The sequence below is a fragment of the Lacerta agilis genome, chromosome 2 (assembly GCF_009819535.1).
Source record: "Lacerta agilis isolate rLacAgi1 chromosome 2, rLacAgi1.pri, whole genome shotgun sequence".
In the NCBI taxonomy this organism is placed as follows: Eukaryota; Metazoa; Chordata; class Lepidosauria; order Squamata; family Lacertidae; genus Lacerta; species Lacerta agilis.
In genome coordinates, this window is record NC_046313.1 from 66,011,889 (window position 1) to 66,125,346 (window position 113,458).

The window sequence follows — 113,458 nt, forward strand, 5'->3', positions numbered from 1 at the left end:
CCCTCATGCCCACCAATAAAGGAATGTACCATTGGTAATGGAAAGCAGAGGTACTTTTTATTTTCCCTTCTTGCCCCAATGGAAGTAAGTCCCGTTTAACTCAACGGGACTTACTACTGAGTAGACGTTTATAGGGTTGCACAGTAAAGGTAAAAACCAATACATTGAATTTAAGTTGGAGGTGTAATTGGATGTCACCAGAGCTCTCCCAGAATTGGGCTTATATGGCTCTAGATAAACCAACAGGCTACCTGCATTTTGTATCAGGTGAAGTTTCAAGGGCAGCCCCGTGCAGAATGCACTACAGCTATCAATATATTTACATAGATATGCTCCTTGAGCAAATATTAAAGGTTTGTACCATCTCTGACACCTTGAGCTGAAGAATTAACAGCAATGCTTCAGAAAACCCATAGGAAAACATGCCAGGACTGTGTCACCAGTTGGAGCACTAAAGCTGTTAGGCTTACCAGTTGGAGCACTAAAGCTGTTAGGTTTGCTCGTTCTTAATAGGTACCTTTTTACATAATGAGCTACTTTTCACAAACCGACAAGCCTCTGCCTGATCTGTCACTGCAGAAACACTTCCTTGGGCTTTCAAACTAAAAGTGGGTCCTGATTAGCTTTAAAAATGGTTCATTCCAGTCCTGCACTGCACGTCATCCGAGCCAAGAATGGTCCGTTCCACCCAGCTGTTGCCTGTTGATGGTTCATTCCAGGCGCACCCTATCCGAAAATGAGGATGGTTTGATCCATCATTAGAGAACTTTAGCAGTTATGCCTATATAGGACCGCACCAGGGAAGGAGGCGGCTTGATACGCAATTATTATTCTGTTGTTCCGGTCCGAAGAAGATTGACGTCTCATTCCGCGACTCTCAGGTTAGCTGTTCTCTTTTCCCCTTCCCCACCCTGGAAATGGCTCCGTCCAGTCCTCACACCGACTAGTAAAGGAATGTGCCACTGTAATATAAGGGGTGTGCGTGTGTTCTCCACCCCCACCGTACGGTGGTCTAGTCTCGCCCAGAGAGTGTCTTGAGACGGGTTAAAGTCTATGGCGCCCCTCCCCTTCCCAGTTTGAACGTTCCGGCCGGGCCGTGAAATACACACTCCCAGCCCATAAGGGGCTGCCACAGTACCTTTCCCGTTAAGAGCGGCCAGTACCAAGCGGTTAGGGAGGCCGGAGGTGTGGGGGGATTCCTTTCCGTTCCCTCTCTTCCTCCCGTACACCTTCCCCTTTAGCTCGGGTCTTGACTGGGCGCTCTTGTCCCGCCTCTTCCAGGGCGCGCGCGGCAGAGGCAAGGCCGGGGCGATGGAGCGCTGCGCCTGCGTGGAGAGGGAGCTGGACAAAGTGCTGCAGAAGTTCCTGTGCTACGGCCAGCACTGCGAGCGAGGTCTGGAGGAGCTGCTGCGCTACGTCAGCCAACTGAGGGAGGAGCTGGGCGCTGCAGGTACTCGCGGGGGCCTCCGTCTGGCTGTGGCCAGTCTGCTCCTGCCTCTGAGGGAGCGAGGAAGGAAGGGCGGGTTGGGTGGGTCGAGGACGGCGTCGGGAGCGGCTACAGCTGGTGGCTTCTCGAGTGTACTCCTCATTAGTTCGAAAATATAAGCCCCACCGAGGACAGAATGATCCACCCACTTTATTTATTACATTTATATCCCGTTCTACCAAGAGATGGTGACCTGTTTTGTCCTTCACAACAACGACAACCCTGTGAGGTAGAGCTTAGGCTGAAAGGGAGTGGCTGGGTCAAGGTCGCCCACTTTGGGTTTAAGAGTGGCTAGTTTATCTGAAGAAGTGTGCATGCACACAAAAGCTCATACCAAGACAGAGCTGTCAACCTTCCTTTTTTTTTTTTGCACTGGTAAATGGCCATAGCTGTCAACTTTCCCTTTTTTTGCAATGGGAAACCGCACTGGAATAAGGGAATTTCCAGCAAAAAAAGGGAAAGTTGACAGCTATGTACCAAGAACAAACTTAGTTGGTCTCTAAGGTGCTACTGGATGGAATTTTTTTTGTTTTTTTGTTTTAGCTTCATGTGGACACTATGGGGGTAAAAACAACAACCCTGTCATGTAAGGTAGGCTAACTTGATATGTGGCAGGGCTTCTTCTTTTCTTTTCTTTTCTTTTCTTTTTAGATGCATCAGATGTGTGAAGTGTTACCCTCAGCTGGCAGATATATAATGTGGGTGGGTGGGGGAATTTGTAATCCCTGGAGCCCCAAAAGCAATGAAATGTAGCTACAGGGTGCATCATTTGCTTCAGTCATTTTACAAATGAATTAGATGTGAGTCCCTGTCCAAGGAACTGGAACAAATCTGATTGCATTGTAAGGTTGAGTTACCAACAGTGGAGCGTGTGGTGTGATCCTTGTGGTAGCTGGAAGCTTGTTTGCTTCCTAAAGGAAGTGGTCAACATGTTTCTGGGTTAAGATAGGACTTGTATTGTCCATTCTGTAGCTACACAGTCTAATACATTTCTAACTTCTTACCCTGCCATCAGCCTGAGTCTGGACCAGTCGTGGAACAAGTTACAGTGGTACCTTGGTTTACGAACTTAATCTGTTTCTGAAGTCTGTTCTTAAACCAAATCCGTTCTTCAACTGAGGCGTGCTTTCCCTAATGAGGCCTCTCGCTGCTGGTGCCTTTCCACCGTTTGGCTTCCATTTGTAGACCAAGGTAAAGTTCGCAAACTGGAACACTACTTCCGGTTTTGTGGAGTTCGTAAACCGAATAGTTCGTAAACAGAACTGTTTGTAAACCGATGTATCACTGTACTGTCTTGAAGTCCTTGAACCTTTTGAAACAGAAGCCAAAGAATGGTTGATTGAAGACAGCCATAAATATTGTAACGTTGGCATAATGTGGAGTTGTTCAGGTATCAATGGTAGTGCTATTGACCTGAAGATACAAATTTCCTACAAATCTGAAGTAACTGTGGAGGAGGATGTACTGAAATATCTTCAGGAATGACAGTACTGGTAGATTGTGATCCATCTTGGTAGGGAAGTTGATGTTTACAATCTCAACCTCTACATCTTTGTTTGCTGGAACAGTGTCTCTGGGAGACTATCAGTACATTGAAACTTCAAGGAAATCTGTGACAAAAGGGAAATTTTGGCATGAGTTTGCTGAACCAGAATTTATCAATAAAGTTGTTTGTTTAGGACTGAGAACCAAGGTTTTCTCTAAAACTAATGATGATAAATTGGCACAGCAAAGATTGTGTTAACCAATGAAAGCTATTGTTTATGTTACTAATAGGTTAGTGAAAAGGTTGAATGTGTGTTTTGCTTTTATAGAACGTTCCCCTGTTTTCTTGGAGCCTATTATACTGTAATTTATATTATCATCTATTTGAAAGCAGCAAGATTCCTAGAATTGGTTTTGAGTGTTTCTGCTCTAGAAGCAGTGGGAAAAGCCAATGTGGTGTCATGATTAGAGTGCTGGACTAGGACTTAGGAGACCAGTATATAAATCCCTTTGTGACCATGAAAGCTCATTGGATGACCTTGGGCTGGTCACTATCTCTCAGCTTATCCTAGCTCATAGGGTAGTTGTGAGGATAAAAAGGAAAGAGAGAGAATTACATATGTCACCTTGAGTTTGTTGGAAGAAAAGTGGGATAGATGTAATAATAAATAGATAAAATTAAGATCCCACTCACTCATAGCCCCATTATCTGTTCATTCTCTTACTGGTGAACATAAATTTCTCCCAAGACTAAGATCTGGGGGGAAACTGTTGGCTTCTGTTAATTCCTACCTACCGGTATTCCAGATCAAATTTGTAAGCAATGAGGAAGTCTTGCACTATAGACTACAGGTAACTTGCATCTTACATGATGGTTCAGTTCTGGGAGTCCACATGTAAATGCAAAAATGTGCAAAACTGGTCAGCTTTGGTTGGGAGGGCTCCAGGATGTTGCCAGAGCCCTAGCACTGCCTTCCCAAAGCCAGGTAAGTCAGTGATCACAGCCTTGTGCAGGTGGGTGGAGAATAAATAAATGGAGAGTGGGTTCCCCCTGCTCTCCATGTATTTAATAATTCTTCCTTGGCAATCACTCGTAGCCGAGTAAGATTGTCTTCCGTGAACACGGTTTTAACAATGAGTCGATAAGTGACTGTGGATGCCAATGCTGGATCCACACGTCCTTCCATAGTGGGGACATTGGATTCTGGGTGGGAGTTGATCACGGTGTGGATTTGCCAAGCGTACCTTCCTCTTAGCACGTTTCTCCCTTGCGTCCGGAGTTTGAGTGTCTTCAAAGCCCATGACGCCTTTGGTAAAGGCTGTTCTCCAGTTGGAGCGCTCGCAGGCAAGTGTTTCCCAATTGTTGCTGTTTATACTACTTTTTTATACCCCCCTGCACACAGCTGCAATCATGTAAGTAAAATAAGTGTAAGATGTGAGTTAACTGTATAATCTTGAGCTGGCACCCACACTAAGATATAATTGCTGCTTGTCCTGCAGCCTTGCAACGAACGCCACTGTCTGCTACTCTCTCCCTGGTTATGTCTCAATGCTGTAAGAAGATCAAAGACACAGTGCAGAACCTAGCTTCAGACCACAAAGACATTCACAGCAGTATCTCTCGTGTGGGCAAAGCAATCGATAGGGTGAGTAGGTTTCAGGAGCAAGGTGGGAACCCAAGCATTTAAAACTGAAAACTTGATGAGTTTTGAGAGCAAATGTTTTTCTTGCATGTGCTCCATCGCCCTATATAGAGCTCATTATTGAAACATGGGTCTTTTATGGATTAGTGCAGTGTGCATCTTCTCTCCTATATTGTGCTTTGACTGCATCCACACTGCCTGATTTTACCCAGGCCCACAAATGTCTCCCTGTTTTTCCAGCCTGCAGAACCAGTCTTTCCTCTGTGTTAACACTGAAATCTGGAATTCTGCAAAAAAGAATATTAGATAGTCCAGAGTTCAGTAGTTCTAGTAAACACGTGTGCTTTGTATTGGCTAAACATGGGTGGCTCTTGTTTTTTCTTTTTCTTCACAGACATAGTTTAAATGGGATTAGTTTTGGTTTTGCGGGGCTAGGAGTGAAAGCATGGGGGGCATTAAGCAGAAGAATCAGAGTTGAATCTTGTGAGAATTTCCTTGACTATTGTCAAGGAGAGGGATATTTTTTAAGCCTTGATAGTGAATATGACTAGAAACCATTGCAAACTCTGTTCATGCCATGATAATGTGATCTCTCTACAGTTGCCAGAATGGCAACCCACCTTGCTTTCCAGCATGCATACGTTCCATCAAATGACTATACCCCCTTTTTAAACTCAAAGCTGAAGAACTAGTGGCAAGCACTGTGGGAAGCCTAGATCATGAATATGTTTTTGAAGTTGAAAACAGTAATTCAGCTGTTGTCTGATACATCATTTAAGAAATTGAAGGAAGTTCTCCTGCCTCAACTGAGGATTGGGCCTAGGGTGCTTCCCCATGATTATCTATGGAGAGGAAGACTTAACCTATGTGCTTTCCTTTTGCTGTTAAATCAAGAGCATCCACATTTCTCCAGCGCACAACAAGCCTTTCTACCTATCCAATTCACTGCTCTGAATTCAGCCTTAGTTCTGTGTTGATGATGTTCATAAACAACAAGAGTAGGGCTTTTTCTGTTGATAGTTTCCTCAAGGATAGTCTGTGGGGGAGCTACATGATGATAGTGCTGGGGAGGACACCTCCTTTTTCTCCTTGCCACCAGAATGAAATTAGGTTGAGAGCCGCATCCATGATCTACACACTTTATTGAGGTTCCTAAGCTCTGTTGCTTGCCTGTCGTCTTTTCTCTCAGACTGTTTAAATTACTGGAAACAAGTTACTGACAAGAGTGCCCCTGAATTTGAAAAAAGACTTGCATGGGGTGCAATATGGCTGCCACTACTATGTCCAAAACTTCAATATACTTCTCTACCTGTCTGTAGCTACTGCCAAATTCATAGTGATATGGGATGACAGCTAGTATTGTACTCAGTGCTGATGGAATGCCACTTATTGTTCTAGGATTTGGAATACTACTTGGTCTGGGGCTTTCTTTAGTGCCTGTGAATGACTGACTCCTTGTTCTGTTCCAGCATTTTGATGCTGATTTGTGTGGCATTGTTCCTGCTATGGTCTGGGAGTCTCAAGAGAAGCAGATCCTGGTGTTGGCCATCATAGAACACCTCTACCAACAAGGGATGCTGGGAGTGGCGGACGAACTGTGTCAGGTACAGGGGATTGAGGAGATGGAAGTGCAAATGTTATTCTGTCTTGGGCCCAGTCTTATTCAACATCTTTATCAATGACTTGGATGATGGGCTTGAGAGCATCCTGATCAAGTTTGCAGATGACACCAAATTGGGAGGGGTGGCTAATACCCCTGAGGACAGGATCACCATTCAAAATGACCTTAACAGATTAGAGAACTGGGCCAAAGCAAACAAGATGAATTTTAACAGGGATAAATGTAAAGTACTACACTTGGGCAAAAAAAATGAAAGGCACAAATACAGGATGGGTGACACCTGGCTTGAGAGCAGTACATGTGAAAAGGATCTAGGAGTCTTGGTAGACCATAAACTTGACATGAGTCAACAGTGTGATGCAGCAGCTAAAAAAGCCAATGCAATTCTGGGCTGCATCAATAGGAGTATAGCATCTAGATCAAGGGAAGTAATAGTACCACTGTATTCCGCTCTGGTCAGACCTCACCTGGAATACTGTGTCCAGTTCTGGGCACCACAGTTCAAGAAGGATACTGAAAAGCTGGAACGTGTCCAGAGGAGGGCAACCAAAATGGTCAAAGGCCTGGAAACGATGCCTTATGAGGAACGGCTTAGTGAGCTGGGTATGTTTAGCCTGGAGAAGAGAAGGTTAAGGGGTGATATGATAGCCATGTTCAAATATATCAAAGGATGTCATATAGAGGAGGGTGAAAGGTTGTTTTCTGCTGCTCCAGAGAAGCGGACACGGGGCAATGGATTCAAACTACAAGAAAGAAGATTCCACCTAAACATTAGGAAGAACTTCCTGACAGTGAGAGCTGTCCGACAGTGGAATTTGCTGCCAAGGAGTGTGGTGGAGTCTCCTTCTTTGGAGGTCTTTAAGCGGAGGATTGACAGCCATCTGTCAGGAATGCTTTGATGGTGTTTCCTTTTTTTTTAAGATTTTATTATTTTCTACATTAAACAACAAATACATCAAACAAATAAACAAAAACAATTAACAAAGGATAAAACAAAGAAAACACATCAAACACATTAAAACAACATAAGAATAACAAAAAGAAACCTATACATACCTACACAGGAACACCAAAAGAAAATAATTGTTTAATTCTAATTTCAATTTTCTTTGGGGGGACTTCCCCCGTTCTCTCAACTGCATTTAATATCAATATACTTTGGTAACTTTATAACTATTTTCTTTACATTCACCACTATTCTTAATAATCATAAAGATACTAACTAACCATATATAATTCATTACTTAAACAACATATCCTTAGACATTTCTAAATATTTTAAACCATTCATAACATTACTTCTTGTGTACTATTTTCATCTAACATCAACTAGCTAAAGCCAATTAAACAAGCCAGTTCTGCTTCAAATATCTAACTTTTCACGATTTTTTAAATAGTCCTTAAATTTCTTCCAATCTTGTTGCACCTTCTCCTCCCTCTGGTCTCGGAGTCTCGCGGTCAGTTCAGCGAGTTCCATAAAGTCCATTAGCTTCATCTGCCATTCTTCCACTGTCGGGATCTCTTCACCTTTCCAGTTTCTTGCAAGTAAAATTCTAGCAGCTGTTGTGGCATACATAAGCTTTGATGGTGTTTCCTACTTGGCAGGGGGTTGGACTGGATGGCCCTTGTGGTCTCTTCCAACTCTATGATTCTATGATTCTATGATTTGCATGGTGTATGGGAACCAATAGTTGTATCTCTACATTGTGCCATGGCGCTGCTTGGTATTGGCCATTGAGATGTGCCAGGAAAGGTCTCTGTTTCTTGCTTACAAATGCAGGAGGATCAGAAGCCTGAACCTGCCAGCCAGTTCCACTGCAAAGTACAACAAGCTGCCTATTCTATCCAACCTGCAGAGGATGGTTATGTACTTGACAGCCTCCCTCTGGGAATATTTACCTTGCCTTGAGCCTTGTTCTTAATTTGGCTTGCCCTTCCACAGGAATCCACTGTGAATGTGGATGTAGACTTTAAAAAGCCATTCCTGGAACTTAACAGCATATTGGAAGCTCTGCACAAACAGGATCTGGAGCCTGCTCTGAGGTAAGAATGAATAGCTATATACTGTTTCCCCCCCTTAGGAAGTACAGTGGGAGAGGAAACAGAGTCCTAACAGAATGATTTTGAAGTAGGGCCTATGGCAAGGACCATTGGGGGAACCACACTCCTCATTATCAGTGAGTCTATCCACTCTGCGGGTCTGCCATCTTTTCTCTTCCAACAAGCACCGAGAAGTTCTGCTTGTTTTGTTTTCACTCATTATCTTCTACACAAAGCCAGGGTATTCCTGTAATAAGATACCTGAATTTGTGAGCTCACGGCATGCTGAGAAAATGCTGCTGCAACCTGCCTCAGACCAGGTCATCCACAAATATGTAGCTTGGATTGGAGTAGCACCCACCCTAAAGCAGCTTTTTATGTAGATGATGGCATTGAACAGTGTTGTCTCTTGCTCAGTTGGGCAGTCTTTCACCGACAGCAGCTGGCAGAAATGAACAGCAATCTGGAGTTCCGGCTGCATCGGCTACACTTCATCAGGCTCCTTGCTGGTGGTCCAGGCAAGGAGCTAGAGGCCCTGAGCTACGCACGTCATTTCCAGCCCTTTGCTCACCTGCATCAGCAAGGTGAGGTTGTTTCCAGAAGCCTACTCTGCTACTTGTTCCTTGGGAGGAGCTTTCTTGCCTTTAGGCTGTTTCTCTCGGTCTTGCTGCACCCAATAGAATGGGCTCCTATTTTGTTGCTTCAAAGTGTTTGGAGTTTCCCTTTTTAGTAGGGGAAGTCTTGGGAGTTGTTGACTCAGGCTGGTCAGTCATAGGTATCACCAGTTCCCAATAACTGGTTCCATAACAGGCCAGCCCTGTTAGTAAAAGTATGTTTACCTGAGTGCTGCTTCCTGCATTTGTCATCTGCAGAGATCCAGGTGATGATGGGCAGCCTGGTGTACCTGCGCTTGGGCCTTAAGAATTCTCCATATAGGCATCTTCTGGATGAGAGTCAGTGGACTGAGATTTGTGAGATATTCACTCATGATGCCTGTGCCCTGTTAGGTCTGTCAGTGGAGTCACCTCTGAGTGTCAGGTAAAGCTTGATATGGGTGGGACTGGTGGTGGATTGAGCAGTGCTGAGCTATCTCCTCCCTCCTTCTCTCTCGGCAGCTTTGCTGCAGGATGTGTAGCACTGCCGGTGCTGATGAACATCAAGGCTGTGATTGAGCAGAGACAGTGCACAGGTGTCTGGAGCCACAAAGATGAGCTGCCGGTGAGTGCCTGGCCCATTCAGGGGTAGGGTGCTATGAGAGAGCTGCAGGGTGGGGATATTTTTGTGGAAGAAAGTTAACTATAAGCAGGTGATGGGCCTAATTATTTTCTGCTTGTTTTATCAGATTGAAATTGAGCTTGGGATGAAATGCTGGTACCACTCGGTCTTTGCATGTCCCATTTTGCGCCAGCAGACAACTGATTCTAACCCACCCATCAAGCTCATCTGTGGGCATGTTATTTCTCGAGATGCCCTTAACAAGCTCATCAATGGAGGGAAGTGAGTGGTTTTTACAAACTGTTGTTACTTTCCTCAATTCTGGGAGGCTGTGGTTGATGAACTCTTGCCTGAAAACTCGAAGTATCCAGGCTCCCCTATCTGGGAAATGCTGTGGTCACCTCGACAGGATTAGATTCCCCACACGTCTCATTTCCATGTAGGTCCAGGAAGTTCCTTTTATCCTGAAGCAGTTTCTCGCTATCATTTTATTTTTTTGGACTACATGTTAGTTTCACTGTGTCTGCTGCTCTCCGCTGGGTAACTTGGTCATACTGCAGTTGCTATAGTAAGGGGGACCTTAGCATTGCTCCTTGTAGTTTCTGAGGTAGGGCTTAGTAACTGGCAAGCCCAAGGCCAAATCAGACTTGTTAACAGGGCAGAGAAGAGAGTGAGGTAGTGGACCAAACACCAGGACTTGCTAGTGGTCTACTGAAAGTATGGGTCTGGGTCAACTTCCTGCTTATCTGCTTTAGTGGTCTGGTAGGACTACTTGCCAATGAGAATTCTAAGGCCTTGTTTTGATTCTGATCTTTCTTTCTTTGTGCAGGCTGAAGTGTCCATATTGTCCCATGGAGCAGAGCCCAGCTGATGGAAAACGCCTAATCTTTTGATAATGGCATGCCTTGGAGATGTTCTGGTGAAAATAGGCTATTGGGATAATGCTTGATGGAAGGTGGCATATGCTGGCAGGAGTGGTCTTCTGCTGTGAACAGTATTAGCTGCTACAGGCTGGGAACTGACTTAGCTCACTGGGCCAGAGGAGAGCAATCTTATGTCTACTGTAAGCCAAGCCACATTATTCTGTACTCCTCGCAACATACTACTTCCTAGGATCCTTCCTGGGATCTTTAACTGGCAGTGACCCTTCCTAGCAAGATGGTTTACACTCTCCCCATGCATAGCTCTACTTGTTGAGATACAGCTTGTATCACAAATAGTACACAGGGAGCTGTTGCTGCTATTTTTAAAACACTTCAAGATAAATCTAGTTCTTTTTTCTGTTTCAATCCATTGTTTTGAAGGGGGGAAAAGTATTAGAGCTGCCTTTCTCTTCCCACTGCCCAATCTGTGCTTTTGACAATGGGAAGGATGGAATTTAAGTTGGGAGAAGTATGCTGGAAACTTGGCTTACTATTTTGAAGAAAAGTTTAAAATAGGTTGGAAATGCAATGGTGAGAATATATGCATCAACAAAGGTGGAGTTTGGGCCCTCTGTGTACTAATACACAGTGTAGCTCTTCAGAAAACATGGTATGAGTAATAAGGTGTATTGTTTCCTAATGAAAATGAGACCACCTCCTTACAATTGAAAAACTGGGACAGGACTATAAAGAAATCCACACTTTATGACAGGTACATGATTGCAGCTTGCTGCTTTTGAGTGTTAGAAAGCCTAGCTAAGCTGCCTTATCCATTGTGAATGAGTAGAAAATGGAAAAGTACCATGACTTTGTGCAGGTTGAGAAAGCTGGTAAATAGTAACTATCGTTGAGACATCCTTAAAAGTAGGTATACAGTCTATTTTATTCAATAAATTTGAAGTAATCCTTTCTCCTGTTGCTGACAATTCACAGAATTTGCAAGTACTCATTAAGGTTATAGAAACATACCAGAACCTGACTAGGTGAACTATGTTAGGCAATGGTCCTAAAAAAGCTCTGTAATATTTGAGAATGGGGGTATGGATCATTAATAGGGATCTTGAATCTGATTTAGAGATCTGAACTCCCTTGGGACTAGACCTGAAAGTAATATTAAAACTGGCAGTTTAAATCTGTGTTGCTTGAAGTCTAAACTTAGCTTTGAAAGCTGAGCCCATTTTTATTAGAGTGGTGAGGGTAAATAGTTTAAAGCTGTAGGTGCAGGAGTTGGTGCCTACAAGTTGCACTTTAATTAGCTTTTTTGTTGTTTTACAAAATGCAGTAGTTTGGAGTATCAGTCTGGAATAACAGTGGGTGTGAAGATCTGCACTAGCCTGGAGAAAGACATTTAAAGATACTTTTCTGATGCCACAGAAATCCTTTGACATCAAAGGTTTTTTTCCACACTGCATGTATTCTTAGTTTTTCTTCCTCCGAGGCACCAGGAACTGTTAAACCCAGGACAGAGATGGATGGCATGGAAATACAGCTAAATAAATTTCTTTTCAGCAAACTTGGTGTATGGTTTTCGGTGTGGATATATTTAATAATAATAATATATTATTTGTACCCCGCCCATCTGGCTGGGCTTCCCCAGCCACCCTGGGCGGCTTCCAACAAATGTTAAAATACATTAAAATGTCACAGATTAAAAACTTCCCTAAATAGGGCTGCCTTCAGGTATTTTCTAAATGTCAGGTAGTTGCTTAGCTCTTTGAACTCTGATGGGAGGGCGTTCCACAGGGCAGGTGCCACTACCAAGAAGGCCCTCTGCCTGGTTCCCTGTAGCTTTGCTTCTTGCAGTGAGGGAACCACCAGAAGGCCGCTAGATCTTAAGTGTCCAGGCTGAATGATGGGGTTGGAGACGCTCCTTCAGGTATACAGGACCGAGGCCGTTTAGGGCTTTAAAGGTCAGCACCAACACTTTGAATTGTGCTCAGAAACGTACTGGGAGCCAATGTAGATCTCTCAGGTACAGTGTTATGTGGTCCCGGCAGCCAGTCCCAGTCACCAGTCTAGCTGCCGCATTCTGGATTAATTGCAGTTTCCAGGTCACCTTCAAAGGTAGCCCCATGTAGAGCGCATCAAGTGGGAGGTAACTAGAGCATGCACCACTCTAGCGAGACCGTCTGCAAGCAGACTGCGGGTCTCAGCCTGCGTACCAGATGGAGCTGGTAGACAGCCGCCCTGGACACAGAATTAACCTGCGCCTCCATGGACAGCTGTGAGTCCAAAATGACTCCCAGGCTGCGCACCTGGTCCTTCAGGGGCACAGTTATCCCATTCAGGACCAGGGAGTCCCCCACACCTGCCCGACAAAAAGAAACATTTTTCTTAAAGCAGACACGTTCCTGACAATATTGCTTTTAAAGCCTCTCAACAGAGCAAAACTCTTACACAAGTGTAGTCTGAACTTGTCTGAACTATCCATCTCTTGCTTGTTTATTTTTATTTTCTTTATTAAATATATATACCACCTTTCCTCTAAGGAGCTCAAGGTGGCATACATGGCTTTCCCTCCCCATAAAACACAACAACCCTATGAGGTAGATTAGCCATGACTACTAGTCCAAGGTCACTCAGTGAACTTCATGGCAAGTGGGGATTTGAACTCTGAACTCCTAGGCCCTAGCCTAGTCCAACACTACACCAGAGTGTAGGGCATCTCGGAGGTGCTATTTCGGGGGGGGGGGCATCTATTGAGGGCAGAGAAGCTGACGTTGAGATCCTTCTCTCACGAGACTGTGAAAAGTTCCACAGGTGGTGCTTCTTTTAAAAGTCCAAGGATGTTTACAAGAGAGAAGCTATGGACCTGCAGGCCCCAAAGTCCTGCCCCAGCCCAACTATGCCAGCCCTCACACTGAAATAAATGGGATGGACACTGCTGAAGGGAGAAAACAACAACACCCACTGCCACCTTCTGCCCTGCCAAGACAGGGATATTGCAGTTTCTCTACCATGTGTGGATTGATCAGCTTACATATTAAGAGCCTATAAATTTAAAAATCATTTTATCTACTTCAAGTGGAAGAATGTAAAAGTTAGTGAACACTTCACCATGGCAAGGATAAGTTGTGGTACGTAGGGGTAAATAGTGTATTGTAATAGACACTACACAACATTACAAGTGTTTTAATTAGTTTAATCTCTCCACCTCCCCCCCCCAGCTTCACAAACTTCCCTTGCTGCAAGACAAGTCAATAACTTCTTTCTAAATCAGTTGCTTAATAACTGGCACTTGAAGCGGGTATGAGCCACAGGGCTGGTGACAGTGCCAATTGCAGTATTCTCTTCCTTGCCCCGCTCCTCTAAAATCAGGGTCAAGCTACTGCCCGGGCAAGTGCCTGTTTGTCAGTCTTAGTAGCATCTCTTACTGATGTTCTTCACAAAGGGAGGGGAAGAGCCTCCACATCCTCCATACACTCGTCATAGGCTTCCTGATATTCCTCATGGGGCTTGATCATGATAACACACGTTGGTCGCTTTGAACCTGCAGCTGCTCCCAAGTCCTGAAAGAAAAAAACAGGAAAGCAGCATTCAGTCTCCTAATTCACATACATTCTTAACCCGAGGTACCGCTGTACAAGGTTCCCTTTTTTACTTAAAGCAGCAAACAGACCATGTGCCAATTTACATGGAGAAATTATATAAATGCCAGCTGCGTGACACTGCTCTTCTAGAATAACCAAGATTTCTGTTCCTTATCAGGATGCAGGTCTACAGCGAAGAATAAAAATTCTACAAGAAATTGAAGCCGTATTTTAATACTAGCATGGAAACAAAACAAACGTCAGAATCCTGTTCATTTCCAACTCTACATATAGTTTCCACTCTAGATCCACAAGAAAGAGATCCTTTTCTTCTACTTCCCCACCCTACCGTTTTGGAAGGAATGTAGACATATGGAAGGCTCCTGTCTTCACACATGATGGGGATGTGGCAATAGACATCAATAGGAAGTGTGTCTCCTGCAAGAACTGTGATCCTAGGAGAGACAGTCAATGCAGCATCAGCAACAAAAATAAGACCAGAGCAATGCAAGTAGAGAAGACAACAAACACATTAAAACAGATATATTATGAATATTTCCAAATATTTGATATTGTAATACAGTTATAATCCTGTGTATACTTATTAAATTGTGCTTCATCTCTGCAGTCATCATTTGCACAAATAGAGATTTCAAGCATGCATGTACACAGGTAAGGGAGCAGGGGAAATAACTCACTGAGGCAAGTACCGGTAGGTCCACGCAAGGCAAAAAACTTACTATGCAGAGCCAAGTGAAACTAGGTCTGATGAAAAGGAGTAAACTTTGTTTTTGCTGGGCAAAGTACACTCATTTGCATGCAAGACACCCTTACTCACTCTCACACACAACCAGATTGTTTCTCTGGTGATGCCTTCAAGGATGAGGGCCTTCAAATGTTGCAAATTGGATAATCCCTGACAACTAGCTATGCTAGCTGTGACCAAGAGGGGCGGCAATCTAATGGTATCTGAAGGGCCAGAGGTTCCCCACCCTTGTATTAGCACTGCCTTCGCCAACCAGGTGCCCTTCAGGTGTTGTGGACTACAACTCCTATCAGCTGTGCTGGCTGCAGCCCTGAGCTGCAGCCAAAATATCTGGAAGGCACCAGTTTGGCAAAGACGGAACTAAAAGCACAGAGTCCCTTCAGTCCCTTTGTCTCTTGCACCAACAATATCACAGGATTATAAACTAGTTGAGGATTATTTGTAAACTTGCAACCCGGAACATCTCAGAAAATGGCATCTACTGATTCCAAAGCTGTGTGTATGTGTGTGTGTGTCTACAACACATACCTGCGTCTCTCTCTCTCTCTCTCCCATAGATAGATAGAGACAGAAAGAAAGAGGAGTTCCTAACACGGCGGGAGTTCATGCTCCTATGGGGACCAGACCTGGCGAACCAGACTGGCTCCGAATTCAAAATCTGAACTGCTAGCGTCAGGCAGCGGCCCGGAGAGGGAAAGAAGGCACATCGCGTCGCAACGGCGCGGAGTTCTTACCCCTTCTCGCCTTTATTGATGAATTTCTGGACCTCTTTCACCCCACGCCGGATCTGTTTCTGCTTCGATGCTGCAAGTCAAACGGGAGATTTTCCAGCAAGGGTTGTTGGACGGAGCCCCCACCGCCCGCGAAAGCCGGACTGCCCTCCTTCCCCTCCCCTCCCCTTCCACGCGCACCTTTCTTGATGCACTTGTACAGCTTGCGCGTCAACTTGCGGGAGGCCAGAGGACGCGCGATGGCGTTCACGTTCTCCACCAGCTCGTGGTACGACTTCTCCGGGGTCGCCTCGGGCTCCGGCTCTTCCCTCGACTCCTGGTGCTTGGCTTTGCCCATGTTTGCCGCCGCCGAAAGAATGCAGACCCACGTGCGGCCACTTCCGCTCCTGACCCCCCCCCGAGCAAGGAATTCTGGGAAGGTAACCATAGAGCTCAAGGGGAGGGAAAGACCTTGTTTCCGGTCACCCCATTGGTCAGCCAGCTCTGCCATCATCCAATAGAAAAGCGACTTTGAGGAATAGGTGCCTCCTTCTCCTTCCTCCTCGGAGCCAGTTTCCCAGCAAGCATCGCGCTTGTTCGCGTCTTCGGGAAGATGGCGGCGGGGACGGGTAGTGAGTGGAGGTCTTTCTTTGGGGAAGGAGGGACATGGCGCGGAGAGGGGAGCTAGGGTTGGCCCCGCCTTAAAAAAAAAACTAGATAAGAATGCCTGTTTCTTGGTTGAGCGAAGCTTCGTTTGATGTGTCACGTGTCAGGCAACTTTTAACATGACAGGAGCCCTTTCCCTCTCGTCCTTTAAGAAAGGTTGGTTGGGAGGTGGCTTGTCTCAAAGGCCTCCGATGACAGGTCAGTTTTCTCCTTAGCTGAGGTACCCGGGAATAACTGCATAGGAGGTAGTAAAAGGCCTTATGCTAAGCCAGACCAACGGCTTATTTGTTGTTCATACTGACTGGCAGTGACTTTCCAGGGCTTCAGACAGGAATCTTCTCTACCACTAAGTGAAGGCACCTCTTCAGGGTTTCAGATGGGAATGTTTCCTGAGATTAACAGGAAATTGACCCTGTGACTTTTTGCATGCAACATATATTCTCTGCCACTGAGTTGTTACCAGTAGACTTTTCATTGAGTTGCTGTATGAGATGACTTTTAGTGTGGCTGTTTTGTTTGTTTGTTTGTTTTTGGATATGGAGGGTGTAGGGGCTTGAAAACCAAACTTTTAAAAGCAGCATGGATTGAGATAGATTTAATTTAGTTTGAGGGTTCTTTTTAAGTATGTGGGCATATTGCAACACCGTAATGTTTATCTTTTTCCACATCAGAGCACAAGTTGCTGAGTGCTGGGCCTACAGAGCCATGGTCTATCCGGGAAAAACTTTGCTTGGCTTCTTCAGTAATGCGGAGTGGAGACCAGAACTGGTAAGAAACGGATATAACTGTTGGCTACATAAAAACTGTTGCTAAACACAGTTCCTGCTATGCCTTGGAACATAGTTGAATGCATATTGTTTAACCGTATTACATACTTCATAAAGAACCCTCAATTGATTTGTGGTGGTTCTTATTCCAAACACAAGAAGTAATTGAATACCCTTTGTGATCCTAACTTTGCAAGTGTTGGAAAAATTGTTAAAAACAGAATTGTAGGATTGCAAGACTAGGTAGCATACCAAAAACCTACTGAGAAAGGATTTTCTAGACATTAGCCAATGAGCTTGAACATATAACCCAGCTACATATTACATAGTTAACTATGCTAAAATAATCTTGTGTCAGATAATTGCAAAATTTAATTCTAAATATATAATCAACAATATACACTGATGAAAAAGGGGGAGAAATGGTTTAGGAAATGGGCATTAATAGAAAACTGAGCAGGTATCTACATCTGCACTGTGTCATTATTCATATGTAGTAGTAGTTCAAATGATGGTTAACACCAAATAGTAATACTGACAACTTGATACTTTGGGCTTCCAATGAAAAACTGATTTAGAAGGATGAAGGTGTGTTTTTATATAGAGGTTCAAGATGGGGGAAGCTGTTCTTGGGGACCAAGTGACTATCTCTAATAGAATGAAGGAAAGTTTTCCCCAATTTTTGTGGACCTTCACATAGGCACCCTAACTACCACAATGTGGGGGAGGAAGGTTACTTAAAATGAGCTCTAGTTATGGGGCACAATGTAACATAGTCATTTTCAGAAAGCATTGTATTGTCTGGGTCAAAGTTTCCCCAGTCTAATCAGCTGACGACCAAACCTTCCCTACTATATTTTGCCTAGCAAAGGAGGGAAAATCTTAAAACTTTCTTCTTCTCTAGGGTGTCTGTCAGCAGAGCCATCAAACCGTTTGCAGAGCCAGGCCGCCCACCTGATTGGTTTTCCCAAAAGGTAGGGTGCTTAAGTTTCACATCATAGTAGGCTTTCATTTCACCTATGGGGAATACCTGTTCAAGGGAATCCCTGTAAGGATCTATTGCATGCTAAATATAAGCATGTTTGAAATTGTTTGTCAGGAAAGTATACTTCCTAGCCCACATATCTGGAAACAGCTTTAATGTGTGGAATGTGTGATATATAAACTACCCCAAGTTTTTGTCTCAACTCAGATTCTTAGTGTTGTCTGTTGTGATTTATCTTCTGAAACCTGTATGCACTTTTATTATCTTTTTCTTAGCATTGTGCATCACAATATTCTGAGCTTCTGGAGACCACAGAGACCCCAAAGTGAGTTCAAAGGCCAAACCACACCTTGGAGTGGGGTGGGACAGGGCAGGACAGGACTTCACATTGCAAGGAAGATACTGTGTAATGGTAAACTACTGCGTTATAGACTATTTGAGAACTGAAGAGGGATGACAGTTGGAACACAGCATATGAAAGTACCTGAAACGCTGCTTCCTGATCACCTTTCTTTTTAAGCCTGGCCCCCAGAAATTATAGTAACTTGCATACTTTACCCTAAGCTAAGTTATTTGGTTACATAGAAAGATAATGCACTGGCAGAACAATCCAAACCCTGTCTGGGCAGTCACAAAACATGAAAGAAGGGCATAGCCACAGTCTTCTAGCTCCATCCAGACCCATAGCTCATGCTGGCCAGGTGGGGGGGGGGCAGACAGAATGCTGCCGGAGCAATCAAGCCCATTGCCATCAAATGACAACAATGAGGCCAGCTTGGAATCCAGTGGATCGTTGATTAGCTCAGGCTCCCCTGCCCACCACCAGAATGCTGCATTCTGGGTTGAGGAGTAGATGTGTTTCTCATATTTTTGTAACCTGTGCTTTACTTGGGGGACAGTTTGACATCATTCCCCGGGAAAGAACAGTAGGATGTCTAAATCTGCAAAAGTCACTCAGCTTTAGAAGCCAAACACTTTTTCATATATGTTACTGTGTCTTGTGACTGAATCATTTGTTCTGTTTATTTGTGTGTTTCAGTCCCTAAAAATTGTACAGTGTTTGGGAAGGTAGGCTTCTTGCAATTTCCCATACAAATTTCCAAAGTGGCTGGCTGATACTTATGCTGTAGTGATCTTTTTAAGATTACATTTCCACTGAGTTGCAGAATAGCAAAAGTGTGAAAGAGATAATTGAATCAAGGAAGAATAGGGTAGTGGGATATGTGAGGGCAAAAGGTGCTGTATATGAGAAGATTGAAAGCCATTATTGGTTGCTAGATTGTTTTTTCCTTTTTTGTGTAGAAGAAAGCGTGGTGAGAAGGGAGAAGTGGTAGAAACTGTGGAAGATGTAATTGTGAGAAAACTGACAGCAGAGCGGGTTGAGGAGTTAAAGAAGATGATTAAGGAGACACAGGAAAAGTACAGGTACATATCAGATTTTTTGAAGTCTGGAGCTCTTGAAAACCCTGGTTGCTTCAGGGCATGTGGTTAATGATGGCGTGGATCAAACCTATCTGTGTTGTCTCCACAGGCAGCTGAAGAGGGATGCAGAACTGATCCAGGCAGGGCACATGGACCATAGGCTGGAGGAACTGTGCAATGACATTGTGGTGTGGGTTATCTTATTATTTCCCTGCTACAGCTTTTCTTTCTTTCTGGGACTTCATATCTGAGCCCTCAGATTTAGTTCTTAGCATTGCAACGAAATGATTGACCCTTCTTGGCTTTATGGCATCATTACCCCATGTGGTACAATTGCTCAAGCTTTGTAGCATTTGCTCACTTTTGCCTCTTCCCTCATCCCATGGCTTGCAAGGCCTTGTGGCTTTTGAAGTAGAGCTTTGAGGGCGTTCTTTGGAAATGGTTCTGATACCTGGCCTGACATTTTTAAGGTCTTGGCTGAAAAGCCTGCCTCAGGGCTTATTTGTGAGCAGTTACTCATTATATTAGGGACTGTGGGATATCTGTCTAAAACATCCATGGGAAGCACCTCCGTTTTGCACCCAATAGCCTAGTGTAACATTGAACTTTGTTATTTTTTTCAGGAAGAAAAGAATGGAAGAGGAGGAGGCAGAAGTGAAGAGAAAGGCTACAGATGCTGCTTATCAAGGTTAGTTGGAAGCCAGTTTTTGATCCCATAGAATCAAACTCCTGGAGGTGAACATGTTTAGTGGTGCAACTGACCTGAGAGGAAGAAAGAGGTCTACAGGCAGATGGATTGGGTCAGCCTGATTTCCTCAGTCTTTCCTTTGTGAAGTGGAAGACTGTGTATGATTTTCAGAGGCCTCTCCCTTCTTAAAAGACTGTCCTCAGTATTAGATGCCAGGTTTTGGTGCAAGAATCCTGAGGGAAGGCAAAATGCCAGACAGATTCTTCTAAGAGAAAAAGAGATGAAGTAAGAAAGCTGCCTGGATTAGTGATGGATAAGCCACTGAGGAAGAATTTGCTACCAGTTATGTATTTTGATTCTTTATGCTGGGAGAAATGGCAGCAGTTCGTTAGCACCAAGAATGTTTGTGACGGTGTTTTGGGGATCATTTCATCTTGTGCTGAGATTGCTTATTTATCAAGGTGATTCTTTGAACTTCCTGACTGAATTTTCGGCATTTTCCAGCTCGTCAGGCAGTTAAGAACACATCACGAAGACCTCCAGGAATTATGGTCCGTTCTCCTGCAGGCTCAACCTCGCCAGGAGCAGACTACAGTCTGGGTGACTTATCTCAACCCACGTTGGAAGAGGCTAGTCCAGGGGTAAGGATATGGCAAGAATGAGAAACCATTGAGACCGGAGAGGTCTCTCTGCAGTTTTCCCAGACTTCTTGCCCTCTTTTTAACTTTTATAATGTTGATAGATAGCATACAACCTTTTCCAGAGAACAAAGCCTGCTTTGTGCTGCGTGACAAAAGGTTGAAACGCACTTTGGTGGTAACTGCTAGTGTAGGTCTCAAAAGGTGGAGGTACACAAAGGGCTGAGGGGAGCAAGAGTGATGGAGGAGGTGCTTGGGGTATGCTTGGTCATTGGCCCCGGTGGGAGGGGTGATTGGTACTTGTCAGGATGATGAGCATGTGGCATTGAACAGTGTGGTTTTTCTCTTTCTCAGGTAACTCCAGGGACATTGCCCAGCACCCCAGTTGCCTCCTTCATTGGGATCCCTGACACCCCTATGGGCTCCACCTCCCTGGATGCCCCCATGACCCCAGTCACAGATGATTCAACCCAGAAAAAGATGCTAGGACAGAAAGCAACTCCGCCTCCTTCTCCTCTGCTTTCAGAGCTGCTGAAGAAGGGCAGCCTCCTGCCCACAAGCCCCAGGCTGGTATGGAGTTCTCTGCTTACATATGCAATAGTCCTGGTGAATCTCTGTGACTGACTTTCACTGGAAAGGGCAAAAGGCCCAAGCATTTTTCAAAGGGGGAAGTTTAGATAGGCCTTAAATGCCACATGTTAATTTTGGCTCCTAAATAGCAAATTTTCCAAGCTCCACAAAGCACTATGCATGCAGCGTCTTAGTCATTCATATGATAACCGTTTATGGCAGGCCAGTATTATTATCATCTGCATGTTACAGCTGTGGGGGAGAGTGACTGTCCTAATGCTACCAAGTGAGTTCATAACACTAAGATGACATTTGAACTGGGAATTTTTAGTTCATGAGTATACAGGGTTGAAGACCATACACAGCTGTATTAAGGAAATGCAGTTGCAGATTGTTTGGGATTTTTATTGCTTTTTTAAAAAAATTAATTGTTCTTAATGGTGATTGGTTGGTTGTTTAAATTTTTTTTATTATTATTATACTTAATATCTTGTTGTAACACGGGACTCTCAGTGATTTCTCATCCAAGGGATTTGATCAGAACCACAATGGTTAGTCTCCAGTGCTTCAACATTAACTGCTCCCTGATCACTAACTGGACTTATTTTTAGTGGGGTTTGTTTAATAATTTAGTCCTAAATATGTTGTAAATCACCTCAAAGTATGGGAGAGGTGAGATAAAAATATTTTAAGTAAACATTGAGCCTACGAAAGTGGAGGCAACCAAGCTGCATACAGTGAAATTAAAACTCTGTGTGTGTGTGTGTCTGTAATAATAATAATAATAATTTATTATTTATACCCCGCCCATCTGGCCGGGTCTCCCCCTGTACACACACACACACACACACACACACACAAACTTACTTTTATTTAACAGAAATTATATACCATTTACCAGAACAACAAAGACTTTTAGATGGTTTACAACATCTTATGACAAATTATGACATGATTTAGTGCAAGAATTTTGGGAAACCTCACACAATTAGACAATAATTTGGATGTTTTGCATTGCAATCCCATGCACCCAGGTAAGTGTGTATGAGATGGCAGCCATAATGTATTTTGTTTTGCTCTCTTAATATATTTAGAGCTTGTTCACTGCCTGCATGTGGCAGGATCCCCAAAGAGCAGGGATGTGTGAAGAAGCTGTAGCCCTCCACATGTTGGACTCCAACCCACATCAGCCCCAGGCACATGGCCAGTTGGGTTTGGGCTGTTGGCATTCTAGTCCAATAATCTCCAGAGGGCCACAGCTTTCCCATCTTCCCATAAAGTCTGTCTTCTCTCACCATTGTTGAGTGTGCACGGGCAGGCAGAATGGACCACTATGTGGAATGGGAGGATCTGTGTGTGACCATCTATGCAATGTAGTCTGTGTTTGCTTCATTGTATACACCTTGGTTATTTTTTTTCCTTCTCTCCTGTGACTTTTTAATACATAGTGTTTCATTTTGTGTTTTTAGCATTGATTATATTGGGGAGGTGGGCTTGGAAAAAATCTGTCTTGTGTTTCCAAGGAAATCTCTACAATTTCCTCCTTTTTGAACTGATTTGTCCTGTCTGGCACTTCTAACAAATTAAGCCAAGCTAACCTGAATTTCTAGCCACTGATGAGAAGCAGAGTGTTGTTTCTTTGGATGAGAATGAGGGAGTTTTTTGTTTTGGATTTTCCCTGCCTCTGTACTTGATTGACTTTATCCATGTTGCTGGCTCCTTGCTTAAATGCTACATGCGAGCAGCTGGGGCATCTCAGCGGAGCCAGCTGCAATAACCTGAGTTAGTTTTATTGGTACAGGCAAGACCTTGTTGTGTGTGGATAGCAATGGGACAGTCTGTGTATTGGTTTTTAGTATGTGAATATCCTTTGGCAGGTGGGTGAGAGCGACATGACAGTAGTTTCTGGTCACACAAGCAGCTCTGGTCTCCTCCTGGACGTGGGAGGGGTTCTTCCAGGGCTGCATGGTGGAGAAATGCAGTCAGCTTCAACTACTGTTCCTGCATCTCCTGCTGCTTCAGGTAGGCCTATTCTGCTATTGCTGTGTTTTTCTCTCTTCTGCATTAGTATCTTACAGTTGGAAGGGGATTCAGAAGAAATCCACCGCTACAGTGTGTAATTTCTGGTCTGCCATTTGTGTTGAGAGCAGCAGGGGATGTGAGGGTCCTGTTTCAAATAATGTGAATAAATTAAGAACATATTCTATGAAAGCTGAAACCTTGGAAGGCCAAATATGTAATTTGCATGGCAAAGCCTTTAGTCAAAGCTTTGCTTGTATGTGTTGGGGCTTTGTGTGATGTTTGATCATGTTACTTCGTGTTATGAATGTTATTGCCTTGATTCTCCTCCTTAAATCTCTTGGTTCACTTATTTCCCCTTAATCTCATGTTTAGCTTAATGTTCCTTTCCACTTCCTCCATTATTGTGGTACATAATTCCTTCTAAAGCCATACCGCTTTCCATCTCATACTCCTCTATTGCTAGTCCTCCTCTTTCAAATTCCCTTCCTGCTGATAATTGTTTTACTGCTGTTTTGTATGTATTTAACTGCTACCTTGAGACTTTTAGCTGAGCCATAGTGTCCTTTTCCCCTGCTCCCCCTTCCCTCCCTCCCCCCTGCCCTCATTGTTAAGCACCTAGTAGTAGGCTGGTGGTGGGGAACCTAATTAGGTCCACTAGACCTCAGCAGTTAGCCCACTAGGTTGAGATCTTCAGTTATAGTGTGGTATACAGATTTAATAAATAATAATCCCCCCCCCCCTTGTTTTGACGTCCTATGGCATCAAGTGCAGGAAAGTTCAAGCAGGAAAAGTATAATAATAATAATAATAATAATAATAATAATAATAATAGAAGAAGAAGAAAAAGTGTGAATATACTCCTGAATCTTCTGTTGGAGCCGGGGTTTGAAGTTTCAATCACGTAATGTCATATGACGTCAGCTAATGAACCCAAGGAGGCTCAGCCACTTTTGGATCCAGCTCTCCAGTGTAATCCAATTTCTCACCCCTTGTAGATGCAAAAGGATAATACAAACATAAAGATTGGTGTCAAGTGCAGCATGAAGTACCCTGAGAATCTCAACTTTTTTAAAAAGTAGTTTTCTAGCCCATTTTAAAACAATGTTAAAAGTATGCAATTCCTGAGGAAAATGCAGGTGTTGGGGAAGTGATGGGAAGAAAAATCTTGGTATTCTAAACTGGTTGCAGAATTCACCTTCTCTTGGTCCAAATACTCCCAGAGCACTGTTAACATGGTGCATATACAGACTTGGCTTCAGAGTTCTGCATCAGACTTTGTCTGCTCCAGCCCTGCTACACGACATAAGATCTTGATTGATACTGAATTCCTAGCTTGGTCCTTCTTTCTTTTTTTTTTAAGATCATTCTCACAATGATAAACCTTATGAGGAAAAAATGTGGGCTCCAAGTCTGCTAAACACTCTGGATTCAGCAGAAGACTTGTGTTGAGCTTCCATGAAATGCCTTTTATACTTTACTAGCTCCCATGGCTCCAGAATCCTGCTATCCCTTGGGCATCGTTGCTCAGCCCAAACTTTGCCCACTCTCTTCCTTCCCCTATGCGATTTCATCTATACCAAAATATTGTGAATTCTGCACACCTTTAAATACTGAAAATTGAATTTAGGTTTTGCAAATAGAGGGAAAGCTATGAAAACTTCCTGTGATTTGTTCAGTGTACAACAATGTGGTTGTTCTGCCCCAGATTTGGATTTATTCTAGTGGTATAAAATGCTGCCCTTCGTTTTTTAAAAGCACACAGTGATCCTTGCTTGTATATGCTCCTGAGCCCTTCTAAGTCACTCCCAGGACAGCTCTCTGTGTTCCGTTTTGTGACTTGTGTCGGCGTGTGCAACCCCGGTGGTCAAGAGCCCAAGGATTGCTTGCTTTGTAGTATTCCGTAGCTTCTTGGCTAATGTGCTTTCCCCCCTTCTTCACACTTTTGTTAGGTGCTCCTACACTTTCCCGCCTTTTAGAAGCTGGTCCAGCGCAATTCACCACATCGCTTGCTTCCTTTTCTGCTGTTGCCAGTGAACCTCCAGGCAAACTCCTGCCTCCCCCTGTAGAGTCCGTGTCTCAGGCAACTCTAGTCATGGTGCCCACGCTGCAAGCACCAGCTGCTGTGCCACCCGCTGCAACTCCCGAAAGTGTAGCGACAGGTGCGTCCTTGCACTCGTATGCCCGTCCGTACCTTGCAGAAGACTTTCCCTCTTAGGTTCGGTAGAAGGTCTATGTGGATGCGGGCTGTGGGCATCTCTAAAATCTGTTGCCGGGTGGTTGATTTTGGGATTCATTGTGCCAGAGGCCCAAGGTTGTTGAGAAGAGTCCCCCTTGTGTTTCAGGCAGGGTGCAGGAACCGATAAAGGAAAGATGATCTGGGGTGAAGTTAGCGAGCGGGATAGAGCTAGACTCCGATGCTAAGAGATGGCTCCTGCTCTAACTCTTAGCATTTGGGAGGATGGGGAAAATAGGAGCCATCAGCCTGCATGTGCCTTTATTTGGGGCTGTAGAATGTGTTTTGATTTTCTTGATCTGACCCATGCTGCTGGTTGCTGCAGCTGCCAGGCTTTCACTTGACTTGTCACTCTTGTCCAGTGAGTCAGCCCAACACCTGTGTTTCCATGGAGGCAGTGCCTGATCCTCATACTGTGACAGTGTCAATGGACAGCAGTGAGATTTCCATGATCATTGATTCCATCAAGAAAGATTGCCTAGGCTCTGGGGCGTCTGGTGCTGTAGGGACTTCCAAAGACCACAGCATTGATGGGAAGGAAGACCTAGATCTGGCTGAGAAGATGGACATTGCAGTTTCCTACACGGGAGAAGAACTGGACTTTGAGACTGTTGGGGACATCATAGCTATCATTGAGGACAAGGTAAAATTATCTAGAGGCCTGTATAGGCTGGTCATATCTCTCATATCATATGAAACCATAGTTAAAATAAACTTCATTTGTTTTAAACAAGGTTTAAACCTTGCTGGGTTCAGGTGACACTACAAGATACACCCTGGCTCAACACAACTGGAGAGTCATGAGGCACCCACAATTTCAGCAGCATGTAGTAGTATGCTGCTCATTCATATTGTTTAAATTACTGTTTTAATGCGACATGTGAACTAGACTTCTACTCTCGCCTTGTGTTTGGTACCCTAGCCTGTTGAATAGACGGGATAGTGCAAGGACTTTCTTTACATCTCCATTGTTCTCATGGCCTCTGATTGTTGCCTGTATTACTGTTGGTAAAGGTGGACGACCATTCTGAAGTCCTGGATGTAGCAGCAGTAGAGGCTTTCTGCGAAGAGATTGAGGATCCTCAGTCACTGAGCGATCCCTGGGAGCACCCACTCCAACGAGAGCACCCAATCCAACAGGAGCACGAGAAGCAGAGTCAGATCCCCCCAATGGCTGTGACTGTAAAGCAGGAGAGACCAGACTGTGAGGAATCAGAGGCTAAGGGGATCAGAGATCTGATGAGCATTGGGGATCTGGGAACAGAAATAAAGACGGAGCCTTCTGAGCAGGGACAGATTCACCTGAGCCCCGAGGAAGCTTCTGCACTAGCAACCAGAACAAGTGAAGCCCCTGAAGATGAAGAGACACGGGTTGCTGGTCTGGAGTGCTCTGAAATGGAGATGGAATCATCAAAGGTTGAAATGGATCATGGCACAGTGAAGACAGAGGTAAATCAATGATGAGGCTTCTTGGATATAACATGGAGGCCCCTAACTTGAAGCGGTTTTTCAGACCTATGCTTAGTGCACAATAACGAGCAAATTTGCTTGTTGGCCAAACTGACTGACAAACTAACTAACTGTATTCACTCTGTGCAATCTGTGCTTGGGCATTCTTAGGTTTACCCCAAATAAAAATCTGGCATGTGTAGATTATGTAAATTGCTGAAATTGGGGCAGGGGATATGGGTATTCTTGTTTTTCTAGCCAGAAGAGAGTGGCAGTGAGTACTGAATCCCTGTCCCCAGTCCCTTGGGAATGTTCTTCAACTATCCCTGTCACTTGGAAGACATTACCCACCAAGTATATTGTGCAGTCACCCTTTCTTTACCATTGAAATCTGGATTCACAGTCAGCTGAACACTTCATTCTCCATTTCTTTTTACTTGTGGGGCTACAGCATATGCACAGTTTTGGCCATATGTTAGATCCTCGGGTATGCAGAGCTTTGCTGTGGATGCAGCTGTTTTGTTGTTCAATTGCTGTCTGCTTTTAGAGCCCTGATGGTATAAAATATGACTTAATGCTGAGTTGTGTAGGAAGCTGGTCCTGTTGCTCATGTTAGGCCATTCCTTTCCTTCTAGCTTCCCCCTGATGATGATACTTCCTCCCCACATGCTCCAAGTGCAAGCGAAGATTCCTCACAAGCAGATCTTCACCACAAATATGAGCTTTCAGGTAACCTGACTGGCTTGCTGGGTAAGGGGAAACTGGTTGTGTTACTGCTAGGGAGGGAGGCTGGTATCTGTGACTGCCTGAAATTATTGGAGTTAAAAAAATTCCCCCTTTTCTCCCCTCCCAGAATCAATGAAGGAGGAAGCCCAAGCTCTTTTTGAGAACCAACTGAAGGTATATTATTTACCCTCAGATTTCTTGACTTACATGCAAAGTGAAAGTAGTTGTCAGCTGTTTGCATCTGAGGCCATAGGTGGAGAATGCCAGAATTAATTTAGAGTGTGATTCCAATATACTGTACCAGATTCTCAAAAATTACAGACAAAAAGGAAAAGTTAAGGTAATCTTTCTGCAGGCAGAGATCCAGGCCTTCCTTGTAGCTATGCTATTATGTGTTAATATTTATTCCTATTCTGTTTTTTTTCTGGCCAAAGACCCTCAAAAGAATGAACAAAGTATTCTATAACAAAATGCAATGAAATTAATATCTGGCAGCAGGCTGCACTGGGTGGGGGGGGGGAGTAGTGGTGCAGGGATTCAGGGCCACGACCAGCTGTGCTGAGAAGCTAGGCTGCTTCCTTCAGCTCACTAAGCAGCAGCTATTAACATCCAGCAGTGGGGGAGGAGGGATGCAGGGCCACATCATCTGAGCATCTGAGAGACCAGCAACTCTGGCACCTTTTCATGAAGTTTTCCACCCCAGCTGTCCACTGGAAGAATTTGAAATGAAGAACTTATACTTGAGTTTGTTTTTTCTTCCTCCCACCCAGTCTGTTTCCCTTTTGTTTTGTCTACCTCTAAATTGTAAGCCTGTGGGCAGGGTCTCTGACTTGTAGCACTGTAAGTAATGGTCTCATCAGTACAGGGATTTCTGCTTGTGCAGTTGGACCTTCCCGCCCCCCGCTGGCCAAATCTGTTATGTGTTTTCCCCCAACTCTCCGGAGCAAATTTGGGGAGGTTGGGGTAGGGAAAGTCCTGTTGTAAAAGCGGAAATACTTGTGCTAATAGGATGAGGTATCATCCTTCGTCTTAAACATGTCAAAACCTGGCAACAATACCATCCATAGATTTTAAGATGCTGGCTTAAAATTACAGAAATCAAGGGGAAAGTAGCAGATGCTGAAAACCTCAATTGTTGAAAAAGTATTGATGGAGAAGAGTGGGCTTTACCACCCATCAGAAGTAGGAGAGGGAGGAAAATACACCTGCCTTTTGATAGAGGTGCCACTTCTGTGAAGGCCCTGTTACTTGGGGTGAGGGAAGTGGGACAGGGTCCCCTCTGTAAATCTCAGCAAGCAGATAGACTCGTATGTGGAAGTTAGCTGAAAGGCATTCTCTCTAATCATGCTTCCCTAGTATGCTAGGAGTAGATGTTTGTTCATATAGCTTTTCCTTTTCCTCTGCTGTCTTCTTTGGCAGCTGGTGCAGATGCTGTTATTGGCAGCTGCACCTTAGTTGTGCTACTTGATTTGCTGGAATCTTAATCTTGTATCTAAGGGTGAAGAGGATGAGGAGGATGGTGCCAGTGAGGCTGCCAGTCTGGAAGAGCCCAAAGAGGAAGATCAGGGTGAGGGATACCTCTCTGAAATGGACAATGAGCCCCCTGTGAGTGAGAGTGATGATGGCTTCAGTATCCATAATGCGCCTTTGCAGTCTCACACTTTGGCTGATTCCATTCCCAGCAGCCCCGCCTCCTCACAGTTGTGAGTATTGGTGAACCTACAGCTACTCACTAGATAGCCCAGAACATGCAACTAGCCTGCTGAAAGTTGAGACTAACTTTGTCCCTTTGTACAGTGGTATGTAGTGTGAATTAGCTGAGACCCATGCAATTATTATAGTCTTCTTCTTTTACCATTTCTTGGCTGTATGGAGGAGCCTCAAGGTTAGACTTTTGCTTGCTAGGAGACCAGCAAACATTTCTTTTTTCTTTTTTGTTAACTTCGATAAATTTGAAGCAGGAGGGGATGGATGTTGGAGATTGTGGTTAGTTGCTAGGCCATAATCTGTATGCTTTGCTTTAGGAGCCTCTGGGCGTCCTTTTCTGATAGATGCCTTTTCCTCTTCAGCTCTGTTTGCAGTGAGGATCAGGAGGCTATTCAGGCCCAGAAGATCTGGAAAAAGGCTATTATGTTAGTTTGGAGAGCAGCAGCCAATCACAGGTAAATCAACTTGCATCCAGTGTCCAAGTATGTAGAACAGGAATGAGGAACCTTTTTGGCTCCATGGGCCAGATCTTTGTCAGGATCTGCCTTATGGGGCAAATTTGACAGGTTGGCAGGGCCACCCACCTGTCAAAATCCCTTGGGCTTTGCAAGTCTCCCTGCACTTCCCCCTTTTAAGCTACTGATTGCAAAGGCTTAAAATGGGAGCAGGAGGAGACTCAGAAAGCCTTATCCAAGTCTCTTTGCAGTTCCCATTCAAGCCTCCCAAGATCGGGGACTTAAAAATAGTGGGGATAGACGTGCAGAAGGCTTTAAAACAGCCCCCACATTCCTGTTTGAGCCTCTGGAGCCACAAATGGGAGTGCAGGAGCTATCCTAAAGTCTTTGAAGTAGCTGTTGGGATTAAACTGCTGCCTTGACTGTGTGGACTAGTTCCCTGCTGGGAATGCGCAGCCAATGCAGGATTAGAGCCTGTCCTCCCACTCATCAGCTGACATCACCAGTAATGTCAGCTGATGGGTGGGTGGGTGGCCATGGTTTGAGAGAAATGGCCTGACAGTTCCCTACCCACTGATGTAGGAAGAGGAGAGACTACTGTTTGTGTCTGTTGTACTAACATTCATTCTAGAGGAGGCATTTCCTCATGTGTGAGAGAAAGGGGAATGCCTCTTTTTAATAGGGTGTTTGCCATCTGCAGTCCTTAGAAGTACTTGTACTTAATTTTTTAAAAATCTGCCTGATTAATTGGGCATCTTTTTAGTTGATTAATTGCTTAGATTAATATATTTTAAAACTTTTAATCAATTAAATGTTGCAACTCTGCATTTCCATGTGAGCCTTTAGCACAAAACCTGGCAAATGCCATGAAATTTTGAAAAACTAAGGTGTCAAATTGAAACATAAACCCTCAAAACATGCCAGGTACTGATGGCTATGGGAGAAAACTGAAAAGGTACCGAGTGATCTTACCACATTCTTCCAAAACTAATGGGCATCTGCAGCAGAATTCTGGTAGCCTATCTTCTATGTTCAGTGGGTGTCATATCTTTATGCAGTGCAATTCACAGTTCATCCATCTGACTGCATATCTGCTACTGCTCTATGTGCATATTTCTCAAGTCCCAACTGCGCTTTGCCAGTTTGATGGAACTGGTACAAAAATATGCATATATAACACTGGTGTGTAGTTTTTCTCTTTGTGTATCTCCAGTCAAAGAAGGTGGATTTTCAGGTGTAGAATTCTCTTGGCTATAGCATATTGAGCAAATGAGTGGAGAGAATGTTGAGAAACAGTTCTGTACATCTGCATATGGAAGTTGTGTTACTTCCACTGACCTTGTGTGTACTCAAACTTTCAGTAGCTAGTCCTGTGTCACTCTCTTACACATTTTTTGTTGCACAGGTATGCCAATGTCTTCTTGCAGCCTGTGACCGATGATATAGCTCCAGGTTACCACAGTATTGTACAGAGGTGAGTCATCAGTTTTTGCATTAGTGTTGATGCCATCTGTCACAGATCTGCCCCGGACATCTGTCAGCCTGCAGATTTCAGACGCTGTCAGCATCTACCTGGGACAGTCTCTTCAATCTAGTATTAATAAAGTTGATCAGGTGCAATGATCAGATTCTTGGCAGAAGTGGGGAGAACAGCTAGTTTAGTTCTTTTAATATATATTATTAGATTGTATTAATAAATTTAATTTCTTCGGTAACGTTTGTCTGGTGTTTTATTGACAGGCCAATGGATTTATCAACCATTAAGAAGAATATTGAGAATGGGCTAATCCGGACTACAGCAGAGTTCCAACGTGATATCATGCTGATGTTCCAAAATGCTGTCATGTACAACAGCTCTGACCATGATGTATACCACATGGCTGTGGAAATGCAGCGAGATGTCTTGGAGCAGATTCAGGTAATGCCACAGTCGGAAGTTTTCAGTGGGGCACTGTTCCTATCCTGATTTTGTATGGGAAGCACTGAGTACACTAGAGAAGATGCCTGCTCCTTGCGGCTTCTTTATTGTACACTAGAGAAGATGCCTGCTCCTTGCGGCTTCTTTATTGTCTCATTAGCTTATAAGATCCTCTTGGAGAGAAACTGGTTAAACCTGATGTCTGACTATCCCTGCATGATTTACCATTCCTAAGATCAATCAAAAGGAATGCAGGCTTAGAAACAAACAAGTAAACTGAAGTTACCTCCATTGTTTCGGTAGTAAGCCACTAAACTTGCATTCATGTTGAGAACCTTAATAGCTATTATGTGGTTTCTTGCAGCAATTTCTAGCCACACAGTTGATCATGCAGACGTCTGAGTCTGGGATCAGTGCAAAAAGTCTGCGTGGACGAGATTCCACTCGGAAACAAGATGCTTCAGAGAAGGTGGGGGCTAACAAGAACCTTTGATTTGTTTGGGGGAGGTTGTTTGAGCCATTTGATAGATGCATCCATTTGAGGGGAGTAGAGAGGCTTTGGAATCCTTCATTTAGAAGTCTCATTCGGAATAGAAGTGGGCTTACCCTTTCGGTTTAATTAATAACAAAAATGGCTGTGGCAGTCCTTCTCCCTTGCCCCCATATCCTGCGTTTTTCAATATCTAGTAAACTGAAAAATTAATTTGTCCTTGAAGTTGAGGATTGCTACCAAATGAAGAGGGCTGGCATTTCAGTGTGTGAAGAGCAGCTCTATTCTTTTATCTGAGTGGTGGGTTAGAGACAGAGAAGTCACTTTTCCAAAACTTGAAGTCAGGAGCCCAATCGAGACATGCTTCTTTGGTTTAGACCAGGGGTTCTCAAACTTTCTACCCCCAGCACCAACTTGAGATAACTGAACATTATTGAGGTCACGAGTCAGAAAATAGTGGCAGAGGGAGGAAGAGCTTGCCATAATTGGCTAGCAAATTGCTGTTGTCGTTGTTGCAAGGAGTTTCATAGCTCATCTTTCCTCAAGCTAAGTACAAACATTACTCTGCCAGTATTGTGGCTGTCTCCCCATGTTAAGCCAAATTCACTGATTCAGATATTCTAAGTGGAGAAGTCCTTTTCTTTTATATTTTTCCCTTTCCACCTGCACCTGCATTTAAGTATTACCCATCTCTTCTTATTCTATTCTCCTTTCACACTCAACTTGTACTTACTTCCCCACCCACCCACCACCCCAAACTGCCTGTTTCTTTCATTCCTCTTCTCTGGTCCTTTTACATTCACTTCTTCCTGTAATAGCTTTCTTGTCTTAGACCCTTCTTTTTTATTCCCAGTTTGTTTATTTTCTTATTAGTATCAATAATAATAACAATAAATATTAATCTTTTATATTACTTTCTAACTTCCTTCAAAACCTCTTCTGTCCCTTTTCCCTGAGAGGAAGGAGACCTTCTTGCTGGTGCTGTCTTTGGTCCAGCCAAAAGGCTATAGTCCAGTTAGGAAACAGGGAGGCAAGTGAGGAAGCACAGGGGAGGCTGTGACACTGAGGATGCTGGAAAGTGGCCCAAGGCCCTCTGGTGGGTCCCAGACCACGGTTTGAGAAACACTGGTTTAGGCTGCCACGTTGTGTTGTCTTGTCTTCCTGTGTGTGGATGTGTAATTTCCATCAAATTTATTTGCTACTTCTGTTTGTCTTTTAACAGGACAGTGTCCCCATGGGCTCCCCTGCCTTCCTCCTTTCTCTCTTTGTAAGTACTTAATGATTACGCTTTCAGCAGCACAATAACAATATGGGGACATTGTCTGCATGACGAGGGGCTTTCTAAAATTACAATCAGACTATGGTCATGTCTGGGTTGCTGAAACATAAGAAATGTCTCTACCCCCTTGTGCTTCAGTGTATTGTTTCGTGATTGGATGTCTGTGGAAAAGTGGGGGACTTTTTGTTATTTCTGGCTGCAGGCTGCCCACTTCCTTTCATTTCTTCAGTCTGTCTCCTTCCATTCTGGCTTTGGGTAGACCACAAGACTCTACATTTAAAAAGGCAACTCTTGCTTAGAGGGTAAAGTTACACACTAAAATCCACATTGCAGAGTAATATCCTTGGCTTGCGGCTCTTGCCTTGTTTTCTCGGCATCCCCATGTTGGATTTAATTATTTACATCTAAAGCTTGGTTCCTGCCTTCATAGCTCACAAGGCTTTCAGAGCAGCTTTCTGTAAGACATAACACGACAATAAAATTGTGAAATTATTCCGAGAATGGCACAGGAAAAGATCCCCAGGAAGGGTTGTCTCAATAATGGCTTCCCCTGCGGTAAAGAGAAATCTAGTTACATATGAACCGCTGTTTCATACATACCCTATTTTTCCATCTATAAGATGCCCCCATGTATAAGACGGCCCCTATTTTTGGGGACTCAGATTTAAGAAAATACACCCTCAGCACTATCTGTGTATAAGACGCTCCCTAATTTTTGACATTTTTAAAGGTAAAAAACCTAATCCTGTACACGGAAAAATACAGTACTTCTTGCAACAGTTTGTGTTGAAGCCCCCTCCAAGCGATGGGATAGTTCTAGAATCTAGACAGTGTACACTGCAAGAAGACTAAAATACAGTGTTTTGTTTCCACGGATGCAGCCATGATCCTATAGTAAGAAAGCTGCTGTTCCGCCCAAATATGTGTTTTGGCAGGTTCATCCTCCACCCAAGGGAATGCGGGTAGGGATTGTTTTCTAATGCCTGTTTATTAAAGACAGAGAAGCATGAGGAAAGGCAGCCAGATGGAGTGGGCAGCAGATGGAAGTGATCTCTCTAGCTTCCGTACATTCACAGAGAGCCGCTGTGAGGACATGCTAGGGAGATAGTGGCAGGGTCACCCACCTGGAAGAGAACTTCTGTAAAGAGCAGCAGTTGATCAGGTATGTTAGCCAGTATCCTTTCTGCCCACTGAAAGAAATGACTTGGAACTTTTCACATGGGGCAAACACATCATTACATATGCCAATGCCAAAAGTCCCCTTTCCCCTTTTGAGTTCACATGCAAACTCTGTAGCTGGTTTCATAAGGTAGTCCTCTGTGTTTTAGGAAGGCAAGTGGTACTGCCTGTCTGCGCAGTCAGTCTTTCCTGGCAACACAGATGGCGGCCAGCAGTCTTTCCTTTTGTCACAGTCTTGCTAATAACAGTGCCTTCCCTTCTCTCTGCATTTTGATTAGGATGGGGGAACCAGAGGGCGGCGTTGTGCAATTGAAGCAGATATGAAGATGAAGAAATGATGCTGAAGATAGGAAACAGCCCAGTCTTTGGTGTCTGCACCCAGGAAGCAAAATGAGAACCTTCCTGATCCTGAGGACGAAATGGCTATGGACAGGGAAGGGCTGCCCTGTCAGTAATAAAGAATATCTATCATCCTGGAATGTGTAACCAGGGTAATCCCAGAAACAAGAGAGCAGCCCCACTGCCTGTTGTAGGGCAGCAGTATTGGGGTCCTATTAGTGTCCTCATATTAGCTAGCAACTGGTGGCTAGTACGTACTGTAATGTGAAGTGTACAGATTTTTTGTATTTGTGGTGTGTAAATGTGTATAATAAACTGTAGTAGAGAATCCTGTAGAGCAAGGTGTGATGGCTGCATTGCTTTATTTACATTACCACCCTCTCTAAGAAAAACTTGTTTGTAAAGACCTACACATACTGTTAATGTTTTGACTACGTAGTTCAGAATGGCAAATTCATCAGCTAGATCAGACCTGCCAAGCAATTTCAAACAGGTCTGCTGGCTCCCATCTTCCTCCCCATCATAAAGAGAAGTCTCTCCTTCCAGCCCAGGTGCTGAAAAAATAGTTGCCTCTGCTCTTCAGAGATCAGTTGCTGAAGAGCAAAAGGAAACAATTGTATTTTCCATGACAGTTTTGGTCTTTCTGGAGGAGTTTGAGCCAGTCTATCAAATTCAGTGCTGTGATCGAGGAGTTTGTACCTGTCTCTGGGTGCAGGAAAGTCACATCAACATTAGCGATGGCCCTCTGCTGGCATGTGGTAGTCCAGTATTGTCTCTTCTCATTGGCAGAGGTGTGCATGCAGGGTGTGCTAGGTGTGCCCAGACACACCCTAATGTTTCAAAACACGAGGTCATAGCAAGGAGGAGAGAGCATGGAGCAGCAGCCTAGCTGCCTCAGGTGACACAACCCACAGGGAAGCGGCTATGGGGGGAGAGACTAAGGCAGAAGTGCGGAGGAGGGAAGCAGACAGAGAGACAGAATAAAAAACCTAGAATGGATCTGCAGTTTCCTCCTTCCTTACTGTTGCTGCTGGAGCTAAGTATCCCACCACTGCTTACAGATACAGATGCAGGCAGAAGCTGCAGCCTTTTTCTTTTGCCTGTGTCTGTCTCATGGCTCTGTCTCCTTCCAAGCACCACTTGCCACCTTCCTAGGACAGGAAGGCGATGAAACCATAATTTGTTTTGGTCAATTTGGTTTAACTCATCTGTTTAAAGATCATGAAATTTCATTATCACAGCAGCAAAAAAATTTTGTTAAGAAAAAAAGTTACATTTTAGTTTCTTCAGCTCCTGTCAGCTCGTGACTATTGGTCATACTGACTGCACTTGATAGAAATTGGAGTCTAACAACTGGATCTCCATGCCTGATCCAATATCTTGGATAGGTTTCCCTTCCCAGCCCTGCTACTTAAGAATTCTTTCTCCCTTGCCCACTCTTCAAACTGGAGATGCCAAAGACTGAAGCTATGATAGTTTAGGTCTTATGGGGGCAGCCAGCAGCTGGTGCACAGAGGCCTTCATTGTGGTTCATACCTTCTGGGAGCCACATGTCATTGTTGGCTGCGGCCAGAGACAAACATCCGCAGAGAAATTGATGTGATTCTTCATCTTTGTACAGTAGGCTACATTACAACTCAGTGGAAGTTTCTATACACCTACACCTGTCCATCCTCCATACAAGCATACAAGACACATTTTAACCCAGCAAAAGCAGTCAAGGAGGGCACAGGAAAATAATATACTGTAATAATATTTTATTTATATCACACCACTCTGGGCGGCTTCCAACACACAATAAAATGTTAATAATAACAATCTGATCCAATATAAAAAAATCACAACTTTAAAATAGACAACTTATATTAAACATATCAAACAAAGCAACAATCAACAATCCATTGGAATCTAATAAGAAATAACAAAATGAAACAACGGCAAATAATAAACGGTTCACATGTACCACAATAAAGAATTACCAATCTATAATCAATAAAAATAACAGCAAATCACAATGCATAAAAACCATAAAACATACAAAACCATGTAAAAGGATCAAATTGAAAAACAGACACACAAATTATAAACACACACACACACACACACATATCCATCCCTGAAATCTCTTCCTACCTGCTGCTGTTCTCAAAGTCACAGTGTGGGATAGAAAGGCTGGGTGGGGCAGATGGAAACACCAGTGCCTGAGTAGGAACAGAAAACCCATGAGGGATGTGGGCTGAGGAGGGCAAGTGGCTGAGGGAGAGTCCTGAGAGTTGGATAGAAAGCCCTGGAGACCCACCTAGGGCTCCTCAACCTCAGCTTCTCTTATCACTTCTTTTGACCATGATATCTCGGTAAACGCTTCAATGTGTTGCTCCAAAACATATGTCTACTAAAATTTATATTGTCACCAATGGGAGTAAAATAAGAAACCGTCATACTGTTTTAAGACATCCTCTGGTTTTGTCAGCAAAAAACGATTTCTTGATTTTCTCCACCCCGAAGAATCCTTCAGGGATAATCAAAAGAATAACTGGATAATCACCAGTTAAGTGATCCCAGCATAAGCAATACAATTTCCCCAGGGTGGTGTTAACGGAAGGCTTTCATGACTTTCACCTGCATCTCATGCAGCATCTTTATCTCCTCCTTTAAAACTAGATAAAATTTTGAGATCTTGACTTCTAGACACATTGGATTGTAATAAGGCAGTGGCTTCCAACTCTTTTGCAAAATTGTGCTATCAATGGATTATCGTTCTTGTTAGAAAGGATCTTCCTTTTCTATTCACCTTGCATTGAGAAATTCACCTCTCCTCCTTTACCTATTATGCAGGAACATTGGAAGCTGCCTTGTACCATTCTAGCCAATTAGTCCACCTAGATCAGTGCAGTATGTGTTGATTGGCAGTGGCTGTTAAGGGTTTCAGGCAAAGGACATTCCTACCCGTACTTGGAGATACCAGGGTTTGATCCTGGTCCCTTCTGCAGGCAAAGCAGGTGCCCTGCCATTGAGCCACTTCTGGGTTGCCCTGTTCCCAGTCCCCACTGCTAGCAAACCTGGTGATATAACCCAAGGCTTCAGCAACCCACTCACTGATATCTCCTGGCTCACCATTTGGAAAGCTGTGAGACTTGGCAGATGTGCAGTGCCACATAGACAATTAGAAGCTAGGGATAATTTTTGGTACAAGTTCTTTTTCAAGTCACAGCTGAGAGCATTACCACAACAGATTGCGTATTTCAGGGTTTGAACTTGGCTCCTTTACTACCTGCTCGAACACCTGATCTGATCTGAAGCTAGCACGTGATCAAGTGACAAACCCTCTTCCCATCTCGTGTACCTTTTGTAGATGGGTCACGTGTGGACCTGGCTGGAGTCCAAAGAAGAATTCTTCACAGAGTCTGAGAAGAGCAGCTGCTGCCAGTCTCCCCAGGGCTCCACAGGCTCTAGCTCAGATCTTGACCTGGAACTAGGCTGCTGGAGAAAGGGGGAAGAAACTGCTGAGGAGGAAGTCGAGGAGAGCAGCAGCCAAGAGGAGGAGAGTCAGCTGGGAACGAGTGGTCCTCTGGAATGGGAAGATGCCAGCAGAGGGGACCAAGACGAGGCTGGGAGGTACAAGCAGGATGCTATCTTGAGGTTCCTGTCAGAGGTATGGCTGCTGATGGGTGCAGTTGAGGAAAAGGTGGAGGTGGTGGTGGGTGACCTTGTCAATTGGAGGGGACTGCTGAAAAAATAGTGCTCCCAGTGAACGTGGCAGACTGGCAATTTCTGTATGCAGTTGGGTAAAGGTACCTGGAGATAGAGGTTCAGGATAAATGTGTTGACAAGGGTTGGTGCCTGCCCTCTAATTCAAAAGTGGAAGGGTGTCTTTGCCCAGATGCACTTCTATTAACATGCCCATGGAGCATAGCTGTCAACTTTCCCTTTTTTGTGGGAAATTCCCTTATTCCAGCACCGTTTCCCATTGCAAAAAAAGGGAAAGTTGACAGCTATGGCCATTTCCCAATGCAAAAAAAGGAAGGTTGACAGCTCTGCCATGGAGTGTTATTCTGTGTTTTGGCTGTGTCTTTATCCTATGCCTGTTAGGACAAAAGATGTGTTGAATGGACAGATCTGCATATAGTTCTGTAATGTCACTAATTCTGCAATGGTCTTAAGCTGTTAGCCTGTCACCCTCTCTTCCAGGTAACACATTTGATGGAGCCCCTTTGCATTGGCAGCACATACCTGGCCCAGGGTCCACAGGCACTTTGCAGTGCTGGGGAGCAGCCTGGAAGGGGATTGCTGGATCATGAAGGAGACATAAAGGGAACTCTGATCCACCCAGAGGAGGAAGTGGCTAAAGGAAGTCAGCTTCAGGTTCTGAAAAAGAGAGCTACTTCCCAGGGAAGGGGAAACTTGGCATTGCAGGTCTCAGAAGGGTTGCCAGTTATGAATTGGGAAGCAGAAGGAATGGAAGAGCAACAAGATCTGTGTGAGGTGTCAGGAGACTCTCAGATTCAGGATGACAATCCTGATGGGGATTTGGAAAAGAAGGTGCTGCATAGCCTTGTGGCAAGTGCAGGAGAAACAGATGAAGATGACTACTCATTAGAGCTTACAAATGATACTTCCTTCAGTTGGAGAACACTGAAGGATGGGATGCCACAAAACGTAGAGGTAAGTGGTGAAACTCTCACAAGTCGAGTTTTGGGACTAGGTTTCTGTCTCTGTGCTTCATCTCCCCATTTTTGGATAGAGGTCATATTATTTGGAAAGGAGAAGCACAGTGAAGTGAAAGTTGATAAGCACCAAGGGAAAGATGAAATCTGTGAGCTAGCCATGATTGTTGGTGGGAAGGGGGAAAGTGAGAACAAGCTGCTTGGGAGGGCTTAGCTGCATTTTCAGGTGGGCTGGAGAAAACATGGAAACACCCAGTTAGAATCCTTGTATCTTCCATCATGGGCATCTGGCCTTGAGTTTGATATTCCAATTGTTACTTTGCCAATTCAGCTCATGCCTATTTTGTGTTCACCAGGAAGCAGCTGCGGAACGCACTGAAGAACAAGCTGAAGACTGGAAAGATTGTGACTTCCACCTGAGTTACAGCAACGATGACTCCAGTCCCTATGGAACACCCTTGATGAGCTCCCCTACCACAAGTACAGCTTCTTTGCCTTTGTGAGTAATGGTGGCACAAGGCTCAGAAATGGCATCATACCTGCTCTTCAGGCTTAGTACTTTTAAGTGTAGTCAGCTATCTCTCCATGCAATCCTGTACAGGTCTACTCAGAAGTAAACCCCACTGAGTTATGTGGGTCTGGCTCCCAGATAAGGTTATATATAGGGTTGCAGCCTAAAAATCCCTCTAGAAGAGGCGTGGGGAACTCTTTGTTAGGAAATAACTGGGGAATACTAGTTAATCCTGATATCCCATGTGTGTGGCAAACTACAAAAGAAAAAATGGCTGACTGCCTGAATTAAAAAAAACATGGGGCTGACTCACTCTGTAGTCAAAAGAGCCCCCAGCAGAGTTTAAAACTAAAGCGTGGCAAATATAGGTTGTTAGACCTTTAAATGTCCCAGTATTAAGCACTAATTGTGTTCCCCTGCCTCTACCACTCTCAGAGTTAATAGAGCGCAAACTTTCATAAGTTTAAATGCTTTACTTATATTAAGTAAAGGTCACACTCACACATCAATCAATGCTACAGCAAAAACAACACAGGTAAAAACTTATTGAGTAGGCTACAAAATACAAAAAGGGTACCTTCAAGCATGGAGTTTGGACAGGGAGCGCCAGTCTCATGTGTCTGGTCAGTTGCATAATTCAAAAAGAAGAGGGAGAGAGGAGCAGGAAACAAACAATACTGTACTTCCCCCCCTCCCTGAAGGTGAGGGGGTGTATCTTAGCTGTGCCTTCTCTAGAAATTTACATTTCTGTGCTCCTTAACCCCTTCATTTAATAACTTTCATTGGTAAGTTGCACAAATTTCTTTTTCCATCGGGAGCTAACAAACCTTAGCTGCATCACTGATCCAGTAACACATTTCATCCCACCAATTTCTTTTTCCTGCTGGGAATAAATTTGTTCTGTTTCTTATTTGTATAGGATGCAGCTGAGCCAAGACGACCCTCCCCAGCAGCTTTTGCTTTTCAAAAAAACTCTGTTGTCCATCTGGAAGATGGTGGCTGGCCACAGGTGTGTTATTAAGGTTTATGGAGGCAAAGGGGACTAAGGGTGCATCCACAGTAGCACATCTTCATGGCTGCTTGATACCAACCATTCAAGAGCTGGTGCAGATCACACAGCATCTTTGCGATTTGTCTGTGTCTGCATGCCACTTCCTGTGAGGGTCCTCTCCTTCCCCCAATTTAAGAGATGCAACCTTTTGCACAGTCTGGTCTAGACGGAAATATTCCTGACCATGCAGTTTTCCTCTTTCAAATTGTTTCCTTTCTTTGAGTGGTGTAGCATTGCATCTATACATTCAGTAACATAGGCACCTTGCTTATTGCATTTACTGCATCTGCTAATTTTTTTTAATAGCAGAAATCGTATCAAACTTGCTTCTTGATCCTAAAATCCAATACACTCCTGAGATTATCTCCCTGGGGTTTTTTGGGGGGGCAAGCAGCATCAAATTTATCAAGGTGTATTTGGGTAAACAGGAGTGACTGCCCGTATCTGGTGGTTATTAAGAGGGTGAACTATGTGTGTGAGGTGAGGTGGGGTGGGTTGAAATTTAAGAGGAGGAAATATATAAATAGAGGAAACGTGCCAAAATTTAGTACCGATACAGTGAGAGTAAACCTAAGACTTTAAAGCCTGCGTGGAAAGACCAGAGTTGGATACTGAGGGAGTCAAAGCTCGAAAAGAAGAATGTTGTGGATCAAGCTCAGAGAGAACTGGTGAAAATATGGGGGAAGACGCTGGGATCCCAGGACTGAAGCTTGGAGGAAATGGAGTGTCCTGTCCTATATGTCTTAGGGTTAGGAATATAGCAAGCCACCTTATACTAAATCAGACCATTAGTCCCTCTAGCTTAGCATTGTCTACTCTGACTGGCAGCTACCCTCCAGGTTTCAGACTAGGGACATTTTCAGTCTTGTCTGGAGACTGAACTGCAATCATTTGCAACCAAAGCAGATGCTCTTCCTCTGAGCTACAGCCCTTCCCCATAATTAGAATTGGAAGATGGAACAACAGCTGAATGTGTCCCTTTTTTTCAGCCCATCCTGGCCTGATTCTCTTGGTCCGACATTATGCATACACAGCATACAGCTGCCCCCTGTAAAGCACAAACCTGTGCTTGGTTCTACCCTGAGCATTTCACCCTTCCTTTCTAATAGTTATATTATGATTTCTTAGCTGATTGACTTCCATCTGCCACTCACTGTCATCCCCACCAGTCATTCTGAGATACAGAAAAGGGTGTGGCATGAAGTCCGGTGGACAGTCAAGTGTAATGCACATGGGGAAGCCTATTTAGCTCTCTTCATCTTTGTCTCCCCCTTAGGTACAGCGGCCCCTTTCTGAAGCCCGTTTCCGAGAAGCAGGCTCCTGGTTACAAAGATGTGGTGAAAAGGTCAGCTGAGAAAGTGGAGGGAGAGCTGGTTCGGAGAATAAGGCTGTGGAGTGGCTACAAGTCACAACAACTGCCATGGTTGCAGTTCCAGCCGAATTGTCCGATGCCAGAGTCTATGATGTGTTACGGGATCAGTTTCAGCTTATGTAGTCAAGTTGATATGGATAAGACGCTGGTGGCAATACGTCTGACCACATGCCCTCTTCACCCCTGTCTCTCCTAGCTTCTTAAATCTACCAGAGGGGGTTTGATTCCTTGGGTCCAAGGCATGGAGAACATTTTATTTTGTGAAGGGGTGGTTCCAGCTGCCTTGAAAGAGACAGTGATGTGAACACTCTTGAAGAAACTGGCCCTGGGCCCTTCAGACTGGAATAACTACCCTCCAGTTGCAGCTACCAATTTATTGGTGGTGGAGAGAGTAGTGGCAGGGCAGCTGCAAGCATTCTTGGATGACACAGAACATTTAAACCCATTCCAATCTGGGTTCAGGCTTGGCTATGGGACCGAGTCATCCTTGGCCACCTTTACAGTGAGCAGGGCAAGGGTAGTGCAGCTTTGCTCCTGCTTTTCTGCCTCTGCTGCTTTTGATACCATTGTCCATATAGCCTCTTGGACTGGCTCCATGGAATGAGAAATGTGGGGTTCCAGTCCTACCTACATTGAGAGAGTACTTTTTGGCTCCTTTGGTGGTTAAATTATGGGATGCTGCCAAGCACTATTTTATCCCCTATGCTATTGAATGCTTGTTGTGAAGCAGTCATTAGGCATTTTGGGGCCAGATGCCATCAGTAAATTTATGACACTCAGCTCTATTTCTCCATAACATCTGGATCAGGAGAAGCCTGCCTGGATGCAATGGTGGGATCGATGAAGTCCATGAGTCAGTCTCCCAGTCCTTCCCCTTACCCACCCAATAATTATTGATTGAAAAGCAGTGAGGTAGAGGATGGGATTTGGATTGGGACTTCAGTACTGGGGTAGATTCCCTTAACATGAATCACTCCACCAGAGGCTATTATTTAGATGGGAAAAGACAGTCGCCTATATTGTACCCATCTTCCTATCTACCCACTCTGTGGATAATAGCAGCTTTAGTATGTGATTTATGTATTAGGAAGCAGTATGGGTATGTGAAGGGTTAAACCCACCCCCAGAATCATCAAAGCCCTGATCCAAATTGAGGGAAGGGGCTGATTTCAACCAAAGAAAAGTATGTTGGAAGATTAAATCCACTGTACAACACAAGCCAGTACCGGTAACTGCCACCATCCACTGATGGAGGAATAGAAATTCTTACTCTAAGGATTGGATATTTCCTTTGAGAGCTATCTGGGCTACCAAGTTAAAGTTCTGCCAGCTTCCAATCTATAACTGCCCAAATCCTTCTCCGAGAGACAATGTAATTTTTTCTTAACAATTTGGCCAGAATGACAGACAAGTGCAACTCACTTCTCCCTCCTTTCTGAAGGCCAGCTGATCTTTCCTCCATAAAGAGGAGCCTCTCCAAGGGCCACATTCAAAATATGGTGCAGTTCCAGCGGGATCTCATGCTGATGTTCCAGAATGCCATCATGTACAATAACTCCAACCACCATATACATCGCATTGCTCTGGAGATGCAACGAGAAGTTCTGGAGCAGCTTCAGATGCTGGGCGAGGCACTCCTGTGCTCGGAGGAAATGCAAGGCTTTGTGAGAAGGTGAGAGGGTTGTGTTCAAAGGGGAACAACCACATCAGCTTCCCCTTTGCCATGTTCCCATACCTGTAGGGAACAAATGAGTGGAAATCTAACCATTTATTCACAGGATGTTATTGGGTATGGCATCTCTGCTTGTGTCTCCCAAAGATGAGAGTTACCGTATTTTTCGCTCCATAGGGCGCACCGGGCCATAGGGCGCACCTCACTTTTAGAGGAGGAAACAAGGAGAAAAAAATATTTTTCTGGTTTTCCTCCTCTAAAAGCCCTGTTTTTTGAGGATCAAAGTTTTGCCGCTTTTTTGCAAAGGGAAAAGCCCTGTTTTTGTTGTTGTTGTTGTTGTTCAGTCGTTCAGTCGTGTCCGACTCTTCGTGACCCCATGGACCAGAGCACGCCAGGCACGCCTATCCTTCACTGCCTCCCGCAGTTTGGCCAAACTCATGTTAGTAGCTTCGAGAATACTGTCCAACCATCTCATCCTTTGTCGTCCCCTTCTCCTTGTGCCCTCCATCTTTCCCAGCATCAGGGTCTTTTCCAGGGAGTCTTCTCTTCTCATGAGGTGGCCAAAGTACTGGAGCCTCAACTTCAGGATCTGTCCTTCTAGTGAGCACTCAGGGCCGATTTCCTTGAGAATGGATAGGTTTGATCTTCTTGCAGTCCATGGGACTCTCAAGAGTCTCCTCCAGCACCATAATTCAAAAGCATCAATTCTTCGGCGATCAGCCTTCTTGATGGTCCAGCTCTCACTTCCGTACATTACTACTGGGAAAACCATAGCTTTAACTATACGGACCTTTGTTGGCAAGGTGATGTCTTTGCTTTTTAAGATGCTGTCTAGGTTTGTCATTGCTTTTCTCCCAAGAAGCAGGCGTCTTCTAATTTCGTGACTGCTGTCACCATCTGCAGTGATCATGGAACCCAAGAAAGTGAAATCTCTCACTGCCTCCATTTCTTCCCCTTCTATTTGCCAGGAGGTGATGGGACCAGTGGTCATGATCTTAGTTTTTTTGATGTTGAGCTTCAGACCATATTTTGCGCTTTCCTCTTTCACCCTCATTAAAAGGTTCTTCAATTCCTCCTCACTTTCTGCCATCAAGGTTGTATCATCAGCATATCTGAGGTTGTTGATATTTTTTCCGGCAATCTTAATTCCGGTTTGGGATTCATCCAGCCCAGCCTTTCGCATGATGAATTCTGCATATAAGTTAAATAAGCAGGGAGACAATATACAGCCTTGTCGTACTCCTTTCCCAATTTTGAACCAATCAGTTATTCCATATCCAGTTCTAACTGTAGCTTCTTGTCCCAAATAGAGATTTCTCAGGAGACAGATGAGGTGATCCGGCACTCCCATTTCTTTAAGAACTTTCCATGGTTTGCTGTGGTCGACACAGTCAAATGCTTTTGCGTAGTCAATGAAGCAGAAGTAGATGTTTGCAGCTTTTTTTGCAAAGGGAAAAGCCCTGGTTTTTTGAGGATCAGCTAAAGGTTTTGCAGCTTTTTTTTGCAAAGGGAAAAACCCTGTTTTTTTGAGGATCAGCTAAAGGTTTTGCAGCTTTTTTGCAAAGGGGGAAAAGCAAAGCTCCTTTTGCAAAGGGGGAAAAACAAAGAGGAAAAGCCCCATTTTATGGGGTTCAACTCACATTTCTGCAGCTTCTAAAGGAAAGGGAGCCTTTTCTACAGTTTCCAGACAGATAATCTAATCAGCCAGTCACATGTCGCTGGGGAAACAAACAACCACCCTCTGCAGCACATTCAACAATGGAGGCCTGGGCAAGGGGGTGGGGCTGAAAGGGAGCCTGGACTCTTATCTCTCTCCCAATCTCTTGCTGATCAGCTGCTGAGCGGGGTCCTTTCAACACCCCCTTTTCTCTTTGTAAAATAAAAAGCATGATCCTCTTTTGGCCCCTGAGCAATTCAGCTCCAGGGACCACCATTCACTCCATAAGACGCACAGATATTTCCCCTTACTTTTTAGGAGGAAAAAAGTGTGTCTTATGGAGCGAAAAATACGGTATTCATCTTCCTTAGATTTCCCAGTAATGAGTAGAATTTTCTGCCAACCTGCAAGGCATATAGATGATTAAAACAATGTTGAGCTTCACTCGGCTCCCTAAGCAGGAACATAGGAAACTGCCTATATCACGTCAGACCACTGGTATGTCTAGCTCAGTATTGTCTACATTGACGGACAGTGGCCCTCCAAGATGTCAGACGGGTCTCTCCCAGCCCTGCCTGGAAATGCCACGGATTGAACCTGGTACTTTCTGTGGCCCTTTGTAATGAGGTTTATGTAGGCATACATACAGGCTATTCTGGAACATGATAAATCATTGGGGAACTGGGAGATTTACTGTCTTTCTTTCCATTTATAGATGTTGAAGAGCCAGAAGAATCAGGCTAGTCCAGGGCCAAGAAGCTGGATTTCAACCTTGCTACCTTCAGTCTGCCTCTATGGAAAAGTTGTTAAGATAACCACAGTTCAGCAGTCTGATGCCCCTCCACTTCCCTAAGAGCTTTTGTTATCTATTATATGTCCCAAAGTTTTATTCATAACAGATTTATATGTATCTGAAAAGTCAGTTTTTAGACTACAGATACTATGTTTTTTCCTGTTGTTTATTCCTGGAACTGTCTTGTCTTGTCCTCACCCAGGAGTCTCAGTTGAAGTTTAATGGATGAAAAAGAAAGTTAAAGAACCTACAAGCCATAGCACAGGCAAGACTTGTTGTCCCCCAAAGCTAAGCCCCGTTTTGGGTAGCAGGCACCAACAAGGGTCTGTAGAACGTCCATTTCCAGAAAATAAATGTTATGTTGTGTATTACCGTTCCAGAACAGTTCTGTTCTAGATTCCCAAAGATTTTTTTTAAATCTGTGTTGGCTTCCTTTTTAGAAAATTATAAAATTGAAAGAGAATGCAGTTATCTGCAAACGTTATTTTGGAGGCAAAAAACCCCTACATGATGCCACTGTTAGTACCCAAGCATGGTAGCTTTGTTGATTTCAGCACTGTCACAAATGAACTCTGTTCACGCCTCCCTAGCAGAACACTACTCTGAAGCTGCATCCATTGTACTCAACTTTACCAGGTACCAAGTAGTTATTACCAGGCTTGGCCTAATTTGGGAAGGGCATAAGAGATATTGGGAGTTCTCCACCAATAATGATAAATTATTTGTGAATGCCTGATATAAAAGGAGAGGAACAGATAATGACCATGAGGAAAGAAAAAGGGAAAACAAATACCACAGCACGCTTCGCTTCAATTATACCTGTGAAAACAGCATCACCTTTATGACAAGACCAGATATAATGACAGTGGCTTTGCAAAGTGCTAGGAAACTGTTAGACTCTGCCTCTTCTCTGTCCCACAGAGTTTGAGCATAATGTGGCAGAAGCTAAAGTTGGACTGGGGAGAAACTGTGTGTGTTTGTGACTGACGGTGAATGTGGTTAAGAGGAAACATCCCTAGCAGCAGGTGGGGTGTGCAATGCTTAGTGCATACACTATTTTGCAGAGCCCCACCACCTGGTAGGCTGCTACTAGATAAAATCCATGTATGGCAGGGGTGGGAAACTCAGACCCAGGGCCAAACGTGGCCCTCCAAGCTTCTCTGTGGCCCTAAGGATCCTTCAGATGCCACATCCCCTCCTAATTCATAGCTGTCAACTTTTCCCTTTTCTTGTGAGGAATCCTATTCGGAATAAGGGAATTTCCCTTAAAAAAAGGAAAAAGTTGACAGCTATGAATTCCACACTTCTCCATCCCTCCCCAAGTGCTTTGGTATGTCCTTAAGCTAGCTCACCAGGATGGCATCGTATGAGTGTAGAAATGTCTGTCTTTTGTGTGGCTGGAATGCAGCCTATCATATATAAGCAAGAGTAGCACCTTTTGCCCACCCACTGTCATCTCTAGCCCCATCCACCACTGGCAAATGGCTCCTGGAAGTTTTGTTGTTGTTTTTTAAACAAACAAAAAACAAAACAAAACACAACTAAAAAATGTTCCCCATTCCTTGTGTAAGGGATTTGGGCAAGGCTATCCATGTTGCAGTTGGAGCACCGGGGCCCATGCCTGCAATGGGCCCCAGATTTTGAGCTTCCTTCCCCCCCCCTTTTTTTTAAAGCAAGTCTTTGGGAAGCTGAATCAAAATGTGACTGGAGAGGACCCTTTTTTTACTTGAAGTCAGGGATGCAGGTTTCATATAGCTCACCTGAGCTATTCCCAATGTCTGAAGAGTCCCTCACCTTCCACTTACAGGTAGGTACGGTAGCTGTGTTGGTCTGCCATAGTCAAAACAAAATAAAAAAATACACAGATCCTTCCAGTAGCACCTTAGAGACCAACTAAGTTTGTTCTTGGTATGAGCTTTCGTGTGCATGCACACTTCTTCAGATAATTCTCTCCTTTTGCTTGGAGTTTGTGTGTAAGGGGGTTGCAGTCAAAGATAGTTCCCACACACACACTTTTTGTGAGATATTTGGAGGGTAGGGGGGCAAAAATTGGCACTGGAATGGTGGCAGGGGGCATATTTTGTGGCCCAGAAGGGTTTTAGCAGAAGGAGAAGAATTTGCCCGCTCCTCCTCCTCCTCCTCCTCCTCCCAGAGGAGACTGAGGCAGAACTACATGCGGAAAGAACCGGGATGAGAAACAGCCTCGCGCTAACCTCCGCGCTGGCCACGCCCCGGGTAGATGATTGGCAGCTGAGTTTTGCGCGTCCTGATTGGCTGATCGGGCCGACCGCGAGGTTTGAAAGAGCCGGAGAAGCAGAAGGAAAGAATTTCGAGAGCTCCATTGTAGCTCGTACGGAAACCGTCGATCGAGCGGGCAAAGCTTGCCGGGCCGGGCAGAGGAGATCACGGAGCGGGGGAAAGCCTGGTGAGAGCCGCGGCAGTCGGGGGAGAATTGCTTTGGACTCAGTCCTTGCTACTAGTGTCGGGGAGAACGAGGCTCGGGAGTGAGTTGCACCTTTACTTCTGCAACGGCCACGGGGGGTGATTTAAGTCTCACGCTGCCCCTCCTAATGTGAGCGCTGAGCATGTCTCATTTTGGGTGCTCGTGAAAACCTCCCCCTTTCACTAGTTGCCAGTCGTATTCGTTATTCTAGGCATTTATTTACCCACCTTACTCCAATTCCTCTTTACCTTATGGGACCTGGAAGATACGTTACAGACGCTAGGCTTGAGGCGGGTCACGCGAATTCACCCTGAAGTAAGTTGCTCTCACTCCTAGGGAAAGGAAGAGGTGGATCCCAAAGGCAGATTAGGTAGAGTGGCACGATCTTTTAAAATAACCCTTTGCAGAAGCTACGCTTGCACGAGGGTCACATTCGTTGCTGCTACAATAATGTCTGAGCCAAACAGTGCACTTGCTTGCACTTCCATAACGAAACGAAGTGCCCACATGACAATGTTTTCGCTGCAATCCTAACCCCATTTCCTTGGAACTAAGCCCCAGTGGATTTATTTCTGAGGATATGTGGTTGGAAGTGTACTTAAGGGCTGTCCCTTGTTTGGTAGAGACCACGTGTGTTGAATACAGAAGGTCCCAGGTTCAGTCCCTGACATCCTCAGGTAGTGCGCGGACTGGGAAAGATGCTCTCTGAAACCTTGAGAGCTGCAGTCAGCAGGTAGAACAGACAATATTGGGCCCAGATGAAACAGTGGTCAGGTAAGGTACCTTCGGATTTTTTTCTAGTTAAGTTTTTCCTAGAATGCAATGCATCTCTAGCCAAGGTATGTTGCTGGTGTCCCATCTACTGTTTGGCTAGTGGAGGTTGTGAGGGTTGTTTGTGCTAATGGTAATTATCCTCTAATTTAATTCGCTTCTGTTGAGGTTTTATTGTCAGAAGCCCATAAGCCAAAACAAAAGCAACACACAACCAAAAATTGTTGAGTGTTGACTTGCAGATGGTGATCTAACTCTGGGCTGTGCAGAAGGTAGTGTTGCGTACCATCCCAATCTCAAAGAGGTGTGAGATTCCAGGGGTCCATATTTCCTTAAAAGGCTTAGAAGGGGGACCAGGCATTCATCCAACTCCCTCCCCACCCCTGGGGGGGGGGGGGAAACACCATCGTAATAGTAGATTGGCATTTGCTGCTAGGCCTTTGGATGAGCTACTGTAAATTTCTGACCACCCCACCCCTCATTTGTTTAACAATGACAATAACAAAATTTCTCCTGCCCTGCCCCCCACACCTCCACAAAATTAAAAATACAGTACTGTTGAAATGAGGAGTAAACTGGAGTCGGGTTTTGTGTATGGAAGGGTTGGGAGCTCAGATCAGAACTCTGTACTAATCCTTGGCTCTGAATTATTTTATTCTGATGGTATGTCCTTTGCATCTGGCTTCAGTTGGTAGATTTCAGGGCTCTGGTAAGAACAGGAAAAAACTACAGCTGCTCAAAACTGTCCACTCCTGATCTGAAGTACCTGTTTGCTAGTTCTCCCCTTTAATTGGTTAGGTCAGTAGTTAATTTGTGTAGCTGACAGGGATAATCTTGCTTTTATTTAAAAAAAATCAAAGTGAGCCATCAGAGAACATTGCAAAAGTTATTTCAGATTACTTTTATTGCATCAACTATTTCAGATCATTTTTTATTATAGCTTAGAAAAATGACTGGAACTTAGTTATCTGGCAGTTTAACAATCTTCTGGCTGCAACCTTTTTATTTTCCTTATCCCAGAGTCATCCCCCCCCCCTGAAACCAATAAGTGGAAAACATTAACTTTTCTACAAAAAGATGAATACTTTCCTTCATACAAGTTGCATGCTACTGTTATAAGAATTTTAAGGTCTTAGATATATAATAAATGTACCAAGCAAACACGTACATAAATACAGTATATAAACCACATGCCTGAAGCAGCACAGGAAGAAACCATTTTGCCAGAAATAGTCAAGTACCTGTAGATGGTTTTATTTAGTTCCAAAAGGTAATAAAATTGTGTTCCAAGAATGGAAGGGAAGGGACCAGACCTATGGCATGAATGGAACAGGGACTCCATAACTCTCAAGATGTATCATCACACAGTTAACAGCCCTGACAAAGGGACCAGACTAGGTGTTATCAGAGGGAAATGAGACCCAGGAAGAACAAATAAAACGTGCAGATGTTTTCCTGACAAGGGGATATGTAAATACTCTCATTGTGTGAAGTGTGTACTTGAACCATGCGTGGTTGACAGGGGCATGTCTGGATCTCAGGTTTCTGTCTGGGAAAACATGTATGGGAAAACCTATGTTTTGATGCTGCTTTGTGAAATGTCTTATGGGAAATTTTGGGAACTCTTAAGCCATGTGCCCTCTGTTCTGGGTTTCTTCTTGTTTTAGTTTGGGAATTGAAACCTTGCTGCAACAATGAAGTGATCAAGGTTTCCTAGCCACTGTTTTGCTTTGATTTGCCCGGCTGTGGTTTCTTGCTTGAACCTGACCCGCAGGGCTATGCCCTAGTGAAGTTGGGAAACGGTTTAAGTATTGTACCCCAAGATTTTATCCTTATCACAGGCATCACATATTTTGCGGTTATAGGAAGTGTTGTTATCATTTATTTAGAAGTGGCAAGGAATCTGGAAACCAGGTGGCAAAGTCTGGCAGTGGAACTTAAGCTTCTTTTTCTATTCCTCATCCTATGATGGGCTTCTCTTGCAGCATCAGTGTGTAGCCACTATGGCCTCCCCAGCAGGGCTGTTATCTGATGAAGAAGCTGTCACTTCTCCTGTACTGGAGTCCACTGTGGCAGAATGTGGAGCTGGCTTGTGCCGAGACCTCTTGGCGGAGTTTTCTGCCATCTCTTCAAGCAGTGAGCAGGTAAGAGCAGTGAGGTGAAGAACTAAATTTCTTGTTTGTGCTCCCTCAGGGGTAGCCAATGTGACACTCTTTAATATGCAGTTATAGGTAGGTAGCCGTGTTGGTCTGCCATAGTCAAAACAAAATAAAAAATTCCTTCCAGTAGCACCTTAGAGACCAACTAAGTTTGTTCTTGGTATGAGCTTTCGTGTGCCTGCACACTTCTTCAGGTATTATTTTTATTTTTTATTTTGTTTTGGCTCTTTAATATGGTTGGACTGCAGCTGCCCATCAGCCCTGTCCAGCAGGACCCATGGTTGGGAAAGATGGAGTTGTAGACCAACAGTGTCTGAAAAGCACCTGATTGGGTACCTCTGGTCTGGTTTCAAAACAATTAAAAAACAACAAAACGAATGGGCTAGTATTGCCTAACTCTCCTAGGTAGGAACCTAAGAGACACATCTGATTTCTCCACAGGCTGCTTCTGATGACAATGGAAAAGTGAAGGTGTATGCAAGAGTGCGACCCCTGAAACCAGCCGAGGTGGAGAAACAGGAAGATAAAGTGAGTTTATAGGCAATGCATGGGCCAGCATCTGGGGGGTGTGTGTGTGTGTGTGTGTGTGTGTGTGTGTTTTGCCAGTCTCCAGGGAGGGGAAAGACACTGGTCTCTGCCCTTGTCCGGAGGTATAATCACACCAGAAGGTTGCCTGGCAAGAAGAAGAGCAGACTGGCCCCCTCAGAAAGCTACAATTCCCAGAGTTCCTTATAAAGAGGGATTGATTGTTAAGCCATTCTGGTAATTGTAGCTCTGTGAAGAGAGGGACTCTTAACTACACTCAGCATCTTAAAAACAAACAAACCCACAGCTCCCATAATTATTTGGGGGAAGCCATAACTGTTTAAACTAGTATCCTAGTATTTTAAATTGTATGATGCGAATGTACACCTAATGGGAGTGTATTCCATAGTTACGCACTGCAAAGAGGTACTTCCTTATGTCTGTCCAGAACCTTCCAGCATTCAGTTTCCTTGGGTACCCCAAGAGGAAAAAACTGTCCACTTTCTCTTAACATAGTACAACTCCGTCATGTTCCCCTTGCTTGCCGCCTTTTCTAAACTAAAAGGATGCTGAAGTTTCGGGGGGGGGGGTCTTATTTATAATGTGCGGCAAGCTGCCTTGGTCGTTGTTTGATTGAAAGGTGGAGTTTTGATCTTCACAATTAATTATGCCTGCAGTAAGGGGGTGCTCCTGCTGTGGCAAATAATGTTGAATGCAGAATGTTAACTGTCCTCTCTAGGGCTGTGTCTGTATTGAGAATTCCGAGACCCTTCTTCTCAAAGCACCAAAGGATTCCTTCACCATGAGAAACACTGAACGAGGGGTTGGTCAGGCGGTGCACAAATTCACCTTTACTCAGGTACGTACTTGGATCTTGGCTTTATGCCGGATTCAACATGGACACCAGTTTTTTAAAAAAAGGATTTTGCAGGGCTCCACTGAGGAAGTAGTGGAGGAGCAGGGGCAACCCTTCCCCTCTTCGTTTTACTGCCTAACTCTAATCCCCTGAGGGGGATTGTATGGCCTGCCTCATATTTTGACCTGCAACTCCTATCAGCCCTAGCCAGCACTGCCAATGATCAGGGTTAATGGACGGTTGTTGTTCAGCAATGTCTGGAAGGCCCCCAGGTTCGCTTTCTCTTGCTCTCTAAAGGGACTAACCTATAACATTTGGGGTTGCAGATCTTTGGGCCAGAGGTGGGCCAGGCGGCTTTCTTTGATGCAACGATAAAGGATGTGGTGAAGGATGTGCTCCATGGGCAGAACTGGCTTGTTTACACCTATGGCGTCACTAATTCAGGGAAGACTTACACCATCCAGGGTAAGAAGCACTCCGTCTGTGCTGGTTCAGACAAGCACCCCTGCCTGCCTAGCAGGAGGACCACTTATCTCGGTGTCTGCTCACTTCTTCTTTGACTTGCAGGTAGTGGTGCTGATGCGGGGATCCTGCCTCGCTCCCTGGCCATCATTTTCAATAGTATTGGGACGCGGTTGTACCGGGCCACGGATCTGAAGCCCTTCCTCTCGAGTGAGGTGACCTGGCTGGACAGCAAGCAGGTTCAACAGGAGGAAATGAAAAAGCAGGCCCTGCTTTGTGGCAAGATGAAGGAGGTGAGTGTCCCTCCCGCTTGTTGAGTTTCCTGTTATAAGAAGAAAAATGCCCTGATCAGCAACTCAGTGGTCTTCCTTCCTTCTTTGGAATTACAGGAGGAGTTGTATAATTCTCTGAATAAAAATTACAGCACAGCATCCCAGCTGCAAGCAGGCACAAGTGGAAGCATTGACAGTGGCTTAGGTGGCCTCTCTTACAGCTGCCAGTCTGCCAACCTGACAAGCACCAGCCATCTAGAAGGTACCTACTGCCCTGAGCCACCTGTTTGGGGATGGGTGGTTTTCTGAATGTCACAATCGAAGCTGAGAAGTACCTCAAGAGGTGTGGAATCTCAAAATAGATAGGGCCACCCAACCCACAAGAGAGCAAAGGGGGGAATATCTAGTGACGGCATCCATACATCAATTTTATAACAATGTTGGGGTGGTTTATGGGGACACATTGATGGGCTTTATAGGAGAGATTTCCTCTAGAGGGGCTTGTAAAATACTCCCCCAAGTCACTTTTGGCTTCGCCATTACTTGAAAGCCAGTCTTCTGTCACTAACTACAAAGCAGAAAGCTGGACTATTGCTAAAAGCTTATTTAGCATTCAGTAGAAGCTTTGTATTTTACCAGTCTGAATTTCACACCAGTGAGGGCATGGAAAGGCCTCCAGAAGAGTGAGAGGGCTAGCAACGAAGGGACTTACAGGAGACTTAAAATCAAGGCAGATTCAGAGGCATGTGAGAAGTTTTGCAAGGGGAGATGCCTATGGCCTTCTTTTAACAGGGCAACTACTGTGTGTTAAATGGGGAAGAAAAAATTATAAAGTTAATGGGGGGAGCCAGGCAAGGACATTGGGAAGGGACATTGTGTCTTTTGGGTGGATTTCAGCTGAGGCAAGCTGTGGGCTGTGGCAGTCACTGGCAATATACATGTTTGGCTTTCACTGACAGAGACGGGGCTTCGCTGGGCTGACCCAGATAATGTCTCAGTGCTGGCACAAGACGATGTGCAGTTTTCCATCTGGGTCTCATTCTTTGAGATCTACAATGAACTGATTTATGACTTGCTGGAGACGACCACACTTGGCCCAAACTGCAAGAGGCCCACCTTGCGGCTGTGCGAAGATCAGACCGGCAACCCCTACGTCAAAGGTAGAGACTGGCCAGCTTACCCAGGATGTAGCCGTGGGTCAGCCAGCTGTTTTCCTGCAGCTTGATCCACTCTCAATAATAAGCCTGGAGTCTGTGGGTGGCAGCATTGGTAACGTGGGCTGTATAATGGAATAGGGTCTTTTCTGCTTGCTGAGGGTGATCCCTCGTAGAGATGTGAAGCCTGAAGCCACATATTCCTGTTCCCAGATCTGAACTGGATCAATGTTCAACATGCTGCTGAGGCCTGGAAACTGCTGCAACTGGGCAGGAGAAATCAGAGCTTTGCCAGCACCCACATGAACCAGCATTCTAGCCGCAGGTCTGCAATAGCGCTATAATTTTATTTATTAGCGTAGGGGTGGGGTGAAAGTGCATGTCTCAGGATTGGCAAAGCGTGTCTTTCGCACAAGAAAACAAAGCCCATGGAGGCAGGAGGGCAAGTTTGTGTCTATGAGATAGGGAATGGGGGTGACAATCTGAACCAAGCTACTGGTTTTCATTACTCTCTTGCTCTTTGCAGTCACAGCGTTTTCTCCATTCGCATTCTGCACCTCCAGGGAAGCAGCAGTGGGATGGAGCCAAAGATCAGCGAGTAAGTCAAAGTTTTTGCATGCAGTGAAGGGCAGAATTATGAGTTTCCCTGTCAGTTGGCTGAAGGGCAATCTCATTTAAGGGTAGGAGAGTTTAGAAGGGGAAATGGGGTGTGTGGGAGTGAGTCTCCCCCCGCTCCCCAGTCACAATGGGCACTTCTCAGACAGAAACCCACTATATGTGTCAGTGTAATGCTTTCAGGGGCTTTTCCACTATCCCTGCAGTGTGCCAGACCTGGAATGGAAATCTCTTATAATTAGTCCCGTTTTGCTTACCTGAAGCAGAGCAACCTAAATCCTCCTTTCACTGCGGAATTAACGGGTTTTAGTTGGGTGTATTTGGCAGTGGTTGACATGTCTGGTGTGCAGGATTTCTTACCTTAAGAACGCAACACTTGGGTCTGGTAGGATTAGATTTCCTGTATCCCCATACTGACACCACCCTCCCTCCTCCCCAGGATGTCCCTCTGTGACCTGGCCGGCTCAGAGCGCTGCAAAGAACAGAGAACCGGGGACCGCATGAAAGAGGCAAATAACATCAACACCTCTTTGCACACGTTGGGGCGCTGCCTTACTTTGCTGCGCCAGAACCAGCAGGCGAGGTAAAGCTCTTCCTAGCTCTCAGTCCGACAGCTCCTCATAGCCCTGACTTGAACCCAGCAAAGAGCGCTTTCTGTAGGATGTCTGCTCCAACTTGAGATGTTGCTGGTTGTGTGTAGGGTTTGTCAAATTTGATTCCCGGCAGGTGGGGTGCCGGCTATGGTTGCTGCTTTCCTGCTCCATTTCCAGAGCTTAAATCCTCTTCTCTACCTTCCCCCCTGCCCCTTAACAGGCTGAAGCACAGTGTCGTTCCCTTCCGGGACAGTAAGCTCACCCGTGTGTTCCAAGGCTTCTTCACAGGACGTGGGCAGTCCTGTATGATCGTTAATATCAACCCATGTGCTTCATCGTACGACGAGACTCTTCACGTAGCTAAGTTTTCAGCTATTGCTAGTCAGGTGAGATACAAAGTTGTTGAAGGTGAAACTAGGTGCCTGCAAGGTTCCATAAATGTTGGCTGGCCTTTGAAGCTTCACTGCTAATCCCTCCTCCTCCTCTCTCTCTTCTCCCCCCCCCCCCGTGTACCCCAAAGTGTGCTTGTTACACTTGTACTCTCTCTCCACCTCTTACGTGTTTCCCCATTTTCTTTCCTTTAACAATGATGATGATGATAATTTTTTATTTATACCCCACCCATCTGGCTGCGTTTCCCCAACTCCCAAAAGAATATTAAATACACGATCAAACATTAAAAACTTCCCTAAACAGGGCTGCCTTAAGATGTCTTCTAAGTCAGATAGTTATTTATTTCCTTAACATCTGAAAGGAGGGCATTCCACAGGGCAGGTGCCACTACCAAGAAGGCCCTCTGCGTGGTTCCTTGTAACCTCACTTCTCACAGGGAGGGAACCGCTAGAAGGCCCTCAGTGCTAGACCTTGGCCTCCGGGATGAACGATGGGGGTGGAGATGCTCCTTCAGGTATACTGAGCCGAGGCCATTTAGGGCTTTAAAGGTCAACACCAACACTTTAAATTGTGCTCAGAAACGTACCTATTTATTTGTATTTATTGCATTTGTTTACTGCCCTTCGCTTGTAGATCTCAAGGCTGTCCACAACATAAAAATGCAAGATGAAAAACGCATAATAAAAACAAGAACGGAAACAAACTAATAACCCCCACCCCCACGCCAGCCTCTCTTCTCCAGTATCCTCTCCAAACCTTACCTTGGCTTATCTTGGCAACTTTTGGCTAAGCTCAGCAGCACCTGCAATTCCCTCTGAAGGACTCTTGGGTGCTGGTGTGCTATGTAGCACAGCTGGTTGGGTGGAAGACAGCGGAGAAATGGGCAAGATTGGGGAGATGGTGTATCTCAATCCTTGCCATGGGAGAAACAGACTTTCCACAGTATGAGGAAGGACAGATAGCTGGTTGTACTTCTAGGGAGGGCTAGATGTGGCTTATTAACCTCCAGGCATGGACATCAACTGGGGCAGGAGAATTTCTGACAATGTGTTAAACTGCCTAGGTTTAACACAAGGCTGTAGCAAATGGGTGGGAAGGCGAGGGTCAGATGCAGGCCTCTGCCTTGGCCCTGGGATTCTCCCTAGGCCACATCCCCCTGTGCTATCCTCAGGTGCTTTTGCCTGGCTGGGATGTGTCCATTGCTCTTTGGAATATGCCAACAGCAACACTTTGTATACCTTCCAGCTCCTACAAGCTCCTTCAAAGCCCCTGTCGATTCAGTCTCTCATCAAGGAGCACAGCCTCAGGAGGAAGAAGATCCCTGCAGAAGTACCGTATCATGAAGCTGAATCGGACGAAGAGAGCGAGGATGAAATGGATGTGACCACATATGACAAAGAGGCAGGTGCTTGTTTGTCATTCATTGAGAAAGTCTCCCGTTGGCAGTGTAGTTGGGTAGACCGGAGCAGCCAGAAAACCTCTTATGGACCCAGGCAAGAATAGACTGTGAAGTGTCAACTGAGATTCAAAAATTCTGTGCCCTCACGCAGGAAAGAATGCAAAGCTGTCTGATGCAATGATAGCCAGTTACCTCTAGGCCCCCAAACCTCCTTTGGATACTTACCTTCCCATAAAAAATTGAGTAGCTGTGGTAATGCTTGGATCTCTGGGGCAATTCCTCATCTTGGCTGTTCTGGAAAACCTGGGACTCAGCTACATTAGTCAAAAACCTGCGTTTAAAATGCTTTATAAACACCAGATGGCATTGGAGGACACAAAACTTTTCTATGCGATTTTATATACAGGGTTTTTTAAAAAAAAATTGTTAAAGCGATTGAATTTATGACTTACAGCATTTTATTCCTGTTGTCATGTTCCTTTCCTCTCTTCCCTCAGGACCTGTTGTGTGTGGTTGAAGCTGTGCGAGACCTTCTGGTGAAAGAACGGCGGGAGAAGTTGGAGTTGGAAATGCGTCTCCGCCGTGAGATCTGCAATGAGATGATGGATCTCATACAGAAGAAGGAACAGTGGACCTGGTACTGTTGGTGGCAGAGGGCTATGGGGGCATGTCTCCTCCTCTCCAGGATTGGACCTTTGCGTTCCATCCCACATCTTGTCTGTTCCTGATCTGACTCTTTCCCTCCCTCTCCCCCCCCACCCCACTTTCACCTTCCTCTCTGTAGGGAGCATATGGACATCCAAAAGGAGATGCTGGAGGAGGCTTATGAGGACAGAATGAACACTCTGAAGGAGTCACTCACAGACTACTATCAGGAGAAGATTGAGGTGCGTTGGGTGAAAAGGCTCTGGGAAGGAGGTGCTGGAGGGTTTCCCGAGGGCAGGACATTGCAGTTCCAAACCTTAGCACTGACTTGAAGCAAGGCACCCAGTTTTATTGGTATCTGCAAAACTGCAGGGCCTCGTGACATCTTTTTAAAGATTTAACAAATTTATAATGGCCTACGTGTCGTCAAATGTGCGCTCTAAGTCCATGAAAGCTTATGCCAGGGACACCCCAACATTTTTTGAACCAGGGGCACCTTTGGAAATCTCAGAAACTGTAATGGGCACTAATCAAAAGCCATTTTACATAAAGAGGGAGGGAAACACCTGCCAGTTCTCGGAACCCCCAAAACACCTACACCATGCTCCCCAAAACAAATTGAAGACAGGCAAAAGCATACCATACACCCCAGAATAAGGCAACCCCCACAAAAAAGCCTTTTAAAAAGACAATTGAAGCACTTCAGGAAGAGCGGAGGGTGTTTGGGGGCTCAATGAGGGTATCTGAGGTTTCCATGGTCATAACCCTAGCTTATGACATGGTGATTTCAGTCCACACAGAAGAAAGGTTGGGCAAGCAGGAATGACCTGTGCACAGTTCAGGAACGTTTTCATATAACTGGAGAATGCTTAAAAAAAAAAAAAAAAGCCTTTGCATGTGTGCGTGGAACAGATCTGATCTGTGAAGAGGCCTACTGAAGGCTTATAAATAAATATGCAAGAGGTTTGTGTGTGTGTCCACCTAAAACCCTTGGGGGAGTGAATTACAAATGTGATTTGATAGGTTCTGTATGCAGGCGCATTTGTGGAATCCTTTGCACACTTGGCACTGAAACCTTTGTCTCCGCCATGGATTTCTGGGTGTATGAGAGAGTCTGCTCAAATGAGAATCTCACAACCCTGCAGGACAGGGATGGCAACCCATGGCCCTTCCAGATGTTGTTGGACTCTCCAGGGGTGATGGGAGCTGTAGTCCAGTGACAACCGGAGAGTAGTTGCCGGTTCCCCATTCCTACTACAGGAGATTCTGGGGAAGTTTGATCAGCTTATCTTCTGCCGCTGCTTTTCATTCTCATCTCCCAAGTTGGCAGGCTGCACCTTCCCAAACAGAGCACTTCCTTTTTAATTTGTCTTGTTTTCCTCCCTCAGAGTCAGGATGAAAAGATACAAGAACTGCAGGATGCCTTGCAAGAAGCGGAACGGCAACAGCAGCTCCAGGAGAGAAAGGAGGAGGACCTAGAGCAGACAACGCGCAAATCCAAACGGCTGGCAGCAGTAACGTCTGCCCAGAATCAAGCCAAGTTAGAGCAGTGTCAGGCAGAGCTGCAAAGAACTGCAGAAGGTGAGGCATTCTCCCCTTGTAGTCGCATGGGCTCCAAGCAGGCGGTTGTCGAGAGATCAGACTGCACAGCACAAGTCTAGTGAAACTGCAAGCTGCCCTAGCATCCTGGGAACCTTGGCTTCTGTGAGTGAGCTGCCGTGAAATGTTAAAGCGCACCTAGGATATCTGCCTGGCTATTATTAGTGTGGGACCCCTGCTCCTCCTTGAGAGCAGATCTCCTTTTAAGAAGCTGTATGTGTGACCCGTTTTGTCTTTCCCATCCACCGATATCTGCCTTTTAAAGTGGCGGTACCTGGGAGGGAACCTGCATGCAAATCACATTCCCCATATTTATCTCTGAAAATGGTTGCACATTGCAAGAAGTACAAGGAATGGAGACTTAATATTAAATACTTTTTTAATGTGGCAGGTTCCCACCTGACAGAGGTCAAAATTAGAGGGGGGTGGGGAGAGAGAATCCAAATAATTGATTTAACACCATTTTTGCTTAATGTTTTAAATGCTCTACCAAAATAATGCACTTTGATCAAATTAAAAATTTCTTTGAGCATGTTTCTTTGCAAGACAATTGAAATACTTGAGTTCATAGCCCTGAAATAGCAAGGTCTGAGGTGGTGAAAGCCAAAGAAGGGGGATAAAATCCCCTTGACTATTAGGATCCCACCCAGTCGTCATTCTTCAAATGCTTCCCCCCCCCCCCAAGCATGAGGGCTAGAGACATAATAAAATCAAAGCTGGGATTATCTGATCACAATAGACTGTGATGCAGAGAAGAACCTGGAAAATATAGTTCATTCCTATGTTTGTGTTTAGTGCCTCTAGTCTAGCAGTATATTTTCTAAATCTTCACCGTTTCCCATTGTACGGTAAACTATTTTGCTCTGCTCTTGCCTGGTCAGACTTCCAAACTACATTACAGTGGTACCTCTGGTTACGAACAGGATCTGTTCCGGAGCCCCGTTCATAACCCGTGATGTGCATAACCTGAAATGCCGCGTCTGCACATGACTTCATTTGACGCATCAGCGCAAACCGCTGAACCTGGAAGTAACGCGTTCCGTTATTTCCGGGTTTGGCGCGTTCGTAACCCATGTTGTACACATCCTGAAGCATTCGTAACACGAGGTATGACTGTATTGCTATAGGACATGGCTCTGTATCAGAAGGAAGGGGACTTAAAGCAATGCATAACTTCTCTAAAAATAGCATTGTCAGGGTTCAAATCTGCCTTGAAACATTGCTCCTTAAACCGAAGAATGGAAAAAGGCCTGGGTAGCCTGGCAGTTCTTGGGTAGTATGTTCAGCATTGCACATTTAAGAATTCAGCTCTTGTATCGAGGACGGGCAAAAATAATTTTAACGGTTGGGCTAAATTGCAGTGATCTGTGGTTTGTCCTCAGAGTTGCGTAAATACCAGAAGATGCTGGAGCCGCCACTTTCCTCAAAGCCCGTCACGATGAATGTGGACCGGAAGCTGGAAGAAGGCCAAAAGGTAACTGCCAGGCCTTCTTTTCCTGCCATCTGCCAACCTTCTTCCTTTTCCCTGGCTTGAATGGCACTGTCTCTGAAACCTTCATCTGCTGCCGATGGGTGAATAACTTCTTGTTGTCCCCAACCGCAACTTGCCCCACTGTATGTAGTTCAGTCTTCCTTAAGGGGCTGGATGCTGCCTTTTGCTTAACGGTCCTTCCCTCTCTCAGAATGTACGGTTGCTGAGATCTGAACTGCAGAAACTTGGGGAGTCCCTCCAGTCAGCCGAAAGAGCATGTTGCCACAGCACAGGAGCCGGGAAACTCCGTGAAACTATCTCTAAGTGCGACAACATCCTGGTGAAGCAGGTAGGTGAAGTCTCCCAGATTTCAGCAGCTTATAGGAGGCATGCATGCCCTGCTACACAATATTGGTTTTGTCCATTTTAGTCAGTTTACATTGGTGTCTATAGACTGACCCATAAAGGTGTCAGATCCAGCAGCACAACGCACAGATGTATATCCAAGGCACAAAGGTGACCTTTGATTTGATGGTGGAAATCCTATGAAATAGATAAATCCTTAGTGTCCTTAAGGTTCTGTGCCTTGATCCATTTTTATCTTGTAAACTGCCCTGAGATCTTCGGATGAAGTGCGGTGTATAAATTAAATACATTACTATTGTTACTATTTATTTGTGCCAAGATTGTGCTTGAAAGTGTCAGATCTCATATTTATGTTTTGGTCCATAGAGACAGATGCCACTCGGGGAGAGGTGGGGAAAACCCCATATAAAAACATTGTGCTGGTGTTTTTTTAAAAAAAAAAAAAATTAAACCATTTTCTGGAGTAGTTTCTTTGTGCTCACAACCACACTGCATTACACAACAGTACTGACCATGGAACAGGTTTCAGCAAGGTCTCTCCATGGGCTGGATTGTGCGCACGCAATTTTCAGCATCTGGGCATGCGCAGACACAATTTCCAGTACCACAGAAGCGAGTCCCCACACTATGCAGGTTTAGCGCAGCGCATGGGGACTCACTAAACGGGGAGCTTGTGGGCCGGTTGCGACCCATGGGCCACAGGTTGCCGACCCCTGCCACAGAATCAACCACTCCTCCCCCAGTTGTCATAGATCAGTTCACAGGATTTCGTGGCTGGGTGAAGCAGTCCCAGAGGGCCCCTATAAGGTCCAGGCACCTGCCATCTTCATCTCTCTGTAATGTTTGAGTCTATAAGCATTTTCAGAAGTCTTCACATTCAGGGTTAAGTGGCTGAAATGATTGACACCTGTCTGACAAGAGGGGAGGCTCCATCTTAATAAAACTGAATTTCTCCGCTGCATCTTCCAGGATCAGACTTTGGCTGAGCTGCAGAACAACATGATGCTAGTGAAGATGGATCTGCGGAAGAAAGCAGCCTGTATTGCAGAGCAATTTCACACTGTGCAGAAGCTCCAAGCAGCACCGACCTCTTGCAGCAAAAAACGGTTGTGTGCCAACAATGAAAATGTGCAGCCCAGAAGTCAACCTCCCGTCAAGAAGCCTTTCTTGCACAATATCCTGACTCGCACAACAGCCCTGCCTGCTGTAGCAATAGAGAGCCCCTATAGTAGTATCCTACGCACCCGTGGCACTCCAACATTTAAATCCATGGCCTTTGGCAAAAAGCACTGACTTTTGGGGGGTTGTAGTGTACCTGGGCACAAGCAACCAGTTGGTAACTTTTAATATTTTCTTTCACGTTAATGTGTTGAGGCCTGAGCTAACTAAATCTTTGGCTTCCCAAAGATGGTTACTTACTATGCATGCCCTCTGTTTCAGGCCAGCTGCTATTCCAGTGTATATGGAACCTGGATTTATATTCCTTATGTTTATCACCTCTAATAGCTTATTTTATGCATGTGAAATGTATATTATCTGTTAACTGTATAATAAATGTACCTTGTATCTTCTTAAACCTCATGTCTATGTGAACAAGCTCTAATGAGGGAAACCTTTCTGGCATTTGTTTTTAAGTTTCTTCTATTTGCCTGGTGGACTAGGCTCCACAACCACGAGACTGGTTTTGTGTCCCTCTGGTAGCCCAGGCATGAGACTTCAATGGTTAATTTGCACATGATCCCTAATACAGAAGGTATTCAAAATGCAAACATTTTAATGGAACAGGCAACGTATCCTACTCAGTTGTGCATTTCTGGACAAAGGTCATCTAGCTCCTTGGGAGTGGGTAGAACATACTATATTTCCCATTAGTACTACTCTTAGTATAAATAAAGGTACTTAAACTGATGCTATATTGGATTCCCAGCCTTAAGACAATTATGAGCAGTGCAAACTATTCCAAACCAACAAGACAGATAATAACTACATCTGTTACAATCTATGGGCATAAATCCTGACAAAGTTCCAAGTCTCGCCTGCTAATTCCAGTTCTTGACTGAGGGCACAAATAGAAAGGAATCTATGTCTTATTAAGGTTATAGTTTTAAATCATGGCTATAATTCTACAGCAGTGGTGAGAAACTTGTTAGTAATCACATACTGACATCAGGGCATGATGTCTACTCTAAAAATACCCGGTTTAAACTGTTCCTTAGAGGTGTTGTTGTTGTTTAGTCGTTTAGTCGTGTCCGACTCTTCGTGACCCCATGGACCAGAGCACGCCAAGCACTCCTGTCTTCCACTGCTTCCCGCAGTTTGGTCAGACTCATGTTGGTAGCTTCCAACCATCTTGTCCTCCATCATCCCCTTCTCTTTCCCAACATCAGGGTCTTTTCCAGGGAGTCTTCTCTTCTCATGAGGTGGCCAAAGTATTGGGGCCTCAGCTTCAGGATCTGTCCTTCCAGAGGACAGGTAGTAAAGTAATGTAATTTTCCTATATTTATTCTTCTACAAAGCTGCAACCTAGGCATATACTATTAGATACTGATAACATACGCAGTAGAGTAAATTATATGTACTACATTTTCTAAAAGCCACTTGCCAGAAAATTACCCTAGAGACTTAACTGTTACTTAGGCAGTGGCACTGCAAGTATGGTTCTGGAGGGTCAGTAATTAAAATTATATGATTTACGCCAAACCTCTATACAATTTTGACAACCCATAATACCCTAAACAGGCAGAATCCTTATATAGATGGTGTCTGGGTTTTGTTTTGCATATATTACAAGTATGGTGCAGATTGAGATGCAGTGGTTTAATAACTGCATTAACATGAAAAATGCAAACAAAAATATTACAGAAAACAATTTACTCATATTTTAGCCTCCATTATCATTGGTTTTCAGTGCTAAGCAAGGCTATCTAGGATACAAGCTAAGTGAGTACAGTGCTGGCAGAGCTGGACCAAGACATTTTGCTGTCTAAGGCCAAGGTACATTAGCACACAAGACAGAAAATCCCACTGAGTAACCCTTTATTATTAGAAAATCCCACAACTGCTTTTTCCCGGGAGTAAAAATACATTAAAAATAAATTTATTATTTAGAGTCCTTTCACGGCACCTAAATCAGCTGTGACACTGCCCAATGGTAGGTGAGGCCCTGAATGTTTGAATTTGACAGGACAGGCCTGGGCCCAAGTTTCTAGCTCACTGACCATGAATCAGTCTCTTAGTCTACCCACCACCAATTGTGATGATAAAATGAGGGCTCTGTATGAAACCCTGCCTGTAAGGATCTCCAGATAAGAGAAAAACGTAACAAAATGTGAGTGCTCTAGCCCCAACATCTGTGTTGTACAACAAGTCAAAGTTCTGTGTTTTACTAACATAAATGACAAGAATGTGTAGTAAAAACAATTTAATAGTGGAAGCAGAATTCAAGCTTGCTTGATACCATTACCTGCTCAACTGTAAACAAGTCAAGTTTGCATGCCTGAATTCTCATGTCGGCTGCAGAAAATCATACCACTTATTTTTTCTGCTAAGTCAATTGAGGATTGATCACAACCATTATTTTATGTCATAGGATCATATTCAACAAAACTGCATCCCTGCTAGGATACAACACCCCAGCTTCTAGTTCAAAGAACGAAGCAATAGTGTTTTTTTCCCCTACTGAACAATTATGTTGTGTTCCTGGGCAACAAAAATGTGTGGATGAGTTTTGCCACTCAAATAGTGGTGGATACTTCTAGAGCCCATATATATGGAAAAGCTATGTCAACACTGCACTCTTATCTTAATGAACACATAGAAGTTCCACCACTTCCTTGTTACCAGGCTACACAACAGCATCGGCTGCTGCATTAGTAAGAGAAATGATGGGATATGAATTACTACATTTTTCACCCATGTCTACATTTGTGCTAGACAAATGGCAGTCCCTTTGCTCTTTCCACTGGCTCCTTTTACCAGCTAGCTAATCTAACACAGCAATTCTGATTGAAAAGTAACTAAAACCAAAAGGACAAAGGTCCAACTGCTGCAAGGACATTCTTTCCATCATGAAATAAGAGCAAGGCAGCACCATTTCTCCTAAAAGATGACACGCTGGTAGCCAGCAAGCCATTACGAAGGAATGCCATGAACATGACAGACAGAGAAGCAACTCCAATGATGTCAATGGAGGAAAGTGACCTTGGAATCCCTTCTTACACCAAGAAAAGAGAGGCATAACAGGAGTAGAATGGATTCAGTCACTCACTATGAAATATGGCGCCACCAGCCTTTGATGCCCACAATGTAACTATCTTCAACAATGAGTTATCAGCCCTCCTAGGAAGGCATCACCGGATACAGAACTCTCCTTAGAGAGGCAGCATTAGAAGGAAAAACCCAGGCTCCAGCTGGATTACATTTGCAGTTCACATCAGCCCAGAGAGGCAGGCACACTTTTAAGGTGTAATATTGGACAAGTTCAGGGGTGACACACGGCGTGTTGGAGTGTTATTGGCAGATAGTGAAGAAGGAAGCAAAAAAGGTGTGGCAATCTCTGTGGATGAGGTCTCCCCTTGATTTCGTAACTGTAAGATTTGCCGCAAGAGGGCCTTCCCTTCTTCTCTTGTCTGAAAGAGAAATGAAGTCACATGAGCAAAGAGCAAACACAGTGCAATAACTAGAAAGGGGGCACATGGGTGTTCCTGTGCAAAGATCAGCCATTCTGAATTGCAATCAAACTTGTGGTTCAATGTCAGAACTAGTGAGCCTATGATATATTTCTCCCTGAAGTGGCTACTCCAGCAAACTATTGACCAACCTTTGGCCCATGTGCCAAATTTGGCCTGCAAAAACTGTTTTTTCTAAGCCACGCCCACCTGTCCCATACCCAGCGTCCTATGTGACATCAGGTGTGGAGAAGATAGAGACATGGCTTTGTCAGCTGCACAACCAAGTTTCCCTTTAAGAAAGCTGGCTGTCAAGCATTTGGGAACTTTGACAGATGAGACAGGGCAACCTACCTGTCAATCATCTGATATCACGGTGCCAGGTGACTGACAGGCAGGTGGTACCACCCACCTGTCAAAGTTGGACCAATGGGGTGGGGACAGATAATAATCTGCCCTGCTGTGCCATGCCTGCATCAACTGATCAACAGGATTCTAAATACTTCCTGTTCATGCTTTCTACTATTTCAAGGGCAAGCTAACCTGCAGGCCATATAAGGCCCACTAAGGTTTTTGGGTGGCCTGCAAGCACATATCTGCACATTTTCATGCTTTATCCATGTAACTAACAACACATTTCTTACCAAGCAAAAACTAGCTACCCAAGTCAACCTCCATTTCCACAAGGAACAAAAACTTGTTAGCAGATTTCCTGACTTGCTTTTCACAAAGCTCTCGTCATGATCTGGTGTATTATTGATTGGTTCTATTAGTAGAGGTAGATGGGCAAGCACTCTGACAATCCTGAAGGATTTATTTAGATTGTTCTAAAAAAAAGAGTTGGGCTTTCAGTCTCTCTTTTAGGTTCTTTCAAAATCCTGTGCAAGTATGACTTAACACATGTGTGGCCTCAAACCATTATAGTCATACCCAAGAGTGGTCTCAATGGTGGCACAGTGGGTAGAAGCAGCCATGGGACCCAGTGAAGAAGTCCACAGATGATGTGTTGGCTACTCACGTCATTGAATGCACAGCATTTCTGGGCACAGGCTGAGGCTTCATCCCAGAGTTTACACTTGAAATAATATTGAGCCAGGTAGCGGAAGGCAGTGCTTACTTCCAGGTGCTCCACTATCTCCTAGAATAGAATAAAGGTATTTAGGGTTTGGTTCAGGGTAAGTTGATTTCTTATATCAAGATTTAGTATTAACCTGGGAGAAACTGAGTATTTACAACTGTTGATTTAAATAAATTCAATTTAAATACAATGTTTTTCTTTTTTTAAAAAAACAACAACAAACACCTTTTTTACCCACTCTGTATATCCTTCACTCTTTCATTCCCAAAATCATTTGGAACTGACTCACCCCACAAGAATAGATATCTTGTATGTATTTGATATAGCACTGAGCAGCTTGCTCCGATTCATTCAACTGTTCATGAAGCCTGGGAAAGAAGAAAAAAAGGCAAAAGTGTGTTCTTGCTTAAAGGATAAGACCACCACTATAAGAGAAGAAGCTACCTCTTGTCCACTCTTAAGTATTCAGTATATAGTTGATGGGATTATCCTAATAACAAATGACACACTTTGGAGTAAGCCTAGGTAGCCTATCAATTGTGAGCTGCATTTATAGGGCGGGGGGGGGGGGGAGAGATTAAGCAATGTCTTAATCTCTGCGCCTGTCACTCACAGGTATTTCCCAGGGGTCATTTTCATCAAGGCAGGGAAACATCCCATTTCCATACTGTAGCAATTTTAGTTTTATATTTAACTTGATATACATAATAAAATACTTTTTATACTTACATTTATGTGTAGCCATTTAATTATTGCCGGAACCTGTATGAATGCATACTGTGTGACTCACCAAGAGCACATGCCAATACCCAGAACTATGGAAAAACCACTAGTAGTTACCCAGAATATTGCTGCCATAAAGGTCAAAGATAATCTGGAGTACTTCCCCAAATAATTTCCTGGGATCACAAGGACTAAGAGCTATGCAGAAAGACAGGAAACATCCACATCATAAAGTCTGCAGACTAAGATTTCAGTCCAAAAGGCAGTGGTCAGATGAGGTTTTGCCAGTCTATCCAAGAAAAACGAGATAGAACTACTACTTACTTCGCTAGTTTCACCAGTGCCATTTTTTCCACATCTCCAACAGCATAGGCTCTCCAATAACACTGTCAAGAAAAAATAAAACAAATGCAAAGGTGTCTAGTCCAGAGTCAGAGGCAAAGTTGATAAATATTGGCTACTATCCTGCCTGGCAGAGATGAATGAATAGTATGAAGCATATCAAATGTAACATAATACAAGACTATAGGAGTGATAACTCCAATAAAGCTAGCTCTAAGTTTTAAGCAATATTTCCTTCTTCTTTTTGAACAGAGTAGGAAGAAACAAAGCCATCTGAAGATCCAATTGCTATTATTACATGGAAGTGCAAACAGAATAAAAGCTCAGTTCTGCAAACTGCTCAGTTTTGAGCACTTTCCCCCAGTACCTAAGTTTCAGGTACATAACCTACATTCACCAGTCCATTCTCAAGAGGCAATGAATGGACAGAGGCAATTCAAATGTTCTGACAAAACAGCACAGCAGAAGCAGAACAGACACAAAGAATACAAGAGGGCACAGGCCTCAATTTTGTTAAATCTGTAAAATATCTAGGTGTCAATCTCACAGCAAAAAATGTGAACCTGTACAAAGATAACTATGAAAAACTGTGGACTGAGATAAAGAAAGATTTGGAGATATGGACAAGATTGAAACTGTCGTTAATGGGAAGAATAGCTGCGATCAAAATGAATGTCCTACCAAGGATGCTGTTTCTATTCCAAGCCATACCGATTTTGGATAAAATGGACTGTTTTAAGACATGGCAAAGGGACTTATCGAAGTTTATATGGCAGGGCAAAAAGCCGAGAATCAAGTTTAAGGTTTTGACAGACTCTAAAGAGAGAGGAGGCTTTGCCCTGCCGGATTTAAGACTGTATTTTGAAGCAGCTGCCTTTTGCTGGTTAAAAGACTGGTTTAAATTAGAGAATGTAGATGTGCTGGACTTGGAAGGACACGATAACATGTTTGGTTGGCATGCATACCTTTGGTATGACAAAGTTAAAATCCACAGAACTTTCAAGAGTCACATAATCAGGAAATCTCTGTATCAGGTTTGGATTAGGTATAAAGACTTGTTGGAGAGAAAGACTCCTAGATGGATATCACCAGTGGAGGCTAAGGCCTATAAGAGACCAAACATGTCTGCAAGTTGGTTACGATATATGGACATATTGCAGCAGGAAGGGGACTCATTTAAATTGAAAAGTTACGATCAAGTCAAAAGTCAAGTCCCTGACTGGCTGCAATATCACCAGGTACATGAAACATTTAAATTAGACAAAAAAATTGGTTTTCAAGTGGAAAAATCAAAACTGGAAACAGAACTGATCGAATCGAACTCTAAAAACCTTTCCAAGATGTATAATTTGTTGCTAGAGTGGCATACGAAAGATGAATTGGTTAAATCAACAATGATAGATTGGGCAAAAGATCATAATATTATGGGTCATAATATTATGATGGATGACTGGGAGAGATTGTGGCAGAAAGGTATCAATTTTACTGCATGTAATAGTTTAAGAGAAAATGTAATGAAAATGATATATAGATGGTATCTGACACCAGTTAAGTTAGCTAGAATGAATTCTAAAATGTCGGATGTGTGTTGGAAATGTAAATCGTCGAAAGGTACCTTTTATCATATGTGGTGGTCATGTTCAGGGGTAAAAGCCTTCTGGGATAAGATTTATAATGAGCTTAAGAAGGTAATGAAAATTACCTTTTGTAAGAAACCAGAGGCATTTCTTTTGAGCATGACCAATGAAGAGATACCCAGTCAGGATAGAGTCTTTTTTATGTATGCCACGACAGCGGCTAGAATTTTATTGGCAAGAACTTGGAAGGGTGAAGAGATACCGACAATTGAAGAATGGCAGATGAAGCTGATGGAGTATATGGAGCTCGCAGACCTGACCGCCAGAATCCGAGACCAGAGGGAGGAGAAGGTGTCGCAAGATTGGAAGAAATTTAAGGACTATTTAGTTAAGCATGTTAAATTAAATGTCTGAATATTTGTGCAGAAATATATAAAAGAATCGGCTTGAGAAGTTTAAGGTTAGTGATAATGGTTTAGAAGAAATTTTGAGGTGATAGATTTATTTGTATAAGAAGGTCTTAAGATACAGAATATAGAATAGAAGTTATGAAATATATTGGTTTAAGTAAATGTAAGTATTAGGAAATTGAGTATAAGTTAATGGGAAAAGAAATGAAGCTACCTAAAGAGTATATATGTTTTTGAAGACAGAGGAGGGACCAGGGGAAGTCCCCCCCAAGAAGCTAAAAATAAGTTGAGAAACAAAGATAAGTGATTGGTAAGGTTTGTATAAGTTTCCTTTTTTTTGTATGGTATTGTCGTGTTTTATATTGTTTGATTGTGCATTATGTTTTTTGTTGTGTTTATGTATGATTAATGTTGTTTTTGTTTTGTTTCTTTTTTGGTAAAATAATAAAAATTTATTAAAAAACAAAAAAAAAACCAAAACAAAACAGCACAGCAGAAATTTACTTGGAACTTCCTTTATCTGGTTCAGGATAATCCCCACTGCTGCCGCTCAAATGGAAATCCATGTCCCGCCCTACCTTTTTGGCTTCCACTAGCTGATTCAATTTCTCGTAACATTCTCCAAGAGCTACCAGCATACGGGAATCATTGGGCCTGTGAAAAACATGAAACTATCAGCTGGCTCACAAAAAGACCGAACAAGCTCAGACTTCTAAAGCTACCTAAAACCCAATGAGCACTAAGCCTCAGTTTTAAATCTAACAGCACAACAGTCTCTCTTTTTTTGTCTACGTCCCAAAAGACAAGACTAAAATCAAACACTTTTTTTTTTTGCAAAAGTAAAGATCAGATTGTCTTTTAAATAACAGTTAAGATCCCCTGCTTCTGGTCAATCTCAAGTGTGCACTGAAACTTTAGATTTTGTAATTTGCAGGGCAGCCATGGCAATGCACATCCCTATTTCATTTATAGCAAGCTGACTGCATACACTGATAATGGCAGCTACTAAAAAGAGTTAGACTATACTGGGCAGTTTTACCTGAGCTGATGGGCCCGCCGATAGTAATAGAGACAGTAAAAGGGCATCTTGAGGATCTCATATGTTTGCCCCAATCCGTACCATGCTCTGTAGTCTCTTTTATTCACTTCTATGGCATGTCTAGAAGAGAGAAAGCCACAGGATTTCTTTGAAAGAGTAAACAGGTATACGGCACAAATGGAGGTAAGATCATAACAGTCTGCATTTGCTAAAAAAGAAAGGTACAAGCAGAATTAATTTGGAGAGTAACAACAATAGAAAAAGATCTTGTTAAAAGTAATCCCCACCCTAGGCGGAAACCAGAAGTAAGCCTTCGTTTTTGGAAGGCATCTGCACACACACCTATATGCCTGAATAGCTGCTGATGTGTTTTTCATTTCCATATATTCATGTCCCATGAGGGTCCATGCTCCAAGGTATCGAGGATTCAGCTTCAACGCTCTCTGGAAGTAGAGAGCTGCTTTTTCATGCTGTGAGCGCAAACTATAGTAGTTCCCTATGGCAAAAGCACAATGAAAACTGAGTAGAGAGCAACCAGGGACTGGGAAACAAGTCTGCTACTAACACTCTTTCATGTGAAAGAGGATCATGTCCTGCAGCTTCCTCCCATCCCTCTTAAAGCAAGCAAGGTCTCTCTCACCAATCACACAGCAGGTCTCAACACGGTACTTGTCAATCTCACATAGGTTGTGGGCCAAATAGCTCAGTTCAGGCTTCATGCTCTAGTGGGATAAAGGAAAGTGTTAAGCAACAGGGACTACCAAAGACTTGGCAATTTCATACAATATCCAGAATAATTTCACAAACCAGTTCGAGGCAACTGGAACATCTCCCTGTATCAAATGTTTTCTGATTCTGTTTGCTGTTATATTCTCTCACTTGATAGTGCAATGCTGTTATTTCCTTACAGACCAAATTTCCCTACTGGGGTTTACCGCTAGGAGAACATGAGTAAGTTTAAGGGATATAGACAGAAAAGTTCTGTACACAATTTGAAGGATTGCAAGCAATTTAAGGTGGAGGTAGGGTCATATGCAGTAGCGGCCAGCATGGTAGTACAGGAAGCGACTGCCGACCTGGCTCCCCAATGCAATGCATCGCTGCCAGTTACCAAGACGTCAGGCAGCAGGGAACTCAGCACAATACAGGCAGAGCAGCTCTGCCAATCCAATGTTCCTCCCACTATGCCGAGCTCCCTGTTCTTCCCACTCTCCCTTTCAGTAACATGGCTTTGGGAAGCCTGCTAACACCACCAACTACTCAACCTATAATGTATTTCAGATTGAGAAAAAAGTACCCACCCTGACATACAGCAGATTAGAGAAGGTGTCCATATTTTCTATCCTGTAAGGGTCTTGTTTTCTTAGTTCATTGAAGATGGACAGAGCTTTATCAATATCTGAGGAAAGAGAAAGGCAGGCACTGAAGGGGGGGGGAGCAAGAAACAAAACACCAGAAGGCCCAAAAAATCTGGAAGGATTCACTGACCTCTGATATTGTGATAGGCCACTGCAATCTGAGAGATAATGTAGGTGCTCTTCGAAAATCCTGCATCAATAAGACTCTGGTACTTCTGCAAGGCCTCATCTATCAGCTGCAGCTCTGTGTAGATGTGTGCCAGGAAGAACTCCTTTATCCAGGTATCTGGCAAGGACAGGAACTTCAGCTGGCAACAACCACCAAACAAAGAGGGACACATTTAGAGAAGCAGTCTACAGCGGCCCCCAAGAACTGCAGGAAAGGTTACAACATGGGCTCGGTTCTCTCCACCCACTCAATGGAAAGAATGCTAACACCTCCAAGTGCTATTGAATTATTTAAGATTTGTTGGCAAATTCAAGTACTTTCAAATCAGAAAACCACCAAATGCAGGACAGTGGTACCTCGGGTTGCGGACACGATCCGTTCCGGGGTGCTGTTTGCACCCCGAAATGTCTGTATCTCGAGTGACAATATCACGCATGCGTGAAAGCGCAATATCGAGCTTCTGCGCATGCATGAACTGCGCAGAGCGCTTCTGTGCATGCACAGACTGCGCAGAGTGCTTCTGCGCATGCGCCGAAACCCGGAAGTAAACACTTCTGGGTTTGCCACGTTCGTAACCCGCAAAAACACAACCCGCAGCAGACGTAACCAGAGGTATGACTGTATCGACCTCATGATAGTTCATGGATCAAATACCAGAAAATAGTTGCCGGATCTGAATTTATATCCTGCCCTTCCTCCCAAAGAAATCCAGGGCAGCAATCATCACACACCTGCACCTGAGAATCCCGCAAATTACCATTTCTTTGTCTGTGATCAAGTTACAAAGCTCCAGCCAGGCTCCCCAGTGCAATGGCAAAACATGGGTAGCTTCAACAAACACATCAATGGCCTCTTTCACCAGGTCCAGCTTTCGCAACACAACTCCATACCTAGGGGGATACAGAGAAAGAGTAAGAGAAACATTACTAGGGCAGGAACTTATGCCATCCCCGTGCCCCAGTCTGATATTTTGTGTGGTGAACTGCATGCACACAAACAGACAAGAATCCCTATTCATTTCACAATCCCAACTTTATACCTAGATGTAAACATATGGCTATTCCCTACAATATGTTATTAGTGCATCACTTCAATGCTTACAGATAAAGGCCAAATCCATCCAGCTCTCTGGCTTTGCGTTTCTTGCTAAGCTCTACCCGTAGCTCTCTTAGAACTTCATTCTTCACCTGCCCCTTTTCCAACGGACCTGTAAATAGAACAATCTATTATTTGGTACCATTGGCAGTATGTGTTTATAAAACCATTTTTAAATATTGTACTGCAAAGATTTTGCCAAAGCTTTGTTTAAAGCAAAGGGTGATACTATTGCAAAACGTTTTGAGGACTACTGCTTTAGACAGATGCTAAACTAGCTCAAATACAGAACAATGTATGATGGGGAAAGGGAAGTTTATTTAACAGTTAAATTTTGCTCATATTTTGCACTTTCTTCTTTTAAAAAATCAATCAATGGTTAAAGAAAAAATAATTTGTAGTCTTGGAAACCGTAAATCAAGTGTCAAAAGCCAAACTGGAGAAAGTTGTGTGTTGATTTCTTACCCAGACTATCCACTGTCTCATCATCCTTCTTTTTTTCACCTGACTGCAAACAAACAAATTTTTAAATGAATTTTAAGAACTATTTTCTAGCAATTTTCTATCATGAGATGTTCACTTAGACATGACATGGGTCCAGCTACTAGAAGCAAAAAGAATAAAACTTCACTTTCTAGATATATCACATAATCTTTATGAAGAGTGGAAGGAAATCAAGGAACGAGAATTAATTTATCTTATTAACTCACCAGGTATCTGGAGTACATATATAGGAAATAGGCCTTCTGGCTCTTGCAGCCACGCAGGAAGTAAGCAGCCCTGTCATACTCTTTCAGATCAAAGTAAGATTTAGCAAGGGTGTAAGCGTCCAAGTCACGAGCATCTTCCTAAGGAAAAAATATAATAAAAAGTTAAATTCCAATATAATGAATTCCTCAGACCCCTTTTTCTGTCAAGTAACAAAAGCAAATGCTTTTCTTGCTTTTGGTTTCCATTGAAAGGCAAAATACAGGGTTGAAAACAGCAGTTCTCAAATAACGTCTGGCTGACCAAATTCCTATTCTTTAATACAATATGAGCTTCTCTGAGAATAATAGAAAATCAGTTTAATTTTATGATATTTTAAGTCTTGATCACAAGAGAGCAAAGGGAGAGGGATTAAGCCCACACAAGCTAAAAAGAAGGGATCCTAAGAAAGCAAACTTGTTGCATTAAAAATTGTTTGCCTGGCAAGTGACCCTAGCACTGCTAGAAGCAATAATGGGAACAAAGGGTCCTCTGATCTTTTGATTGCAGCCAGAAGCCTTCCCTCCAACTCAGCTACAAAGAACTGAGCGTTAAATAAATGTGCACCTCTCTAATTCCTTCCTTAAACAAGTAAAGCCTTCAAGTGGATGAGACATGCAAACTGACTTGCAAATGGAGCCTGCTTGTCTTTTTTCTAAACATTACTGTTTTCAATTGCCACAACTTTTAAAATCTATTATTTTCTAGGATACTACATCAGAGCAGCCTCATCCATTTTAGGTGTTGCAAAAACAAACCCTCCTCCCGTACCTACCTCTGTGAGTTCAGGTGCAGGAGGCAGCTCATTAAAGGGCAGAGGGTCCAGGGCAAAAGCCAGCTCTGAGGCCCTACAACAAGAAAGCCCACTGCAGCTTAAAAAAACACCACTTTCTGCCAGTCTGGCTCACAATACAGTACTCATTACATACAACAGGGAAAGGGAACCTTTTTCTGTACAAGGGCCATATTCCCTCATACGCAACTTTCCGGGGCAGCATGATGCTGGTGTGTGTGTGTATGTGTGTGTGTGTGCACGTGCGTAGAGGCAAAGAGTGGGAGGCACAACTGATGTGACTCTCATCTTTGTACAACAGGCAGCCTCCTATGTTTCCAGGCTCACTGCATCCAGGCAAAAGCCCTTGAGGACATAGAGGAGAGCCATGGTAGTGTGTAGCCTAGGGTAGAGCCACAGCCAACAGGCAGTTTCAAGTTTCATTTGGCCCCCAGGACTAAGGTTCCCCAACATGCACAATAGCATGCACAGACTCCCCATACAGAGGGCTGGATTTAGGTTTGATGAGGCCCTAAGCTACTGAAGGTAATGTCCAGCTGTCCTTTGTCAACAACAAATTGTTGCTTTTTTGTGTTGAATATATGCTATATGGTAATTTATGGACCTAATAGGTCCATACACAACACAAAACACTGTTGCTGTATGTATGTTTTATTTTATTTGTGTTTCATCTTGTATTTTAGAAATGTACATCCAAGTTTTTTTCATTTATATTTTTGGGGGGCCCTCAAGAGAGTGGGGCCCTAAGCTATAGCTTGTTTAGCCTATATGTAAATCCGGCACTGCCCATGCATCCTTACATGGCAGGCGGCCTGCAGCCCGATATAGCTGCCACTTCATTGTGCACAGACCCATCATAAGCCATAATACTTAAGCAACCTTAGTAACTAACATAACGGCGTCCCCCCAAAATATCCAGCCAGCCCCCTACTACAATTCAGCTGTGCAACAGCCGAATGACACTTGGCCATGCCAAAGAGTTAGCAAGCGGTCTTTTATTCCTCGCTCTTCCCTATGGCGACAGCATCCCAGCGCCCCTTGCAGCCTGCGGAGCCCCCGTTTTGCAGGAGACCCTGCACGCAGCCCTCCCGCGACTCGGTGGAGAGCACGCGCGCAGCCCTTTCTCCGCCACCGCCGCGGCCTCCTCACCACTTCCCGCTGTGCTGCAGGCCGCGCTCCCGGCTCCGCTCCGCCACGTCCAGCAGCTGCTTCTTGATCCCGCGCAGGTCGGAGAAATCCGCACTGGTGGACCCGGCCCCAACCGCTGGCGCCGCGCTGGTCGCCGCCATCTTCCCGCAGACGCAAGCGCCGACCAACCAAAGCCTCGGCTCGCTCCTCGGCTCGCGCGCGACGCAGCCCCGCAACCCTATTGGAAGACGCCGCTTCGACTAATGAAAACGAGGCCTGGAACTCCTGGACCCTGATTGGCCGAGAAGTGACAGCCTGGAGGAGGCGCGAGTGAGATAAATTCTGACCCCGCCGTTGGTTCTTCCTCCGCATCCCTCTCCGGCAGGATGAGTGTTGTTGCTCAGTACAGGAGTTTGAACTTGGCACCTGCTCCGCGAGTTAGGGAGCAGATTAGTGTATGTTTACCCTACCTACGTCTAGGTTAAAAATGGTCCAAAATAGGCTGTTTTTGTAAAACACGAATGTGCAATCGGAATGGGCCTGAAGTTCTGTCTCCTATTCCTTTGCAATCCTAGAAACATAAAAAATATACCCTGGTTTTTGCTTACTGACAAGTGACTGATGGATGGTGTTTTCCCCTACAGCAGATGCACACCCATAAGCTGTTCCTTATCATTATTGATTGTTTTGCACATAATGGTTGAATAAATCTGGTATATGAAACACTTGGTGCTTTGACGTTGTAATCCTATGATACTTTCCTGGGAGTAAATCCCATTGGATTTAGTAGGATTTACTTCTGAGGGATTGCATTATAAACCTGGATGATCCTAGTCTTGTTATTACACACACAGTCCAAATCTAACCATGCATCTCAAAAGATACATTGATTTTAGTGGAATGTACAGCCAAACAAGGTTTTAGTTGTACCATGAATTATTATTTTTTGGTATGGTATGATTTTATTGATTTTACAAATAATCCAGGCAGAGGCAGACAAATTCCAAAACTATATCGATTGGTATGGGTAGAAACTCTAAAGTAAATGTTCTGATATCATCTAATAAAATAGAAATAACAGTTTGTGAAGAATTTAGAGATAAAAGGAGGATTCAGTAACTATATCTCATGTATGGTTTTTGTGGGTATGTAGATGTAGTTTATTCTGCATTTATGGGTTTTTTGTTGGGGTGGGGATATACATTTCAAAGGTGTTTACATGGCCTCCCATGGAAATGACTTGATGGTAGTCAAAATATCTGTTTCCGTGACTATCTACAGCTCTCCGGTCTGCGCTGCTGGGATTTCCCTGCACTATGCCTAGTCTATCACTTGCAGTTGCTGTTTACTTCTGTGTGAGTTAGAGTCCGTAGTCTCTGGCTGGACCATCTGTCAGGAATGCTTTGATGGTGTTCCCTGCTTGGCAGGGGGTTGCACTGGATGGCCCTTGTGGTCTCTTCCAACTCTATGATTCTATGATTCTATGACTACACTTCTCATCCAGTTGGGCAGTAAGCCCTGCAGCATGGGATGCTGGGAGTTGTGGTCCACCAGTGTCTACTGGAGGCTACTCCAAGAGTGCTGCAGGAGACCCCTAGCGGTGCGAAAGTGCATTCCGTTTCTGACCTCACAAAAGAAATAAACAAGACATAGGGTGCTTCTTTTCAGGAGGGATTCACATACTAGTAAATTCAGGATGTGCAATTAAAGTTGATTTGCAGGTCTTTCAAAAAAAAGTATTATCTTTCCCTATTGCAGGTTTGTTGTGCAATAAGGAAATTGAGGGCAAAATGGCGTGGAACGTGTGAGACAACACTTGCTTTGATGTTATGTCTAGCCTCCACAAACAAATCAGAGCAAATGCTCATTAAATAGCTGACATTGTCTAATTGCTCAGCAATCATATCAGGATGAATGCTCAAGAAACTAGGGTGTCTGGCAGTGCCCAGAGCAGAAAAGGGGCCTTTCTCAAAAATTGGACATTGTATGCAGCCTGAATTAGTAACAATGGATAGATGCCAGTTGCAAATAAATATTGTGCAAGCTTGGTCATTCCAATGTTTTTAAGCCTTATTCACTAAATATAAGTAAAAACAGGCATGCTTAATTAGATCACTCTGTAGGCCCTAGAGTCTAATGCATCAGAAAATTGTCTAGTCCAAACTGAAAATTCCCCTAAATTGTATGGAGTAATTCAGAAGTTTCCAGAAAACCCATATTACTGGAAATAACTTGTTTTGTTTCTTTGCAAAGCTGTTTCTTCCTGCTACTCTTTAAAAAGCTTCCTGCATATTACCCTCTCTCCAAAAAGACAGAGAGCACTGATTTATTTTGCAGCCTCTCGCCATTCTGAATGTCTCCACAGAGATGGGAGAATTAATATTAGTTTTCCACACACACCCCATCCCTTCTCACACTCTAGTCTCTGTCATAAGGGAAGAGCTGGGAGTTATATACAGATAACTACGTAGTTACGGAAGTGTACAGTTATTCAGCACCCTGTCTGAGGTGTTTTCTGAAATGGATATTGCTTTGTGTGATTTGCAACATGTGCTTATGCAAAATTAGGCTGACCAAAGCCTGCTGCTTTCAGTTGGTTGACATAGACCTGAAGTATACATCATACCTTTAAAGGCTTTCCAGGGAGAGCAGTAACATAGGCAAGTGAGGATCCTGCTTACAGAAGCAGACCCAGAAAGGAGGTACCAGGTGGTGCTAGACGGCCTTCTCTCTCCACTGCCCTGCCCAAGGAGGTTTTGAAATGTCGTATTAAACTGGGGAACGGAGAAAGGTCACTTTGTCAAGGACAATTCAATTTGCACCTATTCTGATCTCTGCAGGTACTAGGGCCGGGCGACATCTGGTTTTCAAGATCGTGATATATCGTGTGCTCCCTCAAAGAGGGCACGTTTTGCGGTGCGACCTGACAACCAAACCCTGTGTTGGGGGTGGGTCCAATTGGATAGCCACAACACCCTGTTGGTAGGTGCCTTGATGCTGGGTGTAATCAGACCAATGAGACACTAGCCAAATGGATTGAGGGACCTGCATAAGCCCTGAGCTTCCTCTTTGGGCCAGTGCATTGGAACAACCGCCCACCTCTCCCTATATTTAGGGCTTGTGCTTGATCTTGCTATGCCATCGTGTCGTCTGTCATTGGGACAGGGGCATGACAGGAATTTTCCCCACTTGGCTGATTGGTTGTTGCCCCTTGGGTTTTGCCTGCCGTGTAGCAAATCGTCACAACTTGTAAGGTTGCGGATAGGCTCTGGTTCAGGTGATAGGGATGGGGGAACGCTCTCACCATCCTTAAGCGAAGGGTATTCCGTTAAAGGACTCAATGGTTTGGCCAACCCTGCAAGGGCTTGTGCCCGTGCCTGAGTCCAGGGGGACATCTGGGTGGTGGACTAGCCTGACCCTGGCTTTCCGCTGTTCCAGGTGTTCATCCTAGTCTGACCTATGCTGGTGCCCTGGGTCAGCGCTACCTGCCACGATGCAGGGAGCTAGTCGAACCAGATCCTATGCAACCACTCACTTGCTGTAATCAATAAAGTTGTGGCCTAAATTCTGCCAAAAAGCAAACCAAAATTATGAGTCTTGTCTGAATTTATTTAAGGGGGAGGTTAAAGGTCTAAACACGCAAATCACCAACTAAACATCATATATCACAATGTCTGAAATAAGGATGGAGCTATGTAGAGGCATTGGCTAGCTTCACGGTTTTCCCCACATCGTGATTTTTGTCAGCACCTGCTCTTGTGATTCACTGCCCCCTGCAAGGAGGTAGGGAAGAGCTGAGTCAGCAGCATTAACAGGGGCTGCACGAATTGAAAGAAGCATTGGCTGGCTTCACGGTTTTTCCTACATTGTGAGTTTTGCATAACACACACACACACACGCACGCACACACACACACACCATGATTCATGATATATTGCCAAGTCAAAAATTATGAAACCGATATCACAAGATGAACTTCAAACCAGTTTGGGACAATATATCAATATATCAGACCCTCCAAGTGCCCCTTTTTTCCAGGGACGTCCCTGATTTGGAGTAGCCATCCATGTTTCTTATTTGATCCTGGAATGTCCCACTTTTCCCTAGGACGTCCCTATTTTCATTAGATAAATGTTGGAGCTGTCTGCAGGCAATCCAGTATAGGGAAGGTTTTTTGTAATGTTTTATTATGTTTTTATGTATGTTGGAAGCTGCCCAGAGTAGCTGAGGCAACACAGTAAGATGTGTGGTGTATAAATAGTAAAATTATCATTATGGAATGGGACATCCCTATTTTCATTGGATAAATATGGAAGGTATGATATATCGCCCATCAATTGCAGGTACCACACTTATCTGTGTCAGTATGTCAGTTTTATCATCCCATTGTTCTGACTGGTTATTAGGCGGCTTGTTGAAGGCTTGGGCACTTCTGGTTGGCATGTGCCATGTGCACAAAAGCAGAGTGGGTAAGTGATTTAACTGATGGACAGGCAGCTAGATCTAAATTTATAAGGCCTCTCTCTTAGCAATTCCCCTCGGACAGAGCTGAGTGCTCGCATTATTTTTGGTTCCAGTTAGTGAGCAGAAGATGGCGCTTTGGGCTTTTCCTTGAAAGCTGGAGTGAAAAGGGCGAAAGGGTACTGATTGCTAAGAGTTCAGTAATCCAATTTCTCCAGACTGGCTTCATAATGAGAGCTCATAATTCATTCTGTCACTCTACTATGTAATAGATGCACCTTTTAAGTGACACCCAGGGCTGGCTTTTAAAGCAGGAGGCTAATTAAATACGCTGCGCATGAAGCTGATAACATCTGAGAGAGCTGCAGATTAACTTAGCTGACATTAAGTGGGGAGACGTTGGGAAAGCAGGAGTTAGTTCATCACATCATTGCACAACGGCACGATTTTAGACTAATAATCTCTGCTCTCCCCTGGAACAACCTGCTAGCGAGAGAATGACCGAGAATCAATAAAAAGATGAAGGGTAATGTGTCCATTACATGAATAAATTGCTAAGATGCAACAATTATTGGGCTATGAACGTTTATTTGTAAGGTTAAGGACCCCAAGCCCACAGTTTATGCTAAGAGAAATTCAGCCAGAATAATATTTGATGGGGCAGAGAATTGTGCAGAAGTGGACCAATGTTGCATACTTATTAACAAATTTTGAACTCCTAAGAGGAACGGAAAAATCATTGTCCATCTATAACAGCTAGTAATGCACATTTGTATCTGAATTTTGTGTGTTAGTTGTATTCATTTTAATGGGTTTTTACACAAACGTCTTGTGTTTCTAAATTCCACTTCTGTCTAAAGATAACTAGATTATGTTTAACCTTTGATTACTTGGACAGGCTTGCCAGTATGAAACCAACGTTGGCTCTCCTTTTAGGGCTTCTCCAGGCAGTATCGTTCTCAACCAATTAATTGGAAATGCTGAACCTAGCCAGGAGCGGTTGGGTAAGGAAATGGAAATGAGATGTACCAAACAGCACTTCTTAAGCTGTACTGTAGGTCTTTCTTGTTCAATAGGACTTATTCCCACTGTATAGGATTGTATCTTTAATCTGTTTTGCCAATTGGTAACTTACTTTCTGCTTTGGAGTCTCTTATTTTCTTGGCTTCTTATCTGTCTGTACTTCAGCCTGTCTCTATTTGCCTGCTCTTCTCTATTTTCTTAATACTCTTTTGTTGGTCAGATGAATCCTATTTAACACTTCCATCCATCCTCTCTCTTGATCTTTCCCCACCTACTCACATTAGCACCTCTCTCTCCTTGCAAGTGTTTGAACAGTATCTGGAAATGTGTATTTTCTCCCCAAACCTGAGATCTCCACCTCTTCTCCTATCCTTGCCTTTCCCATCCCTTTCCTAATGTTCTTATCTTTCTCAGATCAAGAACCTGTGGGCAGGGTTTGCTCTTTTAACTTAAGCATTGTGCAGTGACTGGTGGTGGTTGAGGATGATGATGATGATTACTATTATAAAATGGGGCGCCACCCAACCAATAAAGGACCCCTGGACGGCTAAGTCCAGCCAAATACGACAATGGGGTGCGGTGCTCATCTCGCTTTTCAGTCTGAGGGAGCTGGTGTGTGTCCACAGACAGCTTTCCGGGTCATGTGGCCAGCATAACTAAACCACTTCTGGTGCAACGGGAGATTGTGACGAGTGCCAGAGCGCATGGAAACGCCATTTACCTTCCTGCCGCAGCAGTACCTGCTCATCCTGTCACACAGATTTGAACTGCTGACCTCCCAACTGGGAAGCCCAAGAGGCTCAGTGGTTCAGACCACAGTGCCACCCACATCCCAACCAGTATAGAACAGACTCACAATAATGTATACATAGGTCACTCAGCACAGCTCCCAATGCCGTCTTCTCAGCATAAAGACTTGTAGATAAGACTATGGGGAGGTGGCAAATCCTGTTTAAATTGTATCCTAAGTGATTCCATTCTACCTTGGGTGCACTAGCCCTTATGATAAAACTACTACTAGCAACTGAAGTAGCAAGACTCCAGGCTCACATCTCTTATTTGCCTAAGTTTATAGTTCTAAGATGTGAGAGTATGTCACATTTTGGTCTGATGTGCATAAAACAAGCTGCAAAACTTAACCTTTTTATTTTCTTTTATTAAAGGGACCCTGACCAATAGGTCCAGTCGTGTCCGACTCTGGGGTTGTGGCGCTCATCTCGCGTTACTAGCCGAGGGAGCCAGCGTACAGCTTCTGGGTCATGTGGCCAGCATGACAAAGCCGCTTCTGGCAAACCTGAACAGCCCATGGAAATGCCGTTTACCTTCCCGCCAGAGCGGTACCTATTTATCTACTTGCACTTTTGACGTGCTTTCGAACTGCTAGGTGGGCAGGAGCTGGGACCGAGCAACAGGAGCTCATCCCATTGCGGGGATTCGAACCACTGACCTTCTGATCAGCAAGCCCTAGGCTCTGTGGTTCAACCCACAGCACCACATACATCCCTTCTTTTATTAACAGGCGTCTAAATTGGAGGCCCTCTTTGAGATTGAGGCCCAAGGCCAAATGACCCTCCTGGACCCATCACTAACAGATCCTGTGTAGACATGCCCTAAATGAGCAGGCGTTGCTGTAGATAGCGGCTGCAACAACTGTGGTGTCTCACAGTATATTAAAGGTAAAGGGACCCCTGACAGTTAGGTCCAGTCGTGGCCGACTCTGGGGTTGTGGTGCTCATCTTGCGTTACTAGCCGAGGGAGCCAGCGTACAGCTTCTGGGTCATGTGGCCAGCATGACAAAGCCGCTTCTGGCGAACCAGAGCAGCACACGGAAACGGCGTTTACCTTCCTGCTGGAGCCGTACCTCTTTATCTACTTGCACTTTGACGTGCTTTTGAACTGCTAGGTGGGCAGGAGCTGGGACCGAGCAACGGGAGCTCACCCCATCGCGGGGATTCGAACCACCAAACTTCTGATCAGTAAGCCCTAGGCTCTATGGTTTAACCCACAGCGCCACCCGCGTCCAAATCCACAGTATACTAGTGAGGTCTGAATGATGGTCCACAATTTATCCTCAAGCACAGTAAGAGCGACTCATTTTTAATCAGCTGCTCAGCAGGGAGAGAGGTGCCACACAGGACCACAGAAAATGGGGGAATAGATTCCCAGGATTAAAACCCACAGCCAGTGTGTGTGAAATGTCATCTAATGGGCACTGCGGGTTCCCTTCTTCAGTAATGAGAAAGAGCTTACAAGGCGTTGAGGTCTTGCAGATGCTTAGGGATTGATGAGAACTCTTAACGCAGAGTTCCTGAGAGTTCCTTCATTTTCATGGTTGTAGAAAAAGGTTTGTTAAAAATAGATTCAGAATTGAAACTTAGAACATGATAGTTGTTGAGAGCAGACTTCCCTCATACATTTTTATCTCTCTTTAAATTGTGGTTGGAATTGATACTGGAGTCAGCGGATTTACCTTTAATTAGAAAACTTTGGACTTCCGGTTAGGTGCCGGTCAATGGCGGACGGGAGTCCGACGGCTCCGTCCTCCGCCAGGCTTTAGGGACTTCTGTGCCTGCGCCACGGGTCCCTTAAAGCCACGGGAAGAGCGTCCCGTGGACCTGAGCTTCGTGGGTCCCAGACGTGCCGTCTCCGTTCCCGATTGACCCTCGTAAGGGGGAAAATCGGGTGAGCGGAGCGCCGGCACGGGACTGAAGAAGCGTCTGCCTGCGGAGGATCAAAGCAGCGATCCCGCCAGACTCGAGCACCCGGCACTTCCTGCATAGAAACTTCCAAAGAAACTCTGTAAGTTAAAGAATTGGATTATTTTTACAAGTTTTAAGAGCACTGCTTGCAGAGGAACTGCAAAAGGAAGCCTGTTCCCTTTAAACTGTTTGCGCGAGCTTGGTAGCGCTAAAAGATCAAAGCCGCGACTAACGGAAAAGTTTTGCGAACTTTTTAAAAGTGGATTAAAAGTTGTTTAAAGGATGTTTAAAGACTTAAAAACAGTTGATATGGCAAAAGAAGATGCCCCTCACCCTCTGGATTAGGATTCCGGGTCAGTAGCGGGCTGTGATATATTGTTGCCATTTTTTTTTCCTTTGTTGGTGTTTCAGTGACTGTTTACCAGTGGAGACATTCTGACTTTTTTGTAACCAGATACAAGTTACTTTGTGGACTTTGGTGGTAACACTGCAAGTTAGGAACTGTGACTGACTTGGGCTACATGAAAATGGGCCCTTCTTGGCTTTAAGGAACTTATATTTTGGAAAATTAAAACCCTTTGCCTAAAAGTTGGATTTTCGGGACTGGTGTGGGCTCCTGGCTCAGCAGCCTCTTTGTTCTCAGGACTGAGCTGCTGGCCACCTGGTGTTTACTTTTGGGACTGTTGGCCTTCTGCTGTGAATGTCTGAGATTGTTACTACAGAAACTGGAGTGACCTTGAGATTACAGCTGCAGAGCCCACAGGGAATGGAAACTAGATCTAAAGGAACTGGCTCTGAAAAAAGAAAAGGCTCTGTTTCCCTAACTCTACAGGAACAAATGGAGAAATTAGTTGTTAGTGTTGCAGAAATTGCAGCAGGATTGAAAAGCGTGACTGACGGGTTGAAGCAAACACAAGATCAAGTTTCATCAGGAAATACAGCAGTGAATTCAGCAATAGAAAAATTACAAGCTGATATTAAAGCTGACATTAAAAATTCTACGCAGACCCTAGAAAAATCCATTGGACAAATTGAGGAGAACGTAAGGAAGAACAGAGAAGAGATTAATAGGATTGGGCAAGAGGTGACCACCTTGAAAAAGGACTCAGAGGAAATTAAAGTGGTTAAGGAAAAAATAAAAAAGGTGGAGGAAAAATTGGATAATTTAGATTTGGAACAGATAGAGAGTATTGGATCACGACAGAGGTCTGTTGAAGAGTCTCTCGCGTTTCTGCAACTACATCAAAGAGAGGGCAACATCCGCCTAAGAAATCTTCCAGAACTGGAAGGGGAAGACCTAAAAGACTACATAGTGAAGTTATTCTCAGGATTTTGGGAGATAGAAGAAATCAACGTCTCAGCGCGCATAGTGAAGGCCTTCAGATTTGGTCCAAGAGGCTCCAGAGGAAAGAAAAGCAGCAAAACAGTCAGTGACTGTTTGATTGTGCTACACGATCGACACGACAGAGACTATTTTCTGGACTTGCATTATAGAAACAACCTGGTGGTTGAGCAGAATAAAGTAATTTTTTATAAGGATATCCCCAGATTTTTCCTTGACAAAAGAGTTCCCTACAACGATTTGGCAACTGAGCTTAGAAAAAGGAAAATCCCCTTCAGTTGGGAATTTCCAGAAGGCCTGGCATTTACGTTTGAAGGAAAAAAGATAAGAATAAGGTCCCTGGCGGAGAAGCAGAAGTTTTTGGACAAGCACCTGGAACAATTTAAAGGCACACCACTCGACCCAGCACAATTCTACAGGTTTCCAGAGGTATTTCCACCACCGCCGGGACCACCACCAAGCCTACCCAGCCCAGGCAAGGATCCAGAGGAAGACAAGAAAGGAGAAGCAACTGGAGGAGAAGACTAGAGAAAGGAAAATGGCGCTCAAGTTAATGACATGGAATGTCCGGGGATTGAATCAGAGACCAAAGAGACGCAGAGTGTTCTACAGCATAGAAAAGAAGAATTTGGATATAATATGCTTACAGGAAACCCACATAGCCCGACGTCACAGAAGATTATTACAAAACAAAAAACTAGGCCAAGAGTTTATATCATCGGATAAGGCCAAGAAGAGAGGAGTAGTGATATACGCAAAGGAGAAATATAGCCCAAGACAGCTTTTTAAAGATGAAGAAGGGAGATACATCGCAATTGAAATTAACATACAAGGCGAAAAATTCTTGATTCTGGGACTCTATGCACCAAATGATGGAAAGTCAATTTTTTATAAGAAAATACATGATTTGCTCTTGGATTATTTGGATTATAAATTAGTTTGCCTTGGAGATTTTAATGGTGCAGTTTCCACATTAATGGACAGATCTCAAAGAACTAAATTAACGAACGATGGGAAACTCCCAAAGACTTTTTTTGAAATGGTGGATAATCTGAATTTGGTGGACTCTTGGAGATTAAAAAATCCCACAGATACAGAGGCAACATACTTCAGCGAACCTCAGCAGTCATGGTCGAGGATAGATTATATTTGGATTTCGAATGAATTGGCTCCAAAAATACAAAAGGCAGAAATTGGCCCTAAAACTCTTTCAGACCATAACCCTGTACAGTTAAATTTAAAAATGATTTCCAAGGACTCTTTTAGATGGAGAATGGATGACGCTTTGATGAGAGACACCAAGCTAGTGGAAAGAGCGGCGAAAAAGATGAAAGAATATTTTCAGATAAATTGGAGCTCCGAAGTGGAGAAAAGAATTGCCTGGGATGCAAGTAAAGCTGTAATGAGAGGATTTCTCATTAGTGAAAAAGCAAAAAAGAAGAGACAACAAAATGCAGAGATGGAGAGATTGTTGAAATCAATCAAAGAAAAGGAAAAAGAATTAAGAGGACATCCCAGATGTGTCAAAATCCAAAAAGAAATTAAATACTTGCAATCCCAATATGCTAATATAATGAATCAGGACATCGAATGGAAAGTGAAAATGATGAAGCAAAGAACATTTGAATCGGCTAATAAATGTGGAAAATTACTAGCTTGGCAATTGAAGAAAAGACAAAAGGTAAATGTCATCAATACCTTGGTAGTAAACGGAAAAAACGTGGAGAAACCTGAGGAAATCAGATGGTGTTTTCAAAGATTTTACAAGCAACTGTACAAGGAGGAGAAGATAGATGAAGCAGAAATTGACCGATTTCTGGAAAAGAATGGATTGCAAAAGGTCCCAGAGGAAAAACTAGTTACTCTCAACCACCCAATAACGACACAGGAGATAGAAGATGCAATAAATAACATGCAATTGGGGAAGGCTCCAGGACCGGACGGACTAACAGCAAAATATTATAAGACATTGAAAGACTGGCTATCGCAGCCACTAAGAGAAGTATGCAACAAGATACTAGAAGGAGATAGGGCACCAGAGACGTGGAAGGAAGCCTTTATCACACTGATTCCAAAACCAGATACTGATAAGACTCAAATGAAAAACTATCGCCCAATATCCCTTTTGAATGTGGATTATAAAATTTTTGCAAATATATTGGCTACAAGGCTGAAAAGAGTGTTGAAAGACTATATACATAGAGACCAAGCAGGTTTCTTGCCAGGAAGACAAATTAGTAATAATACGAGAATTATTGTGGACATTTTAGAAAAACTGGAGAGAAACATAAATACAGATGCGGCACTATTGTTTGTTGACGCAGAGAAAGCATTTGATAAAGTCTCTTGGACATTTATGAAAAAGAATTTGGAAAGGATGGGAGTTGGTCAAAAATTTTTGAATGGCATTAATGCCATCTATACAGAGCAAAGAGCTAAAGTAATAGTAAACAGTGTGATATCGGAGGAGTTTGAAGTTGAAAAGGGAACAAGACAAGGGTGCCCTATCTTCCCTTTACTTTTCATTACGGTCCTGGAAGTCCTCCTAAATATGATACGAAAGGACAAACAGATAAAAGGAATTCGTGTGGGAGAGAAGGAATACAAACTACGCGCCTTCGCAGACGATTTGATGTTATCCCTGCAAGAACCGGAAAGCAGTGTCCCCAGAGCTTTGGGAGTAATCGAACAATTTGGACTTGTAGCTGGTTTCAAGTTAAACAAGCAGAAAACCAAAGTTTTAGGAAAAAATATGAGTGCAGAACAAATTCAAAGAATACAGGAAGGCACTGGCCTCAATTTTGTCAAAACAGTAAAATATCTAGGTATCAACCTCACAACCAAGAATTTGAACCTGTATAAGGACAATTACGAAAAATTGTGGATGGAAATAAAGAAAGACATGGAAATATGGACAAGATTGAAACTGTCGTTAATGGGAAGAATTGCCGTGATAAAAATGAATGTCCTACCAAGGATGCTGTTTTTATTCCAAGCCATACCAATTTTGGACAAACTGGATTGCTTTAAGAAATGGCAAAAGGACTTATCAAAGTTCATATGGCAGGGCAAAAAGCCAAGAATTAAGTTTAAGATCTTAACAGACTCTAAAGAGAGAGGAGGCTTTGCCCTGCCGGACTTAAGACTTTACTTCGAAGCAGCGGCCTTTTGCTGGTTAAAGGACTGGTTTAAACTAGAGAATGTTGATGTATTGGACTTGGAAGGGTATGATAATATGTTCGGTTGGCATGCATACCTTTGGTATGACAAGGCTAAGATCCACAGAACTTTTAAGTCTCATATAGTTAGAAAATCCTTATACCAGGTTTGGTCTAGATATAAAGACTTGTTAGAGAGAAAGACCCCTAGATGGATCTCTCCAGTGGAGGCCAAGGCCTACAAGAGACCGAACATGTCTGCAAACTGGTTAAGATATATGGACATATTGCAGCAGGAAGGGGACTCTTTTAAGCTAAAAAGCTACGATCAAGTGAAAAGTCAGGTCCCCGACTGGCTGCATTATCATCAGGTATATGAAACATTCAAAATGGACAAAAAAGTTGGTTTTCAAGTAGAAAAATCAAAACTGGAAACAGAACTGATAGAATCGAACTTTAAAAACCTTTCCAAAATGTATAATCTTTTGCTAGAGTGGCATACGAAAGATGAATTGGTTAAATCGTCAATGATAAATTGGGCGAAAGATATAGGACACAATATTATGATGGATGACTGGGAGGGATTGTGGCAAAAAGGTATTAAATTCACTGCTTGTTATAGTTTAAGAGAAAACATAATGAAAATGGTTTATAGATGGTATTTGACACCAGTTAAGATAGCTAGGATGAATACCAAAATGTCAGATGTATGTTGGAAATGTAAACATGCGAAAGGTACCTTTTTTCATATGTGGTGGTTGTGCCCAGCGGTAAATGCTTTCTGGGATAAGATTTATAACGAACTCAAGAAGGTAATGAAGGTTACCTTTTGTAAGAAACCAGAGGCATTTCTCCTGAGCATAACCAATGAAGAGATACCCAGTCAGGATAGAGTGTTTTTTATGTATGCCACAACAGCAGCTAGAATCTTATTGGCAAGAACATGGAAAGGCGAAGAGATACCAACGGTGGAAGAATGGCAGATGAAGATGATGGAATATATGGAACTCGCAGAGCTGACCGCCAGAATCCGGGACCAGAGGGAGGAGAAGGTGTCAAGGGATTGGAAGAAATTTAAGGATTATTTAGTCAAAACAGTAAAATTGAATATTTGAGCAGAATTAAATAGAATAGCGGCTTTAGTAGATATATGTTAGATAAAATTGTTGGTAAGATATTTTTGTGTGAAAAATTTAATTGTTAGGAATTGTGTTAAGATTTGGTGTTAAAGTTAAGATATGATTAAGCAAAGTAAAGTGTATTAAAAATTGAGTTAATGTGAATAGAACAAGATACAAAGCTACCTTGAAGATATATATGATTTTGAAGACAGTGGAGGGAATGGGGGAAGTCCCTCAAAATAGAGAAGATAGTAACAAGAAAAGTAAGAGGATAAATGTTAGTTTAAAGGTTTGTATATGTTTCTTTTTATTGTGATTGTTTGATTATGTTTTTGTGTTGTGTTTATGTATTGTATTTTGTATTTTTATATTGTGAATGTTGTTGTTTATGTTATGTTTTCCCTTTGTCTTAATAGAAAACAATAAAATCTTATAAAAAAAAAAAAGAAAGAAAACTTTGAGAACTGTTTTGAGCTTGGGTTTTAAGTGATGCTTTAACAGTTGTTCACATGAACTCCTAGTTACCGCAATGATAGGATGAAGATGGAGAATATTCAAAATACAAGATAAAAATGATTTTAACTTACAGAATATGTCTGTAATGAGCACAAAATATCCAGCATGATAAATGAGGTGTGAAAGGTGTATTGGGATCTACTATTCACAATTTTATCCCCTGGGATAATATGGGATGTATTTCCATAAGACATAGAAAGGCAGCACATATATTAAATATGAAAAATACATATTCTTTACAATGCACAATTGACCTATGTGTTACTAGGTTCCTTTGGGAGGAAGGATGGGATAAAAATTCAATAAATAAAAATAAAGGTCAACTGCCCCAACAGATCCCTGAAAATACATAAATGTATAACAAGTAGAGCCAGGAGGAATTATTGAAGATGTTTTTTTTAAGTGTTTTAAAACTACTTTGGAGTAAAGCGCTGGTGTGTTAGACACTTGGAACATTCCCTGCAGGCAGATATATCCTTAATTGGGTCCAGGTCCAGATTAATTACCATGCTAAGCACGCCGCAGAATGGTATTAAGCTCCTGTAGTAAAGCTGGGGTAGCTATGCCCCCCCCCCCAGTTCTAATCTAATTTACCAAAGAGGCCTGAGGTGTCAGAATTAGGAGAGAAATAAAAAGCAGCATAATACCATTCTATCAGTATGTAGATGAACAGGGACAGGGTCCAAAACTAGCCACCAGAACATTTCCTCCCACCTTTTGGTAATGTTTTATATTGGTAATGTTTTTCACTTCATAGTAACTGTAGCACATTAGTATATATGCTGTCTGATCTTCTCCCCTTCAATTTAGTTAAATTTCCTTTTCCCCCTAACTGAATGTAGGCACACTGTACCAATTATTATTGCTACTTATCATTCCCTAACAAAATGCCCATAATTTGAGAAGCTATGTGGTATGTGAAGGATGGTCCCTTATATGGAGACTCTGGAATGTGCAACAGGACTCTGTACATGGAGAAATACCACCACCACCACCCCAGGGCACAGGTGGGCAGCCTGTGGCCAGGGACTGACTTTTGAAAATGTATTTCCCCCTTTTTCAATGTAGTTTCATAATACAGTAATAGTAAGTGGCAGACCCTTATGTGAGGAAAAATAAACTGATGTGGATTTATTTATGTTACTTTTTTCCTAGTGATGTGGCTTAGGGAGTGGGTGGCGCTGTGGTCTAAAGCACTGAGCCTCTTGGGCTTGCTGATTAGAAGGTCGGTGGTTCGAATCCCCGCAACAGAGTGAGCTCCCATTGCTTTGTCCCAGCTCCTGCCAACCTAGCAGTTCAAAAAGCATACCAGTGCAAGTAGATAAATAGGTACCGCTGTGGTGGGAAGGTAAACAGCGTTTCCGTGTGCTCTGGCACTCATTATGGTCCTTCATACGCCAGTAGCGGTTTAGTCATGCTGGCAATATGACCTGGAAAGCTGTCTGTGGACAAAAGCTGGGTCCTTTGGCCTGAAGCAAGATGAGCGCCTCACATAATAATAATAATAATAATAATAATAATAATAATAATAATAATATTGTTTATATCCCACCCATTTGGCTGAGTTTCCCCAGCCACTCTGGGTGGCTCCCAACATAATAATAATAATAATAATAATAATAATAATAATAATAATAATAATAAAAAAGCGATAAAATATCAAACATTAAAAACTTCCCTAAACTCCATACTGTAGTTGCTTTTGACTGGAGTTAACCGTCCAGGAATCCTTTACCTTTTCCCTTACTTGGCATGTCTCTGGGATCTAATCTTTCAAGCCAGTTACCACTGCCATTAACGTTTAGTTCTCTATGTTACATGATTACTGCTTTGCAAAAGCTTGCAAATTATATGAATATTTTGCATTCGTTATTATTGGGAGGGGGCTCAAACAAAATGGAAAACAATAAATTCAATTATGCTTTTTTAATTACAGTAAAAGGTAAGTTACAAAGAATAGAAAAAATGAAGAGTAATAGTATCAAAAAGAATGTTATTATTGTTTTATTTATTAAATCTATAGAAACTTTTGGCATAGGCTTCTGTGGACTAAAGGTCATTTCATCAGCTACAACTTAGATGAGAGCCAGTATGGTACAGAGGGTAGTGTATTGGACTTAGGGTTTAGAAGACCCAGGTTCAAATCCCTGCTCAGCCATGAAGCTCACTGGGTGAACTTGAGCCATTCACTACCTCTCTCAGCCTAACTCTACCTCACAGGGTTGTTGTGAGAATAAAATGTACATCATGTTGAACTCCTTGCAGAAAAGCGGGATAGAAATGTCAAAGTAAATAAAATGATAATAAATAGTTAAATGTGACACAAGTCTCTGTGTTGCTTTCACTGCAGGAGACTAATGCAGCTGTCTACTCCCCTGGAAAAGAATAGAAAGGCAAGAGTGGAGAACATCTGTTAAATAAACTTGAGAAGTACCGGTAAGTGCAAACAAGAAGCCTCATGATGTGCCTCAGCTTCTGAGGTAAGTCGAGCCCTGTAGAGGGGGCTAAAGCTGCAGCAACTGCAGGTCCTTCACGCACGGCCTGATGCTGGTTGCTATATCGGGCAATTATGTACCACAGTTCCAACTCCAGTCTCCGACTGGCTCTCTCTTCCAACTCTGCTCATTTCCCCTCTTTACCCCTAGCTAGACATCTTATAAATCAGCTGCTTTGTGTTGCAAAAACCAGGCAAGCCGTTTCATTGGCTGTTGCCAGGAAGATGTCACATGTGACTGAGGCACACACACATCCGCATGGTCCTTGGTGGTGGTGATGATTAGCTCTCAATCTGAAGCATCTACTATCTGGAGAGCCTGTTAACATGAGTAATAGAACACAGAGTTTGACTTTCCAATTATTTGATGCAGTGCTATCTGTGCTGCAGCCCTTAGGGGACAATCAATGACAGAATACACTTAAGGGAAAGCAGGGAGCAGCACTGATTGAAAACAGGCCCTTCCTCATTACAGAAATGGCAGCAGCAAAACCATTCATTGCAAGAGTTTATTTATTCCTGTCATCTTTTGCTGGCAAAAGGTGCTAGGCTGTTAGCCCTCGAGACAATTCTTCCATCTGCAAACCTAGAGCTCTGTGCAGCAGAAGCCCTATCTCACGGCTGCATTTCAAAAAACAAGGATTATTTCTGTGACTGATAATGAAACCTTGTCTCCATGGCTTTTTCAGACTGTGACCTCTGTTGAGATTGAGGGCTGGTGGCTAGGTTGTATGGTGAACTAGGAAAGCCTGAGAGCTAAGGCGTTATGAAATTATCTTTCTGCATGGAAGGTACCGAGTGGAAATGCAATAGGAACTGGTTACTCTCAGCACGTACTAAATGTAAACTAGTGATAAAAAACAGAAGAAGAGCCTGCTGGATCAGGCCAATGGCCCATCTAGGCCAGCATCCTGTTCCCACAGTAGCCAACCAGGTGCCCAGGGGAACCTGTGCAAGCACATGAGCCCTCTCCCCTCCTGTGGTTTCCAGCAACTGCTATTCAGAAGCTTTACTGCCTCTAACTGTGAAAGGACTGCATGGGTGCTACTGGGATCCCGTGCCAATTTCTGTATCCTAGGCTGGATCTAGACACATCAAAGAAGCATTTCAGGTAGGGAAGAAATGAGACTCTGTATCACCATCTAGTGGCACAGTGTTATATTGCATATACAACGCATATAAATCACCTTTTCTTTACCAATCTAGCTGAGCCCCCAATATCTCCTTATGCGAACAAAGGAGCTTCCAGATCATCACTATTTTCGAGTGGAATTCAGTCACATACCAGCAAAGGATCAGACTTATGAGATAAGGAAAGTGACGAAAAATGTGGGATAACACTTGCTTTGATGTAACCTCGTCTAACCTCCCCACAAACCAATCAGAATGAATGTTCATTAAATAGCCAATGTTGTCTCATTTCATTGCAAACAAATCAGGATGAACATTCAACCTTAATAAACAGGTTGTCTGGAAACACTCTATATCTATATCAATCCGCAAGCCATGGAGATTTTCCCACTTCTTGTCTGTGAAAAGTCACTTGCCTTATGAGTGAGATGGGGGTCTCAATCCACACAGAGTGCACTGCGCCCAGAAAATCCTGTTGGCACCCCTGAATGACAAGGTCTTGAGAATGCTCACTGAAATGAGATTGTTTTCTGGGCCCAGGGAAATTTATCTGATTTATAGTGTTATAAAAAATTCTGTAACTGGGTCCTTCTCCAGAAGGGAGTCCGTAACCCCGGGAAGAGCGCTATAATTTAAGAGCCCCTTCCCGACAACGTAGCACAAAGACAAAGACAATACCGAGTCTCCCAAAGCAAGGCCTTGTTTATTAGAAACTGTTGCAGCAGGGTGTTTTGCAAGCAAAAGACCTAGAACAATGGAGCGCAAGCTCCTATATAGACTTTTGAAATTGCCCCCCTCCAGCTCAAGACCACCCCTCCATACATCATACATACATCAGAATTACATCACAAATTGGGATGGTCAGAGGAGGTAACCTGAGAATTCTCACAGCTGTGCCATCCCTCCTTGAACCCCTCCCAGACACCACACTTCAGCAAAACAAAAGTGTTCATGGTTTCCTGTCCTGGGCAGGCAGGGCTAATGCAGGGCTAATGACCGTCCTTTGTTCTAGCCGGGGGGGGGGGGGCATCAGAATGCCAGAGATTATCACTCAGGCAGAGGGCTGCTCACCTCCTTCCTCCTTGCAGAGAAACAGTTTGTCAGTTTGGGAGTGAAAAATGGTGTGAGGCCTGTTCTTCCTGTGTTTGCTTGGTGAATTAATAATATATATTATATATATAAATAAAAGACCTTAAATTCTTACAACAATAGTTCGTCCTTTGTTTCAGAACTAATCATCATGCTTTTCATGAATTAATGTACAGTATGTTCTACTCATGATTCTGGGGTAACCCAATATTATGCTAAATTTATTCATTTATATCCTGCCTTTGCTTCTTGGAAATATATATATTTTCTCAGCCAGTCTTTTCTCTAGGCACTGATAAGACGCAGAGTTTCTGCAAGATTGCAGCATCACTTGTCTTCAGACTATGCCACAGAATGTGTCAGTAAACCCCTACACACATTGCCACGCATTGGTAATTCTGATGTGGTGTACAAAAAATAAGAAAACATGGGGAACTATGAAGTGTCTCCATTGAGTTGTGAAGTAGCTAAGAATGTAGAAGATCAGAAAATAGGCTCCAATATTTCTTTATAATTTAAAATATTTGAAGGCCCTGTCCCTGTACCTGCCATAGGGGTGTGCACCAACCATAAGATCTGGCTCGGATCACAATTCAGTGTTTTGTAAAACAGTCCATTCTGGGTAGAACAAATTCAGTGGCTGCTGCATTTGTATCAGGAGTCCAAGTCATGGGAAATAAAAAAGTGCTATAACTTTTTCTCTTTTGGCAGAAGTAGATGGCATTTGCATGCGGGCAAGCCCTTATATAGACATTTTAAATCCCCCCCCCCCCGAGCTCAAGACCACCCCTCCATACATCATACATACATCACAGAAGGGGTGCAGCCCAAGACCACCCCCCAAACACATCATGGTTACATCATGAATGGGGAGGTCTGGTGGCAGTAATCTGAGCATCCTGGACCCTGCCCCGTGCCTCCTCTTGCCCTCCACCAAACACCCATCAAGTGAAACAAAAGAGATATTTACATTTCCCTGTTTCCCAGCCAAGTTAATCACACCCTTTTGTCTTCATCCGGGTTTTGTTATTTCTGGAATGGCTGCCTGTCTGGTACTCAGGTATCAGGATGCCAGGGATTATCACTTTAATTCCTGAGACAATGGGAAGATTCCCTCACCTCCTCCCTCCTTGCAGAAAAACACTTGGGTCAGCTTGGGAGTCAAAAATGGTGTCAGGCCTGTCTTCCTGTTCTGCTTCAGACATGTGGCTTTGTTTGCTTGGTACACTTATGAACATTTGTTTGCTTGGTACACTTATGAACATTTGTTTGCTTGGTACACTTATGAACATTTATATATATATAGTTCAGTTGTTCAGTTGTGTCCGACTCTTCGTGACCCCATGGACCAGAGCACATTCATATATATATGAATGACCTTAAAATTCTTATTACAGTAGCTCAACACAGTGGATAAAATCTAATTACAGGCAAAGAGGTCCAGGGTCTTTAAAATGTGACCTCATCCAAAAGAAGGAACCAACTATAACCTTTATTAAATTTTGTGGCAAGAATGGATGACTTATGTTTTCTGAGGGCAGGTTTAGGTTTAGGGTGGGAACCATCACTCATTATATTTAGTGGCTAGTAGGTCTGAAAACTGCATACATTAGAGAGACACTCCTGTGGCTGGGCCGGGGGGGGGGGGGGCGGGAACGGACCTGCCAAATTGCAGACATATAGGTCTAGGGACTTTGTGTTGGGCACCTTTAAAATGGATTTTGGGGTAGAAAGAACTAAGGGATTCACTTTCTGAATATAAAAATTCCCTTTGATTACAAGCTTGACCTGTCAGTCATTAAGGGGCTCTCCTCCTGTGCCTTTTCACTGTTTGCTCTCCCTTCCTCCATCAACCCATCCAGGTATTGTGGTATCTTTAGAGACATTACATTTGCTTTCAGCAGATACTTGTCTGCTGTACTTTTTGCACCTCTGACAAGTTCAAAATGCCTTCACAAGGTATCCCGTTTTGATTTGGGATTTGAAATTCATCTGAATCTGCTCTCACACACAGGCAGAAAAGTAGGGCTTCTGAGGCAGGTCTCAGGCTGTGGGCACAGGCAGTCATCATGAATTCTTGTTCCAAAACATTTAGGGCTTTAATGTTCAATTGCAGCACTTTAAGTTGGGCCCAGAAATGCACAAGCTGGTCTCTATGTGCCCTAATAGAAACCACCTCCTGATCAAATTTGTTAAGTACTCTTTTAAAGCAGTCAGTCGGTTAAACCACAGGAGTGCTCTAGACAATGGTTGCAGAAGACACCATTGCTAAACCACTTACATGGCAATCGTGTTATTGATTATAATGGGAATATATGCTGCTTAGTGGCTCAGCTATAACCCAAAAGCTACATTAACCTGGCTAAATACTCTTAGGGTGCAATACCAGTTTGAAATGCTTGTTTAATATGCAATAGAAATGCAATTTCACTGAGGTCTGATTATTCTGCTCCTCTGCCCTGATCAGCTTGCTGCCTCAGTGCCTCTCTCTCTCTCTCTCCTTTTTTTAAAAAAACACCCCACACCTCATTTTTCTGCATTTCTCTCATACCTTTTCAGCACTTAATTCCAGGCATCTAGTGATCTGTCTCTGACTTCACCATTACAACATGATGACTTCATAGTGGGGTTCAACGTGTCAAGAATGCTATTAATCTTTCCCCGCTTGGGTTCATATAACTCTCAGGTGAGATGAGTGATACAGTTAATAAACTGGGATGGAATAGCTGCAGTTGTCTCTAGGGCACTCTGATTCATGCAATGTAAAGACAGACACCTCGTCTTCAGCTCCTTCTTTTATAAATGCCCCAGGAATCCATTAGCAAAATGCACAATATCTAAAGCCAGCCAAAAAGCAGTCTTTGTTGCCATCACCAGTGCATGCAGCGAACTCCAAATCTAAAAGCAAATTGAATCAGAGCTCTGAGATTCCACATGTGCTCAAATCCTGTCTCATCCCCAAAGGAGCCTTTATAGGAGGAAAAGTTTGGTAAACATTACTTCGGAACAGAGCTGAGTTGTATTGATTAGATGTGAAGCATCTCCCAAATACCTCCCTTTTGTTATGCACCTAAACAAAGGCACCAGAATGCTTATTAAGGCCAGAGGGTGGCAGCTATGTAGATATCCATCTGCTTGGTGCTTTACCCAAAACAAACCCCAAAAGTGGAGTTAACAGATGGTGTGGTGAAGCAACAGCTGAACTTTGCTGCCCTATACAAGCAGGCCAGCCTCTGGTTTCAGTGCTCAGTGCCAGCTAGTGGCTTTGGGACTTATCGTACACCTCAAATGCCAAAGACCATGGATGTGATTGCACACTGCATGAACAAAACTACAGTTTCAGGCTTGATGATGGCTTTTAGGGAGCAGCATTGCAATTTTAGATCCCCACCCCCCAAAAAAATAATTTAGGGTTTTGTTGATATATGTATATAACCGTATTTCCTTATGTTAACTGTGTGGCTCTAAAGGAAATGATTGTCAAACAATGAAAGGCTTAGCACATTCTTCTTTCTTTTAAGCGTTAAATGAGGGTCAAAGTACAGTGAGTGAAGTTAAATGCAAATTGCATCTGCTGGGGGGTTGATTGTTAAAGTAATTGGATCAGAGCAGGCATGGAGTGGTAGTTAACCTATTCCTTCCCCTGCTGCAGTCCTAAGGGAAATTCCTCTTCTGGTCTGAGTTTGTTTTGGTGCCTCTTCGCCCCCGCCCCCACCCCCACCCCACACCTCAAAAGCAAATACTAGCTTCAGAAGAAGGAGGATCTTTCAGGTCCACACAATGGTTTCATTCATTATCGGATCCTGTCCATTATTAGTCCCCAACTGCACTGATGCAAATTGCATTTTTCTAAAAACCACACAGAGGCATTTCACCTCAGTCATCCTTTCGCCCTGACTCATCATTACCAGGGAGCTTTTGAATACAGTACATGGCAAGTTTATGCAGTTCTGACCAGTCATTGAACTCCTTTCTGGGAGTGGACTTGTTGTACAGTATTTAAAACCCCTGGTCCGGCAACTAATAAAAGAATGATCAGAAAAAAAGTGGAAAAGTAAATAAAACACCACCACGAAAGAAATCAAACACCGGCACAAAGAGAAACCACTCCCTTTTCCATTTGCACTTGCCATTGTTATGAAAGGCATTTGACTTCTAGCCCATCTATAGAAACAGGGGGGGGGGGTGAGAAGAGTCTGTGGTGTGTACATGGCACACAACAGATATCTAGACAAAAATCAGTTAGCGAAAGAACACTAGCTCCTAGCCCTTGTGCAGGGCTGGTGCTAGGGTTTTTTGCGCCCCCGCCCCCGGCCAATTGAAGGAAGGAAGGAAGGAAGGAAGGAAGGAAGGAAGGAAGGAAGGATGAGAGAGAGAGAAGGAAGGAAGGGGGGGAGGGAGAGAGAGAGAGAGAGAAGGAAGGATGAGAGAGAGAGAGTGGGGGAGAGAGAGAGAAGGAAGGAAGGAAGGAAGGAAGGAAGGAAGGAAGGAAGGAAGGGTGAGAGAGAGTGGGGGAAGGAAGGAAGGAAGGAAGGAAGGAAGGAAGGAAGGAAGGAAGGAAGGGTGAGAGAGAGAAGGAAGGAAGGAAGGAAGGAAGGAAGGAAGGAAGGAAGGAAGGAAGGAAGGAAGGGTAAGAGAGAAGGAAGGAAGGAAGGAAGGAAGGAAGGAAGGGTGAGGGAGAGAGAGAAGGAAGGAAGGGGGAGAGAGAGAGAGAGAGAGAAAAATAGAGAGAGAGAGAAGGAAGGAAGGAAGGAAGGAAGGAAGGAAGGAAGGAAGGAAGGAAGGAAGGAAGGGTGAGAGAGGGGGGAGAAGGAAGGAAGGGGTGAAAGAGAGGGAGGAGTGAGGGAAGGAGGGAGGGAAAAGAGAGGGGGGAAGGAAGCTTGCTCTTGCGAGAGGCGGTGGCAGAATGAGCGCCCCAAAAGGAGCGCTTTCGGGGCACTGATCGCGTCGCCACCTCTCGTAGGGGCAACCGCATCTCCCTTCTCCCAGGCTCTCTGTGGGGTGGGCAGAGGGAAAGCAGCTCAGACAGAGCCCTCCCTTGTCGGAATACGTTTCACGGATCCGCCATGGGTCCACATTTATTTAATTATTTAATGAGGTTTTCGAGATTTACTTTTGGTATCACTGCGCGCAAAAGCGAAAGTGAAAGTATGAATGAATAGTGTGGTTCACTTATGAGATTAATCCGCCTTTATTTTATAGTTCCGGTCATGTTCAAAGTTGTTAATGAGCGTTAAACTTGCTTCCCGCCTTTTTGGAGGGCAGCAACAGTGATTTTATTGGTTGAGACATTGATGATGATGTCACGTTTGTTCCCTAATAAAAGGCAGAGGCACCCCCGCTTAGGTTCGTTCGTTCGTTCGTTCGTACGCACGTTCGTTCGTGCATTCTTTCCGTTTTGCTTTAGTTGGGTTTTAGTTGAAGTCAAGTTTAGTTTAAGGGTATTGGGAGCGGGTTGGATGGGTTTCTTTTTAGTTAGAGTTAGATCGCGGAAGATTATTCGGTTTAGTTTTAGTTAGGTTCCTTTTAGATTTAGCCTAGGGCTAGGCTTGCGGAAGATATTTCGGTTTTAGTATTATTTAGCTAGCCTCGCGGAAGATTGGGCGCGCAGGGACTTTAAGCTTAGGAGAACTTAGCTTAGGGGACGAGCCTATGCGGGTTCTGCCGAAGCCACTAAAAATACAACCGGTGTCTGTCTTCCTTGGGGTGAAAAGGGGGAGTAAAAGGTTTAAAGTAAAAAATTTTATTTCCTTAAGTTGGTCCATCTATTCAGAGTCAGGGTATATTCTATTTCACGAGGCAACTTTTCATTAAGAAGGCAACCAAGAACTCATACACCTTCGGAGTCATCAATTGGCTTACTCAGCTTCCTTCGGATTGTGAGACTTGGCCGGCGCCCGTGCCCAAAAGCACGCGGAACGCTGGCCGCTTTCCCCGCAACTGGTACCTCGTGCATGATCAGTCCAAGTTTGTGCACGAGGAGCTCCAGCACCCAAACCCCGACACTCCCTCGCCGCTTGCCCCAAAGCAGCGGGACTAGGCAGGAACTAAGCGTCTCCTGCACAGCCCTGCTGCTGCAAAGCAAACTGCGAGGGAGGTAAACGGAGCCCTCCTTCAAAGCTTTGAAGCAGCGAAGCTGGGCAGGAGCATCTCCTGCTCAGCCCCGCTGCTCCAAAGCAAGCCGCGAGAGAGGGAAACAGAGCCCTCCCTTGCAGTTCGCCCCAAAGCAGCGGTGCTGGGCAGGAGCTAAGTGGCTGCTGCTCAGCCCCACTGCTCTGCAGCTGGCGGTGGAGGGGGGCGGAGAAGCCCGTTTTTGAGCTGCTCCCCCCTCCCCCGCCACTCTGCCGCTTGCGGAGGGGGCAGAGAAGCCCGTTTTCGGGCTGCTCCCCCCTCCCCCAGCACTCTGCCGCTTGCGGAGTGGCAGCGGGGAGTGGCGGGGCAGGCTGGCCAGCGCCCCCTCCATTTTGGCGCCCTAGGCAATTGCCTAGTTCGCCTAAATGGAAGCACCGGCCCTGCCCTTGTGATCATTAAGAACCATTTGTAAATCCATGTGTAAAATGTGGTGGAAGATTTGCAGACTTGGAAAGGCCTGTCTTGTTGAACAAAGAGTCCAACGGCCAAGAACTTCTACTAACCCAAGTGTTGCTGTGGGACCTGAAAGGTCTGCTGCCCACAATCCCTTACACATAATAAAGTGTCCTGAGGCTCAGCCCTTGAGTCTCATGCTGTTTTACTGGCACACATACACTTACATATGAACATATGGATCAGGCCAGTGGCCCATCTGGTTTAGCATCCTATTCTCACAATGCCACTCCAATACCTACTGTATGAGAAGCCTACAAGTGAAAACTAAATGCAGCAGCTGAAGTGTACTGCCTCTGACCAGGGAGGCAAAGCATATCCATCAGGGTTAGTAGCCTTACCCTCCACAAATCTGCTTGGATTGCTTAGGACAAAAGTTGGGCCTGCCCTTGTGGAAAGACCACAGATATTTCTTGGTCCTTCTCCAATGGCTGCTGCTTCCTCAGCCCTACACCTACCGATCCCATTCTCCTTTTCTTTCTCTTCCTCCTTTTTTCCTCTCACCATGCCCAGAACAGCTCCCATCCTTGTCAAAAGCTGTTGCACAACTGTAAAAAAAAAAAAAAAAATTATTTAGGTTCAGCTCCGCATTTGTCTGGGGGCAGTGCAGTGGGTTGGAAGTCATGTGACCTGCTCAGAGCACATAAGCTGGTCAACAGGGCCTCAAAATTCATGAATGTCATGAATTAAAAAACAGCGATCTGTCCAAGATCTGAGCAAGCTTATTTGGAAATAAGCTCCTTGGAAATCAGCGGGGCTTCCCATTGAGTAAATGGGCCAAGGATTGGAGTGTAATACACAGCCTTTCTCTGCTGTTGTCCTGGCCCAGGTTTATTTCATTTGGATAGGTCTCCTTGTGCCAGAAGAGCACTTCATGGGTCAGACTGTTAGTAGCAGCATTCCTGGATGGAGGAAAGAGGGAGGGTGGTGGAAAACGTCCACTTCACTAAACTGAAAGGACGTGTGCTTACCCTGCAGGGAAATGGAGCCCACAGGTCTGCTCTGCCACCCGTCAGCTGCATTATCTAAGCATGGCCTACTTTAATGGCGTCTGCCATAGCAGATTTCCTGAGAATGGTGTTCCACATTAGCAGCACACCTTGCCTCCCAATGTTCACTACACTCATTAGGCAATGCAAAGTGACACTGTACCCCTACAAGTCTCCTCTGTCTTGTTGCATTTTTCAGAGAGGCGTCTCCCCTTGTTTTATAGAGCTTCATGCTTCCATCAGATCAGATAATGGGGCAACTGCTTCAGTCCTGAGCTTATTATCACCCTTGCTAAAATGTGGACATCTTTCCTGCCTACATATTTGGACTGAGCACTTAGGAATTATCATTAAAATCTCTTCACAGCAGTTGCCTACATTTTAAATGAATAGTGATTATTACTAGAGCTACAGGTTTTGCCAATTAATCAGTTCATTTAATTGTTCTTAAGCAGTCAGAAAACTTGCACCCAATTATCTGGGTAAAATATTTTTTTCAAAAGGAAGTTTACTTTTAATGCAAGCACTTGCAGTTAAAATATATATGTACTAGCTGGCCCGGCCACGCGTTGCTGTGGGTTTTTTGCTTTTTAAAATTCTGACCCCGAAAGTATTCTGGAAGCTCCTGTTTTCATTCTTCCCTGTCCCTGTAGAGTAGGGGTCAGCAAGGGGCCGGTCCAGTGGTATTGATCACTTGGGACTGTGGGTGTTCATCATGCGAAGTTGCGGCGGCCATTTTAGGTGAGGGCACTTGGAAAATTTTAAAATGCCTGTGAGTGTGCAGCGGCCATTTTAAGTGAGGGCAGTGGCCACTTTATGGAGGCCTACTGCGGGCCTTGCTCTGGTTTTTTTTTACTGTAAAAGCGCACCCCATCAAACACCCCCTCCTCACAATTAACTGGCCCCATGCTCTACGCCATTAAAAAGAGCATTCTCCCCCATCCCAGTCCCAAAATTATGCACCCCAGCGACAAAATCCCCTCAGAGCCAGTCTTACTCACTGCGACCTCTCAGGCAGCCTTCGGGTTATTTTGCTCTCGCATTTTTTTTCCTCCCCACTCTCTTCTGCAACTGCCCTGCCTCCTGCTCCGTCTTTTTTCCACATTTCCACTAAGCAGTTTGTGTCAGAAAGTCCTTGGGTGCTTACAGATGGCAGTAATAAAATGGTGGACGGGGTTTTCTTTTTGGTGCAGGTCTGATGACATCAACAGGCAATCCGCCCTTCTATTGGATGCTGTTAGAGTCTTCATTCCTTTTGCTGGTGAGGTATAATAGGCGCACCATTTTTTGGCGTTTATTCTATATTTTAGGCATGATAGGTGTGGTTTTTTAAAAAAATTATTATGCCAGATCCTTCCTCCATGGTCATGTTACGCTTTGTCCTAAATTTGATGTGATTTGGTCCAGTGGTTACGGAGCAAGGTGGTGTCGGCCGTGCACGCAATGGGAACATTTTTATATATATAGATGACAGGCATCTTCTTTGAAGAGGCATCCCTTCTCTCATATAAAGAAGGGGCTATGTCTTCTGAAATGGTGTAATAATGGTGGTTTGTGGGAATACGTTTTGGGATTTCCCGCGCCTTTGCCGCTTCGCAAAACCTTCCGTGCTACTGCACGGAAGAAAAGAGATCCGGCTAGTGATTGCTGCCTGGATCCCTCCGCGCCTGCTAGAAAGCACGCCAGAAAGCCTCCTGGCAACGGTTGCAAGCTTGTTTCCCGCCCAGAAACACTGACTATTGCAATGCTCTGATTGGTTTATGCTTATGTTATGACGCTGTTCAGTTTGTTAATAAATGGCCCCTGCTCTCTGTTAGCGGTGTACAGAAATGTGAGACAAGCACAGAGAGAACATGTAGAGAAACGGGAGAGAAAACGAAAGAGAAAGAACACGCACAGAGAGTAGTTGGGAGAGCGCACCCCAACAATAGACTGCAGTCTCTTATTTTTATTTGGCCTCTTTCCTGCTTTCGGTCGCATCTTTTTGCTATTCTTCTTGCTGCCTATCCTATCCTCTTCAGAAACCTTTGCAACTCCAGACAACTTCTCACGACCTTCAGGAAAACCTCATAACCAGCGGACCCATCATAACCAGTGGGAGCAGGCTCTCCAGGATTACTGGTTATCCCAGAAGCTGGTTATCCCGACAGTGGTTTATCCAGACAACTCTGTTTTAGTTCCCCAATTGTGTTCTTCTTGTCCTTTGTATGATACTCACAGTGCTCTTCAAAACTCGTTGAATACTCTCAAATTTGAGGGAATGGAAGTTATGGCTGCGATCCCATACTCACTGACAGTAAGTGCCGTTTAAAATGATTGAGCTAACTTCTGGGTAGACACATACAGAATTGCACCATGAATCTTATCTCTATTTTTTCTTAAGTCCAATGCATTCTTGGTTGGGCCCAAGGTTATATTCCTCTAATCTACGAAACAGTGAAATGTGAGCATTTACTCCATTTTATTAATAAGCTATATGAAAAGATAGAGAGGCAACCCCTCATCTTAGCTTTTCAGCCATACCATTCAAGGTGATATATCTGTGTGGTCGCCATTCTGTCAGAAAAAGTAAACCTTCTATGATTAATTTAAATATATATGCAAATTCAAAACTGCCTGTTGTCTAACATTAGGGCTCACTTGTCACTGTCCAAGGAAGGTGGATAATGGTTTGGCCCTTTCAGCCTTGGCCAAGTGGAAGACTGACCAGACATCATGAAGTTCCCAGAAAACTCTGGATGGATAACAACCCTAATGATGAGATGAGATGAGATGCTTTCAAGCTAAACTAATTGGCCGTATTGGAATTCCTATTTTTATTGGCCACATTGACTCAGATAAAGATAAGATGGTACCATGTACATTCTCATCATGGAGCAGTAAATCAGCCAATAAGGTTTATATGCTGTCAGTACATTAGCTGCAAATGTAAAACTTATTTCCTGGATGTTGCTTCATAAGATGCACTATTAGACAATCTGAAGAAAATTAAGTCATAAGTGTTGCAGGCTTACAGCATCAGCATCATACATTTTATGAGAGTCATTGGGTTTGCCCATCAGCTGTCTGATTTCAGAAACTTTTCAAATCCATTCATTCTGGGGAAAGGGGACTTTTAAGGTGGCCAGAAAATCAACTGGGTTATGAAATTAAGACCTCACTCAGAATAACTTTGGGCTGGTTTCTTGATATCCAGTGCATTCCCCCCCCCCCAGTCTGATAACTTAAGTCAATTTCAGCAGTTGAAGAGTATTTAAGGCCATGTTTCTCAAGGAGCTTCCTGTACTGCAGATCAGATGCCTTGGGGCAGAAATGCAGACTCATATTGGTAAATGTGTGCTCCAGTCTCACACTGTGTATCATGAGATAATGGGAATGTGGAGAGGGACACTTACAGAGGACAATTGGTTGGTTGGTTGGTTGGATGCAGAGGTGCTCAGCCCCTCCCATGTTTGCCTCTTCTTCATGCACCTTCCCCACAATGTCCTAGTTCACCATTCCCATTACAAGCTGACCATCTTGTTATAATCAGATGCTGGAAACCACACCGAGCAAGTTGGAGTTAACTCTTTATTAGCAAAAACAGGATCTGCACAGGAGTGTCAGGCCTAATGAGCACAGCAACTCTTCTTCAGCAGATCTTACCCCATGAAGCAGTTGTGGAGATGAAAGGTCCCTGTCTCCCCACAGCTGCCTAAGTCCCCTCCTCTTCAGGGTTTTCCCCAAGCAATCTGAGACTGCGCCTGCATGAAGCTAAATTCTTCTCTGCTCTCTTCATGCCTCTCTTGATTCTGGGAAACTATGGGGAGAGGAGCTTGTAGCAGCACGAGGGAGAAACACCCATGACTCTTCACCAGCCTTTTGGCCTCCCTCCTTCCACTCTCTTGCTTCAGCCTCTGCCTCCGATTCTGGACTTCTCTCTGCCACAGACTCTTCCAGCTCACTAAGCCCTGTTACCTCTTCAGCTTCTGACCCCTCCTCTTCCCAGTATTCTCCTTTTTCACCTTCTGACCAATCATTGTCATCCCAGCATCAATCCCCTGGCTCTGAGCCTTCTTCCCTTCAGGTTTCCCCAGCTGGTTCCTCCCACCATTCCCACCAGTCTGAGACGTGATGCTTGTGATGTTACTGTGCTGAAAGGTGGGGTACGATCGTGACTGTATATATCTGCAGCCATTCGGGCTGCTATACATCCGGATTTTCCCAGACATAACTGGGATTTCAAATGTAGAATTGACGTCTGGGAGGAATTTCTGATCTTTGACCCTAGCAGCCATCACTGTAGTTACAGTTAAGTGAATCCAGTACATGTACATACAGTGGTACCCCGCTAGACGAATGCCTCGCTAGACGAAAAACTCGCTAGACGAAAGGCATTCGCTAGCGGAAGGCTGTCTCGCAAGACGAATTTTTCAATGGGCTTGCCTCGCAAGACGAAAAAATTTCCGATTTTTTTTATTCTTTTTTTTCGTCAAACCGCTATTCTCTCGTTGGTGCTTCGCAAGACGAAAAATTCGCTATACGACAGCACTCGCAGAACGAATTATTTTCGTCTAGCGAGGCACCACTGTATCTACTTTTAGATAGAATAGTTAAGAATTTGCCATCCTCCTTTGCATTTGGACAGAGAACCAAAAACCAAAAAGTGTGTTGTTAGCTTTCATTATTAAAAGAAATGTAAGAACGGCTTCATTTTCAACACTGCTTTTAGTATGGTCAGACAATGGGAGTTAAAAAGCTTTGTTGATGCATAATTACAGTGAGAAGTGCAATTTTCTAAAGAATAACAAGCACTCTTTTTCATGGTTGTAGTTAAAATGTGATTATTACAGTCCCTTAGAGCCAACAATGCTTAAATGCAGAAGAAGCTGGAAGTTACATCAGTTGCAAATAAGAGAATTGCTGATAACCATCTGAGGACCAGAATGTAGAACTATTGCAATATTTTGAAAAACAGGGTAGCAGAAACAGGGAGGGGCAGGTAGAGCCATACAACCTCCCACACTGCAATCCACTTCCAAAATGATCTCTTCCTCCCATTGCTCCTTGGTCTACTCTCCCAGTCCCTACAGGGCAATCTGTATCACTGCTGTATTCCAAAATTCACTTTCCCTAAAACAAATCTGATCCAGGCCCTTTGCTATTTTTTAGTGGCCCCAGTTCTTGGAACAGATGCAAGGAGCTGGAGCTGGGCTTTCTCCAAGTCAAGAGTCCAGCCTTTCTGCATCATTTTTCTCAAGCAAACCCTGTAAAACTCTGCAGGAAAAGTTGTTCTAATTGGTGGTTGCTGCTGTGTGCTCTCTGCTAAACCACACACACCCTGCTTTGATGGGCTTCCTTGTTATTGCTTCATACCCAGCCTAGTTACGGGAACATGCGGCAGAATTGTGGTCAGGCATCCGCCTCACTAGAAAGTTGCTGCTGAGTGGACTGTGGATATGTTTCTGTCTCAATAATGTTTGCAAGGGATCAGCTTTGTTAGACATCTGCTGAGGCCTCATCACCTCAGCAATGTCTGCCACTGACCCCCTGATTCACTGCTGCTGACCAGGAATGGCATCAGCACTTGTGCAACAAGAATATGCAAAGCCCTTAGCCAGCAAGTGGATCTGAGATGGTTCCCTCCACCCTCCTGAATGTCCTGAAGCCTGTTGAAGTTAGGTTGGCCAGAGTTCACAGGAGGGTCGTTTCCATTGTGGTACCTGTTTTGTGGCATGAGCAGGTGAGCAGTGAAGATAGGTGCTTTCACAGGCAGTTGAAGGCCTTCCTGCAATCGCCCTAACTGTAAGGACCGGAATGTAAGTCAACATGACATGCCACCACATGACATGCACAGGCACAAACAGATCTGGTCTCCTTGTAGACGTGCTTCCTTGGAAGCACTGTCTTCTTACCTTGAACAAGAACCACACAAAAGACCAGTCCTACCCCTTTAAAGGTAGAGCCAGGGCACGTGCTGATGTACCTTTTGAGCATTGTAACCTGTATTCTGAGACAATGCAGTATGCTAATTTCCTTAATAAAACTTTCAGAATTTCCTGAACCAAGAGTCCAAGTCATAGGATCACAGAAGGATCACATGAGACCCTAACCCCCTGCAATATAACGTCTTTTGTGTGAAGCTGGAAGCCTAGACAGGAGGAGCTCTTATAATGCACAGTACCCTAGCAGAACGCATGACACTTAGAAGTGAGGTTTTATAGGAGAAGTAAAGTTTTATCAGTTTGTAGTGGTGCTAAGTATTCCATCTCCTGCCCCCTACCTCCCAAATTTCCTTACTCTATGAACTAGAAAAAGATGCCCCACCGATGCAGTTTCCTACAGCTTTAAGCAGAAGCTGATGCTGTTTCCCTCAGTTATTAGCATGTTGATGCTGCTGATCATACAAGCGTAAAACTGTAGAGCTGGAAGGGACCACAAGGGTAATCTAGTCCTACCCCCTGCAGTGCAGGAATATTTTGCCCAACATGGGGCTGAAACCAATGACCCTGAGATTAAGAGTCTCATGCTCTACTGATTGAGCTATGTTCCTTACTGCTGTTTTATATACCGTATACACACACACACACACACACACACACACACACACACACACACATTTTATGTTGAAATCTGCCTTGTGAATCGGTTTTGATTGAAGAGGCAGGATATAAATATTTTAAAGAAATGGTATTAAAAATACAGTTGACCTTGAATCATAGCTCCGTGTCGATCAGTTCCTTGTTTCCAGCCGGCCTTGGAACCAACCCTTGAGATTTTCACATCCCACACACTGCCGTTTCTATGTAACTAGCACTCTCAATATTTTCAAAGTAGACGCTTGCAATTTTGGACTTTTGCCGTCCTCCATTCTGGTAAAAGATAATGGCTCAAAAGGAGTGTGTGTGTGTGTGTGTGTGTGTGTGTGTGTGTGTGTACAGATATCTAATGAATATAAATAACTCAGTTTCAGAGACATAACAGTTAATAACTGTAGCAAATAAAAGGACTCGGACAGCAAACCTCCCAGGAGTCTTAGCTTTCAATGAGTGACAGGTACATTAACTGGAGATGATTGGACTGCATCCAGTCAGTTTATAAATGGAGCAGTCAGGAGTAGTAGAAGCACATTGCAAGCATGTATAAACACGAGATTTATCCCGGGAACATTTAATTAAACTGGAAAGGTAATGTGTAACTCTTCCATTTCAGGGAGCACTACATTGGAGTCAGATGAGTTACTGTACAGGGGGGAACACTTTGTCAAGTTCAGGGTATACATACAGCATGTATGACATGCGATGAAAGCAGCTGGAGAAATGCCACTGCTTCTCTTTTTGTCTGTTAAACTGTGCTAGACTGGTTGGTTTAATCAGGGGAATAGGTACGTTGCTGCAAAGACACCTGTCCTTTAGAAACAAACAAATAAAAGAAATTAGTGTATATATATATATTTTTAATCACTTTAAAATTTATTTTATAGTATATTGTTTTCACTGTAAGCCCCTGATGAGTTTGCTGGACTGAAATGTGGGGTGTAGAGGCAGAAAAGAACAAACTGTGTTTATCATTTGTGGTTTGTGGAGAGCCAATGTGGTGTAGTGGTTAAGAGCGGCAGACTCGTAATCTGGGGAACCGGGTTCGCGTCTCCGCTCCTCCACCTGCAGCTGCTGGGTGACCTTGGGCTAGTCACACTTCTCTGAAGTCTCTCAGCCCCACTCACCTCACAGAGTGTTTGTTGTGGGGGAGGAAGGGAAAGGAGAATGTTAGCCGCTTTGAGACTCCTTCGGGTAGTGATAAAGCGGGATATCAAATCCAAACTCTTCTTCTTCTTCATTATGGAATTTATAACAACTTCTTTGTTGGGGTGGGGCGAAACAAACCATGAGCCTTGGCTCAGAGGTAATGCTAAACCAGACCATGGCTTGTTTTCCAAAGTGCAGCAGCAGCAGTGGCAGGAGTGGTGGGGATGGGGGAGGAAGCGCTCACAGCTTCAGCAGTGAACATTGGTACACTGCACGGAGCATAGTTTAATTTAGCTACTCTTTAAAGAAATGTGCAAACCAGACCAGAGTGTTTATTCAGTAACAGGCAACCTGTGCTGGGTCATCCAGGCCTGTCACGAGGGCATTTGGAGCTTCTGGTTTTTGCACTGCAATTTCTGAGAGTGTAATTTTAGAGGTTAGAGCAAAGGAGACAGGGTTAATCGAGCAATATCTTCCAGCATACACTGTAATAAAGCCCTTCTGTGTGCTAAGTAAATGCCATCTTATTTTCGGACTATGCTGTAATGTGCTGGCTGCGCAATTATATTTTTCTTGAATAACACTGTACAACCAGCCTGCTGCATAGCATCCTTGTTATGCTGGACACCACCAGCCTAATGAAGCTGAGTTCAGTGAAACTTTGAAAGAGAATGGGCGAATCTGTCAGTACTGGTTTCTCTCAGTTTCCTATTTCACCACATTTCTGCATCAGGTCCTCATGAATATTCACCAGCATTTTAGTGTTAATTTCTCCAGATATACACATTTTTGTAAGCAATTTCCCGTGATATAACATTGAGAAGAGCAGGGCTTCATTGTTCAAACTAGCTGCAGCTTGCAACCCTTTGAATGCTAAGACAGCCCCGCAGGTTGAAGGTTCATGGGGATACCGGACCTATACTGGTGATATATTGGTTAATTCAAGAGAATTTAACTGCGCGCGCGCACACACACACACACATCACTGTCTAAGTGGAATTGTTCAGTGAAGTAGAATAGTCTCGGTAGTGACATCCCCTATGCCCATGTAGCTATGTTTTTTCTTCCCAGCATTGTATTCCATGTTGCCAAGGTAATTTCCCTTTCTGAACGTCTGTGGCCCCACATCGCCTCTTCACCTCAACTCAGAAATCAAATGCAAAGGTCGGAATTACCACTCCAGGAAGCCTCTCAGCAGGGACAGCAAACTCTGAACAACAGCAAAAAAATAAAAATAAAATAAAAATGTCCCAACATTTGCTACCTTGAGATGCCAGCCTCATCCTGCTCCATGGTGGGGCCTTCATGCAGTCTGCTTAACTTTCTTCTCATTCTAAACTCTCTCTCTCTCTCTCTCTCTCTCTCTCTCTCTCTCTCTCTCTCTCTCTCTCTCATTTTTAGGTGAGCAAAGAGCATCCTTCCAGAGCAAGTCTGTAAAAAGCTAGTGCCGTCTTGAAAATTGCTCTGAAGAAGACACACCTTTACCACAGGGCGTACTGGAAACTGCCAAATGATAATGGCCAGGAAGAGGGGTGGTGTTCTGTCAAAGGATCTCATTTACTTAATTGTTTAGCCAAAAGCTGAAATGTCTGGAAACCACAAAGT

At 43.9% G+C, this 113,458-nt stretch overlaps 5 protein-coding genes across 17 annotated transcripts; 3 read left to right on the top strand and 2 right to left on the bottom strand.

The window, feature by feature from the left end:
- Nucleotides 1-593: 593 nt before the first annotated feature.
- RMND5B (required for meiotic nuclear division 5 homolog B) lies at nucleotides 594-11,926 on the top strand. Of its 3 annotated transcripts, XM_033140492.1 has the most exons (10): nucleotides 597-881; nucleotides 1,282-1,450; nucleotides 4,472-4,617; nucleotides 6,084-6,218; nucleotides 8,178-8,278; nucleotides 8,693-8,859; nucleotides 9,148-9,313; nucleotides 9,391-9,493; nucleotides 9,618-9,772; nucleotides 10,320-10,756. In XM_033140492.1, exons 2-10 carry the CDS (start codon nucleotides 1,312-1,314, stop codon nucleotides 10,381-10,383), a joined length of 1,176 nt encoding a protein of 391 aa, XP_032996383.1. In that variant the 5' UTR covers nucleotides 597-881; nucleotides 1,282-1,311; the 3' UTR covers nucleotides 10,384-10,756. The 3 variants fall into 3 exon arrangements, with proteins under 3 accessions (XP_032996384.1, XP_032996383.1, XP_032996385.1); XM_033140493.1 differs by lacking the exon at nucleotides 1,282-1,450 and having other exon boundaries at nucleotides 594-881; nucleotides 10,320-11,926; XM_033140494.1 differs by lacking the exons at nucleotides 597-881; nucleotides 1,282-1,450 and adding an exon at nucleotides 3,909-3,957 and having other exon boundaries at nucleotides 10,320-11,926.
- A 1,603-nt stretch (nucleotides 11,927-13,529) lies between these two features.
- Nucleotides 13,530-15,809, bottom strand: NHP2 (NHP2 ribonucleoprotein). The gene is made up of 4 exons (XM_033140495.1): nucleotides 15,621-15,809; nucleotides 15,444-15,513; nucleotides 14,293-14,398; nucleotides 13,530-13,922 (listed from the first exon to the last, which is right to left on the bottom strand). Exons 1-4 carry the CDS (start codon nucleotides 15,775-15,777, stop codon nucleotides 13,797-13,799), a joined length of 459 nt encoding a protein of 152 aa, XP_032996386.1. The 5' UTR covers nucleotides 15,778-15,809; the 3' UTR covers nucleotides 13,530-13,796.
- A 167-nt stretch (nucleotides 15,810-15,976) lies between these two features.
- BRD8 (bromodomain containing 8) lies at nucleotides 15,977-44,241 on the top strand. 11 transcript variants are annotated; one of them, XM_033140507.1, is made up of 27 exons: nucleotides 16,241-16,283; nucleotides 16,757-16,853; nucleotides 17,757-17,826; nucleotides 18,113-18,162; nucleotides 19,140-19,262; nucleotides 19,369-19,449; nucleotides 19,883-19,947; nucleotides 20,452-20,588; nucleotides 20,940-21,155; nucleotides 23,033-23,177; nucleotides 25,127-25,336; nucleotides 25,743-26,053; nucleotides 26,425-26,859; nucleotides 27,495-27,588; nucleotides 27,713-27,759; nucleotides 29,083-29,288; nucleotides 29,655-29,747; nucleotides 31,153-31,221; nucleotides 31,488-31,665; nucleotides 32,030-32,134; nucleotides 33,378-33,422; nucleotides 38,305-38,604; nucleotides 39,141-39,614; nucleotides 39,973-40,115; nucleotides 41,047-41,136; nucleotides 42,455-42,523; nucleotides 43,992-44,241. In XM_033140507.1, the coding sequence occupies exons 1-27, from the start codon at nucleotides 16,277-16,279 to the stop codon at nucleotides 44,224-44,226; spliced, it is 4,095 nt and encodes a 1,364-aa protein (XP_032996398.1). In that variant the 5' UTR covers nucleotides 16,241-16,276; the 3' UTR covers nucleotides 44,227-44,241. The 11 variants fall into 11 exon arrangements, with proteins under 11 accessions (XP_032996389.1, XP_032996391.1, XP_032996395.1 ...); XM_033140498.1 differs by lacking the exons at nucleotides 16,241-16,283; nucleotides 41,047-41,136; nucleotides 42,455-42,523; nucleotides 43,992-44,241 and adding an exon at nucleotides 15,977-16,051 and having other exon boundaries at nucleotides 39,973-40,134; XM_033140500.1 differs by lacking the exons at nucleotides 16,241-16,283; nucleotides 41,047-41,136; nucleotides 42,455-42,523; nucleotides 43,992-44,241 and adding an exon at nucleotides 15,977-16,051 and having other exon boundaries at nucleotides 25,773-26,053; nucleotides 39,973-40,134.
- A 4,756-nt stretch (nucleotides 44,242-48,997) lies between these two features.
- On the top strand, nucleotides 48,998-63,946 carry KIF20A (kinesin family member 20A). The gene is made up of 19 exons (XM_033140508.1): nucleotides 48,998-49,097; nucleotides 51,872-52,030; nucleotides 52,487-52,573; nucleotides 53,310-53,429; nucleotides 53,753-53,891; nucleotides 53,994-54,181; nucleotides 54,278-54,422; nucleotides 55,120-55,320; nucleotides 55,528-55,639; nucleotides 55,841-55,912; nucleotides 56,369-56,512; nucleotides 56,743-56,908; nucleotides 58,161-58,316; nucleotides 58,812-58,951; nucleotides 59,099-59,201; nucleotides 60,348-60,540; nucleotides 61,941-62,032; nucleotides 62,241-62,378; nucleotides 63,365-63,946. The coding sequence occupies exons 2-19, from the start codon at nucleotides 51,890-51,892 to the stop codon at nucleotides 63,686-63,688; spliced, it is 2,661 nt and encodes an 886-aa protein (XP_032996399.1). The 5' UTR covers nucleotides 48,998-49,097; nucleotides 51,872-51,889; the 3' UTR covers nucleotides 63,689-63,946.
- Nucleotides 63,947-65,801: 1,855 nt separating this feature from the next.
- On the bottom strand, nucleotides 65,802-77,714 carry CDC23 (cell division cycle 23). Its single transcript, XM_033140509.1, has 16 exons — nucleotides 77,543-77,714; nucleotides 76,376-76,448; nucleotides 75,564-75,701; nucleotides 75,319-75,361; nucleotides 74,860-74,965; nucleotides 74,516-74,648; nucleotides 73,720-73,897; nucleotides 73,533-73,630; nucleotides 72,872-72,953; nucleotides 72,574-72,727; nucleotides 72,232-72,351; nucleotides 71,771-71,846; nucleotides 69,188-69,249; nucleotides 68,430-68,508; nucleotides 68,081-68,200; nucleotides 65,802-67,023 (listed from the first exon to the last, which is right to left on the bottom strand). Exons 1-16 carry the CDS (start codon nucleotides 77,680-77,682, stop codon nucleotides 66,853-66,855), a joined length of 1,773 nt encoding a protein of 590 aa, XP_032996400.1. The 5' UTR covers nucleotides 77,683-77,714; the 3' UTR covers nucleotides 65,802-66,852.
- Nucleotides 77,715-113,458: the final 35,744 nt, after the last annotated feature.

What these genes read in the sequence shown, in the direction of transcription:
- RMND5B (XM_033140492.1), top strand. Translation starts at nt 1,312, where the DNA reads ATGGAGCGCTGCGCCTGCGTGGAGAGGGAGCTGGACAAAGTGCTGCAG. An exon ending in TGCTCACCTGCATCAGCAAG is followed by an intron (nt 8,860 to 9,147) that starts GTGAGGTTGTTT and finishes TGTCATCTGCAG; the next exon opens with AGATCCAGGTGATGATGGGC. An exon ending in AAGCTCATCAATGGAGGGAA is followed by an intron (nt 9,773 to 10,319) that starts GTGAGTGGTTTT and finishes TTCTTTGTGCAG; the next exon opens with GCTGAAGTGTCCATATTGTC.
- NHP2 (XM_033140495.1), bottom strand. Translation starts at nt 15,777, where the DNA reads ATGGGCAAAGCCAAGCACCAGGAGTCGAGGGAAGAGCCGGAGCCCGAG. An exon ending in ATCAATAAAGGCGAGAAGGG is followed by an intron (nt 14,399 to 15,443) that starts GTAAGAACTCCG and finishes TGTCTCTCCTAG; the next exon opens with GATCACAGTTCTTGCAGGAG. An exon ending in TCTACATTCCTTCCAAAACG is followed by an intron (nt 13,923 to 14,292) that starts GTAGGGTGGGGA and finishes TTTTTCTTTCAG; the next exon opens with GACTTGGGAGCAGCTGCAGG.
- BRD8 (XM_033140507.1), top strand. An exon ending in GAGACACAGGAAAAGTACAG is followed by an intron (nt 19,263 to 19,368) that starts GTACATATCAGA and finishes TTGTCTCCACAG; the next exon opens with GCAGCTGAAGAGGGATGCAG. An exon ending in TGCATCTCCTGCTGCTTCAG is followed by an intron (nt 23,178 to 25,126) that starts GTAGGCCTATTC and finishes CACTTTTGTTAG; the next exon opens with GTGCTCCTACACTTTCCCGC.
- KIF20A (XM_033140508.1), top strand. Translation starts at nt 51,890, where the DNA reads ATGGCCTCCCCAGCAGGGCTGTTATCTGATGAAGAAGCTGTCACTTCT. An exon ending in GAAGACTTACACCATCCAGG is followed by an intron (nt 53,892 to 53,993) that starts GTAAGAAGCACT and finishes TTTGACTTGCAG; the next exon opens with GTAGTGGTGCTGATGCGGGG. An exon ending in TGACCACATATGACAAAGAG is followed by an intron (nt 58,317 to 58,811) that starts GCAGGTGCTTGT and finishes CTCTTCCCTCAG; the next exon opens with GACCTGTTGTGTGTGGTTGA.
- CDC23 (XM_033140509.1), bottom strand. Translation starts at nt 77,682, where the DNA reads ATGGCGGCGACCAGCGCGGCGCCAGCGGTTGGGGCCGGGTCCACCAGT. An exon ending in AGCTAGTGGAAGCCAAAAAG is followed by an intron (nt 69,250 to 71,770) that starts GTAGGGCGGGAC and finishes TTTTCTTGACAG; the next exon opens with TGTTATTGGAGAGCCTATGC. An exon ending in AAGATATCTATTCTTGTGGG is followed by an intron (nt 68,201 to 68,429) that starts GTGAGTCAGTTC and finishes ATTCTATTCTAG; the next exon opens with GAGATAGTGGAGCACCTGGA.